A 143,458-nucleotide genomic window follows, 5' to 3' on the forward strand; every position below is an offset into this window, starting at 1 on the left:
CCTCTGTGAAGCTATCAATAGGTCATACTACTGGGCTCTTCTACTTCATTTTAGATTAATTGGGTTCTTAGTTATACTTATTTTGGAGGGAGTTATGTGTTCTTTCATAGGATTCAATTGTGAACCACCCAAAACAATAGCTCTTGTTGTGCTACTGGGTATGTATTAGATGAAAAAATGATTAATATAAGGAATCTCTATTATATGAATCTTGTATAAAGCTTGAAATCATATGAATGTGAATCTGAATATGGACGGAGATTATGGGTGCAGTTAAAGACATCTCAGTGTTGTTTAGAAAAAAAGACATCTTAGTGATCTCACAGTTTTGAAGAATGCTAGGAATAAAATTAGAAATGTAAGGCAAAAACTTGTTATGCTGGGTATATAAAGAAATTTGTTAGGTACATTTAGCAACACTCATAAACAAAAAGACCAAATGTTAGTTCTAGTTATCAAAAGTTGGCCTTATTCTAAGTAGAAGACCGATGAAGGTGATCATCGTGGAGGGATTTGTTTGCAAATGTGCTTCAACTTTCTTGAGTAGAAATTCAATGAAAGTAAATATATGAAAAAGAAAAAGAACAGTGACTCAGTGAGGACATGAATTGTCAGGACAAATTTTGTTGGGACATTGTTCACGTTCCGGTCATGTTCTTCTTTACAATCTTTTGTTAACTTCATTAGAAGAATTCCATTTCATATCAAGTTTGATGATGTCAAAAATTAAGTTTGAGCAGATACATAGAGAATTGGTTTTAACAATCAGAGTTTCCAAAAAAAAAAATCATGAATGCATCTCGAATTAGGTTGGAGGCTGGTTTCATTAATAAAAGCATCTTTGGAGTTTGGAGTAATCTATACAGTAATTAGTGATCTTAACAAGTAATTTGATATTCAAAACCAGCTACCTACCTAGCTGTCTCATATTCTATATATAGCCTAGTTAGGATCAAACTTCTTCAAACCAACGCAAATCCGAAAGCCAAAAGAGTATGAACATGATCATGATCAGCCTCCATGCACTCACAACCTCGTTGATGCCTATGAAGCTGTTTGGAACGCCTTGCGAAACAAGAAATAAAGGTGACTGGGATGAAATGCAGACACTCTCGTGTGTGCCTGAATGAGTGATTGCCTCTATTGTTATTCAAATAGAGTGAATGTTCATAGACTAACATCAATATGCAATCTATAGTACAATGTGCATAGAAAAGCATACAGCCCTACTTATCCGCCATATAGTTAGCACTTAGCACAATCAGGATCTTAAACTAGATGATATAAAATTAGATAGAGTACAATCAGAATCATTGTTCCCATTCCAAACTCGAATCCATCACCCCCATATTCAGAGTTGCTTGATTGAAGAGTTGTAACAGGTGATGACATGCCAAATATAGTTGGGAAAAGAGAAGAAACAAAGTGTAGAGCTAGTAAAAGAAAAACAGAAGGAGGATTACAAAAGCCAGGTTGGCCCGGCCATCTGTTTCTGCTCCTACTTGTAACAAAGACACTGAGATTTCCAAAAGAGATAGTATCGTAGGTCTGCGTACGATCAACCCAAAACTCCTACTACTAAAGATGGTACTAGCGGCGACGGCCCTCGGCTCGCCATTGATGAAAAGATCATCATACTGCGAAAATAGCGGAGACTGGGATTTTCGCGAATCAATAAGGCACCGAACACAGTGAGATGGAACTAAAGGAAGACCGACGGTGTCGAACAAAGAGAGAGGCACCAAGGGAATAGTCTTTACTCTGTTGCCCTCTGCTTTGTAGTGGGTGCAAAGAGCACAAACTGGCATCGCAGATATAAGGGAGTGAGTGATATAAGAAAGAAGAATGTTTGTTGGATAGCTTACTTCTACATCACACCATTATTTTTCCGTAATTTGTTGTATGTCTGGCAGTATGTTGAGCTATACACACCAACGTCTCCACATCGAGTAGGTATTTAATCTCGTTATTTAATTATTATTGACAAATCCACTTAATCCCCTTTTTGCAGCTTCATGTATTGGGGGGGGGGGGGGCGCCTTCCAAACCAACACAGAATTGGAGAAATGGAAAATCGATAATTCGAGTTTGAACCACTTAAAAAGTCGGAAGATATTACAGAACAAAAGCTAGAACTATCATAGAAATAGAGAACAATCAAATATTTAAATTTAGGAAATGATATAAGGAGACCTTGGTCGCGAACCACAACAGAACTGCGCTGCATGATCAAATATATGTTTTCATTTGTTTATGGAAATCGACTTCTTATGTATATGGGGAACCAATTAGTCCATACCCAAAAGAGAGATTCCAGACAAGTCAGTTTCTGAGCAAATGAAAGAATGAACATGTTAAAGATTCAATACATTAACAAAATATGTAGACAAAATGAGATATGGCTTCTCTTACTTACTCTCATATTATCTAACCAGACGACCCAGAAAATTCTGAGATAAATAGATGAAAAGGAGAAATGACAGGTGAATAACTACTGGTATATAATGTAGTTCACCATCTATGTCAGTTATGCACTCCCTCCGACAACGTCAAGAATCCAACACTGCAGCTGACAATTAAGATGATAAACATCTATCTACGCTAAGATTGCACTCTCCATTTACACCTTGAATTACTCTGCAGGACTGTACCGGAGATGTTGCTCATAGAAATTAATCAGCTAGATAAGAAGAGGGATTCATATTAGTTCAAATAGTGATACAAAACCATCAATATGCAGCTACTGAGTTGCTAAAAAGTATCATGTTGCACACTTAAACAGTTGATCACTCACCAGAAGTGGATCATTGACCTTGAGAAATTTGTTATCCACTATCACTTCTGTGCCATCAGACCTAAACCACAACCATACATAAAATTGTCATAAAGCAAGTGAATAGGATAGGTAAACTAGTTGTTTATCATGAAACCTCCAACAATCAGTTCTATTAAATTCGCAAAGAAAATAAAAAAGCACCAGATGTGTCAAACTTGTATGCTCATGCAGAAGTTATATATTGTTTTTTATGGGACAAACACCACCCTTGGCCATATCAACATAGACCCATGCAATAAGCAAAATGGGAATAATAGCAGGGTAAATCAGGAAATTTCATCTACTGAATTTTCTAAATTTCAATCCTAAACAAAGAGATAAAGAATGAAGAAAACTCCGCACATTGTAGCATCCAGAAAGCTACCACATTGGTTCCTATAAAAGGCTCACATATACTTTTTTTTTTATAGGAAAAACCTTCAAGGATAGAACAAAAGCATAACAGTAATGAAACATGATGGTCGACCATCTAGAAGTGAAGAAGTGAGAAATAGGACTTTTTAATCAACAAAACTGATGTGTCAACGCAAGTGTGTACTACATAGATCAGAAATCTGAAATAGCATGGCCCTCAGGCACACACGAAACTCATAAATGGAGAAACCTCAAATTGCAATCTGGTAGGGAAGTTTTGGGAGTACTGTTAAAACATGCTATAAGGGACCTCAAACAATCAATAGTCCAAAAGCAATCACCCCCTTGTAGGATAGCCAGCCAACTACAAAGATAGATCATGATTTACTTGATAGATTCCTAGTCTTTGGCGATTTAAGAAGACCATGAGATTTAAAGAAATTGTATCCAGTATAGAGTTATTTTAGCCTACATGTATGATGTATCTGAGAATTTAAAGGGTTGTGAGCTCGTATATTGCCAAAATTGTGCATAGCCTGGCTCTATAGAAATGCACTACTACACTTGCCATCGCAATAATAGAAGAAAAGTACATGTCGCTCTACTGTCGCCAAAACTATTATCAAAAGAAAAATACAGTCATATACTTCAGCCCCAAAGTTGATATAGCAGATTATAATGAAGAGAGCAAGCACAAACGGACAAACCTCTTTTGATAAAATCAGAATGATCACACTGATGCCAAAACTATCACAACAAGAAAAGACAACAAATCTGTATTCTTCAGCATTAAAGAAGGGAAAGCAGCCAAAGACGGTTGAGAGCAACACAAGGGTTTCAGTCTGGTTGACAAAATTAAAAGCCAACACCTGAGGACCAACTAAGAATGTTTTTTAATACTAGAATATAAATAGTGTTTTAGCAACTGAAACAAGCAAGCATACCGAAAATCATTGAGCAGATCCACAAATGGAGAAATAAAAACAAGCAAATAGACCGTTCAAACTGGGAGTCGGGGATAGGCCCATACTTATAAATTGGTTTAAAAGGCTTTCATATTGAGAAAGACATACCCAACGAATTTAGTGTGGCTTCAAACAGGGGAATACCATCTACTGGGTAACCTAGACCACTTGTGGCCATCGACATGGATAGCCTGCTGAGATCTCATCATAGAAGAATGAGCATCCAACCCAAAACCAATTGGCAAAGGTGAAAGTCCAAAATATCTTGTTCTGGTGGATAACGGGCTTTATAATGAATAAGGTTAAACCCAAACTGGCACCACACACTTACCTTAGTGTTGCATCTTATTTAGTAGTTTCATTAGAGCTCATAAACTGAAGTGATTTTTAGTTTGAAGTTCCAGAAAATGTCCTACTGAAGAGGTCCATAGTTCTCATCCTGAGTCAGTTGTATATATGAGCCTTTTACCTCCTCAGACTAGTTACAGTAGTTTCCTATAGTAGTCATGTTACTCACGTATAATAAAAGTTATCATCATCTTCTCTCTTCAAAATATTTTACAGTTGGGAGCAGTAGAAGCTAAAGTACATGTCAGTGTATCAAATGTTAAAATGAAACAAACAAAATCCATCAAAACAAAAATATAGAATTTAAAGTATCAAAGACAGAACAATAAATAGCATGATAAAAATATTGTAAGGAAATACTAAAAACCAACAGTCACCTACCCACTTAACCAGTTCTCCTATTTATCCTAATTTTTATTCAATTGAAAAAAGAATATGGAAAACCCAATCAACATGCACGGATGTTGATGGGCTAGTGTCTGTGTGCCCACACGCGTGCACATAAATCATGCAATTACTAGTTTGACAAAAAAAAAAAGACAATCTACAGATTTAATTAGAGAAGAGCTTTATAGAAAATTTCAAAACTCTGAAGGAGAACAATTTCTTTGACAAGTTTGACATGTCTTCAATAGAAAGACTATGCTTTGAACAAATATCATAAAGTTAGATCATATCAACCTCTCACTCTACTCTATTATATGGCAGGAGATGCGTTGGAGTGTACAGCCTTCCCTAACTTATATCTATTTTCAGGTCATAATTTTCACTTGGTAACATGTTTATCTTCAAAAGTGAGTTGGCACCACAGTAATCTCTAGTTTGCAGAGGACAACACCTAATGAGGTTTACTAATTCTTATTAGGACAAAAAATGAATGTTCACATCAGAATTTTCTCAGCAATATTTTGAAAAGACTAACAAAAGGCATCAAAGTGCATTTAATTAGAGAAATTGAACCCACTCTAAACACTGTTACCGGAAACGCTGTATACCCCTGCGAACTGTGTTTCAGATCTGACGTACCCAATCGGGGTTCGATCGCGACCTGGATCGCTACACACAGCGTTCCCCTTTTGCCAAGCATAATGAATCTGCAGCTGGAATATTCCAGTGCATTTTAGAGAAGAACAGTAGAACAAATCCGGATATTCTTACATATTTAACAATTAATAGGATCCCTGGCGGTTTTACTGGAGGTTTTCATGAAGAGATATATTTCCACGAGTTTGCATTCAAGAATTAACATCATTTCTTTAAATTAAACTAATAATAATTATTGATTTATCATAGTTAATTATAAGTTTACCTATTTATTTATTGTAATTGATGTAGTTTTCATAGTGTTTTTATAAGGGGAACTTACGTAAAATAAGAATTATTTTAATTAAAACTTTAACATATATATCTTAACGTCCCGCGTACCCTAAGTACTAGCGTACCAGCAACGTCTCCCGTTTCTGGTAACATTGACTCTAAAAGTATCAAATTTTATATTTAAGCTAAACAGCAAAAAATCAAAAAAAATTTGCAGACTCAATATTAGTCATAGCTTTATGGAAATTCGATATGTAAGCTGTTTTTGCAAGTATGTCTCATCTGCAGCCCATCTGACCAGATGAGATTAACAGATTTGTAGGTAATAACCAGAAAAGCAAAGAACGTTTTAATACCCCATGGCCTCTTTGAAACAAGATGGGTTCATCTGCTATGTGATCCACGTACTAAACAGTATTCAGACAGTAACCATCAATATATGAAATGGAACTTTAAAGTTTTAGGACAAACCTCATGCCCAAAAAGGTCACAGAAACGTCCTGGACATTGTTCAATATCGATGTTGAGTACCCCATTGGCTTGAGAATCTTGGTTATGCGCACTGCTTCTTTGGATTCCTCAATCTTGTTCTTGCGACCTGAATTTTCTCCAGCATAATCAAGTCTTCCTACCTCAGTCTGATCAACTCTACCAGCATATCTAGTGCTAACACGAGTTGGCACATTTTGCATAGCACCCACTTCATCTTTGGGTGCCTCCTGTTTAAACCTCTTCACAGAACCAGACTTCCTTTTTTTCGCTCCAGTAGTGCGAATGCTCTGTACTGGATCTTCACTATCAACCTTGGAAAGACCATTTGTAGGCCCATTAACTTCCGGAGCTTTGGCTTCTTGGAAATGTACAGAAAGTTTATCCGAACTGATATTGTTTGTAGATACTGTAGCTTTGAGCTCACTAAGTTTTGGATCATACTCATTTTCCTCTCTCCTTTCATTAATTTGTTGGGGAAAACTTGCAAAAGAATTTCCAGAATCAATGTTCATTGCTGTTTCAGTATTGTTGGCGCACCCATTAACCTCCCCATCACCAACTGAATGGAGAGACTGTTGAGGGGGAGGGGTACCATCAACCCCTGAGCCGCTGATACCATTAGATGATAAGGCTTTCTCAGCATTGCTTAATTCCTCATCTGTCACGGTGTCTGTAGAACGCAGCAGCTGCTGCTGCTGCTTCTTCTTAGGTTGAGTATGAGGAGTCCCGGACTTGCGCTTTCGCTTCCGTTGCTTTCCACTACGCAAGCTTTAAAACAGCAAAAAGAAGCTTATACATACTCATAAACACCGATTTGAAAGGATTTGTATATGCTGCTGATAACGTATGTAGCCAAAAAAAGAACCTGATCAAGCTAAACCAGAATACTAAAGAACTTTATTAGTATACATCTTTGTAAACCTTGTTCAGAGAAAATTGTCACTGTTCTTCTTATGCTCATAGGCTAGGGTCATGGAAGGTCAGTTGACCTTTCTGACCTCACTGAAGGTTAATTCTTTCTTGTAGGGGTGTATCTGCAAGAACTTCATTTCTTTCAATGGTACCTTCTATATGCACAACCACCATATTTTTAGTTCTCATAGTCTTTTCTGATTACTATGTCCCTCTAACTTGATTGTCCAACTTCCATTTTTTTTCCTCTTATTGGACAAGATAAACTATTCAACTATCACTTACTGTTTACCTTTTCTTCCCTTATTTGGTTTTCCCTTTCCAAGCATATATGTTCATCTATTCCATACTACAGGTAATGTTACCGAAGATATAATTTGACCCCCAACCCGTTGATACAACTAGCTATGACGGTGCTTGTCCTATAGTATTATGGAAAACCAACAGAGTAACTAGGGCGTAAAACAGAAAGAAAAAAACAAATAAGGGAGCAAAGTAATTACCTTTCTTCAAATGCATCTATAACATCGGAGACAGACTGGAGATTCTCCAACGGTTCCCATGTATTGGCTGTCTCTGGCCAGCCACGCCTGCATTAGTAAACAACAATAAAACTGATCAAGAATCATGTACACATAAACCATTCTTAATTTCTCCAATTTAGCTTCGAAATCTTTCATCACATAGAAATAGTGTCCTTAATAGAAGGTTCTACATCGAACTCACCATTTGATCAGATACTGCAGCTGGCCCTAGTTTCCACAACATCAACACCACCGGCCACGAAAACGAAACACACTTCAGTAATCAGATTATGAACAATTAAACCAACACTACAACTACTACCACTAATTCACATCAATCAAAATGCAAGCAACTGAATACAAAACAAAGAATGAACTATGGAGGAAGACAAGTACAACCTTTCGAACCCTTTTCCGGCGAATGGCTTCGATTTCATAGAAGCCTTCATCAAGCTTAGTACTCCTCTCCTTGTTCTCATCCTCCACCTCCGCCTCCTCACCTTCTTCTCCTTCCTCGCCGTCCTCCCCCTCCCCCTCGCCGTCGCCGTCTTCTCCCTCCGCGCCCTCAGCCTCCTCCTGGTTCTGCCTCTCCGGCTCGATTTGCGGCTGCGGCTCAGCCTCCTGGTGCTCCGGCGCAGCAAAAGCGGCGTCGTTTGGCTCGGCGGTGTGTCCGAACAGAAGAACACCGCTGCCGCCGTCGTCAACAGGCATTGCCTCCCAGCTCTTCTTCCTCCCTCCGCCCTTCACTCTCATTTTTTTTGTTTTTCACCTTCCGCCGGTGACCGTGCCGAATCTAACCGCCGGATGAGATTAGTGTTTCTCTTTTTCTCTCTCTTTCTCTCACTGTGTTTGAGTGAGAGCCCAGAAGGCACAGAACCCCCAATTCTACAAAGAAGCTGAGAAAGAGAGACTATTTTGACTTGCGTTTTTTCCCCCAACTCTTTAAAATCTCTCTTTTTATCTCTCCTCTATTTTCTTTTTCTTTTGCTTTTTTTAATTGCCTTTTGGTGGTTTTCCCTCTAATTAATCTTGCCTATCTCTTTTCTTAATTTAGTTTATCAGACCAGATTAACTACATATTCATTCACCTTATTAATGATTTCATCTATAGATGTCCATAACCAATGCTTATCCTATAAAAATAAAAACTAAGAAAAAAAAATTCAAATTTGCTTCTAAGATTGAAAGTTTATATTCGCTTAGGGAATTTAAGTTTCAATATGTCAAAGTCGGTAGGCTTTTGTCTTGATTTTGGCATGATCTCGTCTTGTAAAATAAATAAATTCATATAAACATTATGTGCGTTAAACTCAGTTTCACGATAAAATGTTTGAGTCTAATAGTTTCACTTCACATGGGAAGTGCACGCAATCTTACTACTTTATTTTGCTTAATTATTTTTTTTTCTTGATTATTTATAATATGAGACTTTCTCATCTTGATTTTTTTAGTGTGTTGATAAGTCTTTCCAGTAAAAAAACTATAAACGGACATATATTACATGCGGTAGACTCAACTTTACAATGAATTTGTATGCCAGGATGTCTCACCTCATATGTTGATTGCAGTTAACTTGGTTTTTTCTATCGAGATCACACGGTTTTCTCAAATATTTATTAGCCCAGAGACTAATCTGCGCTAGGAGATTTTGTCTAAACACTTTCTCTCACCCTGACTGCCAATAATAGATTGAGATTAACTCCGATCAGTATGCATGGTGGGATTTGAAACATGATATTATGTGTCAGGAGATCTTGCCAGATTGTTTCCTTCTTCCAAATTACCATGAATATATTATAATTTAACTATACTCAGACTTGGTGGGATTCAATTCAGATGGGGTTCCACACATAAGCTCTTATCAACCCGTCAACGTGTGTTCTTTAACATCTAATGCTAATCGTAATTCTAGTTTTTTTCCAAAAAAAAAAAAGTACTTCATTTATGTTACATGTAGTTTAATGCTGGTAATATATCTTTACCACTATGTATGGTAGAACTGATAATCAAAGGGTTCTTTCCCGGAAGAAATCAATCAGAACATTACTTTTGAACGTCAGTGCCCCATGAAGGATCTTCAGAACATAATCGGAGGGTTTTTCCCGGTAAGGTAACTTTGGCATCGTGTCCCTTAAAGTACTTGAAATCCAAATGACAAGGAAGTGAAAGAGAGTCAGCTTACTTGCACATGCCGTAGAAAAGTAGTATCTCTAGTTCATCTGAATTAGTCATGAACCAATTCCTCCAGCTGTGTAAAGTAGAATCAAATGCCAGTGGAGCAACATTTGCTCTATACAATACAAATCACCCAATATTTGGCTGATGTTGTCGTGGATGTATGGATGAATTTGTATATGTTGCGTGGGAACAGTGAGGTCAAATTGTTTTGGTGACCGAGATGTACCTAGATCAATTATGATAAGTTGATAACAATAGTCAATATCAAACATCATCTCAAATTGATCTGAGTTAAGATTTATTTTGACAATCTCTATTAAGAAAAAAACTTGCAATTACTACTACATGTAACTAAGTTTTATAAATATAAAATATGATCACGTACTGTACTTTTCTCATTTGTACGTATATTTATAGTATATTTTTTTTTAAGTTAAAAATATTAGCTAAGAAACAAATTTAATCATATTGAAGTCTAAATCCCAACCAGAAAACAAGAAGTATAAGGGTTTTAATTTTTTTATTAGTTTCAATTTTAACTATTTAATATATATATTAATAGATGTGTGTTTTGTGAAATAAACAAAAATAAATTACAAATTTAAACAACATATTGTCTATTACAATAATTTTATATCAATGTATCACAATCTTTTAATGAAATAATAGTTTATGGAGTGAACAAAGTAGACTATGGGGTGACAATAACCATATCCTAAAATAAACTTCAGGTATTTTTTTTTTCAAAAATGAGTTGACATCAAATTAATTCAGAGGTGTATAAAAAACGGTTAGTAAACCTAAGCTGGAAAGCATGAGTTGTACGTGTAGTGTAAGTCTATAGCTATTATACTATTACACTACAGTAAATAAGACTTTCTCATGACTTTCACCCTACATAGCACGGAAGTTTGGTTGGACGACCGATTCCCGCTTCGGAAGCGGAAGCGGGAGCGGAAGCGCTCGGAAGCGCGGGGAAGCGCGACGGAAGCGCGATTCCGAAAAAGGTGGGTTTGGAAGCGCAGCGGAAGCGTTGGCTTCCAAATTGGAAGCGCGACGGAAGTGTTGGCTTCTAAATTGGAAGCGCGACGGAAGCGTTGGCTTCCAAATTGGAAGCGCGGCGGAAGCGTTGACTTCCAAATTGGAAGCGTGATTCCTTCTCTACCTCTATTTCATCAATCAATGTCTTGAGACTCTTCTTGTCATCTCATCTTCTTATTTATTTCTTTAAGCGGTTAAAGATGATCAGCATCAATCAATCTAATATGTGTTAGAAATAAGGGGGAGAGATATCAGGAAAATCTAGATGAGAGAGATATAGAGAATACAGAGAGTTGTGGAGAGATATGAAAAAAAATCCATATGAAAGAGAGAGACAGAGAGAAAACGAACCTTTTCTTTTATCAATTTCATCTAGTGATGTCTCTTTGACTTGCACGTGTCCAACATCTTCACACTATGTTGTACATTCTTTTGTTTGAATTTTGAAATAAAGCTTTAATAATGCTATAATTAAAGATAATCATGGGTTAGAAAATAAGTCATTAATAATTATCCAGTTATTTTAATACTATATAAAATAATTAAAAAATAAAATATAAAAAAATTATATAATATATATATATATATTATTATGACGCTTCCAAAACGCACCCGCTTCCTTAATTTTTGGAAAAAAAACGCTTCCGCGTTTCCAAACGCTTCGCTTCCACGTACCCGCACCCGATTCCATGCAGCCTAGCTTTCACCTAATAAACATAAGATATACAAAAGAAACATAGAAAATAATAGAGTAAGTCGGGTTTTAAAGTAGGGGAAGTTTTAGGGATTCTCACGTATGACAATCATGTTTTTCATTTTTCAACTGTGTTTGCTGATGGTCAAAGTGTTGTACGATAAATATATGTTGTTTCACCATGATGTTGTTTTTATTTGATTTTTAGTGTAAATTAAGGAGGACAGTGGTGTAGTTTAGTATGCACTTGTAGCAGGACAAGCTATAAAATTACCCTTGTATATATATACACATGGGAGAGAGGCCTCTTCAATTACAATTGATAAAATCATCTTTGTTCACTTTAAAAAAAAATCATCTTTGTTTTGGCAACATGACACTGGTGATCAACTTAAGTACACGATTACTCGCAACTAATAATTAGGAGTCATATTATGTATTATTCCATATATCTTGAATTAATATATGTATTTGAGATTTCCTATACAGTGCATAAAGCTCACCCCTTCAATGACATTGTGCTAATAACACTCTTGAGGGTTAGTACTAAACTTCTGAAAAACTAGACCTCGGATAAGTTTAAGCTTGTTGTTATTTAACTTATTTTACTTTGTAAGAACACATCTTTGTAATAAAAGTGGGTTGGTAATGACTAATGAGTCAATTCTGATTCTAAATTCCTCATACAGTGTTTCTTTTAAGAGCTATTCACATCTTTATTCGGAGAAAAAAAACCCATGTTAGGGTGTGGCAATTAAGCAGTTTTCAATTGTTTTGCATTACAAGATAAAATAGCTTGCTACATTTTGTGATATTTATATCTGGTTAAGGTAAATTCAAAATGTGAACCTGATCATGAACTTGAATAGGTATGATTGAGAAATTTTAACATCTTGTCTTGGAGAAAACCTACCCTATAAATTTTAATATTGCTGGTGGTCGAATATTTAGTCACATCGCTGCTTGTGGAGGTTTTAGGGATCCTAATTATAGTTTGATCTAAAGTTTTCAAGCCAACTTGACATAATTTCGATGCACTGGTTTGAAGTCTTATCTTTTGTCTCCTGATTATCTTTACTTGAAGCATATCTAAATTAGTAGTTGATTATGACTTTGTTAGCCAATTCAATTATTCATAAGAATAATACCATCATTAATTATTAATTGAACACAGTTAATTACTTTCTCAATTTGATCTTAAGAAACCCCCATTCACATCTTATGAGAATACCACCACATTGCAGGGACACCATCGCATTACATTCTATGTCGATACCGCTTTCGTTGATGATCCAAATGCTCTAGACGAGCAACTCAACACTTACCCCCTTCTTTTGCTGTTGGTTAAAAGTTAAATAAAAAAAAACCTCCTCTCACACAAAATATAAAAGAGAAAAATAAAAACAGAAAAGGAAAAGGAAAACAAATCTCAAAAATAGTTAAAACTTAAAAGAAGGGTTTTGGGAGGACTATAAAACCCAACATTAGGGCACCAAAACAAACACAGCAGAGACTCGGAGAGAGTGAGAGGGCCGATACTCCTTGTGAGAGCTTTGAGAAAGAGAGAAACGGAAACCCAGCAATGTCGTCCTCCACCGCAATTAGGGTTTTCCGAGGCTGCCGCGCTCTCCTTGCGCCGGCCAAGTCCTCCACCGCCACTCCTCAACCCGCCGCCGTCAAGGTCGCCAAGGCCGCCGCCGCACCCAAGTCCAAGGCGAAGGCCAAGGCCAAGCCCAAAGCAGAGGGCGACGCGGTCAAGCCGAAGAGGGTCGTCAGCAAGAACGTCGGCATTATGATGCCGAAACCGATCTCTCCGGCTCTCGGCAGCTTCCTCGGCGCCCCTGAGGCCTCTCGCGCTGAGGCTGTGAAGCAGATCTGGAGCCACATCAAGCTCCATGAGCTGCAGGTCTTCATTTCCACCTCTACTCTCTGCTATTATGATGATACTGATGTGTGTGGTAATGCAGTGTTATGATAGATTGTTATCTTTTTGTTGAATTTGTATGTGCTTTTTTGTTTTTGATTGCTTTAATCGAGTAGAGCTACGCATTTCGGTACAGATTAGATGAAAAAATGCAGCTCTAAACCCCGAAAAGTAAGACCAAAATGTGAGAAATGGAAACTTAGCTGTTGCATGTTGCAAACAGAGGGCTTATTTCCACACTTTTATCGATTAGTTGTGTCTTGTGTATCCAATGGAGAGGTTTGAAATCTTGTTTCTCGGGTGTTGAGCATTTCATTTCATTTATAATTCCTATGCTGTTTATGATATCCCCACCTAGGATTTGATGGGGAATATCCATCTAATGTCTCCATTTTTACTTTAAAAAAAATTACATGCACTTTATCATCACTGTTTCATCACTTTGCTAATCGCACTAATACTCTAGGAAATCAGGCTGATGCTTGTCATCCGAAATCATTTTCCTCCCCTTACTTTTAAAACTTTCAATATCAACCCATGAAATTGATGTTTCAAACTCCAAGTCAATGCAAGTTTTCTGTTAGATTGGTACAGATCTGGGTGCCAAGTTCGTGCCATTTGCCTTCTACAGTGATATTCTAAAATTTGGACATTTTACTTGTAATTAAAATTTGAAATTTAAAAGATTTCAGATATCAGTTGTGGAGAAATTGGTCATGTTTTCGGTGTTCTGCCTCTTAAACACAGTAGCATGTCTATATGATTAACTGTTGATTGTCTTTCCTCAAAATCTGTTGGGGAGAAGTATGTTATAACACGAACAGGATTACTCCTATTCTTATTTGATCTTTTAGTGTACTATTCTGAAAGATTGGGCAGATGCTCCAAGTATTTGTCTTATACTTTTTTACTTCAATTTTCAGAATCACTATGCTTTAAAATATCATATTTATTCAAAGATCCAGATGGCTCCATCGATACCCCTTTTGAGTTTGTGACTGTTAAGATCTTGTTACTTGATGTGGAAGACAATAGTTAGGTAAGTTCATGAATGTAGGCCAGGTTGCCGTATCCTGGTGTTTCGTTATATAAGTTTTCTGGATGTAAAAAGGTAGTGATTCTTTCTTGTTGCCCAGCAGCTAAGACGAAAGTACATGAATGTAGATCAGGATGCCTTCCTCTTAGTGTGTCGCATGACTCTTTATGCACCATAACATGATCAACCACCGGCAGTGATTGTCATGCAATAATTGATGTCATCAACTAACTAAGTTTGCTTCCTATCTGCAGAATCCTGCCAACAAGAGGGAGATCATATGCGATAACAAGCTGAAGGAGATTTTTGAAGGGAAGGAAAAGGTCAACTTTTTGGAGATTGGGAAGTTGCTTTCGCGTCATTTTGTGAAGGCTGAGTGAATGGGGATTTAGTGGTTAACATCTTTTGGGTATCGTAGTGTCTGCACCTTTCCTTTTGAGACAGCTATGCGAAGGGATTTGCTGTATTAGCTGGTGCATGTATAAAGTAACTAGGTTAAACATTTCATCAGGTTATCTTTATGTGATTTTCTCTTGTATCGGTTTGACTTAAACAGTTATCTGATCTTTCAATGCTTAAAGATTCTCTGTCGATGAAGAGCGAACCAAATGCTTCAACATCAGATGTTGATGTGGTCAGTTATGTACGTTAACTATCCGCCCAACAGTACAATGCAGAAACAATGTAGGTTTCTTTCAATGTGAATATTCCATGTCACAGGTGCTACAATCTTTCAATCGTAATAAATTTATTTTAAAAAAAATGGGTGTTGTCTGCATAATCCTCAGCTTCTCCGACGGCAGGAACTACAAATACTAGATGAGGGGCTGCACAAAATTAAAGTCCGATGCCAAAAGCTTGGGGATACGACTCCATACTTTTTCGTGACCTAACAAGCTAGTAAACTTGACAAAAGCCAGACATGATAGGATCGTAATAGGCATCTCCACCGATCTCTGCAAAATACTGATTACGAACATTAGGTCTCTTAGATAATCACCTTCAAGAAAAACTCAGTGATAGTATACCAATATTGTAGACTGACCTGAGTCTTGGAGTAACCATACATACATGGCCGGTCCTAAACATTTAAGGGCCTAGTGCGAAATTTGAAATTAGACTACATAGAAATATATATGATTTTTCTCATGTGTAGACTTCCACACCAATAGTTTTGGTGCAGATTTCTATTTTTACACTACTTTTCGATCGAATTTTCTCATCTCTATCGTCTAGTATCTATATTGTGTACATCATATTTGTAAAATTTCAGTCAATTTGGTAATCGTTAAGGCCCTCAAACTCAAAAAATAAATGGATTAACTGAATTATGTCAAACTTGATCCGTTCATGTTTATAACAAAAAAACGCAATTTTAAGGGTTTTAACAATTACCAAATTGGCTGAAAATTTAGAGATGATCTACACAATATTATCTAGATACTACATGATGAAAATGAGGAAATTCAATCGAAAAGTTGTATAAAAATGGAAATCCGTACCAAAACCATTGGTGCAAACCTCCGCAACCAAGAAGACATGATATATATATTATATATATAAAGATTTTTTAATTGTTCATTAGGAATTTGCTCTAAATTGACGTCTTTATTGGCTATATTTTGTGGTTTCTTGATAAGAAAGTATCAAGACCTCCTTTTTGAGATTGAACCAACTCATATGATCTTCTCTTTTTATAAGTTTAGCTAGCATACCTTGATGAATATTTTCTAGTATGAGCCACTGAGAATTGTATAGGTAATTAACAAGAAAATAATTATTGATGAGTTTTTTCTTTCAACAAGAAGAAAAACTACAACTTGAAACCCCTAACACAACCACTACCCACTTGATCAAAAAAGAATTATGGATGGGTTAGAGTGTTTGGTCATCACCTCTTTTGTTTTGCAATTTTTTAATATATGGGTTGCTAGCCAATTTATAAAAAATAAAAAATAAATGTGAGTATTAGCCTGTGATGGGTCTTGAACCCGAGATGTCTGCTAATTTAGCTAAGAAAAAGTAAGCTCCCTCACTAACTAGACATAAATGCTTAATGCATCTAAATTGATTTTAAAATGTATTTATTTTTCTTTTTTGTAAAATCAGGCCTTCGAAATTGAGCCGAAATTTCTTTTTTGCAGAAGTGGGTACCGAAATTAAGCCGTTAAGGATTCTTATTCATCTCTCATTCAACACTTACCAATTCAAAAGATGGCCGGAGAGATTGCAAAAACGGGGAAAATTCAAAGCATCATATATATGGAAGGCCATCATTCATGAAATCCATTCATTATGCAGATTGTCCACCTATTCAATATATGGAAGAATATCATGCATGCATGGTTGTCAAAAATCAAATGTGAGTCAAAATTATATGTGAGAATCATCGGGGCCAAAATGCATGGTCGATAAATAACAAAATAATAAGGACTTCAAGTCACGCCTTCAACGCTAACATATCTACGACGCACCTTGAAGTGAGGGCATTTGTTGACACAAAAAATTTAATAAAAAATAATATTCATTAAATAATTAAATTAACAATGGATCAGAGAAATTGCATACATAGCTAGAAAGTCGACAAAGTCAATAGCGTTCTAAGAGGGACACGTGGCAACACATAAATGGATAGTCATAAATAAAATATCTTGATTCCGACTAATCAAATATTAAATGTTTTCAATAATTTTGTGTCAATTAAAAAAGATTGATCATCAAAATGGAAGTCGAACATTTAATGAAATTGGCGGAATTCCTTAATGGTCACATTCGAGTCAGTGATTCAAATATGATTGATTTTAATTATGGAAATAACCATATTTAAAATTAATTAGTAAATATAAATTGATTTGATTATACGATTAAGAAAATACAATTAATTCGGTGTCATAAAAGTATTCCATATGCGGAGGAGCCTTGACACTATAAATACCCTCCCTAAAATCAAAAGAGGGGACTTCGGCAAAACAGAGCAAAATCACTCTGAAAAAATTCTGAAGTCTTCCAAGTCTACGAAGAACCATCAAGGTACCAAATTGCGCGTTCTTCACCAAATTCAAATCCAAAGTCTCAAGATCAAGTGCTCGCAACCATTGAGTCAATTCACATACGGAGATAGAATCAGAAGAATTAAAAAAGATTATACCCCACACTTGATTATCAATAAAACTATATTTTATTTGTACACGTGTCTGCATTCTATTTTGTTTTCAGATTCTCGTGTCTATAATATGTTTTTACACCCAATGGTTAGCAGCATTTTCAAACTCAAAGGACCGTAGCATGAGAAGACCTGCATTAATTTGATGCATCTTCTAACCCAAAGAGAGAAAAAATATAGATCTTTATCGATCGAAATGGTTGCGCAGATATACAGGCATAAATACATAACATTTAGTAAGAAATCAAAGTTCCTCTTAGCAATATGGCCATTCCGTAATAGTATAGTAACATACCAAATCTACCAATCATTTCTTCTAAATTACTCTATTGATTATGCTTGCGATCCAAATAGAAAATCAGCTCATCTAACTATAACAAATGAGCGACTTCGGTGAACGTTAGTTCCTCTAGTGCAACATTTATTATTTATTGTTTAATGTAATATTGCATATATGCGTAAACAATCTCTCAAAATTGTTCTTATATTAATCTTGGTGACCGTAAAGATTCAACTCATATATGATGTACTCTCCCCTGCTATAGAATAAAATATCAATTTGATTCTTTTGCTGCTAAAACAAAAGTTTTGCGGTTTTGATCTAAACGTACGTACATAAAGAGTACCGATCGATCGATGTGAATAACCCTAACGTACATCTGTCTCTCTGTGATCTTTCTCTTCTGTGACGTTCTGCCAATAATTTCTTCATCTCCAGTGCCAGCCTGTCCCAATTATATCTGAGAACTAAGAAAACAGTTAGTTAAAGCTAGCCTTGAGGAATACGATTGGTTAATTAAAGTTAAAACTAGGGTTGTTCATCCGGCCATGCCAACAACCATCGATCGCAAAACTCAATAAACAAGAATGAGAAAGAAGTAACAGCCCTAATTAAGCTCTGATCTCTTCTCTTCTTCACTCACTCAGACGCTCGCTCCCATTGAGCCTTCTCACCTCTCTCTGTCCATCATAAATCAACTCGTAAAAGGAACATGATCAGGAAACACAGCGGGCGAGAAAGCGGAAAAAGCATAGAGGTTTTCTTTTTCGTTTCCTTTTTTTTTGGGTGATCTATTTTTATATTTTAGGTATGAACCCTAACACGTTTTTGAAAAAAAGAAGAAGAAGGAAATTCGTGTTAGGGTTTCCTGATGAGAGTCGGATAGCTATATCTTAGCTGTAATCCAGTTGTTTTGTAGCCAACTGTATAGTCTAACCGCCCTAACGGAAGAAGGAAATCATATATCGCGAGGAAGAATAGGAAATGGTTTTTCCTATATATAGCTTTGAGTCTCCATTTCTCATTCATCACCTCCAAAATTACCCAGAAAGAAAAAACGGAAAAATATCAACCCTCTCTTCTTTCTTTCGCTTTTTCTCTCTCCTCGTTCCTCATGTTCCTCATCTGCGAGTTGATTTATGATGAACTGGGGGAGAGGAGAAGTGTGAGAGAGCTTATGGGAGCGACTGAAAAAGAGAAGAGATCGATCAAGTTTTGGGAGAGACCAAGACTTAAGTTTAGGTTTACTTCTTCTTCTTCTTGGTGAATTCTTTTTCCTTTTAACCGTTTTCTTTGTTCCTAGATCTTGTAACGGGTAGGCTCTGGAGTCTGGACATAAAGAAGTTGACAGAAGCAAGAGAATTACAGAAGGAAAGATGATCGATCGGCATAAGTCGATGGAGTCCGGACGACTGGATGTACATCATTACATAAGGAAAGATGATCGACCGACGACATAAAGAATCGATCAAGAACTCAAAATAGTTGATCGGAAATGTAATATCTCTTAGCCCCAACTAGAACAGTAATTAGCTTTGATTCAATTCTGCCATGATGATGAATCTAATGATCAATTTGAGTACCTTTGAATCACGATGTAGGGCCATTGCATGAAAAACTATGATTCTTGTCTTAGTTAGGCCCTGTTCTGTTAATTTGTAGTTTGTATATATCTTGATTTCATTGATGTCATTCGTTGTGATATTTCTTGATACATATCTTGAGCTTTCGCGATCGCGACTTGCCCGAAGCATTTATTCAAAGAATGAAAACCAAATTGTTGTTAGATGACTTAGTTTTTTGTATGTAAAATCGTCGGATTTGAATGTAAAGTATACCAAAATTATATTATGATATCCTCAAGTTTACAACAACTTGCATTATCAGCTAGCTGTGTCGTAATCTCAATGCATGACACAGACTCTAAGCTGCAGGTAATATACCCTCATTAGTTTCTCTCGTGTTGACTATTGCATCATTAACATTAATTTCGACCAAAAAAAATCATTAACATTAATTTGTTAGATGAACTTTGGTTCTTTTCTCAGTAAGCAAGAGATAACAAGTTCTCCAAAGAGAGGCAAGATATTTTACAACTGTTTGCCTGCATCATGTTCTTTTGTGATCAATTTCAAATTGTTTTCTTGATTGTGTGTATGTATGCATGCAGGGCTTAAGCTGATGGCATACATAATCAACTATAACCTGCTAAAACTTATATCTGTCCTAGTTCGCATGTTGACTGTAGATATATCGGTTGGAATAAAAGATAGAACTCATAGAAGCATGTTCTACTTTAAGATAGAGAACGAGACTTCCTAAATCGCATTTCACTGCCTCTAACAAGGGAAAGACAATTTTCTAGCACATCTGCTTCTTCAAGACAACTGAAAATTTCAGTGGCCAAAAGTCAAAAACACTAAAAAGTAGAAAATCAAGGTTTCAAAGCCTACAAGTCGAGAAGACAGGAATTAAATTCTTTATTATTGAATTGCCTGTTTATCTTCACATGAATAAATACTATAGTGCCTCTGAAACATCAGCTAAGGAGGTGATGTATCCATTGCTCTACAATCGCAGGAGACCCGTACCATGGTCTCAACATATCATCTGAACCAACTGGTGAGTGGTAAACACCATCTACGCTAATATTGAGTGCACCTTCCAGATGAGCTGATACTTCTGGTACAACTCCGTCGCCCCATACATCTGCCTGCCCACAAACCTGAGAAGTGCGGGCCAGCATAAATGGTATGTATAACAAGGGGTGACATCAGACAAAAAAAAGCCATAAGAATATCAACTATTTCTGTTCTAAATGACATCCATACATGCTTAAATGCCAAGGCAATTGGATTTTACCTGCTTGTACCCTTGCCCGACAAAGCGTGCACGCAAAGTGGGTGCGGTTGATGTTGAAGTGCTCACATCATTTATAACAGCAACCTCTGATGAAGGTTCTAAACTCTCCATTGGGATTGCAGAATCAACACTTTCACTTGGGTTTCCAAATAAGCGAGCACCTTGGAGATACCTGTATTTTACATATTTATAGTCCATTTAGATCACCACAGTTTACATTCAGCCATTCAGGTCACAATGAGTTCAAGGTGCAGATATAAAACTAAGTGCACTCATATTCCTTGATCGATGGTGTCTTACATTATCTGTGAGGTCTACCACAGTCAACAACTCCAGAGTGTCGCTTCTTGATTCTTATCCATTGAAATATGGGTCTGTATTGTGCGCGTGTGTTGTTGGTGCCTTCTATAGGTAAAGTGTACTGTTCAACACATCTAGCTACATGTACCTCATTTAGATTATATATATCAAATGGATACATACTATAAAAATGTATTTTACAGTGGTAGGAAATCAGCTTATCCGGGTTCATAAAGTAAGAACGGAAGCAAATTGAAGACCAACAAAGAGGAATTATTTGAGTTTTACCTCCCAGCGATACATACATATTTCAGTTCGGGAGTGTATACAGCTTTTGAGCAATTCTTTTCAACATAATACAGGAGTCCCCTTGTTTGATCAATGACCCCTGACACACCTTTTGGAGGTGGTCTGCACAAAATACAGGTGACAATTATATGTGAGGAACAAATTTTGATCAAAACTTTTGTCAATGGAAATACATAAGATATATAATGTATCAGTAAGTAAGCAGCCCTCAAAGATATAGTCAGAGGAACCCAAAAATCTTAGCAAGTACTTATCATAAAAAAATTTTAATAACCTACAGATGGGGGGTTCCAAGAGTCAATAACAGGGAAATATCTGATATCCCATATTCTTCCATGTAGAGACGCGCAAGCCATCCTCCTGCTGAATGTCCAACTAGGGATAAAGGTCCACCTAAAATGAAAAAACAAAACTCAAACTAATTGCAAGGGTTTTAGATCTCCGAGAAATTATGCAAATAAAACCATTCTATACTTGATGGGGAATGCTGATGTACAAAGAAAGACGGCGGCAACAGGAGATAGAGCACATGAATTAAAAGGTTTGACTGTAATGGTATGTAGTTCGACATAAGCATACTGAAGATCATGTGTTCAAAAGAACGAGTTTCTCATGGCTCTTAGGAGTACCTAACCCCTATATATTTTGACTATCTCCGCCAATCTCTCTTGCCCTCTTGGTCTCACCAAAAATTATTCCAGGTTAGGGAAGGTCATTACTCAATACTACATTGAGGAAAATGTAATAACTTATAAAGAGACTTCAGAATATCAACAATAAGGTTGAATAGATCAGATAACTCAAACACAAGTAGTCAAGAATTACTCTAAAAAGCTCAGTCCGTAGATTGATTGGTCTACTGAGGCAGGGTTCAGTTTTCCACTAACAAGTCTAATAGCGACGCCTTCTATCTTAGAGAATGCTGCTAAAGTTTATTCTGTATTGCGAAATCTGGTAATACCTAACAGGCTAATACTATCAATTAAAAAATGCTGCTAAAGTTTATTTTGTATTGCGAAATCTGGTAATACCTAATAGGCTAATACAATCAGCAAGCCTACAAATCACAGACATGCTGATACTAAATAAACCAGGGATGGAAGTTCCTCAATTCTATTATCAAGAAAGATGTGGCATCACAAGAGGTTCACATATAAGAAACTAATCATCTTTTAGCATCATCTAAGTAGTCTAGAAGAACACAGCTCACTCATTTCTGAATAATTTGAGGTATAGAGCTTGAAAATTAGCAATACCAACAAGTTCACAGAGGGCATACAGTTGACCAACCTTGCGCTAGCTCCTTTGCCTCTTTTACAGCCTCATCCACCCCTTCAAATACCTGCCAATTCATACTAAGCTATAAATTTCAATTCATCCTATTACAATTCACAATGTCATCAAAACCCAAAAGGGTACTCATCAAAACATACCAATCAAGCACAGGGCGAGGACTGAGAGTTCCCCGCCAGTAATTGGGGTCCACTAAGCCGGCGGCATTCCTCAGCCAATCAATTCTTGCCACCTTAGCAACAACTGTGGACACTCCATAGCCTCTCAATGTCACCTCCAACTTCTGATAGTCAGCTGTATTGTTTCCCAAACCCTGAAAAAAAACCAAACAGCAATAACAAAACCTCATCACTAACTGAAGCCAATTGCATGTACTCTTTCAAGTTCAATATAACTAGTGAGATGAACAAATTGATAAACTTAACTGGGAGAACAACAGCTGGTCTGTATGATGATGATGATGATGAAGGTGACGACAGATCTTGAGATAATGCAGAAGAAGCATAGGCCAAGGGCTTCAATGGTGATAGAAGCATAGTCATCACTTAGACACCACAAGAACTGAAGAAAGTTGAAGACTCTGGCTTTTGTACTAGAGTTTGTAAGCCATATGACACGTGGCCTCTATAGGCTTCACACTTCCCATTTTTCTATACCAACTAAATCTAAGCCGTCCAAAATCTGCGCTTTCAGTGATCCAACGGTGCTTCGTTGTCTTCTTCGTTTTGTATAAATTTCTGAGACAATAGAGCTCTCTACAGATAGAGAGAAGGAATGGGTTCTTGTGTCTGCTTACGTCAGCACTTATGCTACGGCGGTGGTTTGAGCGGTGCATTTCAACGAAGGGGTCTTTGTACTCTGTTTGGGAAAGCGTCGTCGTATTATGAGTGTGACAGAAACAGAACAAGAAGAAGAAGAAGAGTGGAGGCCTCTGTTTCTACTGGGTTGGAGGAACGAGAGCTGAGGAGCCCCGACATTGTGGCCTTGGAATATGCTGATCTTAATCTCAACCACAATGTTACCCAGGTCTAAACTGAACTAGAGATTGTCTTTAATGTTGTTGATAGGGTTCAAAGTTTGTATCTTTGAAGTAAAGCTCGTGTTTTTCTTGTTGTGTTTGAATTGCAGGAACTGGGTCATGTGAGAATCAGGCAACATGTGAACCCTCTTAGCTCTTCATTAGCTGTATGTCACTCTCAGGGTCTCTTCTTCTTGTTGACTCTTATGGACATGTGGATAAAGTTTGTTTAGCTGCAGATGATAGGTCTAATGTGATTTTGGATAATAGTTTACCTACTGAGGCATTAATAAGCTTTTGTTGTTAATATCGGGTAGGTGCCGGTGGAAGTGCCTGATTGGAATCAAGTGTTCAAGGACCCAACATTGCCGCTTATGGTGGACATTGGAAGTGGTACAGTTTCTTATTTCTTTACTAATGGACCCTCTCTCTCTCTCTCTCTCTGATGTTAATCTGTAGCTGTTAGTCCTAGTGCTTCTGGATTATGAGCAACTAATCTTTTGTTTCAATTTTGTTTGTTTAACACAATGAGAAGAATCACAAGTTTGCTAATGGAATCGGCCATTTCTTTGGGATTTTAGAGTTTGTTACTTTGATCTCGGCAGCCGTTGAACACTTTTAAACTTATGAACCTTCAACTGTGTGCTATGTATGTGATCAGATTCAACATTTGTATGTCTATGTAAAGAAGTTGGAATTAAGTTAAATGAATTGTTAGGGTCTGTTTAGTGTACAAGTCAATATGAAGGATTCTAATAGATGCGCTGACTTTCATTATCCACAGCTCTTGATTAACCATATTTATGAGTTTGTAGTAATATGACAGATTTTTGGAGACTTGCTTCCTTTTGTTTTTTTAGCACTTGTGTAATATTGTTCGACTTTATTAATAAAGATGAACAACTAATAGATATAAAAGTTATGGTTTTATGGAAAATGCTAACCATGTATCAGAAGTAGAGCTTAATGGCAAATCATAGAGCACAATACTTATTTACCAACCATGTAGCATGCCTCATATCAGATGTTGATCATGTAGTATGAACCCTTTAGTAGAAAATAGTTTATTATGTCAAAAATACAGTTCCTTCTAACAGAGATGTCATTGAAGTTAGAGTTGAAACTGAAAGAGCCAAGTTAAGTTAACTTTATTAATCATCCACTAAGCTTTTATTTAAAGAAGGGAATACTCCTTCTTAGGATAAATATGGTCATGAGTCTGAGTTGGACATCATTTCAAAAGTACAGAACTTCACATAGATTGATGGAACTTAGCATATATGATTCCAAATCTTTTGCGATTTGTCATAATGTTTGTCATCCTTTTGGTCATGTGCTGAGACTGAGAAAAAGGTACTCTTGTTGTTGGCTTCATCCTGGGCTTCTGTCTTTTCACCGATATTTTAAGATGTATTGTTCAGCTTCTTAGAATTATGCTTTGCGTTGTGGTATGCTGTTGTCTTTTTTCATGCCACATTGCCACCTCTATCAGTTTTTGGTATGTAGCTCTCTTTTAAGTTGTCATGCTGAAGTAGTGAAAAGCGTAGCTGTGACCGTGAACATCCTTAATATTGTAAGGCCTTGAATAGATGTCTGTGTTTGGTAAATAGGTGGATGAGGTACATGTATAGCCATAGTACATGATCTACTATTAGTAGTTTATAAGCACTTTCTTGAGTGTTCATAAAATCCATTATGCCATTTTGGGCATTATATTCTTGATTAGCTGATGAGGGTTTTTGTTTCCTGTCAAAATTAATAACTGATGAGGGTTGTGATGAGGACAATTCAGAAAACAGCATGTATGCACATTTAATCTTATATAAAAATATCACATACAAATGTAATGTTGTATGAAATATATGTAATTCTCGAAAATTGAGGCTTCTTTGATTTCTTTAAAGGTGAAGACATGAAGTAATGATTCAGTTCTGAGCTTACATTTAAGCAAACAAGAATTGTATAAGCTCAGTTTCAGAATTTTGGTGGATTTTAGAAGAAATTTAAACAACAATGCTGAAAGCGACATATTATGATTGCTGGTTTTGTTAGAAAGAATCAGCTTGGGTTCAAGATTGGGTGATGGGAGATGGAAGCTGGCATTGTCTAGTTCCTTCTCCTTCAATTCCTTCCACAGATTTATGATTGATGATCTTTCAAAACAATTCAGTCTTGCATATTTTATCTGCAAATATATGCTTCATTGAAGGTCAAGGTTTTAGGTTAGTTGGTACTTGGTACAACACATGTCATTTGAAAAGACGGGACAGTCAATCATGGATCTGTGCATTGTAAAGTTGCTTCTTTTCAACAGAAGTTGTTATTAGGGAGGCTATGGTGAGTTGGGAGACCACAGCAGGGAGCCTCACCAATTGCTTTTGGCTAGGAGAAGAAGGCAATGTTCTTTTGGATTTGCCGTGTGCTGCCTATCATTTGGCTGTCTGGATGGAAAGATGTAGAAGGATACATAGGCACCTCAGTGGGGGAACTTTTGGGAGACTAATATTCTGATAACTATTTTGGTCTTCTGTATTGGCTGAAGACAATTTCTCATATTTTGCCTAGATTGGTGGCAGCAGTATGCCAGAGTTATCGTTGTTTCTTGGGTTGGTATGTCCGAACCCTCGCTACTGATGATGTGCTTTCTTTGCCTTCTGTTGCAGACCTGCTATTGATCAATTGAATAGTTGTATCCTATTTATTTAAGAAAGAATCATGCCTCCTAAAGCATAATATTATGTTTGTGTCTGTTTACATTTTCTAAAACAATAGTTACTTCTGGATCTTATATTAATTTAAACAATGTGTATGGTCTTTTGTTTCACACAGGAAAACAAAGTAAAGAAGCCTTTGTTTTTCATGTTCTGTGAAATTTATCTATGGCCATATTTGGTATAGGAATTTGAACTTTTCCATTGATGTTGCAAGTTTCTTTATATCATCCTTGTTACAGAGAGAAAGAGAGGACTTATTTCCTGTCAGTAATATATTATTGATCTAACTGTGTCATATTATCAGGTAGTGGTAGATTTCTCATGTGGCTGGCGAAAAGAAACTTGGTTGTGAGGAATCATTTGGGACTGGAAATACGGCCAAAAGTACGGGAAGACTCCTTGGCCTCATTTTGATACACTGTTCTGATTAAATTGATGTATAACTACTTCATCCTAATTCCTCGTATTCTCGACAACCCTAATTCCTTCTTGTTTCAATTCAATAATACCACTTTATTTGAAGGTACTAATGTACTTGTTTCCTGCCGCAGCTTGTCAAACGTGCGGATGTCTGGGTTAAGGAACTCAGTCTTAGCAATATGTGAGGTCCTTTTTCTTTTTAGAATAATATATGAGGTCCTTTGATCATTTAAATGTTGAAATTTAGCTACTAATATATTAGATATAACTCATTGCTGACATTTATGTATGCAAATGCCACCACCACTGTTTTTTTAATCATCTATTAGCTACTAATATATTAAGCGTAACTAAGCTTAACTCAATGCAGACGTTTTATGTATGCGAATGCCACAACTACTTTTAATCAACTGGTGTCTTCCTACCCCGGACCACTGATGCTTGTTTCAATCCTGGTGAGATCATCTGTCACACTGAAACAGTTTAATGACAACTATGTAGTGTTTAAAAATGTTCATTACTGTAATAAAAAGTGGCTGCAGTACCATCATTTAATTGAATTCATTGCTCAATTTTTATATGCAGTGCCCAGATCCATATTTTAAGAGAAAGCATCACAAGAGACGGGTGTTACAGAAACCTTTGGCAGATCTGATTGTGCATAAGTTAGCTCCCAGCGGACAGGTTTGTCAACTGTACAATATGACAAATAATGACACATCTTCAATTTTATGAAAAGTGGCCATTAGGTCTTTTACTCGTGTTGGTCTGGAAGGGTATCTATTACTTGTGAGTTTTCCAGTTCCAGATTTGGTTAGACATTGCTCTGTTCTGTTTTTACTATTGTTCTTTAACTGTTGACTCCTCGTCCACTGATATTGTAGTTGCGCTGTTTCGTTTTAGTTTTAATGAAAGATTGGTGAGGGCTTGAGTTCATATGTATGGAGCAGTAGAGCTACTCTAGTACTCTTTTCAAAATCGATATCTGTCCTTTTGTCATGACTTTGATTGTTTATCACTTCCATGCAGATATACCTTATGTAGATCCTATTTCTCATGCATAAATCAGATGATCAAAAGGATGATACCTTTGATCTAGGTAAATGTATTTAAAGTGAACACATTTATAGTTCAGGTAGAATGCTGGGTTTGGGAGAGGTCTGTAGGATTGAATCTTCCTAACCCACAATCAAATGAAAAGAAAATAAATCTGCGCTCATAGAAGATAGAGGAAACCATAGTTGGTTCTATCAAAAAAAAATCCTCTAGAGTGAGTGTAACGCAATACATGCTTACACTAACCACACAAACAAAACTTTGAGTATCACAATATTTTTAAAATGTTTGGCATCCTCCTTAGGATTGCCAAATATGTGACATGCTTATCGTACCCAAATTAAATTATGTTGTAGTACTCTGAGTCCAAATGAGAGTGTCAGTCCAATATCGTATACCATTTGTCATCAGTCAAGTTAGCAGGCACTTATAAGTTGTAACCATATTATTGTTGCAGGTTGTGTTTACCAAGTATGACATGACTTTATGCTCTACTCGAGTTCCATTTCTGTAATCATTATTAGGGCCACCATTAGTGACTAGTCATTTTCTGTATCATGTGGATTGATGTCATCCCTTAACAAGGACTAGGAGGCACTAGTGTAGGGATTTGACTGGGATATCGTGGGGTAAACCATGTTTGTTTCTGTGTGGAGCGTGACTACGTGCTTGTGGGTTTTGAATCTCATTGATTGACTCGTGATATTTTCCATTGTATTAGGGATTACAATTAGGATCTAATGATCTATTTAAATACCTAATCCGTCTGTGTGAAGATCATGTCCTGGTGACCCTACCAATCTGCAATAGAGAATGATAATATTCAAGCTCTATTTCTTAGAAAACAAATTATCAAAAGGATTAAAAAAAATAAGATACATATACACACGCACTAGGAATCTCAACTTCCTACTAGTAAATGTGTGTGCACCTTTTATCTTATATCTTTCAAGTTTCAATGATTTTGCTTTCTCATCCGATATGTGTCTTCTGTTGAAGAAATGATTCTTTATGTCATGAACTCACCTGAAGCCTTCAGTTATATATCTATCTAATATTATGTCCATGCAGGTGTTCATACAATCCGATGTGCTGGATGTTGCGCTTGAGATGAGAAACCAATTTGATTCTCTGCCTCATGTTCTGAAGCACATAGATGAAATTGACGCCGGCGTGTTATGTGACAGTGAGGGATGGTTATTGAGTAATCCAATGGGAATAAGGACGGAAAGAGAAATTCATGCGGAATTGGAAGGCGCAAAAATCTATAGGAGAGTGTACCAGAAGCAAGCGCTGTAGGCGTTGAATGAAATGTGATCTCAAGATGGCTGAGTCTTTGTATTTTGCTTTGATCACTCAGATTGTATCCAAAATAGCAGACTTCACCGGAAACTTTCCATTGAAGAAAAGCTCCTAATGAATACACAACATTTCTCACTTTTTTTTTGTGGTCAAAAGGAATGAATGAACTTCATTGATGTAGAATATGACACTCAGAGGTTATAATTGCCACCACATTTGGGGGAGGAAAACTATCAGAACCGAATTCTAGCATTCGGAGCTAATGTATGGGCAATTGAATTACTTCACGAAGGTCTGCCATAAGAAAGCCTAGAATCGGACTAGTCAAGAGAACAAGTACTGAGCCTTATCCAATACTTACAATCCGATTCGATGACTAATGGAGCATTTCCTGTGTATTGGCAATATAAACACCTGCAATATAGCAAGTAGTTCAGCATGTCTAGCATGTACAGCTCAATGGGCACAATTTCCTCAGCCAATTTGACTATTATTCCAAAGTCCAAACCTTTGCTTTCAGTTCTTCCATATAGCCCACACAAACATTAACATGGCATCAAAATTCAAAAGTGGAAGGAGACTGAGCATGAGAGATAACCAACCAGTCAATTCATCGGTTCGATTACTCGACATCAATATTTAACCTTGTAAGCATCGTTAGTAGTATAAAGCAAGAGGGTATCGTTCACAAACCGGGGATCAAGTCAGGGCATAGAATCACAAACATTTAACAACGAATTCATAGGAGTTTAAGGATTTTGAGATATAGGTTTGGACTTCAAAGATAAAAAGAGAAAATAAAACCTAAACTAATATATAGATGTGATCAACCAACCAACACACAAACCATCACCAAAACAATTCATATAAAGAAACCGAAAACAAGTTCTAGTTCTCCTTTTAGAATCATGCCGAGACTTACTCATGAACAACTAGGGTTAGATCATGCATTTAGGGTTCTAAGCAGTAACCTAAACACATAGACATTTAACACATTCGATTCATTCCAAGCAGTCTTAATCGAAATCTAACATGTTCATCCTATCATGTAATTCCAACGTCATACACATTGAATTCATCAAGCATGTCACCTACTTAACCAACAATCATGAATTCGAAACTTACATAGAATATAATAGACATGTTCATAGCATAAGTCTTTAATCCAAAAACCTAAATGTCATGCTACAAGCGTATACATAACATAAAGATATCAAAATCACTCAAAGATAGTACACGGCAGAAAACCAAAAATCATAAAACCAAAACTTGATATCGCAACTTTATATAAATTGAATCAAGTAACTATTTCATAGACAAAATCGAAACAAGGTTACAATATCCAAATCACATACACAACCAAGAACAAGAAAACCAAAACCGAAATAACATAGAGAGAATCATGGTTACACTTTATCAATCAAGCGATCCTACAAGGTGTAGCCATGACTTTCTAAGGGAATGAAACTTCTTCACAAGCGTGCTTGAAGCTAAGGTTGATGGTGGAGAATGGTGGAATCGGTTTTAGGATTTCTTGGAATGGTGAGTATGAAATTCGGTAGAGCTTTGGCTAGTATGTGCGCAAAGTTGATGATGCTTGAACAATGAGGTTGTGCCTCTATATATAGGAGTCAATAAAGCCTTCATGCCATCCCAATTAGGAGATAGAATCGGACTGGGAAGCTGAAATCTTCTTTGATATGGAATTTGATTCATGTACTCCAAATCCAACTTGATGTAGGAAACCAAATCCAATTGGGAAACACATAGGCTGCACGACATCTCTCCTTCTTCAACTAAGAAATTGCTAGGCCGGCCTCTCATCTCCTCATCCAACTCGGACATGACTTCCTTGTTTCACTAGGATTGCATCACGGCATCACTACTCCTTGTCCAAATATGATTTGTCTTTCCTAAAAAGAAATCGACGATTAAGGAATATGAAAGAATGAAAATAGGAAAGTAGAGTCCTAGTCGAGTAAGGAATCCTAGCTCAATAAAGATTTCATCATCAAATTATTCAAATTCGGCATAGCTCTACTAAAACACACAAATGAAAAATATGAGCCTAAAACAACTAAATAAGAAGTAACACAACATAAGAATAAAACATATATATATTAAGAATATCACACTTTGTGCTCATATCACCAATTTCGGACAATCTCGCCGTGATGCCTGCCCGAGTCTCCCCACTTCTATAATCAGAGCTTTTCTTGGCCGTCTTGTGGGCCCTCTCGGTCGCGACATCTTCTTAACCCCTCTTCAGCCCTTGCTCCGAGCTGCCCTCCACCCATCTTGAGTCGTCCTCCACATCGATCAACTCCAATAGAGGGACCGGACACAATACGATTGATGAGGGGTCCACCAATTGTTCTGGCCGAATGGCCGAACCTTCCACCGTAAGCGTTACCTTAGGACCTTTCTCCGGAGTCGCCTCCTCTACCTCCACATCCTCACAGAACACTCATTTATCTCTCCTTCGCCTCCTCCTCCAGCTCCACCACTGCAACCATCTCTTATTCCTCTTCCCTCTCAACATCAACATGGATTTCTTGCGGCTCCTCAGTGCGAGTAACTCCCCAGTAGGCAGCAACCTCGGCCAGGAGAGCACCATACTCATCCCGGGGAAGCAGAATCCGGAAGAAACTAGTGTTGTCAAGGTCCTTTGGCCACAACAAAATCCCTTTCCCAGTCGTGGGATTAATATCCCCACTCTACACCGTGATAACTTCCTTTTCCAGTACCTGAAACACCTCCTCGTCCATGGTATTGTCTACATGCCCCGCTTATTCCTCTATGGCATCACGCTAACCACCGGAGCCGCTGCACAAGAAAAGTTTTAGTTAACCTGGGGCCAACCCCGTGAAACAGCGAATAAGAGCGAACAAAGCACAACTTACCAGATATCACCCCCATCTGGTAGTGTCCGTACACGGCAAAACAACACAACCGATACAAACTCCGGGAAATGGCGGGAAGGCACGAATGCACCTCACCAACCGTTTATCCATCTCCGGTGTGAGAATTGTTGCCATAGATACTACAATACCTGCTGGATGTTTGTTAAAAAAAAAGTTGGGGGGGGGGGGCAGACCCGGGGAAATTGTCAGACCAGATACTCACAAATAGGCTGGAAGTTCCCGGGGACTTAGAAACAAGTGTCCCTCCCCTGCCATGGACCTTCGACAATGAAAACCCGGTCCCGCCACTAGTCTGGCGTGTAGTTAGGGCAGTCATTCACGAGAGGCGAGAACTTCCACATTCGCATAATCAAATTCACATAGCTTTTGCTCCCCGCTTTGTTATTGTACTTCAACATCCAGCAAGTAAGGAACTCTCGCCAACTCGGCTTCTATTGCCTAAGTGCCATAAAAATGACGTCATTCCCGAGCAGCTGCCTCCACATGTTCGGCGTCACTTTCTCTGTCACCACGTTCAGGCAAGACAACATGTATTTCACATTGTTGGGAGACGAGAACGTTAGTTCGCATGCCATAGAAAACTCCAATATGCAGCAAGACCCCGGTGTCGGGTCATGTGTCATCTCACCCTCCGCCAACGGGCGCAAGATAATATCCTTCGACACTTTGAACAAAGTCCAGATCGCCGCCAACTTCTCCGAGATGGCGCACGCTCCGGGTGGATTGATCACTTGGTCACCCAAGTAGTATTGATTCTCCGCTCCAGTCGCCTCGGTTCTCGCATCTCTTCTTTCTACCATATCTTTTATAACATGCACCAAAAGGCCTAACGGGTTATTTGCTGACCCCGCATCACTTAACAGGGACAAACTCCCTGAAACGCCCCCTCCCAAATTGAGAGTTTGATCCGGCGTGCTCGAACCTGGTTAGTCGAGGTCGAAACCTCACCTCCCTTGTTCCAAGACACTCTAGTCGATTTTTCCATTGCTAAAACCCCCCAATATAAACAGTCAGCCCAAAACCACCAAATCCGGCTCGGACAAAACACAAACCCAAAAAAGAGACCGAAAAATACCTTGAATTGCTGAAATCAGAGTAGTTTGTCAATTTTTGCAGTTGCAAACACCGAAAATCTTCTAGCTTCGATTTGGACTCTAATGAGTTTCTTCTTTTATCTCTTTACCTCATTTTCTCTCAGCTAAAAAATCCTCACAAAATGTAAGTGCAAACACCATTGTTACCTCCCTCTATATATAGACACCAAATTGATCCGAGCTGTGAATTCAAACAGTCCCAAACTGCTCGATGAACGCCACATGCCTCACTAACGTTTGACCTCTTGGTTTCACAAACCCACGCGCTGAACGCACTCGCAACTCCCTATAAACTCTGCCGTTTAAAAACCCACTCAGTGTCCCAGGCATTAATCATGACTGATAACGTCACCAACACCTTAATTCTCCCGGGCCCACTACCATGTCCCTTGTATTAAATACCAGACTCCCGGGACGAGCTGGCCTTTGACTTTGACCCCGGTTTTTGTGCAGGTTAAACAGACTAGAGATTGAATACAAGCTGTGTGAACAAGACTCCTAGATTTTGTACCTGCAACACTAAGAATAGAAAATGGTCTATACATTTGATAAAAAAAATTAGTCTATACATTTAATCCTCCATGCAGAGCCTTATTTGAACTTGGTCTAATTTGATGAATCTCCCAAGTTATATGGTAGTAGCAACCGGATATGTGTTGCACATGGATGCGGCTCCATTCGTGTTGTGATCATGAGCTTCGACATTTTCCCCCATGTGCGATTGTGAGACTGTGCGGTTTTTTACCCCCTCTTTGGTGCATGACGCTGCACTTAGGCATTTATATTTATTATTCTTTTCCTTATTAATTTGTAATATTAATTATTGTTGATTTCTTTTACTAATGTAAATTTTAAGCATGCCATCTGTGATTTAGGAACTTTATAATATTAATGAAGCTGTTGATACCAAATGAGAGCTTCTAGTTATAGTGGTAGAGATATACTTGTTTCAGGATGAAATAATTGTGTATTATTGAATGATATGGGGGCCTATATATAGGCATTACAAAACCACAATCCCGTAGGATTCGGAGTCCTAATCTATTACGGAGATGCTAATCTATCTCCTAACAGGAAACCTATTAGGCTAAGAAACACACAAGGGTAGAATAGTAATTCTCCCGGAACATTCCCCCTTGTGTCGCATGCCTAGGTTGCATGGTGCACACATCGTTGCCTCGGTAAAAACTTTGTCAAGCAAAATAAAAACCTCTTGGGTAAAAACAAAAGCTTGATCGAAGTGAAAAAGAGCACAACGCACCGTCTACATTTGATAGCATCATGTGAGGTAGACTCCCCCTGAAGTCTACGAAACAACTCCCCATGATTAGTGCCATAATCATGGAGTACAAAGAACAACGTACACAACATTCATTACATGCTTCTCAAACGTAGTCTTGGGCTAATGATTAATCATTAATCTAGCCACACATCCTTAGATCATCCATGCTATACTTAGCTAAACTTAGATCTTAGGAAACAAGATTGCATAACAACTCAAAACAAGAGTTTGCAATGAAAATCAGATTCTCGGGTAGAATGACCTTCACTCACTTAAACGGCCATAACTTCATCGTCAAAATAGGCATCAGTGAACCGGAAAATGTTCTGAAAATTAGACACCCGTGGCTTTCTAGTGACATAAGGTTCACAACCTCATCCGATCGGAGTAGTTCACAATGCTCTGTCGAAGTTGACTGACTTGCAAATTTCCGGATAGAACTGTCCTACTTTGCTAAAACGGCCATAACTCACTCAATATGATAGCTATGAACAAATGGTTGGTTTCCCTGGAAAGTAGACACATGGACCTTTCCAATGGTACCAATTTCACCATATTTCATCGAGCGAGCTGTCTTGTAGGTCTCGTTGAAGTTGACATACGAAACTGGACAGATTCTGAGGCGTACGTTGATGTTGCTGGAGCTGCTGGCGACGTTGGTGTGGATAGGATTTGTGTTGGTTCACTAAGTGTAGAACTAAACCCATGTCAAAGAAGCAATGCAAGTCCAATGACAATGCATAGGCGCATAGTTAATCACGTCATAATGAAAGCAATAGTGTGCCAACAACACTAGCATGTATGAATGTATAGCTCATTGAATCTCTTCATCATCTATACTTAGACGGAATAGAGAATCAAGAATTAGCTTCCTATGAACACATATGGGTATGAGTTCTTGCAACCGATTGTACTACGTTCTCTCGAACGTCGCAATCTGATTACATAAGCTCTCCGTGGTCTGGAGGCATTTAAAGTCCCTCGGACACTCTCATGTCTGTGTCAAGATCCCTTTACAGATATTCTATGACCACTATCATATGCTGCAAATCAGTTTTCATGGACACTACTACTGATCAAGTAGCGGAAAGCAATTATGTCCATAACGAGAGAATATAACTCATCGTAGTCAATACTAGGATAATGAGACAATCTTTGTACCATAAGTCCTGCATATATCGCATGACTTCATCTTTCTCATTACACTTACGAACAACGACCAACATAACAAGTCTAGTTCAGCGTGTATTGATTCTTTCCACTTCGGTCAAGTTGCTCATCGTTGATGCTTTACAATGGAATAAGAGCATAAGCGAATATATCATCAATCATGGGAGATCAATCCATTAAACACGCGTGCGCTGTATACGATCAATTTGTGGGATTTCTATTCTTCTCTAACATCAACAAAATGAGTCTGTAGCGTCCCACAGAAACTTAGTTGATACACATGTTTAGAGAATATCTCTTGATGATGGGCGAAATACTTGTGCCTACGCACTTCGCTTCTTTCTAGTTTTAATTCTAGAGAATAATGGTCTCCCCCTCATCTAGGCAGCAGCCAAGACCGAAGCTATGACCCTTACTAGTCCATCTTTGCGTTTGCCGCCCTTGTTTTGTGGTGCAATGCCACGGGCGCCGACAACACCACAGCGTACGATGGTGCCATCGCCGGCTTCCTTCCCACTGTCAGGGATGGTGCCAACGGTGCTAGGACCAGGTCAAATGAAATTCTCTCATATTCTGAGAGTTCCAACCTTACCGGCACATCACATCATTTATGTGCGATCTCGTTACTTTCGCAATATCGGTAAAGTCATTGAGCATCGAATCTTTGACTTTCTGGAGGTCGATAATGCGTTGCACATTTGCTCACTTTGAGTAGTGCGGGATCTTAATGAGACATAGTGCCACACCACGTCAATTCCTGGCGTTAAAACCAGAATGGGAGTATTCCATATCTCCCCCTAACGACGGGAAGTATGTCTCATCAATGTGACCGTCTGCTAATATCACAGGATAGAGATCAACGGTTGTAGATTGGAAATAGCGGACAAGTGTTGGTGATTCATAAATCATAACCAACCAGAATACTTAATCGTTTCAAGTAGACCCATTAAGATAGCTACAATAGAGGCACATAAATAACTTTAACCAAATAGGCGTTTAAGGAAAAGAACGTTGGGTTCGTATCCAGTAACCATCTGGTACGCACTAAACGCTTGGCAAGTTGTGGGTCTAAAACGAATAAGTGTCGCTGCATGCAACATCATTACATATCTCCATGCAAAAATCGGAAGGTTAGTACCCATAACCAAGTCCGAGCTTTGCTAGATCGTACAGTGAATGAACATAAGGAATAATATGTTCAACGACGATCCCAGTAGATATGCAAAACGAAATCATCAAAATCGTGGAGGTGAACTCTCCAACGGTATGAATCAAATAGATTTGAGAGGATGGGAAGGGTGGTGAGCCCTTAGTATGATGATCATAGCTAAAAACTTTAGCGAATGCAGCGTTTCTTGTGGAAAGCAAAGCGACGTGTGACCAACGCGTCGATGCTTTTAACCTATACCTTAAAAATACCGAAAAATGTCCGCATTCGGTTGGATAGGGTCCACTAATGTCACCTTAAATACTTCGTAAGAATGGAATGTTCTCGGTTGGAGCATTAGCAAATAAGGACTTCCTTGAAATCTAGCAAAAGAACAAGCTTTGCAAAATGAGCGATAGACATCAGAGATTACCATGGAGGCATTAGAAAACACGGGAGGCATCACAAAGCTCCTGTGAAGGAGGGGATGCCGCCACCGACGGCCTTAATGCCATGGAGCTGCCTAAATAGGCAGGCTCGGCCTCACCGTGTGGAGCATGGGTGAGGTGGTCCTCCAATCGCTTCGTAAACATGAAAAATAGATGATCATGTGAATTTCAAATAACTCGAATCATCATATCTTGTTCAAAATGACCAAAAAGAATAATCATGTCAAAACCGAGAAGACAATAAAATCGAACTCATGATTCAAAGAATCTTGAGTTACATAAAGTTGCAGGCTAACAAAGCTACTGTCGAAGCTTGAAAAAGATACTGTTAATGAAATCAGACAGATTTATTCCTCTCAATTCTTAACACAAATATCAAGATGATAATCCATCATTGGCGTGTATGGCCTTTAAAACTTAGCATGGCACGAAGATATAGAACACAATCTCCGCACGAGATCCGTAAAACAACTACCTGCGCCGTAGGACAGTGTGGGTGGTTACGCAATTAGCAAGACACTCGATTTCACGGCGGGACATTCTCAAAATGAAGATTAAGAGAGTCAACGACGCGGTGAACTTCTCTACACAATACGCCATAGGATATTGTAAGAGAGGGGATTGAAACAAATGACAATCTCATCGAATGTATCACATGGCAATAGAACTACATTCTTCAACTCAAGAGTTGGAAAAACATGGTATTGGAGCAGTTGAATATCAAACAATTTGGGTGGTAAAAACCATCCAATTGGTGCGGGTGGTCACCAATAATAATAAAATCATTTGAGCTATGAAACGACTTGGAGAAAACCGGAAAATTAACCGGAAAACCAGGTCAAATTAACTCAAAACCGGGTGAAATTTGGACTAGGAAAACGTGGCAGTAAAAACTGCTGGAAATATGCCGGAAAAATGACGAGAAACGACGAAAAAATCGTCGGAAAAACTCGCCGGAACCGGCGGCACCGATTGTCGGAAAACTGGCCGGCGGCAGCTGGAGCTGGCCGGTATGGAGGCCGTAACTTCAGGTCCGATAGGGAACGCCGTCCGGAACCGGATGGCGGTGCCAGAAACGCCGGAAAATGATCGGAAGGCGGCGAATACGCCGGAAAACGTTCCGGAAACGCCGGAACAGTAACCGGGAAAAACGATGTCAATTTTGACGTTCCGAGGTCCGTTTTCCAAATTTTAAGGTCCAAAATCACAATGTAGTGCTATTGGGGTCCCATGTAACCCAAAAGCGGCCAATTTAAAAACCACGTGAGTTGCAAACATTGACCATGCATGCTAAGCCAAGGCAAATAAAATTCTCACGAGTCAATCTTGTAAACAAGAAATACGAGAAATTTTATAGAATATGCCAATATTTAATACAAGACAAACAAGCTTCCAATTCTAATAGACGACTTAAGCTAAAGTTGAGCAATAATCATAGCAATGCCAACGTCATACTTGAAAAATAGTAAGCAGAAGACATAGTCAAAATAAATTGACTAATCAAAAGTCTGTAGCAACAAAATCTTGCATATCGGATTGGGCGGAGCCTTAGCCTGAAGCTCAAAAATGTGCTTACTTGAGAATGGAAGAATGTTACGTTTCCATCTCCAAAATTCCCTCAAGAAATAGATACAGGTGCCAAAAATGGCATGCGTTTCTTTGATGTGGAGTATGCATCAAGGTCAACTCTGATAATACAACGTCATAGACGTTCATTAAATCACTTTTAAGTGTGTCCCATAGATTCGTTATTTTTGGGATCTTTTTGTCAGCAAATAGTGCTGCATCAGAGTAATGAATCAACTCAAATAAATGAGTACGTAGACCTTGAGATTATCGTTTATAGACATGAGTTTAAGAAAACTCAAACATTCAAATAACAGTCGCGATGACGACGCATCCATAAGAAACGAGGGTTGTATAGGTTTCAAATAATCGAAACTATTCAAGTATGTAACCGGAATTAGAAGGTTGTGATGTATATGGTCACAAAATAATCGATGCATATCGGCGATTCTCATGATCGCACCCAAAACAGCGGTGCACTCAGGCGACCACACGAAATCGATATCTTCCTTTTAAATAATAACGTGACTCCCCCAGGACCATCACACGAAAAACGTCGACCAAGAGGGGAATCATATCCCTCTTTGGTCTCATCGGCGTTATAAGAAAGGCCGGAAAAGACATGAAAAAGGCTAATAGCGCCCGATAATTTATATATATATGTTCAAAAGTAGTAACTTTAAGAAAAACATACTTGTTGGTCTGCCAAATAGACCGCATATAAGTAAATTGCTCTGCAAATCGATCGTCATGCATGAAGTTGCTTGTTGAATTCCTTTTTCGATCTTCGTCCGATGACATAAAAATCTTGGGAGGATACGATCGAAATCGTATGTAGATGGCAAAAGTATCGTCCATCTCGGCATGAATGTCATCCCCATAGTACGACGAGTAATGATTTTTACCTATACGAGCACGTGAAATATCGTTAGAAATAAAAACGTGCCAATGAACATTTAAATAATGAAATAGGAAAAAGGAAAAGGAAAAGAAAATATAGTATGAAGCCCAAAGGGCTATTGTGCTCGGCAAGCCATAGGCCCAAAAGGGTAGAGAAGACGGGAGTAGCTTCTCTTGAGCGAAGAGTTTGCTTGTGCAGTTCGCGTTTCTTGCGTATATGTGCGGGAGGAGCAATTTTGAATCCTCTGATGCGGGGTCTTGCGGGGCAAAAAGATGTTTTTGCGGAGCGAATGCGGAAGAGACCCTGCGGGGCTGCAGAGGCTACGTGCAGGGGCTGCATGCAGGGGCAACATGGGGGGTCGCAGGGGCTGCAGGGCAGAATCTGCGTGCGGGGCTGGCTGCGTGTGGGGCTGCATGCGGCTGTGATGCGGGGGCTGAAGGGGTGCGTGCAGGGCTGCGTGCGGGGCTGCATGGCTGTTTGCAGGGATGGCTGCAGAGGCTGCGGGGAGGGCTGCAGGGGGCCTGCAGGGACAGCTGGGGGGTCGCAGGGCAGCATGCAAAGGTGTTGCAGGGGCTGCGTGCAGAGGCAGCGGGGATGCAGAGGTAGCAGCGGGGGGGGGGGGGGGGGGGGCTGCTGCGACGGGGAGCAGGGGCTGCGCCGACGAGGAACGTCGACAGGAAGATGTCGGAGGCCGGAGACGACGGTGGCCGGTAGTGGAGAAGAGAAAAAATTTCTAGGGCTCTAAAAGTTCAGGGTTTTAGAGCAACGTGCTGATAACGTGTTTCAGGATGAAATAATTGTGTATTATTGAATGATATGGGGGCCTATATATAGGCATTACAAAACCATAATCCCGTAGGATTCGGAGTCCTAATCTATTACGGAGATGCTAATCTATCTCCTAACAGGAAACCTATTAGGCTAAGACATACACAAGGGTAGAATAGTAATTCTCCCAGAACAATACTATTATTTTCTTATTAATTTACAATTAACCCTTGTTAATTTCATTTCTTAATGTAAATTTTAAACATGTCATGAATGATTTACGAACTTCATAAAGTTGGTTAAGCTACTGAACGGTTTGACACCAAATAAGGGTTTCCAGTTATAGTAGTATAGATTGTGAAAGCTTCAAAAATGATTCAGGAGTACCTATCTCAACATTATTTGAAACTCACAAGCTTTTGAGTTCATCATATCATTACATCTTTGATACAGTTAAAGTAAAAATAAAAAGTGCAAATTGTAAAACGGGAGTGCAAATTCAAATTCCCATTATTATCAAAAAAAAAAAAAAAATTCAAATTCCCATTAAAAAACCATCCACCCAGAAAAAAAATAAATTAGAAATGAATTATAGCTTAGGAAATGAAATAACTCAGCATCATCATAAACCCCCATACTCCTCCCCACAGTGAAGAACCGCCACCAACATCATATATAAACCCCCAATACAAGGATCCAACTCACTCTCTCACTCCTTCCTTCTCAAACTTTTAGGGTTCGTCTCCTCCAAAGTTCCCGCCAAGAAAATCCCCAAATTCCAATGGGCAAAGACGACGAGGAGATGCGAGGCGAGATTGAGGAGCGGCTAGTCAATGAGGAGTACAAGATATGGAAGAAGAACACTCCCTTCCTCTACGATCTGGTCATCACTCACGCCCTCGAATGGCCGTCCCTCACCGTCGAGTGGCTGCCGGACCGGGAGGAGCCCGCCGGGAAGGACTACTCCGTCCAGAAGATGATTTTGGGGACCCATACGTCGGAGAATGAGCCCAACTATCTGATGCTCGCGCAGGTCCAGCTGCCGTTGGAGGATGCCGAGAACGATGCCAGGAGTTATGACGACGATAGGGGCGAGGCCGGAGGGTTTGGATGCGCTAATGGCAAGGTTTGGTTTTTGGTTTTTGAAGGAGTTTGGGTTGGTTTTGGAGATTTTAGGGGTTTTTGAGTAGATAAAGTTGTGGAATGGAACAATTTAGAGTGAAAAGTTGAAGAATTTGAGAGAAATTAGGAAACTTTATGTTGTTTTTTTGGTTACTGTAGACTTGTTTTGTAGTAGTATGATTTTGGTGGAAGGTTAGAGATTTGAGGTTTTGAGTAGATAAAGTTGTAGATTTTGAATAGTTTGAAGGAAATTAGGAAACTTTATGTTTGTTGTTTTGGTAATGTAGATTTGTCGTTAGCAATCAAATTAGGAGATGAGCTCGACTCCTCCGGTTGAAATGAAACGGATTTGAAATTGGGCATATACCATATGGACCAACCCTTCCAGCTCTTTGTTTGCGTCTGTTTTTGAGTTGTGTTTTACTTTTTTAACTGTAATCAAAGTTGATCCCGATGAGGGATGGTTATAGGGTTTAAGGTATTGATCCCTTATAGTTGAACAGTACGGATAGCAAGGGTTGGAATCATCCCATGAATTGTGTAGACATGGAGAAGTATAAGACTATGCAAGTGGCATATTGTATGAGGGAGTTGCATGAGCTCATGCCAATTAATATTTCAATTAGACCACTTATTTGGTTTATGTTGTGTTTGATTGTATCCTTCTTCATCCAAATGAGACTGACGTACATGAAATGTTATTTATATATTTTTGAGTGCTTGTTAATGATGTTGTGTGCTTTAGTATTGAAGTTTTTTTTTTGGATATTTTCTTCAGGTGCAAATAATCCAGCAAATAAATCATGATGGGGAGGTTAATCGGGCTCGTTATATGCCTCAGGATAAATTTTATATTGCCACAAAGACTGTCAGTGCAGACGTTTTTGTGTTCGATTTTAGCAAACACCCGTCTAAGCCTCCTTTAGATGGTGCATGCAGTCCTGATTTGAGGCTCAAGGGTCACACCACTGAAGGATATGGTTTATCATGGAGTAAGTTCAAGGAGGGTCATTTACTCAGTGGTTCTGATGATGCACAAATATGTATGTGGGATATAAAAAGTGCCAAGAACAAAACCCTGGATGCTACTCAGATATTTAAGGTACTTGTCTGCATCTATTTGTGATATATTGCTTTTCAAGTTTGGATTGAGTTGCATATTAACTGGTGTGGAGAAAGGCTATTGTTAAACATGGATGGTCGCAGTACTTGGGTTTTGGATGCAATCTTGACAGATATTCTACTTGCATACGTATGTAGTTCAATGCTTCAACATAATGATGTCAACTATTGTTTAACTGTTTATGAATCAGGTCCACGAAGGTGTTGTGGAAGATGTAGCATGGCATCTGAGGCATGAATATTTATTTGGTTCTGTTGGTGATGATCAATACCTTCTCATATGGGATCTCCGGACTCCATCAGTTACCAAGCCTGTCCAATCTGTAATTGCTCATCAAAGTGAGGTGAGTTATTAGAATATCATTCCCCCTCCTCTAATTTAGATAAATAGCATTTGCTATGGATCAGTGACGTTTATCAATTTGCATTTAAAATTCAGTTCACTCTGTTGTGTAAATTCAGTGCTTACTTATGTGCTACAATGATTTCTATATGCTCTAAATAGTGTGGTAATAGTGTATTTAGCCACTCTTTCTTCAGCAATCAAAGTGATCTTACCAGTGGAATCACATTGTCAACAGGCATCTCTCTAATACACATGTAGCAGGATCAATGGGTTTGGCATTGTCCCTGTAAAAAGTTGTTTCATGAGAATATTTTTTTTTTTAACTTCATAAACACAGGCACAACATTTTCTGTTTAAATTAGTATATAGCTATTCAAGTTTGTTGCATACAAATCAAAGAGTCTGGGAAACCTTGGAAAGGAGTACAAAACTTGGGGAAACTCTTGAAGTCTAGGACAACAACAGTTGATATTCATGAAGCTAGGATATATAGGATGTTATGTAAGTACAGTCCTGCCATCTGGGACTGTTTTTCATGGACAAAGAGAGGAATGGTCAACCACTATTAAAGTGATAAGTTCTGATCGGTAAGTTCAGAATAGCTTTGAAACCAGGTTTTTTGGATCCATTAAAATAACCTGATCGTTACTCATCTGGAAGTTTCACTCTCTTTTCAGAAATTTTGTACCTCATCTTCTCTGTCTCTAACTTGAGCTCTCTCACTCACTACTTTGTACTTCTCATTCAAGTCTTGTAACGACTTAAAAGTATAAAATCAAGAAATCTTTGTCTCCTGGGTTTGAGTCAAGGCTGAGGAACAATAACAAAGGGCAGATCCAAGACTGATTCTTTTCAAATCATAAGAAAAACTGATGTTCCAATTTTTTTTTGTTTATGTCAAACATTGATTATTTCTTTAATTTGGCACTACTTGTTATGAATGGATTTATCACTTCGTTTAGGACCACATAACTTCTATTAGGTCCAAAGGGATATTGTTCATTAATGCAAAAAAGTTGCTTATTTTTCTGAAATTCGGGATTACTTGTCATCAAAGCTTTTAATAGGAACAATTGTGCAAAAGATGGTTGAAATAGCTATTTTTTTGGTTGTATTATCTTGGTGGCAACCACCACTCTTTTGCTTCCATTGCCTGTAGAGCTAATTGCTAACTAAGTTGAAGTAAAATAATATCTCTGAATAATTTAGAGACTATATAAGTCTTATGCTTCTTCTCAACTGATGATAATTTTTTTTACATGCTATTAGGTAAACTGTTTGGCTTTCAATCCATTTAATGAATGGGTGGTTGCAACTGGTTCCACAGACAAAACTGTCAAGCTGTTCGATCTACGCAAAATCAGTACCGCTCTTCACACCTTTGATTGCCATAAGTAAGTTTCTGTCCGTGGAGCTGATAGCTTAAAATAATTGCAAATTGTGTTTAATAGAATATGCCTGCAAAATGCTAACCTCAAATTCCGTCTTTTGTAGGGAAGAGGTTTTCCAAGTCGGTTGGAATCCAAAGAATGAGACTATCTTAGCTTCCTGTTGTCTTGGCAGGAGACTGATGGTGTGGGATCTTAGCAGGTACTCCCTTAAAAAATCAATTGCATCACATCATTTAATTACATAGGGAGGTGATTTGAGGTTATTGTTTGCTGTTGTGCTAGAAAGCAAAAACATGTTAGATGCATATTTTCTTTGAACTGTTGTGAATCTATTTTATGGTCTGGTTGGGTAGTCCAGATTAGAGCATCTCCAACCCACAACCCGAAACCTATAATAGGTTTAGATTTTGCAAAATTTCATCTCCAACCCACAACACAAGTAGACCTGACCTGATATAGGTTTTACCCAAAAATCCTCCTATTTTGACTCAACCATTCAGGAGGAATCTTATTTTGGTTGGAGTGTGGCCCCTACGTTAAAGTATTTCTCACTATTCATCTTGTGATCAAATAATGATATAAAATCAATAATCACTGGAATAAGTTTAGGTTTTGACTTCATGGTTCTAAAATTTGAATTTAGGGTTGGGTTTTAGACCAAAGGTTGGAGATGCCCTAAGACCTATGATTGGTCTGGACAGCTAGATCAAGCTAACTGTGTTATAAGATGGAGACATGTTCACATAAAGATAACAAAAGTTGTTGTGTTTTATTGTGAATGTAGTTTGAATACTTTGATATGCAGAATAGAGGGACACTGTTTTATTGGGGTTTAGGATACTGGCCCATTTATGAGGACATCATTATCAAACCCTTTAGGGTTTATGAGTGACAGAAATGGATAAAGAGAAGATCTTACCCACTGGATCAATTGAATTCAAACTAGTTAGCAAGTTTTAATTAGAGAACATCCCATTCATCTCTAGCCATCTCTATTTATGTGGTCAAGTCTAATTCATCTTGGACTTTAAAAGTTACTTTTCTTAAGTCATGTATGCTTCAGCTTCTGAAGTCTGAATCTCGTCTTTAATTAAGACGTAAGTTAGTCACGTAACTGATAGTTAATGGGAGTGCAAGTGCCTTATGGCAAGTCATGGCTTGATGGAGTAAAATTATCAGAGTTTTCTGCTGAAGTGAAATGTATATAGGCTACATGGCGCACATGACCATGCTTTTTGGTTCTTCTCGTGTTTCAGAACGAACAAGATTAGCGAACCTAAAGTACTAGTGAAGGCTTGTACTTTTTAAGGTACATGGGTAGTTTGATATTGAGCAAATATGACATTACTGTAATAAGTAAATTATGCACTAAGTATATCTAGGTATGGAGGACGGCAAATGCAATTTCATATATATCCAGAAAGTGAAAAGTCACAAGTGTCCATATATATACATACAATTGCCACCAAGTCATGTAATATACATTGTTTGAAATTACATGCTTAACATGATAGATGTGTCCCACTTTAGAAGGGTTCTATCCTATCTGTGATTGGCGTTGAGATGAACGTTTTGAATATGCAAGGTTGTTATTTCCATTTCACTATCTAAGACCATTTTCAAACCAATAGTATGTATACCATTGGTGGCTGTTTATTTTAAGTCTATTCATAGCACTGGGTATAGTTGATACTGTTTTAAATAAAGTCACAGCTTATATTCGATAGTTCTTGAATATTAGTCCAAAACAATGCGGCATCAGCTGTAGCACTGGGTATATTTGGTTACACCCTCTCCATCTTTTTTTTCCTCTCTCTCTCTCTCTCTCTCTCTCTCTCTCTCTCTCTCTCTCCTTCCTCCACCTTTTCCTCTCCACACCTGTAGAAGGGTTATATATTTCCATTTGACAATCTAAGACCATTTTCAGACCAATATAGATGGCTGTTTTTTTTGTTTTGTTAAGTCTGTTAATAAGCTAGGTAGCTGGTAGTTGTCTGACTTGTCTCCATCTTCTTTTCCACTAATTTGGTTTCAACCAATCTGGTACATTTCTAAATAGATACATTAGGCCGCTGGCATATCAGGATGTTAGTATCTGGCATTTAAACATTGGTTAAACTGCTGATAAGATGAAAAGCCTAAGCCAATGCACTGTTATCTCGCTTCAGAAGACTGAGATAAACTTCTTGTTCATGTGCTATGCATGAGATACCATGTACAAAGTTTTAGTTGCCGGTACTTGCATGTCATAGTAATGTATCATTCTATACACTTGCATGTCAACATATCATTCATGTAACAATTTTGGGTTATACAGAATCGATGAGGAGCAAACACCAGAAGATGCAGAAGATGGACCTCCAGAGTTGCTTTTCATTCATGGTGGTCACACCAGTAAAATATCCGATTTCTCTTGGAATCCATGTGAAGATTGGGTTATATCTAGTGTCGCTGAAGATAACATACTTCAAATCTGGCAGATGGCAGAGAATATATACCATGATGAAGATGATTTACCTGAAGAACCAGCAAAGCAGCCTTAGTCTAGCTTCTTAATACTTAAGATAGCCAATGTAGTCAGAAGTTAATTAGAGATGGGGTCATAGCCCTTTGTTTGTCTATGTTTCTCTTTGACTTTATTACCTTCCCGGCTTCCCCCTTAATTGCATGTGAGAATCTGTGATTTTCCTAAATGTTAGATCAGTGTTGTATACATTGTATTGACCCATGCCCAAGTAATTGTATGGAGCACTTCGGCGTGGAAGTAAGTTTGTAAGAAACTGCTATTATTTTAGTCATATTGGTACCATAGCTTTCTAAAAATTGTTGCTAAAATTTATACATGAATCGGTAAAATGTGTTCACTAGAACAACACTCATTTCATATTAGTGCTTGAAAACAATGAGAAATTATGTAATACATGTCGATGCCAATTGCCAAAGGCAATACTAGACAAACAGCCTAATGCTCACTGAGGACTGAGCTGTGCTGAATGTATTGTATTTGTAGGTAATATTCACTTGAAACAGGTCGCACGTCGAATATACCCTACATTGTTGCATGAACACCAATATACTTTGCAAGTTTGCAACTTGAATCATTTCAAATGGTCCTGAAGTTAGTCAGGCTGTGCTTACCGATCCAAAAATCCCAAGTAGTCTGGTCACATTCATTCGTTAGCTGTACACAGCTCTGTACCCTTGCTCCGCTCCGCTGCCTTGTCACATGTGGCTGACATCAGGCCAAAAGAAGATACAGAAAAACAACATAGATAGTTTCATCATGCACAACACAAATAGACTGTCGGCTCCTCGATGCCTTATAAATATCATCATTACCATCCTACCAAGTCAGCCATTGTACACGAAGCAACCATATGTATTAGGCGCTCTACACTCCAACTATCCAACCATATATAGCTATGACGATGAAATTGGTTCAATTTCTCATGGTGACCATACTAGTTCTTGCGTCGGCTACCTACAAAAGGGTCTTAGCAAGTGATCCGGATATCGTTTCAGACTATGTTCTCCCCGAAAACAGCACATCAGTTGATGCTACTTATTTTACATTCACTGGATTCCGCACGATATTTGAGCATGTACCTAAAGCCTTTAACACAGCAAAAGCAAGTATAGTTGAGTTTCCTGCTCTCAATGGCCAGAGTGTCTCATACGCGGTGCTTCAATTGCCTCCGCAGACGCTCCTCCCACCTCATACTCGCCCTGATGCTACCGGACTTCTGTTCCTCTTGGATGGTTCCTTGGAAGTAGGCCTAATAGATACGAAAAATAATCTGTACACGCAAAAGCTTCAGGCTGGAGATATGTTTGTATTTCCCAAGGGACTAATACATTATCAGTATAACGCTGATTCTCAATTGCCAGCCACCGCCATTGCAGCATTCGGAAGTGCAAGTGCTAGAACAGTTGCGGTGCCACCTTCTGTTTTTGCTTCAGGTATTGACGATGTAATTCTTGCCAAATCCTTCAAGACAGATGTTGATACTATCAGAAAGATCAACGCTGGCTGGCCTCACTACTAGCTATCAGCGGGATTATTTTAAGACTCCAATGACTAGTTTCATGTAGTTTAGTCTTGGATGCAAAGCTGGATCTATTTAATTACGTACTCTAATGTTGTTCACTTGATTGGCTTTCTTTTTTGTTTCAATGTGTATGGATTCATGTTACTTTTGTCTTTAATCTATCTCTTAATAGATTACTTTGTATTCATTGAAATGATATTGGCTTATAAATTACGTACTAAGATATATATATATATATATATATGCAGGATGAAATAATTGTATATTTATTAAATGATATGGGGGCCTATATATAACCATTACAAAACCACAATTCCGTAGGATTTGGACTCCTAATAGATTATGGAGATGTGAATCTATCTCTAACAAGAAACCTAGTAAGGCTAAGACACACACAATGGTAGAATAATAATTCTCCCGAAACACTCCCCCTTTGTCGCATGCCTAGGTTGCATGGCGCACAACGTTGTCTTGGTAGAAACCTTGTCAAGCAAAATAAAAACCTCTTGGGTAAAACAAAAGCTTGATGGAATAGAAAAAGAGCACAACGCACCAACTACTTAATAATCTTAACATGTGATGTAGACTCCCCCTGAAGTCTACCAAATTCTAAAGTTCCGATAAACAACGCATGCCAATGGTCTTCACATGTTTCACAAAAGTAGATTTAGGCAAAGACTTAGTGAACAAATTTACAACATTGGATTCTAAACTCACTTGATTGATCTGAACATTCAAAAACTTCTGTTGTTGAACATTATAGAAGAACTTGGGCGAAATATGCTTTGTGTTATGTCTTTTGATGAAACCTAACTTGGTCTGTTTTATGCAAGCAACATTATCTTCATAAATGCACGTTGGTTGATCAATTGTAGAGACTATTCCACAAGAATCACGAATATGACGAACAAATAACTGTAGCCAAATACATTCTTTAATTGCCTCATGGAGAACAATGATCTCTACGTGATTCGAAGAAGTAGCAACAAGAGATTGCTTAGTGGATCTCCAAGATATCGTTGTTGTAATACCCCGAAATTTGGTATTTACTATTTAGTACTCTAAGATTATATTAACTTAGAATTAATTCAATTTTTCTTCTAATATTTCTCTTTAGAAACCAATGATGCTAAGGTTCATACTTTCAAAGATAGAAAATTTCTATTTGTAAGTATTAGATCACGATTTGAATACGTTAGCTCATATTCCTGCATATACTCGATACTTTGTAATCGAGTTTAAGACTAATACTAATAATATTATCTTTTATGCATTATATTAGTATTAGATAGTGCAAATATATTGAAAACCTTATTAAAGGAATATACTAAATTCCTTTACTTTTTAGAATAACAGATATAAATGTGTTTGTTATATCTACATATATATATATATATAATCCTTATGTCAATATATTTTGAACCTAACTGATTTATTTTTATGTTTTACCCCATCACACTATTTTTTTTCCAACAACCACACTATCTAGTTAGGCCATCACTCAATATTAATTATTGAGAATGGTATGTGAGAATTGAACTTTTGTGTTCCTTCTTGGCTTATTTATAATTGTGAGCTGCCTTAAGTTTTCTTCACACTTCAAAATCAGAAATCATGCAAGTCTAGAGTTTCCTTAGTTGATAGAAAACTCAACCATCTAATGTTTCTCAAGCTAAAAGTTTAGCCTTCACTCTTTCACTCTTAAACAAGTTTCTTCTTTACAAAAGTAATCCAACTTTGGATCCACATCAAAACATTCCTTTCACCCCTGAAATTTCAAGGTAAGTACATCTTACATCCTTATGATCTTTTGTCTTTTAAGATTTATTAAAGTGCATAGCTAAGGATAAAATGGAAAAAACCATGTTTTGATAAGAGTTATATTTTTGTATTTTATAACATCTGAGTTTGTCCAAGATAACAATAACATTAAATTTCTCATGAAAAATGCTTGAATTTAGGCTTTTGAATCACTTAAAAATATTTAGAAATGAAGAAGTTATGGCTAATCAAAGTTAGAGTTAATAAACTCACTGAAAATGTTTTGTAGCACTCACAACTTAAAAAACTCTCATCTCACTTATTTTTAAACCATTTTCCACAAACTTTATATCAAATTAAAGTATAAGACCTCTACTTTTAATCTGGAAAATTTTAGAAGAAATGATAAAATTTTTGTTACAAGTAGAATATGTAGACATCTAAGATGATATCTTGATGATCTGTTTCTACACTGCTACTGTGTTTGAACTTTTTGGACTCAATGATTTTGAACTGGACTGTATGACTTATCTTATGAGATTCCTTACGAAAAATCCTTGAACATAGACTCTTCACTTGCCTAATTTGGACGTTTATTGATTGAGTTATCGATATGGAAAGTTGACGGACTTTAACACTATTATTTAAATGACAATTGCTAGCTTGGACAAAGACTTTCCTTATTATGGGAGAAATGACCACTAATCATTTGACTACTAACTAATACTATCTAATTACTTTTAATTTAAAGTACATTTATTTTATTTGCTCATTTACTTTCAAGTTTAGTAACTTGTTTATTTCATGCATACATTGAGTTATTGATAAATATTTAAATCTTGGTGTAAGATTATACACTGAGCTTTCACCTTGAGCAGTCTTAGAGTCTCCCCAACCACCTTGATTAGAATCTTTTCATGTCCAAGCACCTTTCCTTTGTCACTGTTATTGTAGCTAGACCTCCACTTTCCCTCTGGATTGCTAGACTCACCAATAGATCTAAAATGTCCTCTTGTAGCCATAGCAATCATCTCACCACTAGGTTAAAATCTATTTATTATGTCTATTTCCGCAGCCAGCAATTGAGCACGAAAATCCTTTAAAGGCATTGAAGAATCTCTACCACGAATGATGCTCTTGATTGTTGAAAACTCATCAGGAAGACCATTCAAAGCCACCACAATATTATCTTCATCATCAATAGCTACACCAACAGACTACAATTGATCTCTTGCATGTATAATCCTCAACAAGTACTTGTCAATACTATCAGCTCCTTTCTTGATAGTCTGAATATCAGTCTTAAGCTGCATAATATTTGGTCTTGACACTATGGAAAATCTTTCAATCAAAGCATTCCAAGCATCCTTAGCACACTTGCTTCCCACTATCACATCCATAATGTCATCATCCAGAGTTGCCATCAACAGACCAACTAATGCCTTATCAGTCTTTTTCCACACTACATAGGCTTCATTAACCTCATTAGTAACCTCACAATCTTCTGTTAAAGTAAACTTTGGAGGACACACATTGCTACCATCAAAGAATCCAAACAAATCATTTCCTCCAAGTACAGACTCAAACTGATAACTCCATTTCACAAAATTACTATCAGTCAACTTCACTGTAATAGTACTCAAGATTGAGCTGATCTCATTCTGTGTGATTCCCATATCTTCTGACAGAGGCACAATATTCACAGCTTCGTTATTATGAATAACAAAAGCTTGTAAACTCAATATCCAACAATGAACTGCTTTCTATCATAACAATTTTTTTTTTCCAGAAATTCTCAATCTAACACTCGGTTATCTCCAAAACAATTATGATATAGTATCACTTCAAGTTATGATCTATTATCTCCTTGTTGAAAAACAACCACTTCTTCGTTATCTTGTATTATCAAATTGAACACAGTCCATAGATTTCGTCTTCTAGATATAATCTTCACAAATCAACACGATAATCATCATCTATGAGAAAATCCAAAGCTTCGATGAAATTTTATCACACAATACTGCTTGAATCACATATCTGAGATTCACTACTTTGATAACCACAAACAAGATCACAGAGGCTCACAAAGTATAATCGAGTCTAATTTGCAGGCTCACAAGCGCAGCTTAGTTGAATCTATGAGCAAATAGAATAAGAACAACAATCTAGGGTTTTTAAGATGCGGAAGCTTAAACATGAAGCGATCTAACCACACAGAGTCTCAGAATCAAGGGCCATGGCTCTGTTACGATGATAACATAATGCTCATAACTAATCTGCAATAGCTCAAGGTTGAAGATGAAGGAATCAAGAAGATGCAGAGCTCTGAAGCTTTTAGAAATATCGAAATGAATTCATCATCTATCCAATTATTACAACCCAAGGCTATTTATAGTTTTGGACAAGCCTAACAAATATTACATTACAAAAAGCAGTAAAACGGAAAGCAAGAAAGAAATTATTTGATGATAGGTCAGCGTCTCTCTTCACCATCAAGACGCTCTTCACCATCAACTGACAGTTGTAACCCACCGGTCAATCAAGTCAATATCCTAGCCTCAACATCTCTCAACAATGACTGGCTAAGGTCAACTAGAGCTGACCATGGTTGAGCTGCCAAGTTTTTTCCGAAATATATAGTAACTTGTGTTTGTACAGTTACTAGCGAACCCCGTCCACAATGGGTGGGCAAAAAATCCTACAAGAATGGGGCATGTATATGACTCTTGTCCCTACATTGATCCTAAGAAATGCAGCAGCCAAATTAGATAGGTGGTCAATCACTCATCTCTCGACTCTTGTACGTATTTGGCCAATGATCCACGCGTAAATAACCTATTCAGCACTTTTAGCCGGCTGGAAGAAGAAAACATAGAAGCCATGCAACAAGGTAAAATTCATAACACAACGTATAAGTTTGCGTTGGTAAAATGCATGGGCACATGCATGCATCTATCTCATATCTAGTGGGCAAGGGTTATGCCACGTCAGACTAGGTCACTATTACAGTATTACTGGAACATTTCTTTCTGATGCATGCTTAGTAATTACGTGCAGAACTTAATTAAGTGTCATATTACAGTCTTACTATTTCCATATATAAGGGCATAAGGGATCGATAGGCAGTTCGATCATTAGAAAAGCTTTGATAAAATGACTTATTCAAAGTACGTAACTACAATCCAAATTACCTAAACGGCTAAACTCCAAGACTAACTCAACAAATTAAAAAGTGACAATCTTGAAGATCTCTCGATCAAGGACCTGGCAAGCAACAAACATGATCGTCTAGACTGTGTCTTTGCATTTGTATAATTATACAGTAATACGGAACTATCATATAGTCACATATATTTTTTTACTACACACGTACAAAATGTCAAAATTACACGCACAACTCTTAGTTAATCTAATCTTTAACATAAACAAAGATGTTTAAAAAAAAAATAAAGATATATGCAAATCGACCAAGCTTGTACGTGCCCGTAACGTTCAAAATAACAAGAGAAAGCTGGGTTCCATTATCTTAAGTGGACACTCCGAAAATTAGCTGATTTTATCAATCTATATGGTTGTTTTAATTTTTTTATTCAATCTATATGGTAGTATTAGCCAGGCGCGGAGCTAGGTATAAGCTTGGGTGGGCTCAAGCCCCCCCCACCACACACACACACACGATATTTGTCCCCCCCCCCCCTCTGACGATATTTGTCTAAGTTGATTAACATGTAAGAAAATTGCAATATTGAATGCTTTTCATGCTCGACTCCCGTATGCAGCACGTTTGTTTTTACTTGTCCAATGTCTTTTTTCTTAATTCCACTGTCTATAGCTTTCTTTTGCAGAATTGTTAAGTTTGTATTAATTTTAGCTGAATTTTTTTTCTCAACCTTGTTTAAAAAAAATGTAAAATAAAACGGTTACAAATATTTCTTACTAGTAATCAGAAAATTAATAATTTTGGACTATTTCTTATTTTTCATACTAAAAAAAGTAATAAAGATTATAGCTTAATGCATTTTAACGTTAATATTTGACACAAGTTAATTTTCTTATCGTTTCAACCCCAAATTCGAGCTCACCCAACCTTAGAATCCTGGATCCGCCCCTGGTATTAGCTAAACCTATGACATAGAAACACTCATAAACAGGAAACTGAAATTGAAGAAACAAAAATCTGAATTCGCATAGAAGTTCTTCTGGTATGAAACTGTCAAACTGATGAACAATTCCAGGTCTCGACTCACGATGGCGAGATCATGCATATGTCTCTATAGACAAAGTAAGTGAGATCGATAGAGATATGGAAAGTCTACTAGCTTAATTTAATTTTTTATTTTCTTTAATTGTTAAGTCCAACAGTTTTGTTGAATTCATGTTTGCGCTCTATCCGTCATTTTTCATAAATAAAATCATCAGATGCCAACATCTGCTAATTGCATGCATCACATCGATGTGTAACTTGAATCACAAGCTTTCCTCATGGATATGAATTTGGTGCGATAACTTTAACAGTAAGTGTCGGCGACGTTGCTATTTTCTTTGAATACTCTTATCGAAACGAGAAAAAGGAATGGATGCATGTACATATTATAACGGGTACAGTAAAGAGATATTATTTAGCTCCATTACCTCCATATTCGATCCATCTAGTAGTAAACTGTAAAAAATGTGAATCGTTCATCACTGAACAAAGGACTTCGTTACCCTAATAGATCGAGTTGCTTGACTATGTATATATCTGCCAACCAGACCCGATAACCTTAAAATTAGATGAAAAATAAACCTGTGAGTTTATAATAATTGTTTGCGTCTAATCACGACGTTATTTGCTTTCCAGATCTTGAAACAAAGAGTTTTTTTCACCAACAGTCCCTCAATTTTGGTGTACATACCAATGTGATACCTTAACTCTTAATCGTACCAATGTGATACCCAGACTCTAGTATTGCTATCATTGAAGTACTTCCGTCCGTTTTTTTTCAACTTCTCCGTCATCTTGGTGACGTGGCAAGTACGTGAGGCCCACAAAAAGGGTTAAAAGACAAAATTAACCCAATCTGAGAGAAACAATGTTTTTCCGGCCCTTTACCTTGAGAAAGACACCCAACAATTTCAATTTTGGCGCCAATTTTTCCTCACTACTCCTTAATTTGTGTCTTTTATCTAAACTAAAGAACTACCGCCAATCAGTCGACCACAATCTGATAAAATCTAGATCAATCTCATTTTCTATTTTTACCCTAGCACTTGTTAAACTAACAGAATAAATATAGAATTTTATATGAAACATCTCATTTCCACAATCTCATAAGAATATAGAAACACATAACTTAACGAAATTCAACTACATGTTTAAGTACCATTAGTTCTTACAAGCAAAAATCATGGCAGATCAACATAAAAGGTGGCAACTAATGGTACTTAACACATGTATTTGAATTTCGTTAAGTTATGTGTTTCTATATTCTTATGAGATTGTGGAAATGAGATGTTTCATATAAATTTCTATATTTATTCTGTTAGTTTAACAAGTGCTAGGGTAAAAATAGAAAATGAGATTGATCTAGGTTTTATCAGATTGTGGTCGACTGGTTGGCGGTAGTTGTTTAGTTTAGATAAGAGACACAAATTAAGGAGTAAGGAGGGAAAATTGGCGCCAAAATTGGAATTGTTGGGTGTCTTTCTCAAGGTAAAGGGCCGGAAAAACATTGTTTCTCTCAGATGGGGTTAATTTTGTCTTTTAACCCTTTTTGTGGGCCTCACGTACTTGCCACGTCACCAAGATGACGGAGAAGTTGAAAAAAAACTGACGGAAGTACTTCAATGATAGCAATACTAGAGTCTGGGTATCACATTGGTACGATTAAGAGTTGAGGTATCACATTGGTAGGTACACCAGAGTTGAGGGACTGTTGGTGAAAAAAACTCTAAAACAAAAACCGAAAGACTACTAACGAACCAATTCCTTATTGGGCCCTTCCTTATTTAATACTGTACATCTGGAACTGACTTATTCAAGAAAGAAGAGTAGATTAACCCGCAAGACTCACTCAACAAATAAAGAGACAGTTCAATACCTCAACAAAATAGTAAAAGACATGCACGTACACAACATTATCATCTAGATTTCAGACTTTGTCTTTCTATTAGTATATTTGTCCCCCATATTTGTATATGTATGCCTATCTTGACTTTTTATTACGGTTTGACATGGTCGACGTCTTAACTCTGGTCGATGTACATACCTGTCCGAAGTAGTAATAGCTAGCAACTCTCAGCTGTCTCAGGTCGACCCCTTACGAACATATATAAATACCACCGTAGCCAGCAAAGCTAGTTAAACCATACAAAGATATATACAACAGCAGCAGCTAGAAGTACCCATAGTATATCCTACTCTTGTTATTCATCTACGTACGTACCCCGGCTGCAACCATGAGGCTGATTGAATTACTGGTGATCATAACTGTAATTTCTTTGGCCATCTCCAGAAGAGTGCTTGCAAGGGATCCTGACATCATTACCGATTACATACTCCCAGAAAGCCACACCGGCACAACTGTTGATGCCTCATTCTTCACATACACAGGGTTCCGCGGCTTATTTGATCAAGTACCGGAAACCTTCACGGCAACAAAAGCAAGCATGGACGAGTTCCCTGCTCTCAACGGCCAGGGTGTGTCATACGCCATGCTTCGTTTCCCTCCAAACTCAATATTCCCACCTCACACCCGCCTTGACTCTGCCGGACTTATGTTAGTCCTTACTGGTTCTCTCGAAGTAGGCCTAATCGACTCGAAAAATGTTCTGTATACTAAAAACCTACAAGCTGGAGATATGTTTGTGTTTCCTAAGGGATTGATCCACTATCAGTACAACACTGATCCTAATTTGCCAGCCACTGCCATTGCATCATTCGGAAGTGCAAGCGCTAGATCAGTTGCAGTTCCACCATCTATCTTCACCTCTGGAATTCGTGAAGCGGTCCTGGCAAAATCATTTAAGACAGACGTTAGTACTGTTAGAAAGATCAGGGCTGGCCTAAAAAATTAATGACAAAGGGCCCTGATTTATTGTTATCATACTGCAACTGATTTCATTACTTGAAGACATTTCTATTTGTTTATTTGTATCATGTTTTTTTACTTCTTCATTCCGAAATTTATTTTATTTTTATCTTTGAAATTGAATCGTACTCTTCATTCATATCGAAGCATGACAAGGCAAACATATATAACCAGGTGGAATGTTTTTTAATTTCTGCTCCTAGTGTTTCATATTTAAGCAAGAAAAAGGCTATCTTCACAAGAAAAGAAAATCATGGCAACTAGCGCCTTTACATGGCACAATATCATTATCAATTGATATTTTGTTATACTTATACATGCATGTTGAGAATACACATCTCAGCAAATTAAAACTTAGTTTGTGAGTTTATAAAGGTTTGGGTCACTACATCCATTGTCAATTTGTTTTGAATGTGAACTCCATATCAGTTTATCATGGTATTAGACTGGGTTAACTACAGCCATGTGTGAAGCTCAAATGACCACACAGACTCCACATCACCCAAAATGTTGTTCACGTGTATGGCTTGAAAATTTGTCACACGTGCGGGGGTGTGTTGATAATATAAATCTCATATTTAGAATTGAGACCTGACCTGTGTGTTTACAAGGATTTGTGTCACTCTATATATTGTCAATTGGGTTTGAATGTGAACCTCATATCACTGTATAAATGCATATATAGAGTCCATCTCGAAAACAGAAAAGTTGGTGTTGATAACTACATTTCTCACAGACACTTGATCGAAGACATAGTTTTGTTGGTCACGATGGAGTCTTGAAGGCTTAAAATTGGATCACTTTTGTAGAGGTGACACAATACTAAATAAAATTAATAATGCATGTAATTACCTTCAATATTAATAATGCTAAAATATAACACAAAGTTACGAGTACATCAATCAAATCAATGTCCGAACAATTGCTGCAGCCACAACCGCAGCTTCACGGGTAGCTTTGTTTTCCTTCGCAAATGGAAATCGGTGGCCTCGGCCAAAACCATTCTGACAATGATCAAGCCGTCTGATAACATCATCGTGCAAGCGTTGCTCCGCCTGTGCAAGGTTGTAACTTACAAACCTACCACCAATACCTCTTGAAGTTAAATCTCCATAGATATCTGGAATGAAAGCTCCCACCATGTAACCGTAATGGTCGTAGCAATTTCTTATTACAGGATCTTCATGCCTAAGAAGCTCCCCCCATATTTTGTTTAGAGTATCGTTCGCATTGGACTTGACGACCTCGACCATTATGATGGCTAGGCCCTTGACATCAGTAGTAGAGCTTCGAGGGTTTGATTTTAGAGAAGAAATACACAGATTGTAGCTCGGTGTCTGTTTGCACGTTTGGTCGATGAGATCAGCTCGGCAATGGCTTATCGGAAGAAACACAATTTGAATGATAAATATGACGACTAGTGGTAGAGATATGATCTTCATGTTGGTGCGTGCAAGACAAAAGGGTTTGGAGAACTTTGGAGAACTTCAGACTAATGCAAGGAAACTTGCGATATTGATTTTGTTAAGGTGTAGCTACGTCCTTTTTGCAGGGAGTATATATACTACTACTATAACACACAATTTAAGTTACGAAAGTTTGAAATATTTGTAACTCTGGCCAACGGCATGGGATTTGAAATAGCGGTTAAGCACACTAAATTCATTTCAATGAGCATAATCAATACTTTGGACCATTTTCCTTCAAAAACTGTTGATTAATTAACGTTACATGACAGTGATAACACTTTAATTTGAGTCCGGCATCTGTATTGCATTTGTTTTCCAAATTTAAAATATTTTTTGGGGGTAACAAACGTATATAATCATACTCTCAATTTTTCATATCACTAGGCCTAACATAAGGGCTCTGATTTTTTTGTTATCATGCATACTGCAATTGATTTTTCTATCTGTTTGTTTTATTTACTCCTTCATTCTGAAATTGATTTTCTTTATTTTGTAATAAAATCATGCTTTCTCATTCATATCCAAGCATGAGAAGACGAACATAACCAAGTAGAATGTTTCTCTAGGATGACTGGCACCAGTGGCGTAGCCAGAAACATGAATTAGGAGGGTTAGAGTTCATAATGTAAATAAAATATAACAATGGGAAAATTTTCACTGACTCTAAATTAATAAGAGCTTCATGGGAAGAATAATCTATTCGCATCAAAATGAAAGAAACTTTCATATTAATTGTTGAAAATATTACATATATTTGTTTACATATATAAGTACACAAAATATATATGAAATGTTTTTATTGATTAATGGTGGTAATAAATCTTAAGAATTGTGTGGATAATTAGAAATTAGAGTAAAATTACTCAATCATATGACTTTAACATATTGTCAGAATAGTCAAAATCCATAATAAAATGCAATATCAAAGTGCAAAAATATAATATTTCAACCAATTATGCTTGAGTTTAAAAAATGAGATGGGTCATTCACTCATTTGACCCCTCTAGCCTTAGTGTGGCTCCGCCCATGACTGGCACTATTAGGGGTGGGCACGGGATGGGATGGGACGGGACGAGGCTCATCCCACGTCTCATCCCACTCTTTTGAATCGGGACGGGATCGGGACGGGACGAGAGTTTTTAAGAATGCATCCCACTTGGTATTAATCTCGGTTGAGACGGGACGGGATCAGGACGGGACAAATCCCACTTTCTTATGAAGTTGAATAAAAATCTATATTTTTACTTTTTCATTAACAAAGTAACATTCAATAATGAAAAATTAATTAAAAAAATACATATTATGTTCAAAATATTCTAATTTACTATTGCTATTTGAGTTGATATAATTTTGGAGTTATTAAGAACATGAATTAGTTTCATTTTGATACAAATATATAAGAATTTTTAAGTTTTCATTAAAGGTGGGACGACGGGACAAAGCAGGATATAAATTATTCGTCCCACGTCCTGTCCCACTATTATGAAGCGGGACGGGACAGACGTTTTTAGATCTATGTCCCATCTCGTCCCTATGAATGTCGGGACGAGATCGGAATTTCCGTTTTTTATGCCCACCCCTAGGCACTATGTATGAAACAAATCATTTAAATAGAATCTGTACAGTATTGACGTGTAAAATGACGTCACCTTGGTGTTTGGAAATTATGTTGTGGAATTACAGAATTAGTATGATGCATTCATACAGAAGGATAGTTAATTAATGAGAAGCTAATGTACAACATTGTATACACAGAAGAAATATCCTAGTGAAAATAAACCATTTTTCCCAACTAGTGTTGTGGAGAACTCCACATTGTATGTAATGGTCTGGTTGACCTCTGTGAATGTAAGCACCGAAGGAGTCACACTCAGGTTCACTCTCACACCCCATTTCTGGGGTTTCAAAATCTCTGATCTGTAGGTTGAATGAGCCGGGCCAACATTTGTCACAGTTCTTGTGTAATTCTGAGTTTGATAGGACCCTATAGTAATAGAAAATGAAGGGTAGTTTAGCTGCGCTTCAGGTATGACTCGTACTTCAGAGCAGTCCACTCTTTGTTGGGTGATCATCTCTATTTGATTGTTTGCGTAGTTCAGACCACACAAGTAAGGAATGTAATCTTCTGGTTTCATGTCCTAGATGAGCCCCGGGTCATTGGCTTTTGAAAGGTTGACATGGCCTGAGCGGCTGAGCCAGTGCTATAGAGATGTCTGCTGGCATAAGTGATCTATCAACAATTGGTGTGTCTTCATATCATTGATATTTGGCTGTGTCATTTTCGGATGTCTCAAAGGAATATGATATACCTTACTCTGTCAACTTTCAGATTATTGTGTTTAGGATTATTACCTGAAAGAATGTCAAATGTTGTGACGTTATCCACCGAAGCAGGCCACGCGACAAGGATGTTATTCATGTTAACACCAGATGACCAGAACCAGTGATAGTCCAGGCATCAGAGTCCCACAGTACCTGTCGGCATTACAAGGGCATCACATATTAGCCTAGAAACCACTTGAATTGCAGCACAATTTACACGGGCATTTCATCAAACACCTTGTGTGCAACTTCAACAATCCAACTGAAACTTGGGCCCTAAACAGTAAATAGACATATACACATCACGACTATAAAGTGTTACTACAAAGAAGACTGTTAGAAAAGGCTTTTATTCAGGTTAGCGAAATATCAAAAATACCCTCTTCTTTATAAAACAGCAAAACCCACCATCCATCCCCAATTTCAGAATCTCTGAGAAACTCTGATGCTCCCAGAAAAAGTTTGCAGGTTCGTTGATACGACTATTCTACTTGAATGTAAAACTGGGTTGTTGCCAATTCCAGTGTTGGAATTGTCATCATTGGTGGTTGTGTTGTTTGCTTCAAAGTTTGCTGTAGTTGTCATCAAACACATTAAGCATGTTTTCTCTTGAACATATCTAGTTTTGAGCTATGTCTTCTGTTATCTACCAATCTTATGTGGAGGTTATTGTATTGGTGTTTATGGCAGGTTAATTCTGTTAGGGTTGCTGCAACTGTTGTGTGAGTATTTGATGTCTTGAGCAGAACATGGCAATTGTACTGACAAAGCTTTGCAGAACTCTTGTTCCTTTACACTGTTGTCTCCATAAGTATCGCTTTATTAACTCGATATCGCCATCCCATGCACTGCTTGAACATGTTAAGAATGCAGTTGAAACCAAAGCATACCGGAACATTCCTGATTATCTCATTTCGTTTGAACAAGCTTGCCTTAACCCAAATCCTTTTGCATTTCTATCGACTTTGCCCTACCGCCTTAGAATGCAAGTAGTTGATGAGATTTTACAGTCTTTTATCCCCATAAGGCCCCGCTCCTGTGCGCAGGCTGCTTATGCATACCTCCTGTCTTTTACTCTCCAAAGCTCCAATCCTCTTCCTCTTGGTCTTGCCATTCTACAGCGGACCCTTCGCTCCGGTTGTGTCCCTGTTGCTCAAACCCGGCTTCTCCTCTCGTCTGCTTGGCTGGAATGCAGGAAGGTGGAGTCTCAGTCTGTCTCTGACATGCTATTTGAGATGCAGTCAATTGGATATAACCCGGACTGTAGTACGTGTAACTACCTTATATCATCTTTGTGTGCTGTTGATCAATTGAATGAGGCTGTTAAATTATTGAAGGGCATGAGTAAGGCTGGATGTGTTCCTGATTTGGAGAGTTTTGACACGGTAGTTGGTGCGATGTGCACGGTTAGAAAAACTTCTGAGGCATTGGATATGATAAAGAAAATGGTGGAGAAAGTTGGGTTGACACCGAGGCAAGGGACTATCGTGAAAGTAGCATCAGCATTACGAGCAAACAGAGAGATATGGAGAGCGGTTGAGTTGATTGAGTTCTTAGAGGGGAAGGATTACCCTGTCGGGTTTGAGAGCTATGATTTGGTGGTTAAAGGCTGCTTGGATTCTGGTGAGAATATTTTAGCAGGGAAAATGGTCATGGGGATGACAGAGAAAGGGTTCATACCATACATCAGGACCAGGCACAAGGTGGTAGAAAGATTGGCTGGTGCTGGTGAGTGGAAGTTAGCTAATGCTGTGAGACAAAGATTTGCAGAATTGAGGTCCTAGCTACTTCTGTGTTTTCCTTGAGTCCATTCTTTGCACATAAGGGAGCTGATTGTCATCAGGATGTGTTGCACTTTGAGGTCAATGTTCCTTCATGTTGCTGCTCAGCTTCTCAAAATTCTGGTGATCGATATATGGTTAAGTTCATGGACTTTAATTTTGTATGTGTTGGCTGAATAATGATATGATGAAAAAATTAGTTGATATGCATACCTGATGAGCTGGTGTAAACTATCGCAATGTAATGAAAAGTGTCTCTAAAAGTTTCACCATGTTCAAACTTCTGTGAACAACGATTGTGTAATCTGAACGTCCATCTGTATCTTTTTGGTCTAACTGAAGTTATGATTGGTACTTTGGTAGTATAACAGTTTGCTGAGATGTTTTGAATGGTAGTAGTTCTCTTCTTCTTTTGTACAAAATTGACTAATGACTTAATTTTGGTTGCCATCCCGTTTGTGAAATTGTCATCATAGTTAAAACTTTTAAATTGCTGTGAAATCATGTAGGCAGTATTCATTTGTGCCTTTTGAATTCTATTTTAATTTTTATTTGCGTTTTATGTTCCGAGTTTTTCTTTATATCAGTAACTTTACTTTGCATCTACTACTTGCAATCAAGTGAGTGTTTAGAGCTGGATTTGTAGAATGGGTTAACACAAACAGTAGTAAGTTTGGCAGTAATTGTAGTGAGATTGGCATTATCTGGACTAGAGATGTGATAAAGTTGTTATGTCTGACACACTGTGGATGCTGAAGATTTAACAAATTGAGCTTCTAAATGAACTTTTGATGAAAAAAATTACTTTCACCGATTTAAAACTGCAGAAAACTAAAGTTCAATGTTACTGTTTGTTACATTTAGGAAATATTTTTGGATTAACCTTTGATAAAGGACCAAGTCAAAATAGCTTTCATCCATTCTTGTGCTAGAAATGCTCAAATTTAGCGAGCATTGGCAGTCCTTACTATGAGGAGAACAAAACTGTCCACTATCTGTTATGATTAATTTGATGGGTTTTTTTTTCAGAATGTTATTTTGATTTTGAATGCCAAAAACATTTGGTGTTTGGTTCATCTTGTAACATTAAAAAGGACAAAGAAAAAACAATCTTCACAATGCTATGCATGCCTGAGGTTATGATGACCACCTTTCTTCAAATATCTATTGTTGAAATGCCTGGGCATGTGAACACATGCGATGTTACGGGTTGTATTCCCTATAGCTCATTCTGTTCCTGTTTTTTCTTTCTGGTTTCAAGCAGATATACGATTTGTTAAAGAAGCGAAATGATTGCATCTCCACATTGCTTTTGTTTTACAAAGGACAATGATATTGGAAGTGGCGAGAACAACCCATAGATTCCTCTGACAGTTGAAGTTACTTTAAACAAACTGCTGAACTAAGAAAGTTGTGATATGGATTTCACCGTTGAAAAGAGGTGCAATTTCAAAGATTTTCAGACACAGTTTGCACTCCCTCTACAATGACACAATAGGAGCTCTCAGCCAAGTTTTGAGGTTGATTGATCGTATTCGGAATGTCAGTTTAAAAATTCATTGAAGTATAACTCTGTTGTCTTCTTGGGTGTATAAGAGAGTAAACGGGTCTTGTGAAGGTTCAAAAACAAGAAATGAAATGGCTAAGATCAGTAAAATATATTTTGTTAGACTCGTGAATCATTATAATGTGAATTCGTAGTTCATATATGAAGTTTGTCTTCTTGTGTACATGATTTTTGTATACTCATTCAAATATCCCGAGAAGCTGTTAATTGAACGTCATACCAGGAATTACGTCATGGGTTACATCGGTTGCAAATTTTGCACGAATATTGGCTTGGCTCGGATCAGTCAGATGTGCTGATAGCTTGGGGCTACTCAACTCAATTCTATCTGCAACTGGTTGGAGTAGCTGAGTTGGTTCGTCAGCCAAAAAAAACTAAACATTCAGAAGTGAAGTTGAGTGATCATTAAAAAGACGATCTGAGAAAGCTTGCCGTAACAAATTCACAAGCACCAAAAACATGAACATAGAAATGTTACCTAGAGAATATAAACTCGAAATCTATTTAAGACCTGAGTTTACAAACCAGCATGTTAGGAAAAGATCCCATTTCACCTACATTCCAAAGTGAACAATGGAAACATCTACAATGTTAAGGTCTGCTTGCTTTATGTTGTTACTTGTTTGCACGCTGTGTATTTCACCATCTCTGGCTTCTACAGAAAAGCAGAAGCCGATGGGTTACGAGCAGAAATCCATGAGGGAGAGGTACCAAAGGTGGCTGGCAAAATATGACCGAAGATACAAGAATAGAGACGAGTGGGAATATCGTTTTGGAATTTACCGGTCCAATGTTGAGCTTGTTGATTTCATAAACTCTCAAAACCTGTCTTACAAACTTACTGACAACATATTTGCAGACATGACAAACCAAGAGTTCACAGCCACCCACTTGGGTTTTCAAGCTGCAAAAAATCCAAAGACAAAGTTCAGGTATGAAGGGAAGGGGGACCTGCCGACTACAGTGGATTGGAGAAAGAATGGCAGCGTAACTCCGGTCAGGGATCAAGGCCGATGCGGTATAAACCCGAGTTTTTGTCTAGTGTACTGTCTGCTAAGTGCTAACTGCTATTTTTTGATTTGTGCCTCCTGCCTTAGCTATGTAGATGTTTGCATGGTATCACCTTTCATCTTAAACTGAGTATAACTGTATTACCAAAAAGCGACTGTGGATATATAAAACGTTGCATGCTATATGTACAGGTAGCTGTTGGGCATTCTCGGCAGTTGCAGCTGTGGAAGGCCTTCACAAGATCAAAACTGGAAAACTGGTGTCACTCTCTGAACAACAGCTTGTGGACTGCGACATAAACACTGGGAACAAAGGTTGCAGAGGTGGATTCATGGACAATGCATTTGATTACATAAAGAAGTACGGAATCACTACCCGAAGAGACTATCCCTACACAGGATCAGATGGCACCTGCAACAAAGCTAAGCAGAAAAACATTACTGTGAAAATATGTGGCTACGAAACAGTGCCTGATAATGATGAGAAAAGCCTACAAGCTGCAGTTGCTCATCAACCTGTTTCTGTTGCAATTGATGCTGCTGGTTTTGCTATGCAACTCTACTCATCTGGTGTTTTCTCTGGCGTGCTATGTGGTAAGAGCCTCAACCATGGAGTCACTGCAGTCGGATATGGAGAAGAAAATGGTAGCAAGTTCTGGATTGTGAAAAACTCTTGGGGTCGTAACTGGGGTGAATCTGGTTATATCAGAATGACACGTGATTCTACTGATAAGGAAGGTGCTTGCGGGATTGCTATGATGTCAAGCTACCCTGTTTAGTCGAGAGAAATGTAAAATTGGTTTTTGTGTAAGACCAATGTTATGTAAGAACTGAAACAATAACTTTAATAACACGTATGATCCAGTCATGCTAAGCAAGTGAGACAACTAGAATCTAGGTAGAAGAAATTTCTATAAAGGTATTAAGAACTTGCCGCCAGAGTCGTAACAATCAACTTGACAAACCAAACTCGAGGTAATTCAAAAGGATGACATTATAGTAACCCAGATCCTTTTCCCAACTCTACATATGCAGAAACCATGATATAGGGGAGCTTGAAAGAGATAAACTAGAAAAATGTAAGGTCTACAACATATTCGCAGGTGTTAATACAACATTTACAAAATTTGATAACTTCCTAAGTTGTTATTCATATAAATCCTTAACAGTACGTCGTTTTTTATTACTTTGAACCACACTCACATTGTCTCTTGTATTTGCTGAATCCTTCTTCATGAAATGAAAGCCCATTATATACCTGTACTCTCCAGTTCCAAGACAGCGGGAGCAGTAACTGAGACCACTTCCACCACAAGTCTTGCACCTGCATGTGTGATTGAAACCAAAATGTGAGAGCATCCAGAGCTAGGTAGCATAGATAAGAGACACATATAAATGGATTGCACAGACGCCACTAGACATGTTTTCCACAAATTTTCATTACAAAAGACCAACCAGATCTGAAATAAAAATTACTATTTGATTATAGTCATAAATATATTGTGTAGAGTTCAAACGTCTTGACAGCTCACCATCTTGGCCATTTTCCTTTGGGTAGCATTTCCATGTCAACAGAGTTTGTCCTCCCTATCATATAAAAGATAACAAACTCTTAGAGACTCGAGACTGAAAAGAATTGAAAATATGATAGTAAGAAAAAAGATTTGTAATGAACTAAGAATTCAAAACAAATGGGAATGATATAGCAGAAAAGAGATGAAGATGAGAGAAGTGGGTGGAGCAATGGACTCACAAGACATCAGCGATTTGTGGAATCATATTTTTCAGAATCAGGACTGCTCCGAAATAAGTACCCCTAAGCTAGACTCAGTTGAAGGGTAAGTAGGAGAAAAATGGTGTTAACAAGCAGTCTATTTGCAAAGAAGAGGCTTTTATTTTTCTGTTTTGTTTGCTAAAACGAACCCTGCCTGACCTGAGTGTAGATTAAGAAATTCATTTGACAAGAATTTCCACCTGAACTCAAGTTCCAATGAAGTTAGGTAGTTCTCAAAGAACAGATATAATCTTATAAAGTAGCGTGATATAATTATAATTGTTCAGATTCTGTAAATGATGGTTATATTCATGAAAGTGAACGAATCCTAGTGCTTCTAGGGATAATGTAGCATTCATGGGGATAAACTACAAACAACTCCTTGATTTTAAGTAGAAAGAATCCTATTGATATGATAAAAATTGTTCAGATTCTGTAAATGATTGATAGTTCATGCAAGTAAAAACTATAAACAACTCCTCGATTTTAAGTATAAACAGTCCAGAACAACTTTGGATTCTTAATGTAAGCTGCGTGTACAGAATTCACGGTTGGAAACTTTTGGAATTTGTAAGAACTCTAGCTAGAGGAAAGGTCAAATGATAGAGGCACTTTCAACAGTCATTCTGATACAATATTAGTTCTTGGGGTCTTCAATTGAGGCGCCCACACAAACAATAAATGAGAAGACCAGCTAGTTCTTATTTCAAGTGAAAGTGAATCCAAGCAGAGAAAAATGAGAGGTTAAAATTCAAAATGCATTCTCTAAATATGAGGAAAGAAAAAGACACACCTTTTCCCTGACAAAAGTGGCAATCAGTCCTTCCACTCCCAGTGCAGAAATCACATGGAGGATCTGGGGTTTTTCTTACTTCTCTATGAACATTGGACTGAGACAGAAAAATATGATACATATTTAGTCATATGTAGAAAGGAGGACGATAAATGAACATTTCCACCCCTTTAATAGAAAGTGCCAAACTCAATGACGATGAATGTAATTTCGTACACTCTATAGCAGACAACTAAAGTCAATATAAACACTAGAAATGTAAGATACTAGGAGCGGGAATAATATGTTTGAAGAACAGGAAAAGTATAGTAACATTAGGCCTTAGGAAACTTGCAACCAATGTTTAAAGTTTTATGTCATTGTATATCTTAGACTACCAAAGAACAATAACACTTTACAGAATGTTCAGTTTCAAGAAGGAAGGTGTGCTGAAACAGTTATTTAACGAAGTAACACTATGTAATAATAAACAGAATCATATTGCAGCAATTATCTACAGATGACAAGAATGCTAACACTAATGATCAAAATGCCAACAACAGAAAACATTGTCACAAAAGGAACCGAGTATAATACAATGACTACAATCACATCCGATATGGTCAGTATGAAATTACAAAAGTGTAGCTGCTAAATAGGACAGTATTAGAACCAAAATAAAGTCGAGATGTTAGGTTCAGTTCATAGTCACTTTTCACTGAGTTGTTAGTTATTTATTGAAATCACTCATCTGCAGATGAGTAATGTTAATCGAACTTCCAAACAAGCACACCTTCAGTACTTCTGAACTCTTCTGGCCTCTTCACACTTAAAATATTGGCCACAACCATAAGGAGAATCCACAATCCTAATCACAATTCTCAGACACCCCACTATCTCCACCATTCAACTCCACTTTTGCTCAAATACATATCACAGCCCCTACTCAATGCCCATTTCAAAGACCAAAGCCTTCATCTTTCCTACCTCATCGGCCCCCTCTACATTCATGACTATCCCGAAGCCTAAACCTTAGCAATGACATTGTACAAGTACAACGTTGACACCAAATGGAATAACTTTGATAATCATAAACCGTCTAAAGCATTAGTACTCTTAAAACAAACTTATGTCGGGATTGGAAATGTGGGGAGACAGTCAAGAACTGGGGTTCAGTTGCATTTCAGTTTCAGTTTCGTAAGAAGAGTCTCGTATGTTACATTTGACACAAATATCCATAAACCCTGAAAGAAGAGAAAACCCAGAGAGAGAGAACTTGCCTCAGTGCGGACGACCCAAGAGGGCTTGGAGAAGGAAAGTCGGGGCGACGGGTCCGGATTACGTGGGGGAAGAGCACCGTTGGAATTTGTGGCTTCCGATCGAACGGCGGTTACTGGGATGACGGACATTCTGAGAGCCATGAGTGATATCTACCACCAAGCTACCTCCCTCTTCTCCTGAGACCCACGATGGATTAATAATAACGATTAACAATAAAAATATTATTGCATTTTCATGCTGACGGTGTACCGTACTCTGACATATCCGTAATATATTGACGGTTTGTTCATTTGAATTTTTTCTTTTCAAATAGAGTATCTTGAGCCGTTGAAGTATAATTCGTATGCATTTCTTTTATGTAGATAATATCTTGCATAATTCGTATGCATAGCTTGAGCAGTTGAAGTATTTAGATGGTCAGGACTTTTATGAAATGCACGTATAGTTACGGTTGTTTGATCTTAGTGCAAAGAGATAAACCGAGACATCTGCATTTGAAAAATAATAATAATAATCAAGTGTAATTTTCTGTACACATCTCCTTGGAGCCTTTTCTTTTTAGAATTGTGGAAATTGTATTCTAATAGCAATCGACGTACAACCAACTTATGCTAAGTCAGGCATGAGCAATCAGCAATCTCTGATACTAGTTCGAGAACAAACTCATTATTCTGCTACATCTACCACCACTCCCTTACTGCCCCGCAACCAACTCATTATTCGGATCCCAAAACCGGCGTGTGTCCAAGCTACCAAAGGTCCACAAATAAACTATATTGTGGGGAGCTCTACAAACACCATCATCCATTTAGTGCTGGTCAGCAGATCAGACGGCTGTTGATCAACACTGATCATCCAATTGCTTCAACCCGATGCCAGAAGATCTCTCCACTAACACCAAAATTAACAATACATCCACTACGTTGTTGTGAGCTTCACAAACACCACCATCCAATTGCTTAAATCCGATGCCAAAATTAACAATACGACAATGAATATTGGAAGAACCTAAGTCCTTGGCGTAGGATACTCCAAGCGGCGGCCAAGGAAAACCTGGCGGCTGCTCTCTGTTGTTCCACAGTGTTTCTTAATGCTCTAAGTTCTTATTATTTTTTTATCGAATAAAGAATTAAAATATTATAACGAGTATGATGTAAGTTAAACTCATAATTTCCGACTAGAGATTGATGCCGCTAAATTAAATGGTACGGTACTCGGTGATTCAAATTTTTATTCTAAACAAAAAAGACAGAAAAAAAGAAAAAATAATAATAATATAAGAAGCCGGTTGGTTTCTTGGCGAGCAAAAGCTTTCAGTAGCTGTAGTCTGTACAGGAGTTTCTTGGCGCATATCAATTCAAAATGATGCGCAAATCAGTTCGGAGTTTCTCTTCCTGCAGCAGCACAGGAGGTACACCTCTTCTTCACTCTACCTCTCTTTGCATGGCCTTGTTTCACTCTCAACCCTCAAACCCAACCAAACCTTCCAAGCCAGATGGAATGATATTGATCATACCTTGAAGGTGTTCGATGAAATGCTCAAGAGTCGGCCCCTGCCTTCTGTTATCTCGTTCAATAAGCTCTTGACTCAACTTGTCAAATTGAAACACTATTCTGCTATAATCTCTTTGAATAGACAAATGGGTTTCTCTGGAATTGTTCCTGATGTATATACTCTCGCCATTTCGATCAACTGCTTCTGTCGTTTGAATCAAACGGGGTATGCCATGTCTGTCTTGGGACAGTTCTTCAAGTTGGGTCTTCAACCAAATGTCACCACCTTCGCCACTCTAATCCACGGCTTTGTTCTCCGAAATCGAGTAGCTGAGGCTGCACTGCTTTTCAGCAAAATGGTGGAGGGTGATCATTGTCAGCATGATGTGATCACTTTCAGCACATTAATAAAGGGATATGGCAAGACTGGGAACAATGGCGCGGCTATTCAGTTACTTGGGGATATGATAGAAAATGGTTGCAAGCCCAACATTGTTTTCTATAACACCATCATTGACAGTCTCTGCAAGGATACACTTGTGGACAAAGCATATGATTTGTTCTCGGAGATGATTGGTAGAGGTATTGCTCCAGATGTTGTTACTTACACCTCTTTGATTGCCGGAGTCTGCAAACCTGCAACTAGGCCAGTGGGGAAGGGGTGTAAGGTTGTTGAATGTAATAGGGAGTCAAGGTGTCTTTTTAGATGTCTTCACCTTCAGTGTCTTGGTTGATGCACTTTGTAAAGAGGGGATGGTTGTCAAGGCGAAAAGTGTAGTTGCGATGATGATTCAAAGAGGAATTGAACCTAACACGGTTACATACACTTCACTTATGGATGGCTACTGTTTGCGAGGGGAGATAGACGAGGCCAAAAAAGTTTGTGATCTAATGGTTAGCAAGGGTTCATTGGTTAACATTCATAGTTGCAACGTGTTGATAAACGGATACTGTAAACACAAAAAGATCGATGAGGCTTACATGACTTTTAAGGAAATGTGTGGTATGGAACTCATTCATGATACCATTACTTTTAACACTCTTATTGATGGCTTTTACAAATCAGGGAGAACAGAAGAGGCAGACAAGTTGTTCTCTGAGATGCAAGATTGTGGCCAATTTCCAGATCTTCAAACATATAATATTATACTTGATGGCCTTTGTAACAACCAACAACTTTCGACAGCACTAGAATTGCTTAGAGAGATGGAAAGAAACAAGTTAAAACTAGATATTGTAGCTTACAGTATTATCATTGAAGGTTTGTGCAATCCTGGGAAAAAGGATTCTGCAAAAGATGTCTTCTTTGGTTTGTCATTGAAAGGGGTACAGCCTGATTTGAGGGCATACAATATAATGATCGATGGATTATGTAAAAAAAGGGGCTTCTTAAGTGAAGCAGTAAAGTTGATCAGAGATATGGGAGAGAAAGGCTGCTCTCCAGTTGGTTGGACCTATAACATCATTATCCGAGGGTTGTTAAAAATTAATGAGTCGTCATGTGCTATGGGACTTTTTCAAGAAATGCTGGATTGCAGTTTCTATGCAGATGCATGTACTATAGAATTGATAGCTTGTCTATTGCCTAAGGTATAGTAGATCTGTCGTTTTTTGGTGTTGATAAATATTCATGATAAAGTTGATATAAATTTGAAACATAACGTTCTTAGTTTGAGATGGTAATGTTAGAGTTCTGCACCTTTTGGAGGAACAATATGCGCCATATATTAATTTGTCATTTGCACACCTTTTCCTATATCAGATAGCTAGGATTTGAAAAATGTTGTGCTATTATTCATATAACTTGGAATTTCCATTGCTATGGACTAATTCTAGCTAAATTGTTAAGCTGCTAGTTATAGAATTATGAGTTGTTGATCCATAGCATTACGTTTTGACTCTGTTATATTATCGATCCATCAACTGAAATTGCAGTGTCATTCTGTATGTAATCTGATAGATGTGAATACACATACAAATAATGATAGGGAGTTGGTCAAGTCAATTATGCAACAGTATATAGATTATTATTAAAATGTTTTTCTACAACTTATATGGTTTTGATTCATCACATTATGCACCACTTTTCAGATGATGGCAAGCTCGATTGACTCAAGGAACTCTTTTATTGGTAAAGTTCTCCTTACATACTGGTACATATTCAAATTTCCGAGAATATCACTGTTTATGTTGATCATGTTGACACAGAAATCAAGTCTCCTCATCAATGCTGCATCTATCAATAACTATAACAGCTACTACACCTAGCGTATGCAGAGTCCCTATAGATCCTTCAAACTAATTGAACCTTATTCTTAGTTATGTAGATTTGCTAGGTTGTTAAAGCTCTGGGATCTCATCGAGTACTCCTTTATGAGTTTAGAAAATAAGGAGTCTTCTCTCTCTAGTAGCTTGTCAGGCGTGTTGTATTCCGCAATCCTTCCTGTTTGCACAAAATCACTTTATTTAGTCCTCTTTCAAAAATTTAATGCACAAAATCACTTTAGTTTTTGCATGTTGTTTATGATTTTGCTATGTAGGAAAGCATGCTTGCATCTGTGTGTGTACATATGTGTGTATTTATTTACCATCGCTGAGGACCAAAACGAGATCACTGTCTATAACTGTGTGGATTCTGTGAGCTATTGTGACTACAGTTCGATCTTTGAATTCTTGGCTGATGATCTTCTGGATCGCCCCATCAGTTGCGGTATCAATTGATGCGGTTGCTTCATCCAATACCAGAATTCTGCTTTTCTTGAGCAATGCTCTTCCAAGGCAAACTAACTGTCTTTGGCCCGCACTCCAATTTTCTCCATTTTCGACCACTGTCAAACTCATACATGTAAGAAGGTAGTGCATAAACATTAATCAGTTCAATAAATGTTCGATTTAGTGAATCTAACCTGAAGCTTCCAACTTCTCTGCTTTTGCGCGCACTAGATCACCTAGCTGACATTTATCTAGGGCCTGAAGATTTTGGAGTTTAGGTTCAGTAGAAAACAATGCAAGTTGATCACCTATCATTTATAGCTTGTTAAAGGAATGTAAGCACAATTTTCACACTGAGTCACCTCTTAATCAAGGTTAGATCATCTGTACCAAGGATACCTATATAAAAACTTGAATGTATTTCTTCTTTTTCAAAGTTCCAAAGATTTAAAATTTCTTGACCAGGTCATTTTAGGTAGTGCTTATTTAATAAGAGTGATTACCTCCCAAACATCACTGTCAGAGTATTGCTCTAGTGGGTCGAGGTTTCCTCTCACTGTTCCTTCAAACATAGTTGGGTCCTGAGGAATGATGCTAAGCCTTGATCTTAAATCATGAAGACCAATTTTGCAAATGTCTACATCATCAATTATAATGCTTCCTTCTCTAGGTTCAACTATCCTGAAAAGGGCCTGTATGAGGGTTGATTTCCCACTACCCGTCCTTCCTACAACTCCGACTTTGTTTTGTCCTGGAAATGTGCAGCTAATTTTTTTGAGGACATATGGGAGATGTTCAGCATAACGGATCTGCAATACAGTTAAATGCATTATAATGAGTTTAAACATGTATATCAAATTTTTTGAATGATTTTTGAACTCTGTACTATTTAATTTTTTGCTTAAGTACCTGTAGATTTTTGAAACAAATTGTTCCAACTTGTGGCCAATTGATTGGTGGTTTGCTATCTTCTATTACAAGAGGTGCTTCACTTGTTAGATCTGAGTACTGCAAAATTCTTTCAACTGAGATCATCTTATTTTCTGCATTGCATATGTTCCATATAACTGAAGCTTGCAGAACATTCAAGTTTATTCCATATGTTACTGCCAACCCTGCAATGCCTGTTTGTATGGGGAAAAAAAGAAAGAAAATCAGTTCTGCTCTGCTTATGGCTGAAAAGTTTATTTGCCAATTAAGAAAACCAGAAAACTAATTTGTCATGAAGTGCACACTCACTGTACATGAGTGAGATTTATGGTCATGTGGGCTCCATGAATATCCTATAAATTAGAAGTTCTTCATCCAAATAATGATTTTTTTAGCCGATCCCACCTTCAATATTATGATGGTATATTAGTTTTTGTGAATGCTATTGATACTTACTTGGATTAATAACTCCTTCAGGAAGGGTGACCAATAGAACCAATGAGAAGGCAAACACAAAGTTGGAGAGTATATTTAATCTGAAAGAGAGCCATTCCATTGCGGACACGTTATGAAACCATGGTCTTGAGTGGTTGTCAATAAGAGTGAGGTTTGCATCACTGAAACGGTCTTGTTGATCAAAAGCACGAATTGTTGCTGCTCCTGCCAGAGATTCCGCAAAGTGGTGGAGGATTGGAGCTCTTTGTATGCCTGATAACCGTGCCAATTCTCTTGCTGTTGGTATGTAATATTGCTGAAGTAATCATCATTATATTTTAAGTCAATAGCCATATTCGTGAGCATTCACCCAGATAAATGATACACAAAATAGTTTATCAATTTTCATTCATATCATGCATTTTCTGATAGCATTTATACTAGATTGTATAATTTGTATTTATGATATCATCCCTTAAAGCTTTTTAATGTTTCACAGTACTAAATACTAATCACTGATATTTAATTATTTAAGTTGTTGGAGTATATATTGTGGTTATATATCATGTAAAATATTATGGTTAAAAATATCAGCGATATTCATAGATATACTAAAGACTTGAAAATTGAGATAACAAATCAAATTTGTTATTGTTTTCTGAGTTTTTGGCTTTGTTGAAAATTAAGTATTCATATACAGACTCATTATAAGCTGACATGAGCTAATACTCCTTACCTGATACCATATGCACACCGCAGTTACAGGAACAAATATCACAAAAACTTCCCAGGCAACTTGCGACATCACTGCTATGGTCCCTAAAATCTGTATTATTGAGAAAGCACACCATCCTATTTTGTTTGCCATTTCCAAATCTAACACACTTTGATCAGTAGATGCCTGCAAAATGAAAAAATTTTAAGGAGGTATACATTTGATCCCACACACTTGCACACATATACACACAGATATAGTTAAACACTCTTGATTAATTCAGCACTTGTATACTTTGTTCTTGGTGCTTTTAAGTTTTAAGGCTCACAGCTTAAATATTTTAGAGGTTGATCCATCAAGTAATCTTCTATTTTCTTCTCATTTTATCTATTATTTTCTTATACAATGACATCTGATAATATTCTAAACCGTTAAAACTTATTAGCAGTCATAGTCTTCAGGCATTGTCATAAGACTGTCAATTTCTGTGTAGTATGTATAATTAGTTTCATACAATTTGATGGTAGTGGACCCTCTAATGAATAATGTAAACTGCTTATCATCCATATGTTCTAAATTGTAAAATACCCGGTTTAAGATTCTTCCTGTTGGTGTTGAATCAAAGAATGACATTGGCGCTCGGAGTATACTGTGTAGCATAGTCGTGAAGAGCTTTTGTGCTGTTGAAATTCCTGCTACTGCTACTAGCGATGAACGCAACAGCACACAAAGTGAACTACCAACAGCAAGTAGTATATAAACAAGTAATGTGAACTTTACTCCGATTTTAGGCTCCGATTCAATTGTAGGAGGAGAAGCCCATGCCATCCAATAGTTACTAGCTACCTGCAGTACTTGGAACGATGACTGTGCCAAAAGTATGAATGGAACTAGCACACCACCTTTCACAGTTGTCAAATAAGACCAGTAAACTTCTTTTCCGATGCTTCCTTTCTCTCTCTCTTCATCTTGAACCAATTTTCCTTCTTTTTCAGTAATCTCTAGAGAGAGATTATGCTCGGATTCTTGTCGTGTCTGTTGAAGTTCGGCATTTGAAGTGGACTCTGCATTGGGTTCTCCGTCAGATATTAGATCTTGAGTAGTTCTACTGCTATTTTCAACTGTGAGGATTGACTCTAGAGCTCTGCTATGAGCACCGACCAAAACTTCAAAGCCAATATTTTGTTTTAGAAGCTCTTCAAAGCTTCCAGCTTGGATAATCTTTCCATCTTGCATCACCTGTTGAAAGCCATTGTTTGTTAAATTCTTAGCAATCATGACCTATAAATAAACCTGCCATATATGCATGAAGTTACTTTCTTACCAAAAGAACATCATATAAAATGAAAATATAGTTTCCTAATTATTACAAGTAGTCTTCAAACAGAAGATAGGCTAGTTCTTCTGGCCACTGGCTAGTTCTTGCATAATTTAGTTCTTTATTATCATAAATGACCAAGTAAATGCAGATAAATTTTATGTTGCTACTTCCTTACCAGAATTAAGTCTGCTGCTGGGAGAAACTCAACCTGGTGCGTGACATAAAGTGTAGTCTTCTCTCTGAGAATTCCCATCATGCAGTCCTGGAAGGTATAAAAATCATAATCAATTTCAAAATAAAAAGGATTTTGCTTCAAGTACAAGATACTTTAAACTAAAACTCATAATATTGTTTGTGACACATGCAGGAAATCAAGAAGACTAACCTCAAAGAGTTGGGTGCCTGTGTGAGCATCAACAGCACTAAAAGGGTCATCCAATAAATATATATCAGCATCTTGGTAAACTGCACGAGCAATTTGTATCCTTTGTTTCTGTCCTCCGCTCATATTAATTCCTCTTTCTCCAATTTCTGTTAGATCTCCACAGGAGAATAGCTCAAAATCTTTTTCCAATGCACATGCTTTTACTGTTCTGTCATACTTGGCCTTGTCGTATGCATTACCAAATAGAATATTCTCCCTGATATTTCCTGTCAGAATCCATGGAGACTGAGGAACATAAGCCTTTGTACCACTGATCTTCACTGTCCCCGACAACTTTTGAATCTCTCCAAGAATGCATGACAGGAGACTAGACTTCCCTGATCCTACAGTACCACAGATTGCTACTTTCATACCCCTCTTCACATTTAAGTCGATTCCATTAAGAGTTGTGCTGCTGGACTGAATATTCCAGCCAAAATTTCCATTTTTTATCTCAATGGAGTTTTCCATCTGATCTTTTGGAACATGCTCAATGGCATTCTGCTGAATTTCATCTTCCATGAGATATGAAGCTACTCTGTCTGCAGATACTTTTCCCTGTGCAACAGCTGAGAGAAGGTCAGGTAGATTGAAAATAGGGTCTTGTAACATTCTGAAGGTGGCTAACGCCGATAAGACTCTCCCTGCTGTGAGGTCTATGCCCATCAGCATACAAGCCCAGAATGTGACCACAGAGATAAATGTGGGTGATCCCCAAAAGACAAAAGCGCCAATTGCTGACAGTCGTAGTGACTTCCATAGCCAATCATACTCTACTTTCCTCAAACTTTCTAACTTGTGAAGGAACTGACTGTCCCATGCCTGAAGTTTGATTGTCTTCATGCTTCGAAGAATTTCTGAAGTAGCTTTCATCCTGTTGTCCTTGGCTTCCATGATCCTGGTCTGATATCTCTTTTGGATATTAGTCATCGGTATGTTGCAAAGCAGTACTGCCAAAGTTGCTGCTAATGCAGCTAATGAACCCATGCCTAGATTTGTATGAAGAATGTAGATTGCCAAGGAAATCTGAATAGGCATCATCCATATTATGTTTAAGAACCAGATGAGGTCCGTGATTCTTTGGATGTCTACACTCATGTAGTTGATGACCTCTCCACTAGTATGGCTTTGGCGGGATAAGCTTGATAGACGTAAGCCTTTTTTGAAAATCTGAGATATCAAAGCTGCTCTGAGGCGAAGCCCTAATTGTCGAGCTCCAAAAATCCACTGCCTCTGTGCTATTGTTTCAACCATCTTAGCTCCTAGGAAGGCAAGTGCTAGAATGTAGCCACTCCCTAAGCTTCTAGTTCTCTTCTCTGTCAGAAAGGTTACAAAGTCATCAATGAGATATGGACCAACATATGATGCAACAGCAGATATGACAGCGAACAATGCATTGATTGCTGCTTTCTTCCTGATAAATAAGTATATTGTCTTGTAGATATCCGGGTTTGTGGTTCCATCTCTGTCCTTTACATTCTGCAGTCTCTCATCAAAAGAGTGAGACAGATACTCAGCTGAGTCTTTGATATCAACATCTGGGATTTCTTCCTTGTCTAGGGGTTTCTTGACTCCAAGAGCAAACAAAGGGTTGAGCCAAGAGAATGTAATAAGTTGGGAAAGAGTAGCTTTTCCATATGGAGATTCTTGTCTTCTTTTGGATTGTTCATCACTTTTTCCATTTAGAAGTGGTTCAGTGATGCCATTTGGGATGGTGATGGTGAGTCCTGTCATCCCTCTTACTGAAATGACAAATAGGCAGGTGGATGCAAGGACACTTATGAAGTCAGCATAATCTTGTAACCTGAGCTGATCATGATATATGATACGAAAATGAGTATCAGCAGCCACAGAGATGATGGCCAAGATGAAGCTGCAAAACCACCATGCCCTTAATAGCCAAGGAAACTTGATGGAGTTGATATTCACAATCTGGTATACTGTAATCGATGATATTGCCCATGATACCACTTGCATTCCCTCGGATGAAATTGCACTAACTTTATGGTTGCAGTAAGTGACACTTCCATTTAGCAACAGCAGTAGCGATATGAAATGTGTTGCCATCAGTAAAAGGGAACAAGATATACTGATCTTGTAAGTGGTGCTGAATCTTATGCCAATGCCGATGCCATGCTTCTCTGTGCCTTGGTCTGGTTTTGTTCTTTCTTTGCAGATCTGGCTCATACTTTTTTGTAAATAATACAGTACTAAGATGCCAAGGAAACTAAGTTGCATAACTATGCCAATGTGCTCACACAAGCAGGGAAATTTTTGCTGGAGCCATTCTGTCCGAGATTGAAGTCTGAAATCTGTCACACATGATACAAAATAAATGAGGTATGATTCTTTATAATGGTAACAAATCATAATAACTATGCAAAAGGTTATACAATTTTATTTTCTTGCTAAGTACAGTTTTGTAAAACTACATGAACTATACGTGTAAGTTATGACAAGCACTCTATGGTAGGCATGTTACAAGTTACAGTTACAGTTACAGTTACAGTTACAGTTCAGCTGTGAGTCCTTTAAGGCATACGACATGATTGCAATTCTGAAAAAAAGAATAGCTTTTTCATTTCCCTCGGAAATTGTTTTCTCCATTTCATGAGATGCAGCAAAATTTCAATTTGAGCGTATGACAGTTTTGTTGAATATGTATGCTGTTGCTTTGAACTTTGTTCGAATGCTATGCAGTCGTCACCAAATTAACTCAACATGACAACTTGGATAACTTATCTCCTCATACAATAAAATCTTCTCTAGCTTTCTCAGTGAAACTAGGATACCTTTTCAGTATTATACAAAGGGATAGCTGGGCCATCAAATTAAAGCTCATCAACGAGTCCCAATAGTCACTATCAAATGTTTAGTAGTACTCTTTCCTGGCCGTATGTTATATGATTAACATTACATTTTTATGAAGATTTTATATGTATGATGCAAATTATGTACCACCTTAAACATAAACTCAACCACTAACTATTGTCATCAGTTGTAGGGAATCTTTGAAGATAGAGAGTTAATATGCGTATGAAGGGTCCTGGACAAATAAATACAGGAAAAAATCACCTTTATAGAAAATTATCAGTGTGTGTTTGTTTAGGAAAGAAAAAGATAATGAATTCACTTATTTGTTAAAAGAAATAACTCAACCAGAATTAGAGAAAAAGAATGAATGAAAAGTCTACTGCTTGGTATAGTGTATCCCCTAAGATCTTGGTACCAGGAAAAGACAGCAAGAAAGACAATAAGAAGAACCAGAACTCAAGCTGTTAACTTTTTGTGAGGTTACTCTACTTTGAAAGCAAAAGATACTCTTCATCATGAATGTATATGTGTCAAGTGATATATTCATTAGCAAACTAGAACCTGACATGAAGAATTACTTACTCATTGCTCTGCGCAAATCGAACATATCCTCCCAGATCATATCTGCTTCTCTCCAGCTCAAACTTCAGCGTCCCTCCTTGTTTTGTTGACTTCAGAATTCCCAGACTACCAATATGATCAGCCTGCTTCCCAGACTATTATAAAAAAAGTTTGAGGAGCAGGAAAAGGCAACTATGCGAGATCATCATCTTCACCATCGCCATGGACTACGAACACAGTGAAGGTTTCAGAGAGAGTGAGGCTGACAGGAAGATTCTAACTCGGAGAGCACAAGAGAAGAAGATGTAACTTGTGTGTGCAGGAGTTGTGTATATATATCTTGCCTCTTGGTACTAATTAACTTTCAAGAATGAGTGTAGTTTTGTTGGTGGTGAGTGTGTGTTTTATAAGGGTAAAGGCTGGGACGCTTGGGGGTTTATCACGTGAGGTTTTTGCACTGGGGACGGTCATTTTGGCTGGTTATGTTGGACAGGTTACCAGGTTTTATATACTCAAGTTATCTATGAAAAAGAAAGACCTTTTATATACAAAATTAAGAGAAAATATATTAATAAAAATAGGAACTCTGGTTAATAAGACAGTAATTCTTTCCAAAATAGGCTGCGTGTACTTCAAAGCTATGTAGTACCTAACTACCATAAGTTATTTTGGTGCTTAAAATAGATTTCGAGTTTGTGTAAGCCAATGAATCAATATTCACGTTTGAGGAACTCCAACATATTCATTCTAGCATGAGTTTATCAATGAATGATCATCGATCTTTATTCGAAAAAGAAAAAAAAAGAATATAAGATTAAAATATTGATGTAGTTTGTAACCTAAGTACTTACTCCCAAATCCATCTTGTCTGTGGAAAACATTTCGACAAGCATCTAATTAGTGTCTTATCATCTTTCATCTTCACGTCCTCTCTTATAGAGCTTGCACTTCCTTGCTTGGTAAAGAGAAGGACAAGCATGTGAGAAGCAATTAACAAGGTGTTGTGTATGAATATGATGCGTTTAAGAGAGTGAAAAGAAACAACACCCACCAATATAGGCAGATAGCTAGCTAGTTCGCTTGAAAAAGTCTCAAGAATATTTAGTAATTACAGGCTGTTAGTGAAGCAAAAACATTAGAGTTACCGCTTTAGTCATGACAAATAACAAATAACATTGAAGAATTGAACTTATGTGGCAACAGCATCAACATAGTTATATTGGACATTAACATAAAATGTTGGACAGAATTCTCATCATATGTGATCAAAATTTTCAAGTAGCGGTGAGGTCTTAAAACTCTCTGATTAGTAGGTCACTCGGTCACTCCACTAGTATGTGAAGAAAACTTGAAAATTTTATAAAAAGGGTGTGTATGATAAGTTTTTTAAACTGTTTATCACCTTGTATATAATGATGAGTTAGCTTTTTGATAGTGGAAAATCCTTAAAGCCAAAGCACAAGAAATTTGATGCCATTTCTGTTCTCTTTTGTCACATTATACGTGCTCTGTAAAGATCAGCAATCAGCATCATATGGGGCTTATATGGCAGTACTATTGCAACTCCAATCTCGAGCTAATGAGCTGAGAAAACTAATTGATGATATGCTTGTTTATGTTACTTTGATGGGATTAGAACTTTGAATTCAATTTGGGTTTCATTAAGATTTGCGATTTCATTAGAGTAATATGCATCCAAACAATTCTGAAGCAGTGATCCTGGAATTTTGTCAGGAATATATTGGGATATACTCTATATCAAATTTAATAAATCTTTTAGTTATGATTTGTGATCCATAAATAAGCATTAGAGATGTGATTATTATATGCTGTGAGTTGCATATATATCATTATGTATATATTTGTTCCTTTCTTAAGTGCCTGGTGTTTTAATTAATTAATCGAACAACTAAACAATTCAATTTGTAAGAGACTGCATAAAATATCGAGACTAAGAGACTTGAATTGGGCTCCGGAAGACCAAGACAGATTAATCGATATGGTCTCGACACCAATCAACTACAACTAATTAAAGTCATGCCATCCTTATTAGTTAAATATTTGAGCATATATTGAGACATTGAGTGCTTCGATTGTATGCACAAGGGATTGTATTAAGACCTCAAAGTTAATTTCATCTTTGAGCCTCCTCACTAATTTTTTTCTACATCTACACATCAATAGGAGATTCGATCAATCCTCCGGTCCTCATTTTCAGAACAAAACATATTATTAGCTATACAGAGGAATTATCCAATATTTTATCTCCTTTTACATTTCTAGGTGGGTTTGGGATTAGGGATATAGCAGTATTAAGTATATGGTACGGTATATATACATGTGTATCTTTGTTCATATATCTAACCTAATATTAGTGAAAGGGTTCAATCTTTTCATTTATTGAGAAACTGCACAAAGCAGTCAGGTACTAGGACGTTATAAAGAATGATTAATGTCACTTTTCTTTTTACAGGATCAACGACGATATTTTCAAAGTCTTTCTAGGTTTAGAGACTAATTCACACGCCAGCCAACAGGTCATGTCAAGATGTTTCAACCCCTTACCACTGAGAATATATTGAGATTTAAGCTCCAATCAGCGTCGGTGAGTTTCGCACATGAATATGGGTTCTACACCTGGATTTTTACAAACTCGATCTCTTGTATGTAATGATTATTTTATCAAATGATTCATTAAAACTGCGTGATTGATATAAACGTCGTGATTGAATCAAATTACAATATGACAAAAATAATTGTATTCACGAACTTGTACTAAGGATGCAGATGGAGTAAACTACTTTTAATATACACTTTATGGTGCACAAAAATACTCACTAGCTATACGAAGCTGCTCGCTGTACGTCTTTTTGATGAATTCTTGTATGATAAAATTGCTAGGTGCCTATTTTCTCCAAAAGTATATACAATCAAACTCATTATAATTCTGAAATTGCAAATCCCTACTTAGATGTTAGCCCCTCATTGTAAATGATTCATCAAGTCATCACCATAAAGATGCTTTGTTTATCGATCTCTTTACTTCTGCTTGAACATGATATATATACACTGGATAAGGAATTCCAGCCTTTTGTTAGGCAACACTAACCAACATTTCCAAATAACCTACTAATCAAGCTAGTCCTGACCTATAAAGATGTCAAGGATGTGAACCTTGGATGCATAGAATCATTGCACATGATACGTACAACTGCAAAATCTTTCTACATCGACCCATTTTCATAGTCCAAACTAGGAATACGGGAGACTTACCCCATAGAAAGAAGGTAATAATGAGGTATGTAGCTGTAAGGCAGAGAAATATATATGTGATATTGATGGAGATAATATATATATATATAAATTCTCAGATGCGGACGTCCGGACAGTCCGCACCGTGCGGATTCGGTGATTCTGGCCACCGGCGACGCACAACGACGGCGCTGACTAGCACAACTGCACTTTCCTCCTCCCGTCGCTCCTGTCTATGTCGGCTGGAGATGCAGCGCTGGCCTACAGCGGCCGGAATCTCTAAATCTCCGCACGGTGCCTAGAAACTTGAATTTTCGAGATTTTGGCCGGCGCTGCAGCTCCTGCCGGTACAGACATGAGTGTCAGGAGGAGGGGAATGCGGCTGTGCTAATCGGCGCTGTCGTTACGCATCGCCGGTGGTCGGAATTGTCGAATCCGCACGGTGCGGACCGTCCGGACGTCCATAGCAGAGACGGACTATATATATATTTATGAAAACGTAACACAATATCTATCCTAAAATATCCATATATATGGTCCTTCAATATTAGGTTGATACATTAACTATATGTATTCCTTTTCATGTTATAAATATGATGAATGCATGACTGGTGAACATAGCTTCATTTTTGATCAGTTGGTTTAGGTCAGATTCATAACATCTGATCGACGAGATGTGACATTGTAGCTAGTAACGTTGTACGTACGTATAAATTGGTCCCTTTTATTATGAACAACATGAACCAACCGACCACTGTTTGATTACAAGGATCACTGCTGATTTAGACCCTTCGTCCCAGTGAGACTTAGCTAGAGACCAAAGAGTCAGGGTCAGAGAGTACTTACATATCACGTACACTCACTGGCTACGTTGCCGTCGACATGTTATTTACTCGTTTTGTTTTTGGTTCGAAAATTCGAATTCGAAGAACTCCCAAAACCAAGTACGTGTTGGTGTTGTTTGAACACAAATGGTAAAAGTATAGGGTATAATTATTTAATGAACTCCCAGACACTTGAAATTAGTTTGTAAAAGCTATAACGGAAAAGGATAGCCAACCCAGCTATTATGTTTTTCAGGTCAGATCGATGTGCTAGCTATATAGGTGATACGTACCTAACATACGTATACAATCATCCTCATTCCATGAAATGATATGATGTATAATTTTGCTTAACTTATTCAACTTATCAACTATACCTATCTAATGTTGTCGAGGTTATTAGTAGCAGCAGCATGCATGACCAAATCGTTTGAGTTTGTTTAGTGTTTTTTTTTTTTTTGGCATTTGAGTTTGTTTAGTGTTGAACGAGCTGTATTGCTTACCAAAACACAACAGAAGAATACTACAAGGTCCCTAATTGATTTTTTGTTTTTGTTTCCCACCTATGATCTTCCTTTCTCCATTGCATTTTTTTTTCTTAAATGAACGCATTATTTCATTGTCTGTTTGCGACGTACTAGATGCATGCATGATTCCATCATTTCCATGGTACCCAAAAGAAGGCATGCATGTACACTATCTTCTTTTTTCAGACCAAAACAAAGTAACACATACTTTAGCTATAGCTATCTTGGCTTTCAGCTTAAAAATTATTCAGCACTAAAGTTTGTGAGTTCCAGTTGGATGAAAATTGTGTGTATGCCTCCTCTTCCTACCCTCTCCCATCGATCTTCGTCCATCTGAATGGGCATGCATGTATCAGTGTATGACTGTGTATCACCCACTCGGCAAATATCTAATATATATATATATATGAATTTACATGTTCAACTGTTCAAAAAAATCTGCCGGAATATATAGGTTTCCTGTTGGCTCACACCGCCATCTCGGCCGGCCATTCCCAGAGACTGTACGTAGTCTGCACCCGATCATTATGAAATGTTACCATGAGACACATTCTCACTACAAATTAAACACATCAAGTTACTATTAATGTGCATGCATGAGTGCTATTATTTGATCCGAGGGTTTTGAAAATTGTATAATGAGCACGAGATTGCCATGCCAACAAGATCCATGCAGTTGGTCTTTCTTGTTTGTTTCTGATTTGCTAATTTGGTGGGAGGGGAGTCATACATGCAGATGCAATACGGCAGTACCCCAAGAAGAAAATGATCGAGTTTTTGAACTAAAGAATAGGAAATTAAATACAAATGATGGTCATATTTCAAATTAACACGACTCGAAAAAGATAAGTTAGAGTTTGGCAAGTTCTAACAAAGGTCTCAAACTTCATCGATCCGCAGCGTTTAGCTGCCTGGATTTAAAGGGCAGGCCATTTGAGTTTTGATAAAAGCTCCGGTTGTATCTGAAGGAGTACATATAACAATTAACCTTCTTTTTTTATTTCCTTTCTTTTCTGAGTTAGGGACCTGAGGTTTAGGGGGAGAGTTCAGAGTAATCAGGTTAATTAGCAGGGTGATTGTTTCTACCTTTCAAAAGTTAATTGTTCATATCACTATTCGGCTTCGCTAATGAAATAAGATTTTGAATTATTGATGGAAAATAATATATATGGTACGTACTCCGTCCAATTATTTGTATCGTAAGATATCAGTATATATGGTCCTGCAATATTAGGGTGACAGATGACAGAACGGACTGGCTATATATAAGCTTTAATTTGGTATCATTCTCCATATGTTTTTGTATAGCTAGGGTGCCTGTTTCCCATATATGTTGACTGGTGGGTTTGATGAGCTAGTTAGCGAGCTTCATTTTCGTGTTTGATGGATTCATTTAGGTCAGTTTCATATATACCTTTTGATCAAAAAATAAAATAAAATTCATACATATCAATCCGATCGACAGGACGTGATATAATAGCAACAACGAGTCGTCTATTCATAGACTGGTCCTTCAATGATCGATCGAGATTCGAGTGGTCTATAATAACAGTACAACTCGATCACTAGCTATATGTCTCTGTCCAAATTCATAACATGTAAGCTCAACTTAATCTCAATCATGCACGCCTTTTGCTTTCTGCATGGGATTGCCTATATATAAAAGGCTCTTCCAATAAGAGCAAATACATTACAAATAGAGTGAGTATAAAGTGTGACGTTTTTAATGAGATTATGTCATATTCTTATTATTTGTTACATCTTATTTCGTTATTTTAGAGTCATATCTGTAATTAGGGTGTTTAGAAATAGCTTAACTCGAATATGTGTGAATATGTGCTAAAAAAGTGCTAAGTGTTGAGAATACTTGTTGAGATATGATTATTTGTTTGAGTATGATTCATCATTTTCTATTTATTTATTTCTAACTTACTTATTCTTATGAGAAAATTAGAGAAACCCCCAAAGTATGAGACTCATTTTAAGATAAACCCACACCTTTAATTTACACCCAATTCATATTTTAAACTATATGTTTGTAATTAATATTTTTACCAAGTCTAATGTGCCCTTTAGCATCTTTTTATTTGAATTTGAAATTTTTAACTAAATTTAAATCTTATTAACTTTATTTTAATCAATTTTATCCATTAATTTATCATAATTGGGTGACTTGAGCACATATACATATATGTCTATATATAGTTCAGAGTGAAGTTTCACTATGAAATTACAGAGTCAATTTGACACACTTTTCGGTCAAATTTTTTCACCATAAGTGATTCAATATTTAGGTATGTTATTCAAGATTATCTCTACAAAGTTTCATCTAATTCAACAATGGTTTGAGTTTTTAAAATTGAGATTTACACGAACGGTTCATCTTAAACAGTATTAATTCATTCATTGATTTAATATAATTTCGATACCTTAATGATGTCCGAATTGGATGAAATTTTGTAGAGATGATTTTGAATAACATACCTAAATATTTAATTACTTATGGTTAAAAAAATTGACCGAAAAGTGTGCTAAAATTAGAACTTCACTTTTTAATTTCTGAGTGAAGCTTCACTCTAGATATGGACTGTATATATATATACACTCATTAAAAAACTATTTCATTTGTAACAAAAGTTTGTAGTTCTTGATCTATTAAGTAGGTATATTCATTCCAATATTATAAGATTGAGAGATTTGATATGAAGACGGAGATATATGTTTTGAAGAAATGATGAAGCTGACTATGCATATGGCATTTTCCACCATTTTTCCAAGTGATAGTTGAGGACTTGAGAAAATATTTTGAATAATACAAAACATATCATGGATTCCACGAACGTGTTTACACTTTGTGTTTCTTATCATAAGGTACATATCTTGTTATTAAATTACTTTGTCTAATATATATAGGTATATATTGTCATCTTTTAAACAAATCTCTAGTATAATTTACTAATAAATCACACAATTATGCAGGTTATCTAAACTAATTTACATTTTGACAAGATATTGAGAAAAACCAAAATGATTAGAGTTACCTTTTTGAATATATAACTTACCTATATAGTAGAAATATGTAACTTACCTATATAGTAAAAATAGATAACTTACTAATTTAATATAATAAAATATAACATACATACATGGATGACCAACGTCATTTACGAAGTTGAAATATGTTATTTTCAAAAAACTTACTTATATAGTATGACTAATTAAAATAATTTACCTACATTGTAGGACTAATTAAATAATATACATATATGACAAAATTAAATAATTTACCTACATAGTAGGTTTAATTAATATATCTATACGGTAGAATAACTTACCTATATAGTAGGTTTAATTAAATAATATGCATATATGATAGAAAGATTTAAAATACAAAAGAATACATAACAGCTTATTTAACTTTAGTTTTCAAATCTAGATTATATGACTTTGCCACAATTAATAATTACATTAAGGTTACAAATTACAAATTTCTAATTAATATTTATTTTAATGTAATAAGATTTGATTATAGAATAGATTAAGTTAATTATCAGTAAATTAGGTAGGTTATAAATTTCACTTTAGTGACAAGTTTTGTAATTTTGAGAGAATACAATAATATTAATCCTACATGACAACTTTTGGGTGTAAATTGAAATAAAAAAAAAGAAGAAGATGGGTTTAATTGAAACTCTCTTCTTCCAATTTGGTGTAAATTGAATTGTCCCTATTCTTATTAGAGCATATGCACCCATGTTTAACCATCAGACCATCAAACCATCAATTTAATTGCCTCCATCAGTTACTATTCACTGTAAATTACTTTTCTGAGCTAGTTTTTATGCAGCGGTACAACTCCGTCAAATTAGCAATTACTATTCATTGATTAAATATTTTATTTTTTGAGATTTCATATATGATAATCAACCAATTGCTAGATGACAAGTGGCATTTATTTGATATCCTTATCACCAAAATAATTTTATAGATTTTCGATAGGATTTCCGACCAACCAAAAGGTGACACGTGTGTGTTTGTCGGCCAAATAATTTCATTGGATTTCCGATAGGATTTCTGATAAGATTTTTGACGAATGACAATTCGACACGTAACATGATCTTCAAATTCTATGATCTGAAATTCACCATAAATAAGCTGCATCACCCATTCTATACTCACTCAATCTTCACAACTCATTTCTAAATCCTCAAAAACACATTCTTCAATTACTTCGCCACATTCCCCCATCACTATAATGAGCTTCTTTCGCAAATTGTTGAAGCAGAGACAACAACACAGTCAAGAAGATGCTGAGATGATGGATGCCATGGTGATGAACACGACGATGATGATGGCACATCTTGATAATTCAGATGAACCACAAGGACGCGGTTCACGTCCTGGCCGCTCTCCTAATCACCCCAGAAATAGGGTATCTGGGGGAATTAGTCTCATGGCAGATTACTTCATCGAGCGTCCGATCTTTAGGGCAGAAGAATTTCGTCGGAGGTACCGAATGCACACCCATTTGTTCAACCGCATCATGACGAAGCTCTGCAACCACGACCCTTATTGGCATCAAAGAGCAGATGCCACTGGACTACTAGGGTTGCTGCCCCAACAAAAGATGACAGGTGCCCTCCGAATGTTGGCGTACGGCGCAGCTGCTGATCAGTGTGCTGAGATATGCAGGATGGGGGAATCAACTACACTAGAGTGCATGAAGAAGTTTTGCCAACAGGTGATACATCATTTTGGTGGCGAGTATCTCCGTGCTCCAACAGAGACTGACCTTAAAAGGCTTCTTGCTAGAGCTGATCAGCGAGGATTTCCAGGAATGATTGGAAGCATTGACTGCATGCATTGGGAGTGGAAGAACTGTCCAACCGGATGGCATGGGGCTTACAGCGGCCGGAAAGGTCGTCCCACCATAATACTAGAGGCGGTGGCCTCGCATGACACATGGGTATGGCATGCTTTCTTCAGTGTACCAGGAGCTCAAAATGATATTAATGTCCTTGATCAATCACCTGTGTTTGAAGGGCTCATTGCCGGAAACACACCGACTGTGATGTTTTACGCCAATGGTAGACGATATAGCAATGCTTATTATCTCGCCGACGGAATATATCCAAGGTACTCCACATTTGTAAAAACAATTCCAAACCCTGAATCACAAGCACAAAAACTATTTACAAAGAAACAAGAAGCATACCGCAAAGATGTAGAGAGGTGTTTTGGCATCCTGCAATCTCGTTGGGCAATCATTCGACATGGAGCTCGGTTGCATAGGAGTTCGACACTGAAAAACATAATGATAGCTTGTATCATATTGCATAACATGATTGTAGAGGATGAATTTGTAGAAGAAGAATATGTCGAGCCGGAAGAAGAAGATCTACTAAACCCATTGGCTGCAAGAGTTTATGATGGGCCAGTGGATCCTCAGGGGGTTTGAATTCCTTTTTTACCAGTGGAAAGAGATGGACGGAACCAACATGCATTTTGGGATCGTATTGACCACCTCGAGTCAGCTTATATCCACAACCTTCTTCAGAATGATTTAGTAGAGCACAATTGGACTTTGGAAGCCAACCAACAATAATCAATTATGGAGTTTAATTTGGTATTATCATTTTATTTGGTATTGTAATTTTATTTGGCGTTGTAATTTTATTTGGTATTGTATTTGATATTGTGCAATGTAATAACTTGAAATTGAGAAACATGAAATTTATTTCATATAAAAATAACTTGAAATTACATCAAATAACTTGGAATTGAAAAAAATAGCAATAACACAACATTACTCTTCATCAAAGTGAACATAATAAGCATCACTAGTGTTACTACTCTTATTCATTTTACCCATGATATCCGCTTTCCTCTTTGTGTGCCACCTCAATTTTGTCGGGCTCATGACACTCCTATCCATTGCCATAATTTTCGTTTCTTCTTCCAACTCCAACATAGCATCACGTCGGGCCAACCTTGCTTCCTTTTGTTTCTCAAGTTCTAAGCCCTCCCTAGCTAACCGAAGGGTCTCCTCATCTCTTCGCATGTTAGCCTCCATAAGTGATTTTTGATTACATTGCATATTATGAAAAATAGCTAAAGACATCTCGTCTTTCTCCGTCATACATTTTTTCCCCTTCTTCTTTGCTTCCTTGGCCGCTTTTATTCCCATAGGTCTAACGGGGCTTGAGGGACGGGGTCTCTCTTGGTTCGACGGCGGAGTTGTGAATTCGTCCTCACCATCCAAGTCAATATGCTCATCCGTGTCAATATGCTCATCCGTATCATGTTGCTCGGGAGAACATGGAAAATTTCGCTCAAACGGAGAAGAAGTACTACTTGTAACCGTCACAAAATGAGGATGACTCAACATTGCTTCATAACAATCTTTCTTGTTAAATTCTTTTTTCATATCTTTGAAATATAATGATTGAGCTTGAGTTTCCTAAAAATAGAAACGAATATTAGATTTATAGGAAAATTTAATGTAAACAAAAATTTAATATGAAGAAAAAAAAATAACAAAACAAGAAAAAAGAATTTATTAATAGGAAAATTTAATCTATGTTAAACAAAAAAAATATACATGAAAAATTGATTAGACATACCTCATCTACCAAATTCGTCCCGCTAGCCGCACGGCTTCTTGCTTTGCTTAATGCTGTATGCCACTTCTTGAGCATTTTCTTCAAGCGCGAAAAATGTGATTCAAGCGCACATTTCGAGCGAGGACCTTGATGAGGATCTTCGGGGTTGCCACACCAATTTTTGGCGTAATCTTCGTAAACTTTCTTCCACAAATTATCCTTGCATTGATATCGGCCGGTGATGATGCAAGTGGATTGTCGTACCCAAGAAACACATAATTGCAACTCTTCGGATGGAAGCCAACCAGAACCCATTTGATGAAAGGAAGATGGAAGAGAGGAGATGAAAAGAGAAGTGGTACAAATTGTGAAGAATATGATGAGGTATTTATAGGGAAAATAATGAGTAATTTGTACATTTTCGGAGTAATTTGAAAAAAAAAAAAATTTGACCGTTGGCTACGCAGGGAGCCGTTGTACCAGTCTGGCGCCACGTGGCAGCCTGTAACTGGCCATCGGCTCTGCAGCTGTCGGCTATATATTTTTTTTAATTTTTTTTAAAGGCCCGTGTAAAACACGCGCCAGATTCAAAAAAAAAAAAGAGAACGCTGGGCGCCCACGTGCGCGGGTCCCAGCCTTTGCTGCTAATCACTCCGGCAAGCAAAAGTTGCCTGCCTGCTTGCTGGTTTGATCATTTGACATGGGTCCCACTCATTTATTGCCTCTTCATTTTGCACGGCTGCATTGGAATAGAGCAGCAAACAAGCAAAATTTATGCTTTTTGCTATGATGGTGATGCACGGCTGCATATGCTCTTAGTAAAACAATCATAGTTGCGCAAGGAAAGAGGAGAAACTGAAAATCAGATTCCTAGTATGATAAGGAGAGGCCGTGCGACTTAATGGATTTCCAATCGGAAAAGGAGTTCAAATCCAAGTTAGAGATGGATTTCAAAGGTATAAATGAAGAGATTTTCGTGCATAAATATTTAGATTATTATGGAGAAAGAAGATCTGCACTTAAAGCCCAATCCATACAAGAATCAGAAATCTATCAGGAATCGTAGTCCAACTTCGACGGGCTCCCATGAACAGCTCAGAATGAATTAGAAGACGTGTCATATATGGATAGAAAGCTCTATGAGTCTAAGTTTCATATAATTTAGAATCGCATCAATATCTTAGTCCTAGAGGAAGTTATGACAGAATCATTACTCGGAGGTCCAGTGGGCTCGACATAATTATTTCAGCCATTAATTTGCTTTTGATCTAAGGGATGTGATGGAAAGTTGGGACCTTATTTCTTCTATATATAGAGGCACAAATCTATATCCGAATCATCATCAACCTTGTGGCAAGTACTAGCCAAACCTCTGTCCAAACATATACTTACTATCCAAGAAATCCTAAAATTGAATTTACCATCCTTTCATCATCCCTTACTCCGAGTGTGCTGAGTGGAGGAGCTCTATCCTCTTAGAAGTATTGGTATGCCTTTGTGAATGCTCTGAGATTATATAAAGTGTAACCATGACTCTCTATGATCGAATTCTTGTTTTAGTTTATGGTTTGGATGATTACAATGCTTGGTTTTGTTTAATCTATTTCGATTTTATCTATGAAGTTGTAGTATGATTTGAAGTTATATAATGTCAATGTATTTCAAGTTTTGATTCAATGATTTTTGGTTTCTGCCGTGTATGTTCTTAAGTGATTTCGAAAGTACCTATGTATTGTGTTTGCGCTGAGTATAGCATGATATCTAGGTTGTTTGATTAAAGATTTGTGATGAACTTGGTGAATCTTATTTACTGCGCTGAGTATGCATGTTATGATTGATTGAGTTAGATTTCAATGAAGGCACTGAGCACTAATTGAATGAGTTAAGTGTCTATGTGTTTAAGATAACCGCTGAGGACCATAATTACATGATCAAACCTTAGTTACTTGTGAAGGTGTTACAACATGAACCTTAGGGAGATTAGAACATGGTTTTGTTGGCTTTATATTACTTCTTTGGTTATTTCTTGTGTATCGGTGGGTCGATCACATGTATATATTAGCTTAGGATTTATATTTCTATTCTTGATCTGATACTTATAAAAACTTTATATCCTCCTTGTGAATTCGTTGGTATATGATTGTGATTCAGTCCATAGTTGGATCATCGGTTTGTAATGATACCCTCTTGTTTTATGCTATTAATAATGTTTACATGGTTAATATTAATGTCAAATAATCAAACCGATCAACGATAGCAATGACAAAATGAGATGTTTTTGCCTCCCACTTTAATGATTTTGCCTCTGCCTTTCATATTTTTATGCAGCGCAGAAGGCAACAGATTCACGTCTTAATAGCTTTTGTAGGGTTCAGTAGTTTCTTCCCAAATTTACCCCTGCTTCATGCTTCTCCTTTCTTCGTCCTCTTGTCTCTATTCGGTTCTTCTTCATAGTGTATATATATATATATCTCTCTCTCTCTCTCTCTCTCTCTCTCTCTGCATTTGTTTTTTGTTTCTCTCCCTATCTTTCTTTCATCAAATGATAACATCCCATAGTTCCATAGTGTGCGAGTAGAAAGTCCAAGAGATAATTAAAGACGAAAAATACCCAGATTCCAAATGAGAAAGTGAGGAAGAAAAGGAACCAGAGGAAACTGAACGAGGAAGAAAAAATCAGAATACCAGGGTTGAAACCGGGAAGATAAAAATGGAGTAGATAAAATAAAGTTTTCAAGTGATGAAGAGGCAAAAGGTGCCAGCAAGCTTAGTCGACCAAGATTTTGATCAGGCATTAAGCCTTGCGGTGGATGGATTTTGGGTTGTCCAAGGATAGCTCAATCACTAACTTTTTTATTACATTTTGACATCTCTACCGTTCAACTTTAGAGTTTAAGTGTAGATCATCTCTGTAAAATTTTCAGCCAAAATAATGATCATTATTAAGGTATCAAACTTGGTGAAAGCAATGAACGCACCAATTCTATCAAATCTGAACCGTTCATGTTTATAAGTTTAAATTCTAATTTTAAATGCCTTAAGTACCTCCATTTTGAATAAAAATTTTACATATGTTATCTACACATTAATTAGAGTCTAGAAGTTGAACGGTGAAGATGTAAAAATGTAATCAAGAAGTTAGTCGAGTGACATATTCTTTCTTTAAACCAAAACAAAGGGATCTTTCACTAGAAGGGCCATGTATGTATGTATGTATGTATTCACTCTTTGAGTTTTTGATTATACATAATTTCTCTTCGCGATCGGCATTATGTTATCTTTACTTAATCGGAAAATAATATACTCTTTGGGAGAGGATGAGTATAATGGAGGGTATGACCTCAATGAGAATAGTTTCACGATTATATATATTCAGCATTATCCGATATACAATTAACTCTAAAACATTGCAGTATATATATATATATATATATATATATATATATTGCTCTTCATGCACGAACCAAAAATAAAGAAAACACACATAATTTCTTGAAATCATACAAAAAGAAAGGACTGTATAGGCAAGTCATAGTGTCATACCACTCAAGATTTCGATCAATGCTTAGTACGTACCATGTACATCGATCATATACTAATATTCAGGCACTAGCTGTTGAAGTGAGCTGGAAAAAGGTTGTGTTAGGAGCATGAGCATGTTACTCATGGTGGAGTTAACAGCTATGCTTAATTATTAGAATTAGTGTTAAACAACAGTATAATATTCTCTCATCTTCACTATAAATAGATAGGTTAGTCTTGTATTAATTCATAAGAGAAAATATCAATATACAAACCTCTATATTCAAGTTGGTATCAGAGCATTGCTCTGTTTTCTCCTGGGATTTTTTTTTTCTGTTCGGGTGCGAACTGGGCTGGTATCCTCAGTTGGTTGCCAATTTTTCTTATTTCCCTGAGATTCTTGCATTGTGTTACCTCAGCGTGCAGTCTTGTAGAACCGCACTGTGTTCACCCCAAAGGACCTCCACGTTTGCATCCCGACACCCTCACAGAAACCTCCACGGTCCCGCGCCGGTATCACTGCATCACTCGCGCCGGTATCTCCTCTGCATGGTCCTCCTCTGCCTTGTTGCAGACTTCCGACCCCTACACGACGCCGTCGCCGTCATCTTCCTCTCCGCAACGGCCACTCCTCAACGGCTGTCCTCCCGGTCCGAGAATACCCCGGCGATTTCCTTGGTCTGCCGCCGCTGAGAAGACCTCCACCGCTTCTGCCGGTCTTGAAAGGGACTTCACATCGCCGCTGCAAGTCGTGGAGCGCCGCTGCAAGTCGTGGATCGCCGCTGCAAATCGTGGATCGCCGCTGCAAATCCAAAACGACCCGGATTCGACCCGCCCGGCCCATCTTACATTCAACCCGTCCGGCACAGCCCAATCTAGACTCGACCCGACCCGACCCGGCCACCTTTGTCAGCGCTGGTGCACCGACGGTGCCCGTGCACCTGCGATAGGTTCATTTCAATTTTTTTGGTGTTTCCGCTGTATAATTCCTGATTTTTCATTTCTTTTTTCAATGGGTTCTGGAGACGAAGCTGATATTCCGAAATTTGAAGTATCTGTCAAGAGTTCTGACAGTGGGTCCTTTGGAGGAACTAAACTCAATTGGACTAATTTCCGTAAATGGAAACGACTTATGACGGCTCATCTTCGAGGCATGCACAAGATGGGGCATGTAACCGGCGTCACTAAAGCTCCTAGTCCCGATGATATTATTGCCTACACTAAGTGGGATGACGATGATGGCCTTGTCATGTCCATCTTGTGGAAAGCTATGAATGACGAGATCATTGATCTGGTGGAGGCATGCGACACTGCGCAGGCAATATGGCTGACCCTTGAAGGTTTATATACTAATGACTCTGATTTCATACAGGTTCATGAGTTAATGTGCACTGCTTTAGCAATGCAACAAGATGGGCAACCGGTGGCGCAATATTTCACCAAACTTAAAATATTTGGGCTGAGATTGATATGAAACGTCCCTGCATGATCAAACATCAAGAGGATATTGTTTGGTACCAACGTGAGAAGGAGCTTGAACGAGTTCACCATTTCCTGAAAGGTCTTGATGCAAAACATAACAGTGCGAAAGGGGAATTGCTCCGGCAGACCGAACCCCCTAGTCTCATTACAGCTTTCACATATATCCGTAAGGATGAATCTCACCAGGAAAGCCTTCATCAGACACAAATTGACGTTTCCAGTCTTACTATTCGCGCTAGATCTTCTGCACCACCCCTTCAACAGGCCATTTCAGCTCCACCTCATCAACAAGGACCACCACCAGGCTTCGGGAATCAGCCCCGCCCTCCTTGCTCTTATTGTCATGATACTAACCATGCTCGTGCGACCTGCTGGAAGTTGTATCCTCACCTTCGACCTAAAAGGCCTCATTCTCGTCCTCAGGCGAAGGCAGCTATTCAGCTCGTCCAGGAACCTGATGTCTATGGTGTGGTGGGACATGATCATCATACAGCCGGCGGCGCAATACCTTCCGCATCCATCGCCCGCCGTGGCAAAATTGGTATGGCTTTAAATATTTCTAACTTTGTTGGTTTTGATACTTGGATTATTGATTCGGGTGCATCTGATCATATGACTTATGACAAATCTTATTTTACCATATTGTCCCCTCCACCAGTACCCTATGTGACTAATGCTAATGGTGAGGCCTTCCCAGTCTTAGGGAAAGGGTCAGTTCGTATTACTCCCACAATAGAGCTTCACAATGTGCTCTATGTACCTGCTTTTAGGGGTGGACACGAGTCCATTCGGTTCGGTTTTGGACAAAACCCATAATCCAACCCAAATTTTAAATTCGGTTCGGTTCGGTTCGGTTTTTCTATTTTAGAGACTGTGACCCACAACCCAACCCAACCCGTACGGTTCGGTTCGGTTTGGTTTTTTTTTCGGTTTTACCCGTATGTAAAATACGTAATATTATATATTAATTTTAAAAGTATAAAATTTAACATAAAGATGAAAAACTAATAGTCTAATGATTATTTCATACCTAATTGACTTATGCCTCATCATTTAGCCCGTGGATCTGAAAAGCTCGCCGAGGCCCGCAAGGCCGATGGGTTTTTACCCGAAAACAACACTATTATGTCATAAGGGAAGACCCATTACCAATATGCGAACACTAAAAGTCGTTTGCATATATGAAATCACCTAATTTTTGTCACCGATTGTGTGCGGTCGCACAAAAAAATTCCATTTGGCAAAGCCCCGGTCAATGAGGATTTTAATGTCAAAACGCCTTTTTTCTTGACCATAAGTATGGACGATCAATCAATATCCAAATCGGACGAAATTTTTACGGGTTCCCTAAATATATATACTGATCACATCTGCTGGTGTCGATCGACCATATTTCGAACTGGAGTTATCGATTGCTGAAGTGTCCACTAATGTATCATACCTTTATATTAGATTTATAATAAAACTATCGCATTATGAAGCGACTATATGAAGTAAACTTTTAGGGATCGATCGACACCATCCGATGTGATTAGTATATATATTTAGTGACCATGTAAAAATTTCATCCAATTCGGACCTAGTTTGACCGTCAGAATTTCCGGTAAACTGAAAACACCACTAATTTGTCCTAAAGGAGAATCTATTACAAAGATGCGAGCGCTGAAAGCCGTTTGCATATCTGAAGTCACCTAATTTTTATTACTTATCATGCGGGGTCGCACTGAAGAAATCTATTTGGCAAAGCCCCGGTCAATGAGGTTTTATTATGTGAAAACGCCTCTTTTTTGGTTGACCATAGGTACGAACGGTCAAACCATGTCCAAAATGGACGAAATTTTTACGGGGTCCCTAAATATATATACCAATCACATCTGCTGGTGTCGATCGACCATATTTCGAATTAGAGTTGACGATCACCTAAGTGTCAACTAATGTATCATAACCTTTATATTAGGTTTAAAATAAAACTATCGCATTATGAAGCGACTATATGAAGGAAACTTCTAGGGATCGATCGACACCAGCCGATGTGATCGTTATATATATTTAGTTACCCTATAAAAATTTCATCCAATTCGGACCTTATTTAACCGTCGGAAATTTTGGTAAATCGAAAACACCACTATTATGCCATAAGGGAGGACCTATTACAAATATGCGAACGCTGAAAGCCGTTTGCATATCTGAAATCACCTAATTTTTGTTATCTATCATGCGCGGTCGCACTAAAGAAATATATTTGGCAAAGCCCCGGTCAATAGGGTTTCAATATTTGAAAACGCCTCTTTTTTAGTTAACCGTAGGTACGAACGGTCAAACCATGTCCAAAACGGACGAAATTTTTACGGGGTCCCTAAATATATATACCAATCACATCTGCTGGTGTCGATCGATCATATTTCGAATTAGAGTTAGCAATTTCCTAAGTGTCAACTAATGTATCATAACATTTATATTAGGTTTAAAATAAAACTATCGCATTATGAAGCGACTATATGAAGGAAACTTCTAGGGATCGATCGACACCAGCCGATGTAATAGGTATATATATTTAGTGACCCTATAAAAATTTCATCCAATTCGGACCTCATTTAACCGTCAGAATTTTTGGTAAATCGAAAACACCACTATTATGCCATAAGGGAGGACCTATTACAAATATGCGAACGCCGAAAGCCGTTTGCATATCTGAAATCACCTAATTTTTGTTATCTATCATGCACGGTCGCACTAAAGAAATATATTTGGCAAAGCCCCGGTCAATAGAGTTTCAATATGTGAAAACGCCTCTTTTTTAGTTAATCGTAGGTACGAACGGTCAAACCATGTTCAAAACTGACGAAATTTTTACGGGGTCCCTAAATATATATACCAATCACATCTGCTGGTGTCGATCGATCATATTTCGAATTAGAGTTGGCGATTTCCTAAGTGTCAACTAATGTATCATAACATTTATATTAGGTTTAAAATAAGACTATCGCATTATGAAGGAAGCAAGACAGCTAAATAATGCGCCTCTTATACATTAGGTCAATTAGGTTAGAAATTATGTGCGGCTTTGAGGCCGACCACACTAATTTTTTTATTAAAAAAATAATAATAATGTAAAATTATAAATATGACAAAATGATGTCGTTTTGTAACGTTGACCATTGACTTCGGGTTGTTCGGGTCGGTTCGGTTTCTAAGGGACTGAACCCAAAACCCAACCCAAATAGAATCGGTTCGGTTCGGTTTTTTTATTTTCGGTTCGGTTTGATTCGGGTTTCGGTTTGTTCGGATTCGGTTTGGGTTCGGGTCCGGTTTTTTTCGGTTTTCGGGTCAGTTTGTCCACCCCTACCTGCTTTATCTCATCATTTGATATCTGTTCCCCAATTGAACGCTGATGCTAAGTGCTCTGTTACATTTTTTCCTATGTATGTGATATTTCAGGATCTTCTCACCGAGGAGTTAATTGGTCGGGGGTATCTGAGGGGCCGGTTGTTTCATCTGGATCCGACATATGCTGGGGAAAAACCAGGGGCACAGTCTCGGACCGCTTTAATCTCCACTTCTGACAAGCTAAGTGAAGTTTGGTTATGACATCGTCGCCTAGGGCATCCATCATTTAGTATTATGAAAAAATCTATGCCTACTTTGTTTATTAGTGTGGATGAGTCACTTTTACGGTGTGAGACATGTGTTTTAGGCAAAAGTCATCGGTCTACTTATTCCCCTAGTACTTCTAATAAACATATTCTTCCTTTAGAATTAATTCACTCTGATGTTTGGGGACCCTCCAAAGAACCTACTGTGTCAGGGATGCGGTATTATATGTCCTTCATTGATGATTGCACCCGTCTTTCATAGATTGTTCTCCTCAAAACTAAAAATGAGGTTTTTCCAGCTTTTCAAGTCTTCTATAACATTGTCCAAACACAATATAATGCCACTATTAGAATTCTTCGTTCTGATAATGGGGGGGGGGAATATGTGAACCATGTCTTTCAGGAGTTCTTTACCAAACACGGAATTGTTCATCAAACGACGTGTCCTTACACACCCGAGCAAAATGGAGTGTCTGAAAGGAAAAATCGTCATTTACTTGATATGGCTCGGTGTATTCTTTTTAGTGCCCATATGCCTCAGTGCCTTTGGGGTGATGCTGTCATCACTGCCGCCCACCTCATTAATCGCCTTCCCTCTCGTGTTCTTCAGGGAAAGGTTCCATACGAGGTACTTGCATCCCATGTCTCCTTACCCTTTTTCCATACTCTTCCTGCCCGTGTTTTTGGTTGTGTTGCTTTTGTCCACCTTCCAAAACACCAGAGGTCTAAGTTGGATGCCCGGGCCATTAAATGTGTGTTTGTTGGGTATGGCGGACATCAGAAAGGGTACCGATGCTATCATCAGAAAGGGTATCCTCTTCCGATACTGCTCTTCAGGGGGAGAATACCTATTTTGAAGAGCTGTATCATGGAAAGGGGGAGACAAGTCAGCCAGAAGATATGGTGACATGTTCGATTGAGATTACTGATGTATCAGCTACACATGCACCACCAGATGATTCTGGTATAGTCACTCCAGAGATTCAAGAACCAGAAGCTGACAGCACAACTGCCCCTCCTGCCTCCTCTGACCAACGTTTCCTTGGTACAGAAGATCACTCACTTAAGGTTAGTCATTCTATTGGGGCTAATACTGGTGAAACTAATAGTAGCCAATATGTCTTGCTAAATAGGTCTACTCGAGGTCAGCCAACAAAAAAATATGAACCTACCCTTCATGCTAAAGCTAAGTATCCTGTGGCCAATTTTATGTCTACCAAAAGATTGTCTAAGTCATATGAATCATTTGTGAATCAAATTTCTGCTGCATCAATACCTAACAAAGTGCAGGATGCATTGGGAGATCCAAAATGGAGGAAAGCGATGGAGGAAGAGATGAAAGCATTACAGAAGAACAATACTTGGGAGCTTGTTTCTCCACCACATGGCAAGAAGGCAGTGGGATGTCGTTGGGTGTTTACAGTGAAGCATAATCCAGATGGGTCAGTGAGCCGGTATAAAGCAAGCCTAGTAGCAAAAGGGTTCACCCAGACATATGGCATAGACTATGATGAGACATTTGCACCTGTTGCAAAGATGAACACTATTCGGGTATTGCTCTCTTTTGCTGCTACCTTAAACTGGCCACTTAGACAGTTTGATGTTCAGAATGCATTCCTTCAAGGAGAACTTACAGAGGAAGTGTATATGGATCTTCCTCATGGATCTTCCTCTTGGATATGTGGTAGCTTCTCCCGATAACTTTGTATGCAGATTGAGGAAGTCTTTGTATGGTCTTAAACAGTCTCCTCGTGCTTGCTTTGGAAGATTTTCACAATTCATGAGGAAAATTGGCTACAGGCAGAGTAATTCAGACCACACATTATTTCTCAAACACCAACAAGGAAAGGTAACAACCTTAATTATATATGTTGACGATATGATAGTGACTGGCAATGATACTATTGAGGTGGATAGATTACAGAAGAAGCTAGCCACAGAGTTTGAGATGAAAGACCTAGGTACACTCAAGTACTTCTTAGGCATTGAGGTAGCCCGAGGAAGTGATGGTATCTATTTGTGTCAAAGGAAGTATATCCTTGATCTACTAACAGAGACATGTATGTTAGATTGCACTCCAATTGATACTCCTATTGAGCAGAACCATCGGTTAGCAGAAAACCAAGATTAAGTGCTCACTGACAAAACTCGTTACCAGAGGCTAATTGGACGCCTGATTTATTTGTCACATACCAGACCAGATGTTGCATATGCAGTAAGTGTAGTGAGTCAGTTCATGCATAACCCTAGTGTGGATCACATGGATGCTGTTGTGAGAATTTTGAGGTACTTGAAGTCAGCTCCAGGGAGAGGAGTAATGTTTTCTAACCACAACAATATCCTAGAGATTTGTGGCTTCAGAGATGCAGACTGGGCTGAAAATATTACGGATCGGAGGTCCACGTCAGGGTACTTTACCTTTGTTGGAGGCAACCTTGTTACGTGGAGGAGTAAGAAACAAAATGTGGTAGCTCGATCTAGTGCTGAAGCAGAATTCAGAGGAATGGCTCAAGGAGTGTGCGAATTGTTATGGCTTAGGAATTTGCTACAAGATTTGGGTGTTAAGCCCAAATGTGCTATACAGTTGTACTGTGACAACAAGGCAGCTATTGATATTTCACAAAATCCTGTGCAGCATGATCATACAAAACATGTAGAGGTTGATCGTCACTTTATAAAGGAGAAGCTAGACGCTAAGATCATTTGTTTTCCGTTTGTTCCTACAGAAGAGCAACTTGCGGATATACTCACAAAAGGAGTGTCTAAGAAGGTCTTTTATGACTCACTTAGCAAGTTGGACATGTTTGATATGTATGCGCCAACTTGAGGGGGAGTGTTGAAGTGAGCTGGAAAAAGGTTGTGTTAGGAGCATGAGCATGTTACTCATGGTGGAGTTAACAACTATGCTTAATTATTAGAATTAGTGTTAAACAACAGTACAATATTCTCTCATCTTCACTATAAATAGATAGGTTAGTCTTGTATTAATTCATAAGAGAAAATATCAATATACAAACCTCTATATTCAAGTCTAGCTCCGGCAGGGGGAGTTGTCTCAATAATTTAGCCAGAAGGAAAGCAAACAGAAAAGCTTTGTGCGGCCAAGAGACCCTAAGCTAAACCTCACTCTAGTCTTTGTAGCCAATTAATTAATTAGCTAGGGGTTAATTAACTAAACTTTTGCAGTGATAGATGTTCGATCTCCTTATCAATCAGAGCTGCTCTAGATTAATAAGCTAATGGAGTTTATGATGTTTCCAAAAGATTATTATTAAGCTCTAAACGACAGTACGTACGTAGCTAATCCACGTTAGTATGATGCGTAGAGCTATTGATATGTAAGTTTTGAATATATATATATATATATATATATATAGTTTCATTCCGATTAAAGGTTCATTTTGAAATTACAGAGTAAATTTCGTTATTTGACTTTTTTTAAAAAAAATTTCACATCTACACCGTATAAATCTTATAACATAATGTATTGATAACTCATGTAAAATTTCATATAATTTGATGATCATTAAGGCGTTGAAATATTATTACATAAGCCTAATAGGTACACTACATATAGTGATATAGACAATATTTTTTGGTACTTAAAGGTGGTAGGTGGCTATGATATAATTAACAAGTAAGTTTTTCTCGGCGATGAATTAACAACTTGATTGATAATGCATTTAGTCACAGTCGACGTAGAAACTTAATTAGTTTATCACTACAAAAAAACTTAGCATTAGGCACATTTGCTAAGTTTTTTTTGTAGTGTATGTTGTGTGTATGGAAGTTTATGAGAGAGATGGAGTCATGGAGAAACATTTATATAATTGAATGTGGAATATTATCATTCCACTTCTGATTGTGTTCGTGTTTTGTTTGTTTCATGCTATAATATTGGAGTGCTGATCGATTCTTAGCTATTCTTTGTCAAATGACGATACGTCGATATGTTATCTAGAAATTATATATACGGACGGTAAGAAACTCTAACCTTGATGGTATATAATTGAAGTTACGACTTTTATGTATACAACACACATATATAGACGATGATCAGGTGCGGACGTCCGTACTTTAAAAAAGGTACGGATTCGCCAATTCCGGCGATAGTGAGCCGCAACGACACGGCGGACCACGACAGCTGCACTCCTCAACTCCCGAAGGTCCCATCAGTGCCGGCCGGAGCTCAATCGGTGACCAACGGCGGCCGGAATCGTGAAATCGCTGGAATCTGCCCAGATACTTGATTTTTGCAGATTTCAGCTGCTGTGGGTTGCCGATGGAGTTCTGACAGGCACAGACGGGATCGTCGGGAAGTGGGTAGTGTGGATGTGCTGGTCCGATGCATTGTTGTGGATCGCCGTTGCCGGAATCAGCAAATCCGCACGGTACAAACGTCCGTACCTGAAAAGTCTTGTATATATATATATATATAGGATGGATCACAAACGGACGTCCCCAACTCTCCTAAAGTGCGGGCGTCTCAGATCTTTCCACGATTACACGCCGACGACGATGTTTCTATTGCCGGAGCAACTGCAGATGCATCCTAGACGTTGTTACCATGAAGATGAAGGCCCAAGTAGAGTAGGTTTGAAGTTTCTGGGCATCAGTCTCACTTGAAACTACTGGTTCGTTGGAATTGATCAAAAACTAGTTGTCGGCAGCTCCACAAGCAAGAAGAAGCTCCAAGTAGAGGCTTTTACTCCATACACCAGCAGAAGCTCCATCACCGGTGCGTGATCATGGAAAAAGCTGAGACGTCCGCACTTTAGGAGAGTTGCGGACGTCCTTTGTGATCATTCCTATATATATTTAACAGGTTTAGAATTTGTAATGAGAAATTATGAATTTAAGATATAAATTGGCGAAAATGCTATAGAAATAGCTCATAGCTAGAAATGGGGAAACCATAGATTTCACGGGTCGTTGTTGGGAACACGAATTCGCGCAAGATAGAGAGATACGTAGTTAATTACATGTTCGTATTACAATCAAATTAGTATGATATGATTGAGAATGTTTGTGATCGATGGCAATCAATAATGATATGTTTGATATAGTAATGCTTGAAATTAATTAATGTGTTTATAGACAAACTTCAGTGTTGATTGGTAATTTGGTATATCTAATTCAAGATGGTGCAGAGTTTTGTCTTTCATGGGGCATCTGAGATATACAGTATGTAATTTGGTATATGTAATTCATGGTGATCAGAGTTTTGAGTGATTTCCATAGCCAATGCCATATTGCCCAAAAATAAGAGTGTCTCTCCACATTCTCATATTACAACAAGTACCCCAATTCAAAGTAGCATGAAAAGCGCCTATCATAAAATATAGGAACTTGTTTAATCCCTATCTAAGGTACGTAGAAGTTTGGGAGAAGTCACCTCAGCGTTTTTGATGGGTTTTGAAAGCGATAAGCTCGGCTTTCGTTAGACCACTGAGGACATTACTGTGGCTAGGGTGTCCGGATGCAATATTAGGTTGGAACTATTTCACATTGGCTCCTACATGGATTAGTCTCATGGTGGAGGTTTTATCTTCAACTGTGGGGATAGTGGGATACCCTGCAGCTTCGGCTGTGGACTGCCCTCCGCTCGCGCGTGAGTGACCATGAACATTGGGGGACTCGAAAAGGATATGTCCTCGCTATGAATAAACAGTGACCATCAATAACATGTTCTCATACCACTTCAAAGCCCGAGAAATGTCAACATATATATCTTTCATTTTTTTTATATTCAATGAATCAGCAATCAGGAACTAATAAAACATCTAGTTAACAACATGGTATGATTTCATTAACGCTGATTCCTTAAAGATGGAAATTGTATGCATATCAAAACTTCAAATCTGTTATACTATTTTCCCGCAGCAAGACTTCAAGCCTAACTAAAAGATAAAAGATAATATATCGGTACTCAGGCGAGCTTGGCTAGGACACCAACTAGTGGTGCAGTGTTAACTGTCGCGGCTTCAGCCATTTGGAAATTAGATCTTGAATCCGTATAACCATCGCTATCATTGGGTCCTCCAACTACTGCTCCATGTAATACATTCGGATTAGGGGCGTTCTTGTTAAACCAAGCGTCGAAGCCAGCTTGACATGCAACTGGAGAAGGATCTTTCTTGATGGAAACAATGGAAGCTCCTCTATGATGAACTTGAGTTGGATACTTTGACCCAAACCCAACCATGTAGCTCATACCATTAGGATTTGAACCAAGGATATAGTCCACCTGTGCGTGAAAACAAATATGCAGTGAGAACTGATCGAGCGGCATTTTAGCCCTAGTCAAGTGTTTAGAACAGTTTTTCAATCTATTTATAGGGAAGATTATTAGCGCTAGTCAATAAGTCTGTACAGTTACTGATCGATTATACCTGTGATCGGGCCAAGTCAAGTAGGGCAGAAGCCTGAACAATGCCACCACTACATTGAATAGATGCGCGTTTGGGGGCGAGGTATTCAGAGTAAACAGTTGCAACGAGTGCGGCAGTTGTAGTGTACTGAAGATTGTTAAATGGTAAAAACCAAAATAATCCACCAGGGGTCTTCTTCACGTTGTTGTTTCCTTTCTGAATGCAAGAACAAATGAACTGCTCCGCCTGGTTCTTGTATTGTGACCATGGTCCTGAATTACCTGGTATCTTCCCCTCCAAAACAAGCTGCAAACATATATACAAGGAAATCAAACACATAAATAATTAAGTCGCGCAATACTTTGGTGTACTTTTGGTTATATATATCAAGGCTAGCTGAACCGGCTAGAACCTTTCGTACCCTAAAACCCCAAAATGTATTTCCAACCAAATAGGGGTGGGCACAGGACGGGGTTCATCCCACGTCCCGTCCCACTCTTTTGAATCGAGACGGGATCGGTACGGGACGAGGGTTTTTAAGAATGCATCCCACTCGGGATTAATCCCGGTTGGGACGGGACGAGATCGGGACGGGATGAGACAAATCCCACCTTCTTATGAAGTTAAATAAAAACCTATATTTTTACTTTTTCATAACAAAGTAACATTCAATAATGAAATTTTAACAAAAAAATGCATATTATGTTCAAAATATTATAATTTACTATTATTATTTGAGTTGATATAATTTTGGAGTTATTAAGAACATAAATTAGTTTCATTTTGATACAAATATATAAGAATTTTTAAGTTTTTATTAAAGGTAGGACGGGACGGGACGAAGCGGGATAAAAATTATTCGTCCCACGTCCCATCCCACCATTATGAAACGGGACGGGATCGGGACGGGACGAACCTTTTTAGACCTCCGTCCCGTCCCTATGAATTTCGGGACGGGATCGGGACGGGATCGGGATTTCCGTTTTTTATGCCCACCCCTACAACCAAAGCTATCGTGTCTTGAAGAAAAATATTTGGAATTGTACGTAAGAACATAAATACATGTATATAACTATGTATATTCAAATGTTCTAGCTAGTACATGCATGGTAATTAGGTTAGCGAACAATGTGAATCAAATATATGAATTTTAGTACTAAAATCATATTTTTAGCTCATATACTACGTACCTTGGCAACCAGGACTTGTGCGCCAACAAACTTGTCATCCCAAGAGAACTCGGTTCTTGCACCACCAGTATTGTCTGCCTGGCCAAGGTAATCTAGGTACGATTTATCATCAGTAGCATGATGAAGCCATGCTGCAGCCCACAATAATTCATCCTGATCGGCAAAAAAACATTCAAATTTGGAATTGCGACAATAAGAGAAAATAGGACGCAATTGGCCATTTGTTAATTGTGTTACCTCATATCCACTGCTGGAGTAGAACTGGCCTGCTACATTAATACTATTCTGATAAAGACCAGTATGACTACGAGCAAACTCAAAGAGCTGCTTAGCATGCGTCAAAAGCTGGCCAGAATAATTAGGGTCTTTAGCCTTGAAAGCAATGGAAGCTGCGGCGAATGCAGCAGCGGTTTCACCAGCAAGATCAGAACCTGGATGCTGCTGATCAATCTTGAAGGTAGTCCGTGGGGTAGTCATTTCTTCTGGTCTCTGCCAACAAGCATGATCAGAACCTCCATCCCCGACTTCGCCATATAGCACATTTGCTTCAGGGTGCGCTTTGATCAAATAGTCTGTTCCCCATTTAATGGCGTCCAATGCGTTCGATAGCTCATTCTTGGCCTCAAGTTTGTTAGCGAACTCTATTGTGCTCCATGAAAGCATTGTTATCGTGAATACCATAGGGAACCCAAACTTGACATTGTCTCCAGCATCATAATACCCTCCAGCAAGATCAACCTGTAATTTAGATCATTAAACTTAAATAAGGGTAATTAACTAAAGATATTCATGATGTGCATTATGTCGATCTGCATGTGTGTTCTAGAAATCGAATTTGAGTTCTTATTAGGGGTTTCAGTTTTCGTCACATTATTGACGCAATATCTAGCTAGTATGTTTTAATGTTTAGGGCTTAAGATTTTTTGGTGTAAGTGTGTAACCGAACCTGAACCCTAACTTACCCCACTACCCCAGGTATTCATTCCCAGAAACACTTTACCAAAAAATAGACTCAACGCTAACTAGACTTAACCAAAAAAAACTTAATTATGTAACTCCATAGAATATTACCACAAAAAAAGTTTTTGAAAAACTAAACCTTTAAGTTAAAAAAAAAAGGACAGAAGTTGAAAGAATAGAAAAGTTTTACTTCAGAATAGTGAAATACACGTACGAGATGTACAAACTTACACCAGCATCACTTCCATCTTTAAGGGCCGAATCGCCACGCCATTGAACTCTCTGTTGAGGAGGCAACTTACCAGAGCGTTGAGTCTCATAATACAACATGCAAAGACTTTGTGAGAGGTTGCCCATAATCTATAGCAGCAAGCACTGAAGATCGAGAGAAGCCATGGTGACTTACTGTAATAACCCTAATTTTCAAACAATTTTAAGTTTGATTTGAATTCTATAAAATTTGGAATTTTAATATGAATGAATGTGATTGGTTGCGATGTTATAAAACGAGCGACGGATGCGTTCTCGGAACGTTTAATTTGAAAAACGTTACGTTTCCGCAACGTATATATCGACTTTTATTTCGTCGCTCGGTTGTGAAAACTTTCTTCACGAAAGTTGTAGAGCTCGTCGATATGAGTTCGTGAGTATGTGACGCGTTCGAATCAGACGTCGTATGTAAAGGTTATTAACGATAGAAGTTAGTTTCCGATTTGGAAAGGGGTATAAAAGGAAATTAATCAGAATAGGGTTTCCATTTTCAGAAACCCTATTCTCTCGCATACCCGCGCCTCCCTCGAACTCTCTCTTTCTTCTCTCGAGTTCTCCCTTCCCCTCCGAAACGATCGATCGGCGATCTCGCCCTCCGGCGCACCGTGAGCCACACCGCCGTGCTCAGGAGGATCGCGCGACCTTCCTCTCCAACCCTTGAGCTTGCGAGACGCTGGCACGCCGCCGAGACCTCCACCTCTCTTCCCGAGCCTCCCTCGGCATCGCATCGTGAGCACCGCTTCCAAGCTGCCTCGTCACTCATCGCCTGACCCTGGGCACCGCGCGACCTCCCCACAACAACCCTCAGGCTCACCACTGCTCGAGTCGACGTCGCCGACTTCTCACGCATCGCCGACGACAAATCGAATCCCATCGATCGAATTAGGTAAAGATTAGTGTAATTGAATTGTGGTTTGTGATTGTTGGATGTTTGGGTGTGATTTGGGAGAATTTTTGGATTGAATTGTGGAAGAATCAGAGGAGGAAGGGGAGGATTACCGCCGCCTAGAGGCGGCGCGTGTGAGGTTGTGGGGTGGCATGGAGGGGCGTGAGACAGAGGGAAGGAAGAAGGGAGGAAGGAGGGTGATTTTGGAGGTGGCGGTGGCGTGATACGCGCCGTGGTTAGCCTCGGCGCGTGGGCCCCACGCGCGGCCCGCCGGAGGTGGCGCGTGTGCCACACGCGCCGCCACGTGCGGCGGTGGGAACCGTTTTGACAGAAGGGTATTTTGGTAATTTACTGTGTACGGTAAATGTAAATGTAATTTTTATTTACTACGGTAAATGTAATTAAATTTTACCTTCGGTAAATGTAAATATAAATTACTTTCAGTAAATGTAAAAAGTAATTTTGTAAAAGGGTAATTTAGTAAATTTTATTTACTGAATTTGTATTTACATTTAAATCGTACGTATACGTACAGAAATACGTATTAATATTTATACGTACAGAAATACGTATTAATATTTATAGCTACAGAAATACGTATTAATATTTATACGTACAGAAATACGTATTAATATTTATACGTACAGTATCCGGGAATAGTAACAGTGAATAGTACCAGTGAACAGTGATTTCGTAAAACCGAAACTTGCTGAACAGTAACCGATTATTACTGTTTCGGCATTTAAAGGTTTACGAAACGATTCTAAATTCTTTTCTTATCTTTTTAAGGTGATCGTTAAATCAAGGAAATGAATTATTTTCGGGAATTGTGGGATTACGCTCAAGTCAATAAGGTGAGTAAAATCTCACTTATTTACGAATCTACCCTTGCGGTGATTCCAAGATTTTTGCAAGAGTTTTTAATATTGAATTACGACACGTATACAATATAGTGGATTACGTATATATCGTATAAATGGTAATAAGTACATATATATATAGTTTGCTATATTATATACTGTTATGAATTCGTTGAAATTGGTCATTTCGAATGACGAGAATTAAATGTTGAGCATGTGATGTGATTTTTGTACAATATGAGGTGTGATTATTGTACGTGGTTTTAACATGAGTTTGTTAAAATGTTTTGTCTTCGGACGAGTTTTGTCTTCGGACGAGTTTTTGTCTTCGGACGTGTTTATGAAATATGACATGTATACGATATAATGGATTATATATATATTGTATAAATGGTAAATATGTACATATATATATAGTTTGCTATATAATATACTGTTATGATTTTATCGTGATTTATGTCATTTCGATGACGAGATTTAAATATCGAGCATGTGATTTTGATTTGTACAATATGATGTGAGATTATTGTACGTGATTTTAACATTGAGTTTGTTAAAATGTTGATTTGTCTTCGGACATGATTTTTGGTACAATATGATGTGAGATTATTGTACGTGATTTTAACATTGAGATTGTTAAAATGTTGATTTGTCTTCGGACATGATTTTTGGTACAATATGATGTGAGATTATTGTACGTGATTTTTAACATTGAGATTGTTAAAATGTTGATTTGTCTTCGGACGTGATTGGTACAATATGATGTGAGATTATTGTACGTGTTTGACAAGTCGGAACCTAGCCTTTGGCCGGGCAAAAGTTACGATACAGTTAGAGCTCTAGTCTGTCTGCCTTAGTACTGCATGTGAGGTAACGGGTGGTTATCTGCTCATGGGTACTCAGATTGTTTTGGATGTTGGGTAGCGGGTGGCTATCCAATATCGGCGGTGTATTACGAGAGGGGTAACAGATGTGTACCAGCGTTCTTGGTACCCGTATTATAAATGCATTTGGGTAACCAGAAGGGTTACTTAATTTCTCATGAGCGCTTCTTTTTCTTTGGGACAACCAGATGGGCCGTCCACTGACTCATGAGTGCATTTATATTTGTTTGATTTGTGGATTTTCGTATATATTGATATGCGAGTTATATATTTTCATTTTACTCATACGAGCTGTAAAGCTTACCGGGTTTGTGTTTACAATCCCGGTGCACCAATTCGATGGTGTAGTGGATAACTCCGCAGGTGTGGATTAGCGGGAATTGACGGACCGCCCAGAGGACTTGAAGTTATTTATCTCCAGCATGCGTGAGGATTTGGTGTGACTATCTTGTGAGGATTATACATTTCCAATTGATATAATGTTGAATTATATGTTTGGTTTGTAATAACTGGTTTTCTGAGTTGTATTGAGAACTCAGTGATGATCCGCTGTGCACGTTAAATGATTTCGATTTCATTGAAATTGTTTTAGTGTTCTAACAACTTTGAAATTTTGAGTTTTTAGGCTTGAAATTTTAGGGTCGTTACACTTACTGACTCTAGGAATCTCTTTTCTAAAACCAAAGCTTCAAAGCTATGAACTTATATAGAGAATTTTTATTGTAGTTTAGGCAATAGTTCAAGAGAGATTTGGGGAGTGCGTGATTCAGGCAATAAATTATATGTTGTCGGATTTTGTGGGAGTTTAATTTCTTTCTAGAGTACGTTCGAGTAGTAATAAATTGCATGCATGGTTGAACATTTTGGTCCAATATCTTGTTGGTCAATACGGAATGTTTTTGTACAGGATATTTTCCTTATTTCTCTTTGAAAATTGAAAATTGAAAATTACGTTATCATGCAAAGTGCTGTTTTGTGAATCTTGCAATCAAGTTAAATTTTCAACCTCAATAGATGGCGGGTCGATGAGGATTCAATTTTCACAATAGTAGTGAAGATTGTATATAGCTTGGTTCCAGATCATTAGATTTAAGACTGAGCTAGATTATCATGACTTATTCTAAACTGATTATCAAAGAATAACATTAATATTACTTCCGATTATGTTTTCATTAGAAAACTTAATGATGATCGAACAGTCATGATATGCAATATAGGTAAGTTTTTGTTTTAAATCTCTAATTAATTATGGCACTGCAAGCAACGCGTTTCACAATTCACTTATATCCGGCTGGGGGTAGTGACTTAAAACTAATTTCCCAACCAAACTAAAACGATTTTTTGTTTGTATCAAAGTATTTAAGAAGATATATTTGGTAACGTGTATCAATTGGTCTAGGTGGTGTAGTTGGTTATCACGTTAGTCTCACACACTAAAGGTCTCCAGTTCGAACCTGGGCTCAGGCATATTTATTTTTCCCATTTTGAATTAGTGAATTTGCATATTTAAGGGGTAGCAACATTAAAATGGGAATGAATGACATGATCGCCGTGGTACTAATCCCTCATTCTCAGTAAAAGCTGGAGCAACAGGACCCAACTAATTTTCACTTCTTCAGGACCGAAAGAATCCAACTCTCCTGTGGAGTGTCTCCAATCCCAGCTTTGAACAAAGTATTGTGTTTTCAAGGTAAAGCTCTGCTCTTTTCATTCAGTTTCTCCAATTCAAAGCTACAGCCTTTGCTCTCTCTCTCTCTCTCTCTCTCTCTCTCTCTCTCTCTCGACTGTAGTAATCAATCAACACGGTTGTGATTGTATGTGGGCATTTTTGACCCACTCAAGAGTTTGGATTCTGTGTCATTGTGAGAAGTTCCGTCTGGCCTTTCATTTCACTGAGAAGTTATTGCCGAAAGATTTGTTTGTTGTTGTTGTTGTCGTCGTCGTCGTCTTTGACATGAATTGGTTTGCCCCAATCTCGACAACGATTGATTGCTGAAGATATAGATGTGTTCTAGGCATATGTAGTTGGTGAGGTGGGTTTAGAGCTGATGTTCAAGAGTCAAAACTGCACAACATCTGGCATCTACGTGTGTTAAAATTGGCATCAACAAGTTTTTGGACAGTATAGACTATATGCAATGAAGATAGCATAAAATGTGAGCCTCAAAAATGAATACCTGCTTGCTGTGTATTCTTAAGGCTAGGTTGAGCATTGTTGTCATATACTTTACGATATCTGTTTTTTTTTTTTGTAAAGCTTTTGTTGATGCAATTTCTGTATGAAGTGCCTTCACCATGTAAGCCCGCCATTTTTTTCTTATGATTTTGATGTGTTCTTATTATTGTTTTCTGATATGGCATAACTACGATTTCCAAGAAATTGAATGATTGCATCTCACATGCTTGCATTTTACATAGAAGGCATATAACTTAGAGGGGGGAACCAACCAAACATTGATTTCCTCAGATAGTTGAAACACTCCGGTGAAACTTGCTAAACCTGCACAATCTGATGTGGGTTTTACAGATAAGAAACTAGTATGCAAGTTCAACTACTTTCACTCCCGAGTCTCATTCTCTCTCCACCCAGGGTCTCCACCAAGCTTCTGGGGTTGAATCCACATTCCAAATCTGGGTTTTGCAATTCGCCTAAAGTGATGTTCAAGTTACCAACAGGTGTAAGAAACCATGGTGGGTTGGTTGGGGTCAGGTGTGAGGTAGCACAACAAGAAATGAGAGATGATGGGTTTTATATGAGGAGGTGTGTGGAGCTTGCTAGAAAAGCTATTGGGCATACTAGCCCCAATCCTATGGTGGGTTGTGTTATTGTCAAGGATGGCAAGGTTGTTGGTGAAGGATTTCACCCTAAAGCCGGCCAACCACATGCTGAGGTAAACACTTAAAAATCTTTTGTTCTTATGCTTGTGTGATTCTTTCTCCAAATGTGTTTAATTCTACGAGAGGTGGTGATGTTTTTTGGAATATGATTAAACTGTTCATTTGGTTCTGAGGAAATACATGACAGCAGCGTTAGTGAATGATAAAAAAGGCATAAGGAGTAATTAGTTTAGTGGCGTGCATAATATCATTAATATGTCAAAGAAGCTTTCTGCTTGAATTTTTTGAAGGATACACTGTAGTTTTTTATGCAGACACAAAAGGTTCCCATTTGAAGTAAGAATTGGGAGAATAAATAGGGAAATGGCAAGAGTATTACTTTCATTTGTAGTTCCTGAGTTATCAAGCCAAATATTGTTTTCTATTGTTCTTGAGTTTCATGAATCATGTCAATTTTAGAAGAGCTGTTGAGGGAATTTCAAATGAGGAAGATGAATGTGACAGGTGTTTGCTCTGAGAGATGCTGGAGAATTGGCTGAAAATGCAACAGCCTATGTGAGCTTGGAGCCTTGTAATCACTATGGGAGAACTCCACCATGCACTGAAGCCCTAATCAAAGCCAAAGTTAAAAAGGTCGTTGTCGGAATGGTTGATCCAAATCCAGTTGTAGCTTCAAAGGGGTTGGATAGGTTAAGAGATGCAGGAATCGACGTTATAACAGGTGTAGAAGAGAAATTATGCAAGAGACTAAACGAGGCTTATATACATCATATGCTAACTGGGAATCCATTCGTCACTGTCAGGTAAACTTCCTTTGTTTTAGATTAATTCATATAAAGCAAACAAGATCATTTAGCAAAGAAAATAAAAGAGTGGAAACGATACGTTAATAGTCACATTTTCTTTTACTGATATCTTAATGTTTTGATTCTTGTGCATGTATAATTCATGAGTAGCTGATGCCAAACTGTTTACGATTATCAAATTGTTTGCTCACTAATCTTAGTTCCTTATATTTCATGACAAATATAGATATGTCATAAGCATTTTATCTGAGAGTTTTAGTTTCTTTAACTGCAGATACTCTATCTCAGTGAATGGACACTTCTTAGATCAGCTTGGCAAAGGAGTTGCTGAGCTTGGTGGTTACTACTCTCAATTGTTACAAGAGTATGATGCTATTATACTTTCATCTGCCACAGTAATGGAGAACAACTCTCTTCCAGCATCCCAAGAAGCCGGTGCTAATCAACCTCTCCGGATTATAATAGCCAGTAGTAGTTCTCCAGTCCATATCCCAGGACTGACCATGGAACCGAGCGGAAAGCTAATAATCTTTGCAGACAACAAGACAACAGTAGAACTAGAAAGCGCTCAAACAGGTATTGAAACTGTGGTCTTGGATCAGATAAATATAAATGGTATTACGGAGTACTGCAAATCTCAAGGATTCTGTAGCGTTTTATTGGATTTAAGGGGAAATATAAGTGACTTTGAAAAGGTTCTCCAAGATGGTACTGACCAGAAGATACAAAAACTGGTGATCGAAGTATTGCCCTTCTGGGATCAAGATGGGTGTGATATCCCTATTGCATTGAACAGTCTAAGTAAAAGAGTAGAAGTAATGAATTTGCAGGCTAAAATTTCAAGTCAGCGTGTTGTGCTTGAAGGATACTTGTAAAATGACTGTGAGGACAAATTAAGAGTTGGCTTGAAATCTTTTTTCTGGATAATGGAGAGTAGTTTGTCTTTGGTCTACATTGTAACTTAAGTTTTTACACTAAGAATGACCACTTCTTCCCTTGTTTTCTATTGGAGGCTTATTTTGCTGTATGAAGCGTACATGTTCTGATATAGAAGAAAGAGTATTCATTAGAGAGTGACATCGACTTCGCAATGCAGTTTTGCCTCTTCACTTGTTTATGATAATGCTGATAATGCACAATAGAGCCACTAGTGCTTTACATGTTGGAACCAATCTGCAAGACAATGCTGAAAAAAAAAATTTTACTTGTGGGAATACAAAAACTAAAAAAAAAAGGTAAAGGTAATGAACCTTCAAAAACGGTATTTAGACCTCTTTACTTAGTAAACCTCAATTTTACTTTTATAGATACCTAAAATACTATTTAGACCTCTAAAGTTTTCCTAAAATACTCATTATCTAATTTAATATATCAAATTATACTATTATCTATTAATTTCTTTCATACTCTATTTCAAATTCATTTATTATATACAACTCGAAAAATGCATAATAATCACACAAATTATATTTTCGAATTAATTCGATCACTTTTTCATTTGTTTTCTAAATTCATAATAAATTGGTATATTATATTTTCATTCATTGATAGTAACATCAACGTATATGAAATATTTTAACCTCTAATTAACGAGTTTTGTTCATCAACGTATATGAAATATTCTAACCTCTAATGAACAAATTTTGTTTTTTTAGCTCAAATCGAAGTTTATGAGAAATTCTAAATAGTTATATAGTTTATACATTAAAGCGTTCACATTCAATTTGATGTTTATCAACTACATTAATTTTTTGACCTTTGATATTTATCAAAAATGAAGGTAATCAATTACATTTAATGCAATTTGAGATCCCATTTTGATTTGTTTAGCAATAAATATAAAACATAATTATCTACATTTGTATTTTATAATAGATGTAAAAAATTATTTATATTCTTGTATTTTTATTGTATATATTTTTTAGTAATTTCATATGCATTGACTAGGTCAAAACTATCTAGAAAAAAGATAGAGGTTCAAGTGTCGTTTTAAGAAGTAAGAACTGAAGCTCTCATACATAAAAAAAATCACAAGCTATGTACTCTGCTACGATAATAATCATACTTCGTATTTGGAGGGTTTTAAGAGGGTTTAAGACTTCGGCGCCTCTCTCTCTCTCTCTCGATGTTTTGCTCCTTTCTGAACCAAACCAGCTTTCTATGATTACCCGCCAAATTTTCAACCCTCCAACGATTTGGCAGGCCTTTCCTCACAACCCACACACACGGCTCAAAACTTTATTCTTCCAACCATGCACAACACCTGTTCGACAAAATGCCCCAACCAAATTCCGCCGCAGTTAACCGCTCCATGCTCAACTATATCCACAGAAACCTCCCCGCTGCCGCCCTCGGCGTTTTCGCCAAGCACATCCAACAATGTAGGTCCTCTCTCAGCATTGATGAAGTCACTGTCTCTCTTGCTGTCAAGGCCTGCCAAGGCGACCCCAAACCCGGTTGCCGAATCCACGCCTTTACGGTTTTGTCTGGGTTTATCTCCCATGTTTCAGTGTCAAACTCCTTGATGATTATGTACATTAAAGCCGGGAGGTTCAATAGTGCTGTGTGTATCTTTGAGGGACTGTGTTACACCTATGTTGCACGGATACGGCAGTCAGAGGCGTGTCGCTGTATCCGACACGTCCCGACACGCTGATACGACACGATACGCCTTTTCGCCGTATCGGACACGCCACGTGGCGTATCGGAAAAAGTTGACTTTTTGATATGTTGACCGACACGTTGACCGACACGGCTCCGTTTAAAACCTAAAAATCGCATCGCGTCGTCTCGCAGCCGTTCTGCTTCTCCTTTCTCCTTTCTCCTTTCTCCTTGCGACTCCTCTTCTGGTCAGCACTCAGCAACGAAGCGTCGGTCTCTACTCGGAAACGGAGCTTCTGTCTCTGGTCGGTGACTCCTCTTCAGGTCACGGTGGTGCCTTCTCTAGTCACAGCAGCAGCTTCTCCCTCTCCTTACGACTCCTCTTCTGGTTAGCAACGAAGCTTCTGTCTCTGGTCGGCAACGAAACTTCTGTCTCTGGTCGGTGACTCCTCTTCTAGTGACGGCGGCAGCTTCTCCCTCTCCCTCTCCCTCAGCCTCTGCCTCTGTCGACAGCTCTAGATCTCCCTCTGCCTCTGCCGACAGCTCTGCGTAAGGTAATTCAATTTTTTTAAAAGTTTAGATTAAAATTGGTTTGTGTTTGATCTGGTTGATCATTGAATGGGTGTTGAATTGTTGATTGTTTAACTGTTGATATGATTTTAATGGGTAGTTGGGTAGTGTTTGATAGCTCAACTGGGTACTGGGTAGTGTTTGATAGCTCAATTGGGCAGTGTACTAGTGTTTGATAGCTCAAGTCGAAGTAATGATGATATCACAGTAATTTTTCTTTTAGTCTAGTTTCTGTTTTCTGTTTGCTTTCATATTCTATTTGCCAAAAAAAAAAAATTCAAGTTTCTGTTGTTTTAGAGGGACTAATTCTCTATAGAAATTGTAAAAGCAGCACCTTGACCGTATGAATCGATTGTTTGTCAAATTGTATTCATTTTTTTTCTTGACCGGGTTTACCCTTTATGGGAAATTTGATATTCTTACATGTTGCTTGATTTCCTGTACTGAACAACAGACTGATCGACTGACTTGGTTGCGTTGCATGTAAAGCTTGAATATGGCTGGCCTGGGTTTTAATGATGCAAGCTATCGGAGTTTTCATAAGAGTTTCTCAAACACTAGTACCAAGAAAATGTTGAATGATGATTACAGCGATGCAGGGATGGATAATGGAATGATACTTCACAGGAAATACATATGTAAGAAAGCACTAGCCATACGACATTGTAACGTTATATATTCTAGTTGTGCATCTATATATGTTTCAAATGAACAGAGTTGCAATTTCATTCATAGATTAAGGTTAAAGGCCTTAAGAAAGACTCGGTGTGATATACAATGCACTTGAATTTTGATTGATGGATCCAGAGAAAAATTGAAATTACAGGGTGGGAGCTCTTTCAACATTTCCAGAGATCACAGTAAGTAAGTTGTTGCCAAAAGGATCATTGAGATGCTTTGATAGGTTTTCAACAAGACCTTCTCCAGTGACATAAGCTTGGATGAAGAAACCGAGCATGGAAAAGATTGCAAGTCTACCGTTCTTAATCTCCTTCACCTTTAGAAGTGCAGCCTGGTCGGGGTCTTTTGCGAGCCCCAACGGGTCAAATGGACCACCTGGGTGAAGCTTGTCCTCCAAATCCTACAAAAGCATAACACAACAGTTGAAATTTTGATTGAAGGCTACATATGTAAGTAAGCAATAACAACAGACCAACTTTTTCTGATTGTGATATGATTAGCTTGTACACCGAGATATTTAAGTAATTCAACTAACATTGAAGAGATGCAACATTATGTTCTTGGTTTATACAGTAAAATTGATTAGATAACGATCAACTGTGGTTTAAATGTGTAGGTATTAATGGTCATGGAGATAATGCGGATTTCTTAAGCTATCGATACATTTTTATGACTTTTTGAGAAGTTTAATTTAACTACATTATGAATACTTTGTAGTATGATGTTAAATTATGCACTTTGTCACTTGCATTTTTTGACTATTTAATGTTATTTCTTAAACATTGTTATGCAATTGATAGATTTTACAACTTTATAATAGTATTGTTAATTTATTTTATGTATTAAAAATATATATAAATATTTTTTATTTGCCTGTCGGAGCCGTGTCGAAAGAAGAGTTTTTCAAATTTGCCGTGTCGTGTCGCCGAGGTGAAACTTGTCCTCCAAATCCTACAAAAGCATAACACAACAGTTGAAATTTTGATTGAAGGCTACATATGTAAGTAAGCAATAACAACAGACCAACTTTTTCTGATTGTGATATGATTAGCTTGTACACCGAGATATTTAAGTAATTCAACTAACATTGAAGAGATGCAACATTCTGTTCTTGGTTTATACAGTAAAATTGATTAGATAACGATCAACTGTGGTTTAAATGTGTAGGTATTAATGGTCATGGAGATAATGCGGATTTCTTAAGCTATGGATACATTTTTATGACTTTTTGAGAAGTTTAATTTAACTACATTATGAATACTTTGTAGTATGATGTTAAATTATGCACTTTGTCACTTGCATTTTTGACTATTTGATGTTATTTCTTAAACATTGTTATGCAATTGATAGATTTTATAACTTGATAATAGTATTGTTAATTTATTTTATGTATTAAAAATATATATAACTATTTTTTATTTGCCTGTCGGAGCCGTGTCGAAAGAAGAGTTTTTCAAATTTACCGTGTCGTGTCGCCGTGTCTGTGTCCGTGTCGGTGCAACATAGTGTTACACTGATGTAGTGTCTTGGAATACTGTTCTTTCGGGGTTTCGGACGAGTGAGGGGGCACTGAGTTTTGCTCAAAGGATGCATCCGAATGGGATTGGTCTGGACCCGGTGACGTACTCTACAGTTCTTGCTTTTTGTGGGGAGTATGAGGATTTTGTGTTTGGACTGCAACTGCATTCTCTTGTGTTTAAGGATGGGTTGGATTGTGAGGTTTTTGTTGGGAATGCATTTATTAGCATGTATTCGAGGTGGAGGCGTTTGAGAGAAGCAAGGAATGTGTTTAATGAAATGCGGAAAAGGGATGTGGTTTCGTGGAATGCAACACTATCGGGGGTTACTCTCAAGAGGGTAATCATGGCCTTGAGTCGGTTATACTCTTTGTTGAAATGGTGAGACAAGGAATGAAACTGGATCATGTGTCGTTTACTAGTGCAGTTTCAGTTTGCGGTCATGAGAAGAATTTAAGAATTGGGAGACAGGTACATGGCTTGACAGTGAAATCACGATATGAAAATCATGTTTCAGTTGGGAACGTGTTGACCTTGACCTATGCAAAAAGTGGTGTCACTGAAGATGCAGAGTTGGTGTTTCAGCACATGAAGAATCGCAATGTAATTTCCTGGTCTACAATGATTTCTATGGATGAAGAGAATGCCATCTCTTTATTTAATGAGATGAGATCTGATGGAGTATATCCAAATGATGTTACATTTGTTGGACTAATCCATGCTATATCAACAAGGAAGTTGGTGGAAGAAGGCCTCATGATTCATGGATTTTGCACAAAAATTGGATTTTTGTTGAAGCATAATGTTTGCAATAGCTTTATCACTATGTATGCTAAGTTTGAGTCCATGGATGATTCTCTCAAGGTTTTTGAGGAGTTGGACTTCAGAGAAATCATATCATGGAATGCTTTGATCTCTGGCTATGCTCAGAACAGGCTATGCCAGGATGCACTGGGAACATTCTTGTCAGCAATTGGGGAGTCCACACATTTGGTAGTGTCTTGAGTGCGATTGGCGATGCTCATGACATTTCCCTGAAGTACGGCCAGTGCTGCCACTCCTTTTTGATAAGCTTGGATCAGTCATTGACCCAATTACAGCAGGTGCTCTTCTTGATATGTATGCAAAGCGAGGGAGCATTTGCAAGTCCCAAAGAGTTTTCAGTGAGACTCCTCAGAGAACTCAGTTTGCTTGGACAGCAATAATATCTGCATATGCTGGTCATGGAGACTATGACTCGGTAATCGAGTTGTTTTACCAGATGGATAAAGAAGGGGTAAGATCTGACGCGATCACATTTCTTTCTGTACTAAGCGCATGTAGCTGAAAGGGATCAGTTGAGATGGGGCACCATTTTTTTAATCAATGGTGAATGACTATCAGATTGAACCATCTCCTCAACATTATGCTTGTATGGTGGACATGTTGGGACGAGCAGGAAAGCTGGATGAAGCAGAGAAATTGACAAGTCAGATGTGAGGACAGCCGATTTTTTCTCTGTTGCAAAGCTTGCTTGGGGCTTGCACGATTCATGGGAATGTGGAGATGGCTGAAAGAGTTGCAGATGCTTTAATGCTAATGGAGCCAACTGAATCGGGTTCATATGTGCTGCTGTCTAACTTGGATGCAGAGAAAGGGGACTGGGAAATGGTGGCAAAAATAAGGAAACAGATGAGAGATAGGGGAGTAAGGAAGGAAGTGGGATTTAGTTTGTTGGATAATGGTGATGCTGATGGTTCTTTGTATCTTCACGGGTTTTGTCAGGTGATAGATCTCACCACAGGTCTGAAGAGATAAGTGGAATGGCAAAATTCCTAGGATTAGAAACGAAGTTTTTGAGAGAGAACATGTCTGAGAATGACTTACTGAAACAATTAAGTCAGTGACACACATTCTCAAGTCCCTCATGATGAAAGCTTGTGTTAGTACTTTGTAACATTAATTTTCAAATTCTTGATCTTTTACTCTACGATGGAAGTATCATTGCTACTTGAAAGACAGCCAAAATTATATGATTGATCGGCTACAATGTGGGACTGTTCTAGTGGTCAGACTGTTGTTATAGCTTGTTGAGGAAGGACTGCTCAGACTGCTATGATGAGGTATATCAGGCTTTATACTGGTAGTTTCAGTCACTGTTCTAGTGGTGACTTTTGAGCTTTTCATTATGGTTATTTAGAGGAATCGGTTTCGGTTTGTAGAGAGGTGCCAATGAAGTTCATGGACAATGCAGTGTGTTTAGAATGCGAAGCTAATGGAATCCGAGTCAAATATGTACTGACCATTGATGGGAACGATGGGATTTAGCTCAAGATAGTGTTACAATCTTAAAATGTAAGTGAAAGTCGAAATCATGTGTTCATTCCCTTTTACATTGCATAGTTAGACTCGTATTTTATAATGCAGGAAATATAAGCAATTTTAGCTAAATCGGCCCTGCAATTTTAAACTGCATTATTGATATACTTTTTTTGGTTAATTATTAATGAAATTATTACCACGATTGTAGTTCATCACTTTGCAATAGGTGTTTTATCTTTTTTTGTGAGCCAGTCATCTAGTCGATCTTTTATACCAAGTGTTTAGATTTGTAACAAAATTAACTTGAAAGGAAAACAATAATTGTGTCATTGCTTTTTTATACATGAATTGTTCACTCTCATTGTTCTGCATTGGTTGCATTTTACTATGAGGGGGTCATGGTCATTTCTGTGTAAGTTATTAATCCTCTGAGGTGTTTAACTAGTTAAAAGTGCACACTGATCAATAAGTTGAAGAATCTCACTGTGTAGAGTACTCAAATTTTCTTGCATTTGCATGATATGTTTCTCTGGTTCATGACATTTATCATTTTGTATATTTCTTGTGTCACGTTGTCCCCCAAGAGCTTCAAAATTTGCGGACGCTCTAAAGATCATTAGCTACTTCTAAATTGAGACTCTTTAAAGCAGATGAAATTATTTGAGATTATTAAACTCACGGCAAAATTGTCAAAATACACTATAACTTTGGCTGAAATTGTCAATTTACACCCCGAACTTGCATTTGAGTCAATTTATCTCATGAACTTGGTAAAAAAATTGCTGATTTGCACCATATCCATTAAATTTAACTGTTTCTATTCAATTTTGCATCACATGTCATGCACATGAGGGGTAATGTTGTCATTTTTATTTATATTTTTCTTTTAAAAAAGAAAAATATTCTTTAAAAGGAGTATTATTTTTTTAATCAAATTATTTATTTACATCTTTTTTCTACATACTTAACCATACTTCGAATTATATATTCAACATACTCACTCATTCAAATATAGTGTGTTGTGTAAATATATATATATATATATATATATTTATATATACACATTTATTTTTAATTTTCTATGTATTTATTTATACTTTTATAATATCTTTTAACAAACCATATCACGTAAAATAATAAATATATAAATCAATAATATGTTTCAAAAAAAAATAAAAAAACATAGCAGCAAGTGTTTCTCTTAAGTATTTTTATTAATTTATTTCATTATTAAATTTAAATAAATATATAATGACAATACTACCCCTCAAATCCATGACATGTGACTTAAAATTATATGAAAAATATAAAATTTAACGGATGAGGTGCAAATCAGCAATTATTACCAAGTTTAGGAGGTAAATTGACTCAAATGCAAGTTCGGGGTGCAAACTGACAATTATAACCAAATTTGGGGTGCAAATTGCATTTTGGTCTAAAGTCACTTGTCAAAATTAGTTACATACTGTAATATCCCAGAAATTTATAATTATTTACTAATTACTGTTCACAGATATTTAAATTGCTGATAATCCGATTATATAGTACGAGTGAGAAAACGAAAGTGTTCGATCGATTTATACACAAAAACATTACCGTCACGGGTCTAGAGTTGACTATTTATCTGTTAGCAATCTCAGAAAACTTCATTTATGAAAATCGTAGAGTTCGTCAATACGAATTCGTGAACACGCGGCACACCTAAATCGTAGTTCGTATGAAGAAGTTACGAATCAAAAGGTATTTGGACATTTTTGGAAAATAGTATAAATAGGGGAATTAAAGAGAAAAGGGAGGAGAAAAATAAGAAATTCGGATCAGTACTGTTCATGGGTATTGTTCACCCGAAAACCCAGATTTTGTCCTCCCGAACGGCCGACTTTGGGCCGCCGGATCTTCGCCGTCCAGTCACCAAAGAGCGGCGCACCAGTCCCGTTTGAAATTTTGCTGCGTCTCCTGTCGATTGGTGGCAACGCAACCCGCCATCTCGCCGCCGTTTGGGAGCGGTGAATCCCGAAAGTTCCCCCGAAAGTGCACATTTCGCCGAACTTCACCTCATCGGATCTCCCTCCTCCGATATTGAAGGTCTCATTCAATACTAAAAACCCTCTGAAATATTTAACCCAAATCGTTTTGTGCTAGGAGAATCGAAGAAAAGAAATCTTAGGTTTTAAATTGAGGCTTTTCGGTTTTTATTAAATTGAAGTGTTTAGGCTCAGAATTGGACTTTGTGGTGAACTAGAAAGTTGTTAGGAATGTTATTTAGATTGTGGTGGTGAAATTTAGTGATCATTGGTGGTGATCGGAAAACGGTGGCGTCACATGAACAGTTACTATGAACAGTGGGTTAAGAATAGTGTTTTATGAACAATGTTTAGCTGTAATGAAATCGTCACCTAAGATTTTATGTATCGTTTTCTAAACATTTTATCGTCCTATTAGGTGACTGACGAAACAAGTGAGGGAATCACTTTCGGTGTCGTGGAAGTTCCACACAGGAAATAAGGTGAGTAAACCTCACGTACAATGATCATCATGATCGAAGTAGTGTTATAATTTTTGAATTTAGTTTGTGTTGTTAACATAGTCGTTGCATCACTAGCTTATAAAAATTATTCTGAAAATATGTTTTGGTTTAAATTATGTGAACTTGATCGTCTACGGTTCATGGGTAAGTGAAACGCTATTTTAATAAATGATTTTAAAATGGTTTTAGTGATTATGGACTATGGTGAATGTGAGTAAATCTCACTATGACAAGTCTACCCTTGGCGGTGACTTATATGTTTGAATTATCAAAAAGAGTGAACTGTTACATTTATATAATATAGTGGGTTGTGTATGTGTACGAAAATGGTAAATACGATACATATATATGAGTTGCTATATTATATAATGTTTCGGTTTTATTTGAAATGTGAGATTATAATGTTGTGACTATATTCATATTGTTGTGCAAGAGTCGCTTGGTTGTAGTATAATAATATGTGCAGATTGTTATTGTACGTGGATTTAACATTGAGTCTTGTTAAAACATTTTATGGTCTTCGGACGTTGATGACAATAATCGGAACCAAGCCTTGGTCGGGTGTCGGTTACGAGTTTCAGTTACAACTCTAGTCTGTCTGCCGGTGTACTGCATGAAGGGTATCAGATGGGTTACCTGGGTCTCGTGAGTATCCATATTTTAGAGTAATATTGGGTAACAGATGGGCTGCCCAGTGTCTATCGGTGTACTGCATGAGGGGTAACAGATGAGTACCTGGGTCTCATGAGTACCCATGTTTTAAATGATTTTGGGTAACTAGATGGGTTGCCCAGTGCCTGTCAGTGTATTGCATGAGGGGTAACATAATGGTTGCCTGGATCTCATGAGTATCCATGTTTGAGTGATATTGGGTAAAAGATTGGTTGCCCATTGTTTGTCGGTGTACTGCATGAGGGGTAACAGATGGGTACCTGGGTTTCATGAGTACCTATGTTTTAATTGATTTTGAGTAACCAGATGGGTTGCCGAGTTTCTCATGATTACACATTTTTAAATGATATTAAGTAACAGATGGGTTGCCCAGTGTCACATGAGTACGTTTGTCTTGAAATATTATTTGTCATATTTCATTTATAAGCGATGTATGTTATACTGTTGGTTTATTCATACGGGCTGAAAAACTTACCGGGTTTGTGTTTACAATCGCGGTACACCAATTCGATAGTGTAGAGAATAGTTCTGCAGGTGGGTTTAGCAGATTCAGTTTCGAGGGCTTACTCTGAAGATTTCTTTCTCTGTTTGTTTGTGAGGATTGAGTGAATTTTACATTTCTATTGGTTATAATACTGAGGTATAAACTGTTATGTATTATTCAAGTCGACTGAGTCGTGTTGTGGACTCAGTTTCGATACACTGTTATTATAAGATGATATCAATATATTTGAGATTGTTTTAGAGTTTTCATGGTTTCGAATTCAAATTTTTATCTTTTAAAATTTTAAGACCGTGACACATACCATGATGATTTCATAGAACAAAGGTATACTGGGCAAAGATATGGCCTGCAGTTTTTAAAGGTATGTAAACTGTTTTATCAATTCGAATCCGAGAGCTTATTCCATACACGGGCCGTGTATATACACAGGTTAGAAGTGCAGCCACGCGCCTCTGGTGCTATTGGTAATATTGTTCCATTGGTCTCTATCTTCCTTTCTCATTCGTTTTTAATTAACAATCCTGTCTCATACTTTTAAAACTGAAATTGATAGACCATGTGATAATTCTCCATGAAGTATATGGGTTTGGTACTTTGGTGATCGGGTTTGGTTTGCTTAGAAAAGGAAGCACCACTGTAAGAACATGATCTGAGTTCGATCGACTTTGATGAATTGATTAGAATGAATTGTATGTCAACGAAAAGGCGGCGTTGCGGCGGGATTTGGGTTGGGCTCGATTGATGAAATTAAAAGGAAAATCATATTGGGTGCCAAGATATGAGACTAGGCCTACCTTATACAAGGTTGAATGGCTCGCCGGAGCTCGTAGCTTCGCCGGGAATTCCCGATTGAACATGCTGCTTCAATTTCGGTCTGAACACAAACGTGGGTGAAAGTGTGATCGATAGACATGGTTCTGTAGAAGAAGGAGTAGGATGCTGGTGCTGTTGCATGACGTTAGATCGCCGAACGATGTGAGACGGAGAAGAGCTGGCGATGATGAGCTCGGTGGAGTTTTTTTGGAGAGAGTCTCGCGTTGAGGTGGAAGGAGATAGCCTCACTCGCGCAACAAAAGCTAAACAAGAGTTTGATCTCAAACGAACAAAGTTTTTTCCACGTAGTGAGTTGAACGGCTGAGATGCCCCGTGTATATGGGCAGCCCGTGCACTAAATAAGTTTCGTTCGAATCCCTTGGTTGACATCAGTTTGGCACAGCCTTTGAAATGAGCACTGTAAGCCGTGTCCTTTTGCATCACGGGATTGGATTTGTGACAGGGATTGGATGTAATATGGTCTCTCATGAATTCTCTCTTGTTTACTCCTAGTTAGTTTTACTGCTACCTTTAGTCTTTGGTTAAAGGAATATGAACTGACAATTTCCTTTAACAACCTAAGACATTGTGACTTGTGAGATTTGCAACTATTATTGTTGGATGTGAATGAGCCTTTTGAAATTAGTATTTCTGAAGCAATAGAAAAGACTTGATTGCTGTCTTCTCTTTAAATTTCCGGATCCACTTGAGCTCTTTAAGCAAATCGGACCAATTAAACATAACTTGTTGTAGACTGATGTGTTCTAGCACCACAGATTTCTATAGTTGCAGCAAAGTTCCACATAAACATGGCAAACTCTTGCATTTTTATTATTTTTCTATGGTTTTTAATTTGGCTTTTGACTTTACAGAACCAAGATTGTTTTGTTTTGAGAGCTCTCCATTGTAAGTCTATAAATCACCTTCAGGGTTAAACTGAAATAGTAAATTTTGGAGAACCAAGTGTCAAACTGTCAACCAACAAAGAAAGGAGTTCATAAATCATCACCTTTTTGGTCGATTTCATAAAACAGACATAAATTGGCTCTAGCAGGAAGTAAATTGCTTTTCTAATTAACTTTTCATGGCTTGTTCAGTCCACATTCCCCAGATTAAGTAGGGTGAATGTGTCATATCAGGGTTTACCAATGCCAAGCTTCACTGGAGAGACAACCTGATGCTGTGCATGGGCAGTGATCCCAGAGGGCTTGGATGAATCTTCATACAAGGACCCAGAAGGCTTGGAGGACTCTTCTTACAAGTATCCCGGTATCTCTATAGTTCTCCCTGCTGTGCATGCGCTGCTGGTGCATACAGATTACAGCTGGACCAAGGCTGTTGAGCCATGTTCCACGTGTAACTGGGAGCTTCTATGTAGTTGGGACTAAGAACTCGTGTTCAGGTTGCTTCTCCCACATGTAACTTGCAGCTTCAATCCATTCTCGGCGGACCAACAACTTCTTATTCTTCACTAACGCAAGAGAATTATTCGTTCGAGTATTTGTTGCAATCACATGGGTGACTGATGGGGCATCCACTCGAGTTGAACAAGTTGCTCCCAGTTCCTGTGCCATTTTCCAAATGTTGCTGATTTTGGTCAAAGCATTGCAGTCGAAAACGATCTCACACCCTTTTAACACTCGTTTCCGAAGAGCCTGTAGCACTTGCCTTACATCACTTCCAGACTGATTCTTGTTGGGCAGCTTTTGAACAAAGAACATAGCATAGACTTGCTTGAGAACCTGAAGAATATGTTCGAGATAATCACCCTCATCCGTCTTCAACTCAGCTAGAGATTTGCAGCTATTGAGGCACATTGTCTGCGAACTGTATTTGAAGAAGTGATATCTTCTCATCACTATCAAATTGTCATGGTTTTCCTGTGCTCACGCCTCTCTCGTATCATCTAGGATCAAGGCATTAGATTCTTCACAACCACGCACAAGATCCAGACACTTCTTCTGCCATCTGGAGCTGTGATCTTCACACGATATTACCCTAGAGCCGGAAGTGAAGCACTCTTTTCCCGGGTTAAGCAGTCGAGCCATTTGCGACGCGTAGGCTCGGCTGCCTGTTGTGTATATGTGCATCTCAATCAATTGACTAGCTTCCTTGAGAAAGTCCTGACTTGGGGCCTCAACTTGAAACGCTTAAGGATTTTAGTTGGTTATGATTTATGAATCACCGACACTTGTCTGTTATTTCCAATCTACAATCGTGGATCTCTATCCTGCGATATTAGCAGACGGTCACTTTGATGAGACATACTTCCCGTTGTTAAGGGTAGGGGAGATATGGAATGCAACACTCAAAGTGGTTTTAACGCCATGATTTGACGTGGTGTGGCACTATGTCTCATTAAGATCCCGCATTACTCAAAATGAGCAAAAATGCAACACATTATCGACCTTTAGAAAGTCAAAGATTTGATGCTCAATGATTTTACCGATATTGCGAAAGTGACGAGATCGCACATAAATGCTATGATGTACCGTTAAGGTTGGAACTCTCAAAATATGGGAAAATTTCATACGACCTGGTACTAGCACCGTTGGCACCATCCCTGACAGTGGGAAGGAAGCCGGCGATGACACCATTGTACGCTGTGGTGTTGTCGGTGCCCGTGGTATTGCACCACAAAACAAGCGCGGCAAACGCAAAGATGGACTAGTAAGGGTCATATCTTCAGTTTTGGCTCCTCCCTAGTTGAGGGGAAGACCATTATTCTCTAGAATAAAAAAACATAAAGAAGCGAGGTGCGTAAGCACAAATATTTCACCCATCATCAAGAGATATTATCTAAACATGTGTATCAACTAAGTTTTTGTGGATGCTACATACTCCTTTTGTTGATGTTAGAGAAGAATAGAAATCTCTCAAATTGATCATATAAAGCGCGCGTGTGTGTTTAATGGATTGATCTCCCATGATTGATGATGTATTCACTTATACCCTTATTCCGTTGTAAAATATCAACGATGAGCAACTTGACCGAAGTGGAAAGAATCAATACAAGTTGAACTAGACTTGTTATATTAGTCATTGTTCTTAAGTGTAATGAGAAAGATGAAGTCATGAGATATTTGCAAGACTTATGGTGCAAAGATTATCTCATTATTCTAGTATTGATTACGATGAATTATATTCTCTCATTAGACATAATTGTTTTCCCCTACTTGATGAGTAGTAGTGTCCATGGAAACTCATTTGTATCATATGATAGTTGTCATAGAATATCTGTAAAGGGATCTTGACATAGATATGAAAGTTCCCGAAGGACCTTAATTACTTCATTAAATGCCTCCAGACCACGGAGAGCTTATGTAATCAGATTGTGACGTTCGAGAGAACGTAGTACAATCAGTTACAAGAACTTATACCCATGCGTGTTCATATGAAAGCCAATTTTGGACTCTATTCCGTCTAGATATAGATGATGAAGAGACTCAATGAGTTATGGATTCATATATGTAAGTGTTGTTGGGACACTATTGGTTTTATTATGATGTGATTAACTATGCACCTATGCAACGTCATTGGACTTGAATTGTTCCATTGACATGGGTCTAGTTCTACATTTTTAGCGAATCAATACATTCCTCCCACACCAACACCGCCAGCATATCATAGACACTAGCGTACGCATTAGTATTGATGTTGACACTAGTAGCATAGAGGATACGTATGATTCCGTCTCGGACCAAAATCAGTCATCATTGGTCCATTCTCCATTCCTTTGTGAAAGACACATTAGATGTGACAAATCAGAATCTGTCCAGTTTCGTAGGTCAATGTCAACGAGACCTACAAAACAGCTCGCTCAATGCAATATGGTTAATTTGGTACCATTGGAAAGGTCTCTGTGTCTATTTTCCAGGGACACAAACCATTTATTCATAGCTATCGTATAAAGTGAGTTATAGCCGTTTTAGCAAAGTAAGACAATTCTGTCAGGGAATTTGCACGTCAGTCAACTTCGACAGAGCATTGTGAACGGCTCCGATCCAACTAGATTGTGAACTTTATATCATTCGAAAGCCACGGGTGTCTAATTTCCACAACCTTTAACGGTTCATTCGTACCTATTATGATGAAGAAGTTATGGACGTTTAAGTGAGTGAAGGTCCATGTACACGAGAATCTTATTTTTATTGCAAACCCTTGCTTTGAGTTATTATCTTATTTCCTATGATCTAAGTTTGGCTAAGTATAGCATGTATGATCTAAGGATGTGTGACTAGATTAATGATTAATCATTAGCCCAAGACTACTTTTGAGAAACATGTAATGAACGTTGTATATGTTATACTTCGTACTCCATGATTATGACACTAATCAGGGATAGTTGTTTCGTAGACTTCAGGGGGAGTCTACCTCACATGATGCTATCAAATGTAGACGGTGCATTGTGCTCTTTCCCTTCGATCAAGCTTTTGTTTTTACCCAAGAGGTTTTTATTTTGCTTGACAAGGTTTTTACCAAGGCAACGATGTGTGCATCATGCAACCTAGGCATACTACACAAGGGAAAATATTTCGGGATAATTACTATTCTATCATTTTGTGTGTCTTACCGTTATTAGGTTTCCTGTTAGAGATAGATTTGCATCTATGTAATAGATTATGACTCTGAATCCTACGGGATTGTGGTTATGTAATTTCTATATATAGGCCCTATTATCAATGAATAAAGAGTTATGTTATGTTCCATTATGTTGTTATTATTCTCTTTTCGTTCATTCTTACACATAATTGAGATTTTGGAAAAACCTAATGGAAATGTTATTTCCATCTTCACCCTTGCATTTTTTTGAAAAACTTTTGGAGCCCTTTTTGGTTTTGGGCGGGAAAACCAAACCTAATCTCTCTCTGTTTTTTTTTAATTTCTTTTTTGGAGAAATGTAATATAATCATCGAGAGCCAATCTTAGTTTCAGCGATCGCTCCCAAGAAAAAGCCCAATTCTTCTTCTTCTTCTTCTTCTACCGCCGCGTCTCAGAAATCGAACTTAAAAGCTCCGCCGTAGCCTTATAAGTTCAGCATCCAGTATTTCTTCGACTGCCATACCGAGAACTCCCAAAAACCTAAACCCCCAATCGCCGACTCTTCCGCCGCCGATGTGTCAGAATGAACAACTTAATCAAAAAGAGAATAATTAAATGATGGAGAGAATTACCTATCGAAAACATTCTGGAAACCTAGCCGCTGTCATTGACGAAGCTGGTAGCCAAGCTACAGTGGAGGTGGTTTGAAATTGAGGTAGGGAATAGGGTTTGATATACAAATTTACAATATGAACAGTGGATTCAAAATTAAAAGATTGGCGGATCTTAGATACCAAACAGATCGGTTCAAAATTTATGGATCCCCGACAACGGCGCCATTTGATCGGTTCAATTACTCGACATCAAGTATTGAGTGAACAAACAACAACATAATGCCGAATTAGGTTACTTAGCGCATTCCTAACTCGAAACATGGTTTGGTAATCCTATCTTAGCGCTTAGAAATTACAAGGTAACATGTCATTCTGAATCTTACCATTTCATTGATTCATCTCTTATCTAATTACTTAGCGGATCTTAGATACCAAACGGATCATGGTTAATTCATAGTGATTACTAACAAGTCAAGCATGTCACTTATTTTAACAAGTTAACAAAAACAGTTGAGAATCCTATATGAAAAACTAACTTAGCGCCTTGAATCACATATAGTTAACGCCCAAGAAAGAGAATCATTAAATCATTAAATTATAAACTCACGGAATCTACATAGAAATCATAGAAAATAAAATCAGAACTACTTTATAACATCTTGCAAAATTGTAAACTACATAAGAGTATTCCACAAATTCCGAACTAGCCAAAAACATAAACATAACATCACACAAAGAATCCAAACTGAAAACATAATTGAAGAAGTAATGAGTTACACTTTGCAAATCTCCTTAGCAGTATCAAAACAAGGCGCACGGCTTCAACTTGAATGTCAATCCTAGGCGTAGCGCTTTGGATTGAATGGAATGAAAGGAAGATCGTGTTTACGGCTTAAATGACTTTGATGATGATGAGTAGTGTTTAAGGTAGAGCTTTGGCAAGTCTTGTGAGCAAGGTTGATCATCTTTTACTGTGGAAATGAGGTGCTATATATAGAGAAAAAAACCAAGGGAGGCTAATCAAAAGGTCCACAAAGTTGAAACCAAATTGGTTTAGGTTTCCTAGATTTTTTTTTCAATTTGGCAGAGCTGATCTTTGTGCCTTATTGTCGCCATAAATTTTTCTAGAAAATAGAGAATGAGATGATTCCAATGACATTTGAAAATAGACTTCCGTAGCTTTTCATCCAAATATCATACATTATCTGATTCATTGTGAGCTGTCCAAGGGAGCCCGTCAAAGTTGGATGACCTGCACTGTCCGAATTCTGACTCTGATAAGGATTTGACATTAATTCCATATCTTCTTCCTGCTTTAATGTTGATTTCTTTTGCACATATTTCTGCCTTTGAATTAGGGAGGCAGCAAGAATCTTAATTGTTGCAGCCTTGTTTGAATTTTCTTACCTCTTCTAATTTATTTGCTGCATGCCTTCTTTGACATTCTTTGGTGCAAGAATTTATGGTGATTCTGATATAGATTCATGCCTCTATATATAGAATAAATAAGGACCCAACTTTCCGAGATCAAAAGCAAATCAATGGCTGAGATAATTCTGTCGAGCTCACTAGACCTCAGAGTAATGATTCAGTCATATCTCCCTGCACGAATAAGATATTGATTCAATTCCAAATCCTATAGAAACTAGATTCACACAGCTTTCTATCCATATATGGTACATCGTCTAATTCGATCTGAGCTGTCCAGGGGAGCCCGTTAAAGTTCGACTACGAATCTTGATAGCTTTATGATTCTTGCATGGATTGGGCTTTTAATTGCATATTTTCTTCTCTTTAATAATTCTAATTTATATATATGCACAAAGATACCTTCATATACACCTTGGAAATCCATCTCCAAATTTTTCGAATCCAACTCCCAATAGGAAACCATCAATGCCGCACGGCCTCTCCTTATTCCTTGCGCAAGTAGGATTGCTTTCCTTCTTCACATGGATTTGTATTTCCTAATAAGAATAAGTACGTTAGAGACAAAGAAATAGAAAAGGATGAATCCTACTCGAACAAGGAATCATATCTTAACAAGGATTCTTAACACTTAGCACGATTTCATCATCAATGCACTCATAATCGATATAAGCTCTACCTAGACACTAATTCATATAAAAGAAACTAAAACATACTAAATAACAGGTAACAAAGAGTAAGAATAGGGCATAAACGCATTAAGAACGTCACACTTTGTACTCCTATCAGCAGGGACGGCCGGCGAGAAGGGTTTAATGACGCGCGGCAAAATTTGTTCGAGTTTGGCGTGGATCGCGGCTTCGTCATTTTGAAGAGGCACGGAAACATCTCCAGTTTTCGGCACCCAAGCTCGGTCATCATGCCATCCGCCTAGCCCACGCCCAAGCTTCCGGTGGCTGTATCCCCAAATGCCCCGGCCCCGTTCGCACAGACGCAATGTCTGGGAGCTGGGTGAGGACATCGACGGAAGGCTTCCAAGTCGTTGACGCCTCCTTGACGCCCAAGATGCCTTATGGTCGAGGTCGTGGTCAGAGGAGTTGAAGATCCGGGAAGGGGGCGAAGCATTCATGTAGGATAATTGTAGGAGTATTTTGTCTTTTTGCAAATAATTTTGTTTGAAATGTACTCTTGGCCGGTTCGGCCGAGCATTAATGAAAAATGGATTCAAACACTTGTACCACAAATGCAGTTGATGATGTTCTGTCTACTAATCTGTTTCTGCCCTTTTTGTTACTAGCCCGTTGGGCTTACCATTGGGCCATGTTTTTCCAGACCTAAAATAAAACCTCGGTGACTGTTCCTAGTCAGATGCTTTGAATGTTCAACCGTTTAATGGTAATTACAGTCAAACTTTGGGAGAACTGTTATGCACAAATCTAGTCCACGTGTCTAGTCGGTTCATTTGACAACCTTAATTAGGCGTAACTATATTCCTTAGTCTCTATGTTTGCGTAAGAGGTCGTGGCCGTTGGATCGTGGCTTGTTCTCCTATAAAAGGGAGAGTATTGCAAGGACGAAAACACAACAAATGATCATGGTTTCGAATGTGATGTTTTTTTTTTTTCTGGTTTTCGAAACCTCTCAGAAATCCCAAATCATTTCCTCCAGATTTCGTCACGTTTTCATAGTCTGGTATAGGCGTAAAAACCCATCCTCAAACATGAGGTAGGCGTAAAAACCTATCCTCCTGTTAATCCTTCTTGGAAACCTTCGGGCACCGTCGTTGTGGCCCAAGCGTCTCGAGGGTAGGCTGTGTGGTTGGGATGGGAGCTTCTCTCAACTCTCCAGAAGCAGAGTGCAGCTTGCTGGATACCAAATTGGATCTCATATGCAAAACTTGTCCGGTAGGATGTATTGCGGTGGGTGTGGGGTAGTAAAGACAATATGCCTAGCGACCCTGCGTCGTTGCAGGAAACAGCGGCGTGGAGAAAAGGGAAAAAGGGAGTCCGAACAACCACCAACGGTGACGAAAGCAGCTTAGTTTCTTGTTTAATGTATTTGTAGCAATGTCCCCGGCCGGTGCGGCCTGGGTTAGTGTAGGATAGTCATGGCGTTCATGTAATGTTGTAAACATTGTTGTATGAATAAAAAACTTCATTGACGATTTTTCCTTTGGCAATTAATCGGTTTTTGTAGTTCACTTTGGTGAATAATCGTACAATAAATTGACATTTAAACCGAAATGGAGAACGTTATGGAGATAATCAAATCATATATCATGAAAGGCAGTGTTCATTGACTAAGTCTGTAAGAGAAATAGTACAAAGACAATAGATAAACACAATGGAGATGCAAAATTGGAGACCAACTATTATAACGGAGATAACCACCGAGGGCTACTTGTGTCCGGAAGTGAGCATTCTAGGGGTGAGCTACCTTGCGTCCGAATGTGTCCTGTAGATAGAACGTGGCTCGTCATGCCGCTTCGATTATTTCCATAAGACATTCCAGTTAGGGTGTAAACCAACCGGTTGGGGCCACAAATCTTTCATCACCCAATCGCCTACCACCAAGGGTCGAGGATTGACCTTCTTTGTAGTGTCGGGCGATGCGTTGTTTTCCATTGATATTGCGTAGGCGGGCGTTGTCTTGGCATTCTTCCAGTAGGTCCATATTAAGCTGGAGGCCGGCAACGTTCGTATCAGGGTCGTAGCCTTCGACCCGCTCGGAGGGAACCTCGATCTCGACCCAGATTATGGCCTCAGTGCTGACAGTTAGAAGGAAATGATATTATCTCGTTGCTGTCACTAGGGTCATCTAGACCCATATTACCTCTCGGAGTTTCTAAGCCCAAAGTTTGGTGGCCTCGTTGAGGCGCTTCTTTATGTTCTGTTTAATGTGTTTTTTGATGGCCTCGACCTGTCCATTAGTCTGGGGGTGCGCCAGGGAAGCATATAAGATAGTTGTGCTATTCTCCTAGGCAAACGCCCAGAATTTGTCATTGTCGAACTGAGTGCCATTTTCCGTAACAAAAGCTTATGAGACACCGAACCAGCAGTAGACACAATGCCATAAGAAGTTAATCACCTGATACGTGGTGATTTTTGCCATTAGTTCTGCCTCTATCCACTTGGTGTGGTAGTGCACCTCCACAATAACATACCTGAATTGCCTGGGGCGAGTGGTAGTTCCCCAATCAACACTACGGGAGAGGGATATACTCCTGAGAGCATGAGACAATGATGAATGGGACGGAGAGGCGAGCGATGAGGGAGGTTCAGGTAGAGATAGTACTCTTGACGATGGGCTGGATGGATATCTTGCCGAGGTAGCACCAGATGTTAATTTGAAGTTACCGCAATTTCAGGCACTCGCTGCTGTCATAAATAACCCTTCTATAGAGTTCATTAATATCTGAGCTCATTAGTTTACCCCCATCAATCTGAATGATTGGTCTCAACTCGAAGGACAAACTGAAGAAAAAGACTGACCCATTCGGTGACTTTCGCGGTCGCCCTCACTGAACCGACTTGAATTGCTTTCCTGAGTAAATATGCACTTGGCTTGGCCAATATTAATTTTATTTCTTCTTTCGGGCTTAGTCCGTTCGGATGAACTTCTCGCTGCGAAGCCCGCTCAATCCCCAGTTATACAAAGAGGAAAAGCAAACAAAAGGGGTCGCCTTCTCGGTCAATCCTTTCTAAGGAGCTTAGCTTCCGAACCGAACAACCTGGTTATTCAAAGGCTCTTTATTTAGCATTACACCTCTTTGCTTTGCACTCGCTACCTTGTGGGCTCAGGAATAACTCCTTTTTTTGCACCCCACGTTTGTAAAACTTCGATTATGGAACCTCTGATTTATTGCTCGTGACAATAACTCATTTTTTTGCGCCCCACGTTTGTAAAACTTCGATTATGGAACCTCTGATTTATTGCTTCATTTAAAACCTAGGAAATGGCTTTCCGGAACCTCACACTTACCTGCATTGCCAGGAGTTCCGGAGTCCCTATATAATAGCCACCTCCCCCAAAGAAAGGGAGCGAAGGTGAAGTTCTCACATGAATAAAGGGACCTAAGCCGCCCCGTGCTGCTAGGCGAAGCAGTGGAGTACTGCACCCTAGATGGCGAGAGTCCAGTAGCCGAAAGCATCACTAGCTTACGCTCTGACCCGAGTAGCATGGGACACGTGGAATCCCGTATGAATCAGCAAGGACCACCTTGCAAGGCCAAATACTCCTGGGTGACCGATAGTGAAGTAGTACTGTGAGGGAAGGGTGAAAAGAACCCCCATCGGGGAGTGAAATAGAACATGAAACCGTAAGCTCCCAAGCAGTAGGAGGAGCCTTGGGCTCTGACCGCGTGCATGTTGAAGAACTTCAGAGAAAAGTAAGAAAAAAGGGAGCAGCGGAAGCCCGAGCAGAAGCCAAACCCTTTGTATCTCTTCATTAATAGCGGGGATATCGCCTGTAGCAGAGGAAGCGGTAGATTCATACGTAGTTCCAGGTAAAGCACCACCCGAGATGCTGACTCGTCGTATGGCTCCTCTTCGTCCGGCCGGTCACATGTTGAGGAAATGAACAGACGTGGGACTTCATCAGCATCCTCCATTCCACAGCAGCGTGTATGCTGCGTGAAATCCAAGATACGCGATGTATCCTTAGCGCAAGCACTAAGTATCACACTTTTTATTCTTTGAAAGATGGGAACGGGTGATCAACTCAATAGTCATTGATAATAATGGCATTTCACTTCTGCGGCCTGTAACACATGGTTAGCGCCCCTCCTTAAGCCTCTTTCTTTGTTCGTAATCAAACAAGTAGCCGAAGGAAAGAATGTGGACAGATGGAACCAAAGAATTTTCAGAATATGTGGCGCTAAGGGACGAGAGAGTCGAAAGGATTCAAGAACACATTGATAGATCTAAACTTCTGGGCAGAGAGCATTTAGATATGGGACTTGGGATAGAAGTGATTTGGGTAATATTGGTCATTAGATCTGAGAGTGATGGAGACGTGAAAAGACTCGATCCCATTCTGACCTCGATATGTGGAATCGTCTTGCGCCATATGAAGCCAATAAGTCCTGTGCCTGGTAGGTGAAATCCGTCTGCCCCTTAGGACTACGTACTTCATCTTCCTGTAGGAGAGTCCAGGTCCATAGCCCTTTATTGAAGATCCATATTCAGTTGATGCAAAGAGCATTTATCTCACAGCATCTTAAGTATGCTACAAAGAAGCATGAAAGGGAGGAAACTCAGTACCAAATGCTTGGCAATCGTCGGTAGAGCTTATTTATGATTTTGTACTGAACCTCGTAACGAACAAATAGGTGGCCTTTCCGGAAATGTTAAACAAAAGTCCTCGGAAGCTACGCCACCCACAGAATTTTAAGAACCTAAAGGAGCATGGGGCATATACCGTGGAGTGCCTCGTTTCCAGTTTGTCCTGACCAGAGGATAAGTCATGTTGATTGGATATGTTAAAGGAAAGGGCCTAACTAATTGAGAAAAGAGGGGGTGATTTTGCCTTCCAAGTTCCGGGCACTAAAACTTACTTAAATACACTAACTTTCACGGTAGAAGCCCTGCGTCTCACACTTTGATGAGTGGAACCTCTTGTTGTCCCCTCTAATCCGCTGTGTTCTTAGCGTACGCTTTACTGGTAATAAAAAGCTTACGCAAAACGGGAAGACTCTTGTATGTACGGTAACCCTCTCTTCCACTACTGGCGGACTAGGAATAGCTCTATGCCTAGTTGGTTGTGTCATGGAATTAACAATGATGTAAACCCCTCAGTTTAATGAATGAAGTATCTTTCGGGCATTTAAAGCCCTTGTATCACTCATGAGGTGTAATACACACGAGAAAAACGAGACTTGTGCTTACTCGGCTCCCATATGCCATTATTCATAAGTAGGTGGTGGCCCTTTTTTATGCGCCGCTTTACCCTGAAAGGAAAAAAGAGTTTTGTTCGGATCGATTACTCTCCAATATAGGAAACGGGTACATCCACCCGGAGAGGAATCCCTTTGTTATGTTCGAAACAACAGAAGGTGTGATTGATCATTTCATTATGTCGTTCTCTCGGCGAACCGACAGAAAGAGGGATCAATCCTGTTCTCAAGCTTCAGTATTGACTACCCTCTGAATAATTCTACTTTGAAGTCGCGGCGATTAAAACCTCCTACAAATCAAGTTATTTTGAGAGTTCAAGTAAGGACAAGTTATATAAAATAGTCTTTTTCACGGCGATTGGTTGTTTTGTTAGGGAATTAAGAGGCAAAACCTGGAGATGAACCAATGAATGACTATATTAGATAGTATGCAGGATAGAACCACCACTTTTTGGCGACTTTCACTTTCAACCCGATTCAACCCCCGCCCTTGGCCTTCCATCATGGTCCGCCTAACCAGTCCATCTTTCTCCAGAGAAGCACCCCGCTCGCTCGAAATAAGTCCCTTCAGTTGTGTAACAAGGCGGAACTGAGTTGGCTTTACTCACTGCCATCATAACAGCAAACAGGTGACACATGACCTCAAACATGAGGCATAGGGGCCACCTATCCGTTGCTGACTTTAAGTCAAAACAATGGCAACACGTTCATACGATTGAGTCCTTGGGTTTCCGAAATAGTGTAACAAAGAAGTGCTTCGAATCATTGCTATTTGACTCGGACGTTTTCGATTTTCTATTCACTCATGATCTGGCCTGGTCGACTCGATCATGATATTTCACTATTTTTTTATTGATTGAGTTTTTATTTATTCCTGTCAAAAATAAACAATTTGAGTAACAAGGATTTTTTCTGGCTCGGCTAAATGGGATAGCCGAGCCATTTCCTTTTATGTTGTCCCTTTGGCGCCTCGATCAAACTTGCGTTCCCGGCCTTCGCCTATCGTATGTATCGACTCTCTTCGTCTGGCCGGTCACTGTAGCTCGCCTTTGGCACCTCTGCTGCTGTAGGGATGCCAACCTTTGCTTTGATCGTGGGTGTTTGTACCTCATACATGAGGAAGCGGTTAAAAGGTCATTTCCATCCGCTCATCCCGGTTGTTGACTGCTTTTGAACACATTGAACTCTACCGTCATATCACCAACCGTCATAGTTAAAATCCCTTAATACCATTCATTTTTTAAATTTTAAATTCGGTAGACAACCGAATTCAAATTACACGAGGGATCTTTTTATGGCGGTTCTTTCATCTCATCTCTCTTACCTGAACTTAGAAGATAAGGGGTTAGCGAGACTGACTCCCCTTATGAGCCAGCCCGCTCACAATCATATATGCTAAAAAATCTAGTCACACAGTTTCTTTGCGGATGATCTTATTGGGAGGCCTCTAAGCAACAAGCTTCCATCATGAAAAATTGCCTTGATGAATTTTGTAAAGCCTCTGGTCAACAGGCAAATCGCGCGAGCGAAGCGACCGCACAGAAACGACTCGGACTCGTGTCGGAGGAGTTTTGAGCGATTCTTCTGCCCAAGGGCCCCACAGGTCTTTATCTAGGCCAGCATCGACCCGTCACGTCTTGGCTTTCTCTAGCGAGTTTTGCTGCGTATATAGGAGCGTTACAGTCAAACTACCTGTTGGTGAAGCTACCATCCCTTCTAAAGAACATATAATTCCGGACCGGTTAATGCAAGAACTATAAATAAAGGACTTCACCCCAGTCGAAGACCCCACCGTGGTATGCGCCCCTTTTTTTCACCTTGAATTGGTCAAAATATGCGGTCCGATGGGAGCAATACTTGAAATGGCAATCCATAAAAAAACACCAATATCTTTGCTCCCGGGTAAAGTTGTCGTTTTGGGGGTTCCTCCGGATCGCATCCCTTCGCTCGAGCATAATAAGTCAATTTATAATCTTTAACACCAGCCTTCTCTAACCCTAATTCCGGAAATAGGTATCTTCTAAACTCTCTTGTCCTGCGGGTGATAAACGATGTAACTGTGAAGCAGCACCCGCTGAGGCGGGCAATGGACCGACATCAGCAGGTGTTACAATAATACGTAAATGAGTTTTAGCAAGCTCCTCCAGTGGCAAAGCTTCTACTTTGCTTGTTTCTCTCGCGCTTTCTTGCGCGAAGGCCCTCTTTAATATTCCCAGTAGAACGAAAAGGAGGCGTACGTAAGGAGAGCACCTTCACAAGCGATGAAAATCTCTCTTTTGTTTACCCCTATCACGATGAGCCGATATCCACACCTCCGGTCGGATGAATGGAGGACCGACCGACCCGGGTTTCACGAGCGGTAATTTCCCCAATTTGAACAATACTACTGTTCGGTAGACTAGTTGTGGTCAAATCCATTTTTGGATCACTTTTTTCGGGGTTAATCTGACCTTCTTTCAGTCCCGCTCCCGGTTAAACAGCTTGCTTAGCAGCGCTTCCGAAACAAGCGTAACTCGAGCAGCTGGAGGGAAAACAATCGAGTCATTTCTTATCAAGCTTACTGGTTGCAGCGCCGTACCGTTAACGCTACATGCAAACAGATTCCGTGTCTGAATTCACGAAGTGGTTGACTATAGTCGCTATAGGGAAAGACCAACTGACGGTGGCCTCGACCCGATTAATGAACGGATATATTTATTTGATTAATTCTCCAACAGGCTATCTACCCGTCTAGTTCTCCCCTGATGGAATGCCTTCCCCCCGGCGTGTTATCTACATACGTGGGTTCGGTCCTCTAAGGCCTGTTAGAGCTCGTCTTATTCTTATTGTGCGCCTTGTGAGCGCGTTTGGATCCTAATAGAAACTGGGAAGACACATCTACACCTCCTTGTTTTATAGCTCCGGGTGAAAGAAAAAGAAGAAGATTGAGGGAGTAAAGAGCTCCTCGGGCATGCTCCTTGTACAACCAAGCGAAGAGCTAGTGGCCTTTCACCCAGTCTGGATGTTGTGGGTGCGCGCTTCTAGTCAATCGTGAGTTCCTTGTCT

The 143,458-nt window shown here is 38.2% G+C and overlaps 15 protein-coding genes, 1 non-coding gene and 1 pseudogene across 17 annotated transcripts; 12 read left to right on the forward strand and 5 right to left on the reverse strand.

The window, feature by feature from the left end:
* Positions 1–2,237: 2,237 nt before the first annotated feature.
* LOC126801767 (chromo domain-containing protein LHP1) lies at positions 2,238–8,631 on the reverse strand. Its single transcript, XM_050529227.1, has 6 exons — positions 8,148–8,631; positions 7,951–7,976; positions 7,728–7,814; positions 6,292–7,080; positions 2,795–2,855; positions 2,238–2,680 (listed from the first exon to the last, which is right to left on the reverse strand). The coding sequence occupies exons 1-6, from the start codon at positions 8,499–8,501 to the stop codon at positions 2,633–2,635; spliced, it is 1,365 nt and encodes a 454-aa protein (XP_050385184.1). The 5' UTR covers positions 8,502–8,631; the 3' UTR covers positions 2,238–2,632.
* A 4,519-nt stretch (positions 8,632–13,150) lies between these two features.
* On the forward strand, positions 13,151–15,214 carry LOC126801778 (protein TRI1-like). Its single transcript, XM_050529240.1, has 2 exons — positions 13,151–13,567; positions 14,876–15,214. Exons 1-2 carry the CDS (start codon positions 13,244–13,246, stop codon positions 14,999–15,001), a joined length of 450 nt encoding a protein of 149 aa, XP_050385197.1. The 5' UTR covers positions 13,151–13,243; the 3' UTR covers positions 15,002–15,214.
* A 5,313-nt stretch (positions 15,215–20,527) lies between these two features.
* LOC126801780 (uncharacterized) lies at positions 20,528–23,367 on the reverse strand. Its single transcript, XM_050529243.1, has 7 exons — positions 23,254–23,367; positions 22,955–23,141; positions 22,826–22,867; positions 21,814–21,928; positions 21,515–21,637; positions 20,927–21,098; positions 20,528–20,789 (listed from the first exon to the last, which is right to left on the reverse strand). The coding sequence occupies exons 1-7, from the start codon at positions 23,362–23,364 to the stop codon at positions 20,604–20,606; spliced, it is 936 nt and encodes a 311-aa protein (XP_050385200.1). The 5' UTR covers positions 23,365–23,367; the 3' UTR covers positions 20,528–20,603.
* A 235-nt stretch (positions 23,368–23,602) lies between these two features.
* Positions 23,603–29,650, forward strand: LOC126801772 (uncharacterized). Its single transcript, XM_050529231.1, has 8 exons — positions 23,603–23,854; positions 23,957–24,013; positions 24,164–24,239; positions 26,865–26,944; positions 27,112–27,161; positions 27,351–27,435; positions 27,566–27,664; positions 29,108–29,650. The coding sequence occupies exons 1-8, from the start codon at positions 23,603–23,605 to the stop codon at positions 29,333–29,335; spliced, it is 927 nt and encodes a 308-aa protein (XP_050385188.1). The 3' UTR covers positions 29,336–29,650.
* An 11,639-nt stretch (positions 29,651–41,289) lies between these two features.
* LOC126801769 (WD-40 repeat-containing protein MSI1) lies at positions 41,290–47,427 on the forward strand. Its single transcript, XM_050529228.1, has 6 exons — positions 41,290–41,765; positions 42,540–42,863; positions 43,075–43,227; positions 44,499–44,623; positions 44,724–44,819; positions 46,938–47,427. Exons 1-6 carry the CDS (start codon positions 41,421–41,423, stop codon positions 47,161–47,163), a joined length of 1,269 nt encoding a protein of 422 aa, XP_050385185.1. The 5' UTR covers positions 41,290–41,420; the 3' UTR covers positions 47,164–47,427.
* Positions 47,364–48,666, forward strand: LOC126803538 (germin-like protein 9-3). The gene is made up of 2 exons (XM_050531328.1): positions 47,364–47,384; positions 48,007–48,666. The coding sequence occupies exons 1-2, from the start codon at positions 47,364–47,366 to the stop codon at positions 48,664–48,666; spliced, it is 681 nt and encodes a 226-aa protein (XP_050387285.1).
* Positions 48,667–56,810: 8,144 nt separating this feature from the next.
* On the forward strand, positions 56,811–57,623 carry LOC126801775 (putative germin-like protein 9-2). The gene has a single exon (XM_050529236.1). It carries the CDS (start codon positions 56,869–56,871, stop codon positions 57,484–57,486), a length of 618 nt encoding a protein of 205 aa, XP_050385193.1. The 5' UTR covers positions 56,811–56,868; the 3' UTR covers positions 57,487–57,623.
* A 4,103-nt stretch (positions 57,624–61,726) lies between these two features.
* Positions 61,727–63,414, forward strand: LOC126801771 (pentatricopeptide repeat-containing protein At1g06270). Its single transcript, XM_050529230.1, has 2 exons — positions 61,727–61,759; positions 61,982–63,414. The coding sequence occupies exon 2, from the start codon at positions 62,041–62,043 to the stop codon at positions 63,073–63,075; it is 1,035 nt and encodes a 344-aa protein (XP_050385187.1). The 5' UTR covers positions 61,727–61,759; positions 61,982–62,040; the 3' UTR covers positions 63,076–63,414.
* A 1,798-nt stretch (positions 63,415–65,212) lies between these two features.
* On the forward strand, positions 65,213–66,428 carry LOC126801779 (zingipain-2). The gene is made up of 2 exons (XM_050529241.1): positions 65,213–65,657; positions 65,842–66,428. The coding sequence occupies exons 1-2, from the start codon at positions 65,213–65,215 to the stop codon at positions 66,426–66,428; spliced, it is 1,032 nt and encodes a 343-aa protein (XP_050385198.1).
* On the reverse strand, positions 66,289–69,668 carry LOC126801777 (protein SPA, chloroplastic). 2 transcript variants are annotated; one of them, XM_050529239.1, is made up of 5 exons: positions 69,476–69,668; positions 68,217–68,313; positions 67,182–67,236; positions 66,853–66,973; positions 66,289–66,420 (listed from the first exon to the last, which is right to left on the reverse strand). In XM_050529239.1, exons 1-5 carry the CDS (start codon positions 69,614–69,616, stop codon positions 66,403–66,405), a joined length of 432 nt encoding a protein of 143 aa, XP_050385196.1. In that variant the 5' UTR covers positions 69,617–69,668; the 3' UTR covers positions 66,289–66,402. The 2 variants fall into 2 exon arrangements, with proteins under 2 accessions (XP_050385196.1, XP_050385195.1); XM_050529238.1 differs by lacking the exon at positions 66,289–66,420 and having other exon boundaries at positions 66,696–66,973.
* Positions 69,669–70,825: 1,157 nt separating this feature from the next.
* On the forward strand, positions 70,826–73,238 carry LOC126801768 (pentatricopeptide repeat-containing protein At1g12300, mitochondrial-like; annotated as a pseudogene).
* On the reverse strand, positions 72,995–81,233 carry LOC126801760 (putative ABC transporter C family member 15). The gene is made up of 11 exons (XM_050529216.1): positions 80,904–81,233; positions 77,469–79,819; positions 77,259–77,345; positions 76,351–77,001; positions 75,784–75,948; positions 75,069–75,363; positions 74,592–74,806; positions 74,186–74,491; positions 73,877–73,940; positions 73,559–73,798; positions 72,995–73,413 (listed from the first exon to the last, which is right to left on the reverse strand). Exons 1-11 carry the CDS (start codon positions 80,941–80,943, stop codon positions 73,286–73,288), a joined length of 4,542 nt encoding a protein of 1,513 aa, XP_050385173.1. The 5' UTR covers positions 80,944–81,233; the 3' UTR covers positions 72,995–73,285.
* Positions 81,234–89,740: 8,507 nt separating this feature from the next.
* On the forward strand, positions 89,741–90,943 carry LOC126803539 (uncharacterized). The gene has a single exon (XM_050531329.1). It carries the CDS (start codon positions 89,741–89,743, stop codon positions 90,941–90,943), a length of 1,203 nt encoding a protein of 400 aa, XP_050387286.1.
* Positions 90,944–106,613: 15,670 nt separating this feature from the next.
* Positions 106,614–110,349, reverse strand: LOC126803540 (endoglucanase 14-like). The gene is given in 7 exon segments (XM_050531330.1): positions 106,614–106,931; positions 107,077–107,361; positions 108,246–108,398; positions 108,483–108,983; positions 109,437–109,532; positions 109,534–109,621; positions 109,991–110,349. Coding segments are annotated over 7 exon segments (1,800 nt in total).
* A 3,149-nt stretch (positions 110,350–113,498) lies between these two features.
* On the forward strand, positions 113,499–113,572 carry TRNAV-CAC (transfer RNA valine (anticodon CAC)). Its single transcript has one exon. It is a non-coding gene; the product is annotated as a tRNA-Val (tRNA).
* Positions 113,573–113,660: 88 nt separating this feature from the next.
* Positions 113,661–116,762, forward strand: LOC126801770 (riboflavin biosynthesis protein PYRD, chloroplastic). Its single transcript, XM_050529229.1, has 4 exons — positions 113,661–113,795; positions 114,633–114,996; positions 115,448–115,746; positions 116,024–116,762. The coding sequence occupies exons 2-4, from the start codon at positions 114,646–114,648 to the stop codon at positions 116,622–116,624; spliced, it is 1,251 nt and encodes a 416-aa protein (XP_050385186.1). The 5' UTR covers positions 113,661–113,795; positions 114,633–114,645; the 3' UTR covers positions 116,625–116,762.
* Positions 116,763–118,024: 1,262 nt separating this feature from the next.
* LOC126803541 (pentatricopeptide repeat-containing protein At4g32430, mitochondrial-like) lies at positions 118,025–123,457 on the forward strand. Its single transcript, XM_050531331.1, is given in 7 exon segments — positions 118,025–118,379; positions 121,124–121,440; positions 121,443–122,100; positions 122,103–122,183; positions 122,186–122,479; positions 122,482–122,874; positions 122,877–123,457. Coding segments are annotated over 7 exon segments (2,226 nt in total). The 3' UTR covers positions 123,005–123,457.
* The last annotated feature ends 20,001 nt before the right edge of the window (positions 123,458–143,458 follow it).

This window comes from Argentina anserina, chromosome 7 (assembly GCF_933775445.1).
Source record: "Argentina anserina chromosome 7, drPotAnse1.1, whole genome shotgun sequence".
Taxonomy (NCBI): Eukaryota; Viridiplantae; Streptophyta; class Magnoliopsida; order Rosales; family Rosaceae; genus Argentina; species Argentina anserina.

Excerpts from the sequence above, each read along its gene's own strand:
- LOC126801767 (XM_050529227.1), bottom strand. The coding sequence starts at position 8,501 with ATGAGAGTGAAGGGCGGAGGGAGGAAGAAGAGCTGGGAGGCAATGCCT. Across the intron at positions 7,977-8,147 it reads GCCGGAAAAGGGTTCGAAAG|GGCCAGCTGCAGTATCTGAT; the intron begins GTTGTACTTGTC and ends TGTGGAAACTAG. Across the intron at positions 2,856-6,291 it reads GTGACCTTTTTGGGCATGAG|GTCTGATGGCACAGAAGTGA; the intron begins GTTTGTCCTAAA and ends GTTGTGGTTTAG.
- LOC126801775 (XM_050529236.1), top strand. The coding sequence starts at position 56,869 with ATGAGGCTGATTGAATTACTGGTGATCATAACTGTAATTTCTTTGGCC.
- LOC126801777 (XM_050529238.1), bottom strand. The coding sequence starts at position 69,616 with ATGGCTCTCAGAATGTCCGTCATCCCAGTAACCGCCGTTCGATCGGAA. Across the intron at positions 68,314-69,475 it reads CTTGGGTCGTCCGCACTGAG|TCCAATGTTCATAGAGAAGT; the intron begins GCAAGTTCTCTC and ends TTTCTGTCTCAG. Across the intron at positions 66,974-67,181 it reads AAAGGAAAATGGCCAAGATG|GTGCAAGACTTGTGGTGGAA; the intron begins GTGAGCTGTCAA and ends TCACACATGCAG.
- LOC126801778 (XM_050529240.1), top strand. The coding sequence starts at position 13,244 with ATGTCGTCCTCCACCGCAATTAGGGTTTTCCGAGGCTGCCGCGCTCTC. Across the intron at positions 13,568-14,875 it reads TCAAGCTCCATGAGCTGCAG|AATCCTGCCAACAAGAGGGA; the intron begins GTCTTCATTTCC and ends TCCTATCTGCAG.
- LOC126801780 (XM_050529243.1), bottom strand. The coding sequence starts at position 23,364 with ATGCTTCTATCACCATTGAAGCCCTTGGCCTATGCTTCTTCTGCATTA. Across the intron at positions 22,868-22,954 it reads TGATTGGTATGTTTTGATGA|GGGTGGATGAGGCTGTAAAA; the intron begins GTACCCTTTTGG and ends AGGTATTTGAAG. Across the intron at positions 21,638-21,813 it reads ACTCTTGGAACCCCCCATCT|ACCACCTCCAAAAGGTGTGT; the intron begins GTAGGTTATTAA and ends TATTTTGTGCAG.
- LOC126801770 (XM_050529229.1), top strand. The coding sequence starts at position 114,646 with ATGCAAGTTCAACTACTTTCACTCCCGAGTCTCATTCTCTCTCCACCC. Across the intron at positions 114,997-115,447 it reads CCGGCCAACCACATGCTGAG|GTGTTTGCTCTGAGAGATGC; the intron begins GTAAACACTTAA and ends TGAATGTGACAG. Across the intron at positions 115,747-116,023 it reads AATCCATTCGTCACTGTCAG|ATACTCTATCTCAGTGAATG; the intron begins GTAAACTTCCTT and ends CTTTAACTGCAG.
- LOC126801769 (XM_050529228.1), top strand. The coding sequence starts at position 41,421 with ATGGGCAAAGACGACGAGGAGATGCGAGGCGAGATTGAGGAGCGGCTA. Across the intron at positions 42,864-43,074 it reads ATGCTACTCAGATATTTAAG|GTCCACGAAGGTGTTGTGGA; the intron begins GTACTTGTCTGC and ends TTTATGAATCAG. Across the intron at positions 44,624-44,723 it reads CACACCTTTGATTGCCATAA|GGAAGAGGTTTTCCAAGTCG; the intron begins GTAAGTTTCTGT and ends CGTCTTTTGTAG.
- LOC126801771 (XM_050529230.1), top strand. The coding sequence starts at position 62,041 with ATGGCAATTGTACTGACAAAGCTTTGCAGAACTCTTGTTCCTTTACAC.
- LOC126803538 (XM_050531328.1), top strand. The coding sequence starts at position 47,364 with ATGGAGCACTTCGGCGTGGAA. Across the intron at positions 47,385-48,006 it reads TGGAGCACTTCGGCGTGGAA|GCGCTCTACACTCCAACTAT; the intron begins GTAAGTTTGTAA and ends CATATGTATTAG.
- LOC126803539 (XM_050531329.1), top strand. The coding sequence starts at position 89,741 with ATGAGCTTCTTTCGCAAATTGTTGAAGCAGAGACAACAACACAGTCAA.
- LOC126801779 (XM_050529241.1), top strand. The coding sequence starts at position 65,213 with ATGGAAACATCTACAATGTTAAGGTCTGCTTGCTTTATGTTGTTACTT. Across the intron at positions 65,658-65,841 it reads CAGGGATCAAGGCCGATGCG|GTAGCTGTTGGGCATTCTCG; the intron begins GTATAAACCCGA and ends CTATATGTACAG.
- LOC126801760 (XM_050529216.1), bottom strand. The coding sequence starts at position 80,943 with ATGATCTGGGAGGATATGTTCGATTTGCGCAGAGCAATGA. Across the intron at positions 79,820-80,903 it reads CGATTTGCGCAGAGCAATGA|ATTTCAGACTTCAATCTCGG; the intron begins GTAAGTAATTCT and ends CATGTGTGACAG. Across the intron at positions 77,346-77,468 it reads CAGGCACCCAACTCTTTGAG|GACTGCATGATGGGAATTCT; the intron begins GTTAGTCTTCTT and ends TATACCTTCCAG.
- LOC126801772 (XM_050529231.1), top strand. The coding sequence starts at position 23,603 with ATGGGTTCTTGTGTCTGCTTACGTCAGCACTTATGCTACGGCGGTGGT. Across the intron at positions 24,240-26,864 it reads TATGGTGGACATTGGAAGTG|GTAGTGGTAGATTTCTCATG; the intron begins GTACAGTTTCTT and ends TCATATTATCAG. Across the intron at positions 27,665-29,107 it reads AGTTAGCTCCCAGCGGACAG|GTGTTCATACAATCCGATGT; the intron begins GTTTGTCAACTG and ends ATGTCCATGCAG.